The sequence below is a fragment of the Erinaceus europaeus genome, chromosome 7 (genome assembly GCF_950295315.1).
Source record: "Erinaceus europaeus chromosome 7, mEriEur2.1, whole genome shotgun sequence".
NCBI classification, from domain to species: Eukaryota; Metazoa; Chordata; class Mammalia; order Eulipotyphla; family Erinaceidae; genus Erinaceus; species Erinaceus europaeus.
In genome coordinates, this window is record NC_080168.1 from 98,891,240 (window position 1) to 99,012,201 (window position 120,962).

The window sequence follows — 120,962 nt, forward strand, 5'->3', positions numbered from 1 at the left end:
TTATTGTTGTCATTGTTGTTGGATAGGACAGAGAGAAATGGAGAGGGGAGGGGGGAAGACAGAGAGAGGGAGAGAAAGACAGACACCTGCAGACCTGTTTCACTGCTTGTGAAGCGACACCCCTGCACGTGGGGAGCCAGGGCTTGAACCAGGATCCTTATGCGGGTCCTTGTGCTTAGCGCCACCTGTGCTTAATCTGCTGCGCTACAGCCCGACTCCCTGGTTGTTTTCTTATTGTAAAAGTTCTTTGGTATATTTTAGATTATAATCCATATAAAATACATCATCACAAATATGTTCTCTCTGAGTGTAGCTAGTCTCCTTTTGACAGTATCAAGAAGTTTGTTATTTTAATAAAATTTACTTTATCAATTATTTCTTTCATGGATCATACCTTTGATTTTTTTTTTTTTTTACAAAAGGCATTACCCTACTTTAAGTCATCTAAGATTGCTGTATGTATTGTGAAACTTTGTATATTGTTTTATTTATTATCTTTATTTATTGGATAGAGACAGCTAGAAATTGAGAGGTGAGGGGAGATAGAGAGGGAAAAGAGAGATACCTGAAACACTACTTCACCACTTACAGAGCTTTCCCCCTGCAGCTGGGGATGACGGGCTTGAACCTGGGTCCTTGCACATTGTAACATGTGCCCTTAGCCAGGTATGCCACCACTCAGCCCCCAGCTTTGTACATTTTTTTAAAGTTTTTTTTATTTATTTAAAAAAAGAAACATTAACAAAACCATAGGATAAGAGGGGTACAACTCCACACAGTTCCCACCACCAGAACTCTGTATCCCATCCCCTCCCCTGAGAGCTTTCCTATTCTTTATCCCTCTGGGAGTATGGACCCAAAGTCATTGTGGGATGCAGAAGGTGGAAGGTCTGGCTTCTGTAATTGCTTCCTTGCTGAACATGGGCGTTAACAGGTTGATCCATACTCCCAGCCTGTCTTTCTCTTTCCCTAGTAGGGTGGGGCTCTGGGGAAGCAGAGCTTCAGGACACATTGGTGGGGTTGTCTGTCCAGGGAAGTCTGGTTGGCATCATGCTGTCATCTGGAACCTGGTGGCTAAAGAGAGAGTTAACATACAAAGCCAAACAAATTGTTGAACAATCATGGACCTAAAAGCTAGAATAGTGCAGATGAAGTGTTGGGGGTACTCACTGCAGACTATTGTGTACTTTTGCTTTCAGGTATATATTTTTCCCTAGTTCATGGATACATGTGAACATATGCTCTATCTCACGGGACCTGGTCTATATCTAGGTTTTGGGACTTTGTTAGGAAGTGAACTGTCTGGAATGGAATTAGAAAATACTATGAAAGGAAAGGTCTCACCCGAGTAATGAAGCTGAAGGGTTGTCATTCCACACCTGAAGTCTCTGGACACAGTCTGACGTGAAGCATGTTGGGGTGGCACTCATTGTGTTGATTAGGTTAGGCCAGCTTTGTGTTTTATATTTAGGTGTACGATACTTTTTAAATTTGGTTTCTTGCATGTGAATGAAAAAAATTTCAGTTGTTCTAGTACCATCTATTAAAAAAATATCTTTATAAATTGTATTTCCTTTGCTCCTGTGTCAAAGATAAGTTTTGATTTTTTTCAATATATATGCAGGTCTATTTTGGAGCTCTCTATTCTGTTCTATTAATTGATTTGCCTATTCAATTATTACACTTGGTAATTGAAGCTTTATAAAAAATCTTGAATTTGAGTAGTATCCAGACCTCTGACTACACATCTTCACTATCAGGTTAGCTAGTCTGAATCTTGTCTTTCCATATAAACTTTATAATCATTTGTTGATACTCATAAAATAGCTTGTTGGGATTTTATAGGAACTATGTTGAACCTATAGATCAAATTTTGAATAACTGATATCTTGACTATATTAAGACTTTTCTATTTATTAACATAGCTCATATGTCTCCATTATTTATAAACAGAGTTCCTGGGTCCAGTTATAATGTGGACAATTTTAAGATACCACCAGGCTGTTTGAAATTCAGTTAAATTCTGACACTATCATTCTACCTGGAAATAGCATCAGATTCCAATCTCAGGGCTCAGAATCCCAAGACTGCCCCCTTATCTAATATTTTATTTATTTATTTATTTAGTTAGTTAGTTAGTAAAGACAGAAACTCAGAGTGAAGGGAAAGAGAAAGAAAGACACCTGAAATGACCTGCCAATGTCCATGCCCAGTAGAGCAGCAATTATAGAAGCCAGAACTCTCACCTTCTGCACCCCAAAAAGAATTTTGTTTCATATTCCCAGATGATTAAATGATAAAGGAAGATAGCTAGAGGGCTCTGAATCCCCATTCCACCAGTACCCAAATATTTGTCACCAGGAACCTTGTTTTTTATAATATCACTGAAAGGAAAGCAAGCTTGGAAAAGAGCAGAGGAAGTCAGGCAATGTTTCTTTTATCTAAGAGAGAACAGGAAAAAAGAAAGGACACTCAGTAGGAGTAATAGATATAGGTGTGACTTAAAAAAGAAGTAAAGGCAGAAATATAGAAAAAATGGACAAAAATATATAGACATAGACACATAGACACATAGACATAGAGTCATCCCATATCTGTGACCTTGAGAGAACTGCTGCAGTTTCTAAAGGAGAGGGATAGGGAAGAAGAACTCTGGTGGTTGTGGTCCAGGAGGTGGCACAGTGGATAAACCATTGGACTCTTTTAAGCATGAGGTTGCGAGTTTGACCCTGGCAGGACATGTACCAGAGTGATGTTTGTCTCTCTCTCCCTCTCTCTCTCTTTCTTTCTCTCCTTTCACTCTCTCCTTCTATCCTACTCATTAGTAAATAAAATTTTAAAAAAAGCTCTGGTGGTGAGAATGGTATGGAATTATACCCCTATTATTTTATAATTTTGTAAATCATTAATTTTAAAAAAAGAAAGACACCTGCAGCACTGCTTCACCACTTCTGAAGCTTCCTCCCTACAGGTGGGGACTGGGGGCTTGAACCTAGGTCCATGAACATTGCAAAATGTGTGCTCTGCTGTTGTGTCACCCCTTAGCCCCTTTTAAAAATACTTAATCAATTAATTTATTTATTGGGCAGAGTGAAATCAAGAAGGGAAGGGAGAGAATAGGGAGAAAGAGTCTGCCCTCCTCTTCAAATGCTAGCTACAAGCTCAGACTCCTGATAAACTGGCTACGATTGGGAGGCTCTCTTTACCTCTTCCCTGGGTTCAATAAAATTGCTAGTGTATCTCATAGAACTATGGAAATCCATTTAGTCACCATATTATTAACTTCTTTTTTTTTTTTAAGAATTATTTTATTTTATTTATTTATTCCCTTTTGTTGCCCTTGTTGTTTTTTTTATTGTTGTAGTTATTATTGTTGTCGTTGTTGGATAGGACAGAGAAAAATGGAGAGAGAAGGGGAAGACAGAGAGGAGGAGAGAAAGATAGATACCTGCAGACCTGCTTCACCACCTGTGAAGCGACTCCCCTGCAGGTGGGGAGCCCGGGTTCGAACCGGGATCCTTATGCCGGTCCTTGTGCTTTGCGCCACTTGCGCTTAACCCGCTGCGCTACAGCCCAACTCCCCATATTATTAACTTCTTATTAAAGGGTGTAAAGTGCGGGTCGGGCCCTAGCGCGGTGGGTTAAGCGCAAATGGTGCAAAGTGTAAGGACCAAGGACTGGCATAAGGTTCAAGCCCCCAGTTCCCCACCTGCGGGGGGGGGGGGGACTCTCTTCGCAAGCGGTGAAGCAGGTCTGCAGGTGTCTATCTTTTTCTCCCCCTCTCTGTCTACACCACCTTTCTCCATTTCTCTCTGTCCTATCTAACAACAATAACATCAGTAACAACAACAATAATAACTACAACAACGATAAAACAAGGTCAACAAAAGGGGAAAAAATGGCTTCCAGGAACAGTGGATTCATGGTACAGACACCAAGCCCCAGCAATAACCCTGGAGACAAAAATAATAAATAAATAGATAAATAAATAAATGGTATGAAGCAACAGACTAATGAGGAGATCCGTAGAGGGTAGTTGTGTTCTCATGGAGTTTGGGGCCTGGCACTGTGATATATGGAGGTGCTCTGGTTTTCAACCTGAAGATTTTCTGAAGGCCACTGGCTAAGGTGTCTTCCTTACTATGTGCATGGTCCAGGTCCAAACCCTAGTACCAAAAGGAAGTTCTTTTCTCTCTCTCTCTCTCTCTCTCTCTCTCTCTCTCTTCTCTCAAGGAGGTTCTATGGTAATGAAGGAAGCTTTGATGCTGCTTAAGCTTGCCGTCTGTCTAAGTGACCCTGACCAGTAAAATCCTGCCCTGGATTCAAAATTTTAATACTGAGAGTACTGAGTTAGATTTTTTTTTTTTTTTTTTTTTGTCTCCAGGGTTACCACTCATTGCCTGCACTATGAATCCACTGCTCCTGGAGACTATTTTTTCCTTGTTTATCATTGTTGTTGTTGTTGCTGGATAGGACAGAGAGAAATGAAGAGGGGAGGGGAAGACAGAGTGGAGGAGAGAAAGATGGACACCTGCAGACCTGCTTCACCGCTTGTGAAGTGACCCTGCTGCAGGTGGGGAGCCGGGAGCTCAAACCGGGATCCTTACGCGGGTCCTTGCGCTCTGCGCGGTGTGCGCTACCACCCAGCCCCCACTGAGTTAGATTTTAAATATAGATGGGCTTAGCACAAATGCCTGCATTGTGGGCCTGTCTTTTTTGTTTACTATCACTTATTCCAGACGTATTATTATCGTTATTGTCGTTTTTATATTGTCTACACAGGCGATTGTTATCTGTGAGCACATTTGATTTTTTTCCTACCCAGTCTGCATACTTTTTGTTTTCTTTTCTTGGTTTATTGCATTAGTGAGTTATCAGCTGCACTTAGGTTTCCTTGCTTCAGTACTGGTTCTGCGGAGGTTTCTGTTTCAGGAAGTTGTGATTCTCTTTCACTCACATGTCACTGCAGTCTTTGAGCCAGTGATTTGTCCTATGCTTCCACTTCTCCTATGCATCCAACAAGAGTTTTATATAGAACACAGTGACAACTTATAAGCTTCTTACACAACCAAGAGGGACCCAGAAGTTCCTGCAAGAGGTATTTAAAGACTCAGAATGGAGAAGGTAATTATATCACTATATTATAAATTTATTAATATACTTCAGGAAAATGATCTTCAATTCTAGCCATTATGTTTTTAATAATTTTTTAAATTATTTATTTTTATCATTGGCTAGAGACAGAAAGAAATTGAAAGGGGAGGGGGAGATAGAGAAGGAAAGAGACAGAGACACCTACAGCCCTACCTCACCACTCATGAAGCTCTCCCCCTGCAGGTGGGGAACAAGGGCTTGAACCTGGGTCCTTGAGCACTGTAATGTGTGTGCTTAACCAGGTGCGCCACCACCTAGGCACTTAGTCATCATGTTTTAAGAAGGATGTTGACCTGGCTGCACATGGTCAGAGTAAGTTTCCTAGACATGCCTTATGAAGACCATTTGAAGAAAATGGGATAATTAATCTGAAAAGAGACTTGTGGAAGTATGGTCATCATCATGAATTGTTGCCATTTTAAGTGTGTGAATCTAGACGTACTCCTTATTGCTTTAAGCAGAAGAATGATACAAGCAGTCAAATTTCAGCCAGTTATAAAATAGAACTTTCTAAAATGAAAACATACTACATGGTATTATTATGTAGTAAGTAAATTCCCAGTTAATGGAGATGTTTAGGCGGAGACTTCATGCATAAACAGAGGGCCATCAGGGATATGTCTAGAACAGAACATGAGATCAGTTAAATTGCTCTCATTCCTTCTGAAGACCACACCAGGACTTTTTTTTTTCTTCCCAAAGCAAAATTCTACTGGAGGTGTCTTACTTCTGGAAGGATCTCCAGAACTTTCCGGAACAATTTTAAAAGGCTGAATTTAAAAATAATGCTTTAAGTCCTATTACAGCTCATAATAGTGGGTAGCCCCAAGTTACAAGTGAATATTTTTCCATAGATAGTTTCTTTCTTTGATACCCAATAAAAGCATGGGGGTGGGTGGGAGGGCTGTGAGATTCATTTAACTGAAAACTTTTTAGCAAAATATAGTTCCCTCAACACACGCAGCACATTTAACATAGGCAAAAGATTATTTCTTTTAAATACAGTCATATCTTGGCACTGTTTTTTTTCTTTAAGATTTTATTTATTTATTAGAAAGATACGAGGAGAGAGAAAGGACCAGACATAACTCAGGTACATGTGCTGCCCGGGATTGAGCTTGATAGTCTAATGCTTTATCCACTGCGCCATCCACCAGACCACAGCACTGGTTGTTTTTTAGACTGGTCAAATTCAGTATTCAATGTTTTCCAATCAGGAAAAATGCTTTTTGGGCAGGGAGTTGTCCGTGCGGGTTTCTCAGTAGTTGCATGAGGGTGGGTGGGTGCAAGGGGGGGGGGGGTTGAGGGGGAGGTGGAGCCAGGTGGAGCCAGGAGAGGTATTGAGACATTAGAACTAGAGCGGACCCAGTGCCTCCTGGTTCTCACTCTGCTTCCAGTCAGCACCCAGAAGGCAGCACCTTGGGCGGGGCACAGTGCAACGCACAGTGGGGGCTCTGGTGACCTCTAGGCCCAAGAGATCTCCAACTAGATGGAAACTGTACTCTCCTACCACCAAGTCCAACAGTAATGGAGCCAGGAGGAGGTGTCCACGTGGTGCATGGCTACACATAGATCTAGGCCTTCAACACAGCCCTCTGCCTGTGCAAGTATGTCCACCCAAGGGTATGTGATGGCGGCCTTATTCACCCTCCTCTGGGTCTTCAAGGAGTGGTAAGACTGACTTGCTGTGACTGCAATCCTTCACAGGCGCAGGTCCAGGGATTTTGTCACCAGAAAAAGGTTCCAGTTCTAGCTGAGTCTTGCTGCCTGGCACATGGCTTTTGCAGCTGTCACATCCTCTGGTGTTTCCTGCAGCATCTGTATCACAGGGAAAGGATCTGGCCACCTCTGCTGGTACAGGGTCAGCAGTGGTGGGTAGCTCTGTGTGCCCCGAGCAGGCTGGGCATGCAGGAGGGTCCGTGTACCCCTCCTCCTGCATCCTGCAGGACAGTGGTCTGGATGATCAATGAACTATCCCTGCTCTGGTCCCCTGGACATGGCTGAATCTGCCATGCACTACTTGGAGAAGGTTGAGCAGGAGAAAGCAGTTGCGCTGCCCAAGAGGAAGCCACAGCCAGCAGGGGCCACCCAGCGTGCCAGGCAGGAGGCCCTGAGCGGCCACTCTGGACCCACTGCCCACAGGCCAGACAGTTACCTAATGCCTTGGGGCTGGCCTCCCCCTCACAGCAGTTTCTCTTCCTTCTCTACCTCATCACTGTTCCATTAAGTCATCAGCTTCTCTCAACAGAGGTAACATGAAATTACATTTTTTTTTATCTAATTACTTTTTTAAAAATGTCTGCCTAGTTTTAAGGTTTTGTGCCCAAAACAACCCCACCAATTTATAAATTGGTGAGGAAAGTGAGAAATTCCTGAGGTTCAGCCACAGATTATTTCAATCTTCTTTATTCTTCACAGGAAATATTTGTTTGGTATTTGTCATTTTTGCCACGCATCATGCCTTTTGGAACTAGTTAATGATGTGTCTTGAGGGGCCGCTGTATCACCACAGGAAAACTGTGGTATCATTATCGTATCCTTTGTGATGTGTATGTTGTAATAAGTTGGTGACTAGTGTCTATTGTAGCAATGATAAGAACGGCAATAAGTTGTAGTCAAAACGATTGGTGGAGTGGGAGATAACTTATCAGGTACAGCACCCAGTTTGACATACGCAAGGACCTGACTGGAGTCCCCAGTTACCAAAGGGAAGCACTATATGCAAGGAGAAGCTTCATGAGCAGTGGAGTGATGTTGTATGTAGCCTCGCCTTCTCTTTCTCTAGCTGTCTGTGTGGAATTGTAGGTGCAAAGCCCTGGTAATTAAAAAGAGATGAAGAGAGTGACTGGTAGAATCCCCATTTGGTAACAAATCTTGTTTCAGGTGATTTGAGGGAAAGAGGCAAAATTTGGGATTGAATAGAAAAGACAAAGAGAAAAATAAAAACAAACTGATCCTGGATGTGGGGTCAGACTTAAAAGACTTTACAAACTATGCTGAGTTACATGTATATAAGTCACGATAATTTAAAGCAGAAAAAGATAATCACCAAGTATGTGCTGAGTGAGTTCAAGGAAAGAAGAGAGTTCCATGGTATGGGGATTAAGGGAGGCTACTTGGGAGCAGTGGTGTTTTGAAGGGCCTTGAAGGACAGCTAGACACAAAGATGGAAGGGGAGGGGTTTCAAGCAAAGAAAGGATTAGGGAAAAAGTTGCTGAAATGCAAACCTGGAACGCTTGTACCAGGAGAGGTTTTACTGTATTAATCAGATGCCAGCTGGAAACAATTCACTGCAGATGGTTCTGGTGAAGGCACGTCACTGCAAGGACCACGGATGGAGATTGGGCAGAGCTAGAGGAACAAACAAGGCATGCTGAATGTACCAGACACCAACAACGTTGGGGAGCCATTATCATCCCAGGGCTGGAGGATTGAGCAGAGGACGCTGTGTTAAAGACCCCAGATGGAGTCGGACGGTAGTGCAGTGTGTTAAGTGCACGTGGCTCGAAGCGAAGGACCAGTCTAAGGATCCTGGTTCCAGCCCCGGGCTCCCCACCTGCAGGGGAGTCGCTTCGCAAGTGGTGAAGCAGGTCTGCAGGTGTCTTTTTTTCTCTTCCCTTCTCTGTCTTCCCCTCCTCTCTCCATTTCTCTCTGTCCTATCCAACAACGACGACATCAATAACAACAAAAATAACTACAACAACAATAAAAAAAAACCAAGGACAACAAAAGGGAAAAATAAATAATAAATAAATATATATATATTTTTAAAAAGAGCCCAGACAAAGTGAGAGCTCTGGAAGGGAGCTCAGGTTGGGAGAACATATGTCATTGTCAGACAACAAGAAACAAGCAAGAAATCAAATACCATGACCTCAGTCACCTCTCGCTCTGTTTATTCTAGGTTGATGCATCCATTGTCCAAACAGGAGGTCCCGGGTAATTCAAGTCATCAGCTTCTGCACTGTGATGCGTGATGGGGGTGGGGGAGAGGACCTAAGGTAGAGGTGAGAGTGTTTCTCAGACACTTATCATAGGAGGTGAGAGATTGTACCCATGTGTCAAGAACTATACTCTAATCCATTAGCCTCCAATAAAGAAAGGAGGGAGGTGGAGAATACTAGCTTTAGCCTCTAAGTAGGTAACAGAACAGGTCAGAAGGGGGCAATAAAAAAAGGTCTTGAATAGGTTGTAGGTTGAAGAAGCAGAGCAATTATGAGATGAAAAGCTAGTTTAGAAAAGGTTTTTGGAACTTTTTTTTTTTGGTCTTTTCCAGGGCTTCATCACTCTGAGCTGACTTTTTCCAGGTAGAAAAGTGGGGGCGGGGATGATAGAGGGGTGGTAACTACAGCATTGAAGCTTCCCCCAGTGCAGGAGGAAAGGGTGTGTGTCTGTGTGTGTCCAGCTCCAACCTGGGTGGGGAGCATGACAAAGCAGGCACATTCCCAGGTGAGCTGTCTTGCCAGCTTGGGTTTGGAACATCTTAATGACCACATGCAATAGTTGCTAGAGTATCTGAGAATTAATACAAAGACACTGGTGCTTTATCAGTAAGAAAAGTAACAAAAACACTGGAAGTGGGCAGGCCAGGTTGGAAGTCTATCATGCTATCAGTGTTTTGTGCTCTTTGCTTTCATTATACACCCCAGTTACTTGGATGAGAGGCAGTGAGTGGACTGAGGTAGACGGGATTATTATTCTCAACATGTTACTTTTATACTTAACAAAACTATACCTCAGTGTCCTTTGTTGCTAAAACCAAAGTTTATTTAGCACCTCTATTGAGGTTGTATTTGGTGATAGGCCTTCTTTGGACAATGTTTTTAAGAAGCAGCATGTGCCACTTTAGATCAAGGAATATTCCTGTTTGCTGCTTGAGATTTTTTTTTTTTTCCTTCCAGGGTTATTGCCTAGGCTTGGTGCCTGCACCATGAATCCACTGCTCCTGGAGACCATTTTATCCCCTTTTGTTGCCCTTGTTGTCCCATCATCGTTGTGGTTATTACTATTATTGTTGTTGTTGCTGTTGTTAGATAGGACAGCAAAATCCAGAGAGGAGGGGAAGTCAGAGGGGGAGAGAAAGACACCTGCAGACCTGCTTCACCACCTGTGAAGCGACTCCCCTTTAGGTGGGGAGCCAGGGGCTCGAACTGGCATTCTTACCCTGGTCCTTGCACTTCGTGCCACATGCGCTTAACCCGCTGCGCTACCGCCTGACTCCCTGCTGCTTGAAATTCTAACCTCCATAACAAGAAGTGCGATACTTGTTCCTTAGGTAAGGACTCATAAAAAAGAAAAGAACTAACTTAGTTTAGTGAATCCCAGTAAAACCACAGGCAAATACAGTACTATTGGAACCAGCCTAGTTGGAAGTTATTTTTATTATGCAAAATTATTGTAGCAGAAACCTAACTAATATAGATGATGATTCTCAAATACTTAAGAACAAATTGGAAACTACTTTGGATAAGAGTATGGAGAGATTGTATCACACATATGTTGTTGGTAGGATTATAACAGTCTTTTTTTTTTTTTTTTTTGTCATTGGGGCTTCACTACTGTGTGCCCACTCAGATAAAAAGAGAGACCACAGGGGGCCCGTGCAGTGGCATACAGAGTTAATTGCACAAAGTACGAAGTGCAAGGACCCAAGCAAGAATCCCAGTTTGAGCCCCTGGACTCCCACCTGCAGGGGGTCAGTTCATAAGCAGTGAAACAGTTCTGCAGGTGTCTTATCTTTCTCTCTCCCTCTTTATCTCCCCTCCCATCTCAATTTTTCTCTGTCCTATCTCATAAGATGGGGAGAAAATGGCCACCAGGAGCAGTGGATTCATACTGCAGGCACTCAGTAGTAATCCCCACCCCTGGAGATAAGGAGGGAGGGAGAGACAGAGACAGAGATAGAGACACTGAGACCACAACACTGTGGCTTCTTCCAGGCTGTGTGTAAGAACCTGGGTTGTTGCAAGGACCTGCATAAGGATCCCTGTTCATGCCCCCAGCTCCCCATCTGCAGGGGAGTTGCTTCACAAGCAGTGAAGCAGGTCTGCGGGTGTTTTTCTCTCCCTTGTCTGTCTTCCCCTCCTCTTTCCATCTCTCTCTGTCCTATCCAACAACAACAATAACTACAACAAAACAACAAGGGCAACAAAAGGGAATGAATAATAATTTCTTTTTTAAAGGAACCTAGGTTATGGGCATGGCAGAACAGGCAGTTTCCCAGGTGAGCTACCTTGCTGACCTGGTACCATCTTTTAGGAAACCTAATTAATACGTGGAAAGTTAAAGGTAGAATTACCGTATAATCTAGCAATTCCATTCCCATTCATATTGTCATGAGAAATCAGGACCAGGCAGTAGCACAGTGGTTTAAGTGCACATGGCACGAAACACAAGGAGGGGTGTAAGGATCCTGGTTCAAGCCCCCACCTCCCCACCTGCAGGGGAGTCACTTCACAGGCGGTAAAGCAGGTCTACAGGTGTCTGTCTTTCTCTTCCCTTCTCTGTCTCCCCCCCCCATTTCTCTCTGTTCTGTCCAATAACAACAGTAACAATGGCAGCAATGACAATAACAACAATAACAAGGGCAACAAAATGGGACGAATGGTCTCCAGGAGCAGTGGATTCGTAGTGTAGGCACCAAGCCCCAGAGATAATCCTGGAGGAAAAAAAATTAAAATATACCTCTATACAAAATAAGTGCATATTTGTAGGCAGTTGTGTTATTCACAATTACTGAGAAGCAGAAACAACATAGTGTTCACCAACTGATGAACAGACTGAAAATGGTGTATCCATATAATGAAATATTACTCAGTAATAAAAAAGTATTAATGTCATGGAACAAGTTCTAACAGGAATGATCCTTGAAGAGTGCAAACTGAAAGAAGTCAAACTCAAAACATCACTTCTTGTATGTAAAATTGTATGAAGTAAGTAGTCTGTAGAGCAAGGAAACAGATTTGTGGCTTGCCGAGAGTGAGGGTAGGGATTAAGCAAGGAAATTCTTTTTTGTGGTGATTAAAATGCTGTAAGACTGATAGTGGTGGTGGTTTCACAGCTCTAAATATACCCCCAAAGCAGTGACTATGTAGAGTAAATGGGCAAATTATATGGTATGGATGGAAACAAAGAACAAAGGATTAAGTGTAAGATCTGCCAATATGACACATGCAGTAGTCACAGCCTCTCTCTCTAGGTCTGACTGTGACAAATGGCGTGTGCAGTCACGAAATCTTTGTGCAGGCTTTCTCAGATCACTAGAGTTTGGATTAAGGACTAACTCATTTACACAGGACATAGTTATCCTTTGATTTGTTAGCACCATGATCATTAATGGTACTCAATGACTTTCAAACTTTTTTTTTTTTTTTCCTCCAGTATTATCGCTGGGGCTGAGTGCCTGCACTACAAATCCACTGCTCCTAGAGGTCATGTTTTTTCCCCATTTTTGTTGCTCTTGTTGTTGTTGTTGGATAGGACAGAGAGAAATGGAGAGAGGAGAGGAAGACAGAGAAGGGGAGAGAAAGACAGACACCTGCAGATCTGCTTTACCGCCTGTGAAGTGACCCCCCCCCCAGGTTTGAATTGGAATCCGCCAGTCCTTGCACATCACACCATGTGCACTTAATTCACTGCTCTGCCATCTGGCCCTGTATTTTCAAACTCTTATAAAACATTGTAAAAATATTACTTTTAACCATGCACACAAGTTATATTTGCTGTTATTTTGGAGCCAGGACATTGTATGTGTGGTTTTACTACTTCCAGGCTGACTTTTCATTCAGCTAGAAGGACACACAGAGAGACAGAGAAGTAGAGAGGGAGGTACTACAGCACTCTCCTGTGGTGCAAGGGTTTGAGCCTGGCCTGTGCAAATGGTAAAGTATGTACCCTACCTAGTGAGCTATGTCTCTGGCTCCTACACAAGTTATTGTTAACAAAATCTGATTGTAGATATTTCAAACAATTTGGATTAAAACATGAAAATGTAGAAGGTTTTTGTTGTTGTTGTTGGCTGTTTCTGTTTTTACTAATTATATATACCTTTCCTCAGAGGTAACCACTAGAAATGATTGGGGTATTGATAGTCCTATAGATTATGCATTTAAATAAGTATCTAGACAAACATATTTACACATGTAAAACTACATGGTGTGCATTGTACTAAAACATGCTCCTAAAAAACTTATGTCCCGGGAGTTGGGGGATAACGCAGCAGGTTAAGCGCACGTGGCGCAAAGCGCAAGAACCAGAGTAAGGATCTCAGTTCGAGCCCCAGCTCCCCACTTTCAGGGGAAGCGCTTCACAGGCAGTGAAGCAGGTCTGCAGGTGTCTATTTTTCTCTCCCCCTCTATGTCTTCCCCTCCTCTCTCCATTTCTCTCTGTCCTAACATGATGACATCAACAATAACAACAATAATAACTACAACAGCAATGAAAAACAAGGGCAATAAAAGGGAAAATAAATATTAATTTTTTTAAAAAAAAACCCTTATGTCCCTAATATCTTTACATGCATTTGTACTAGTTTAGTGTCTTTTATAATGTAGTTATATCACAGCTTGATTAAAGATTACCCTATTTCAGAATGGTAGATTGTTCTCTAGTATACTGCTGTTATAAAGTGATAAAAAAAGTTTTTGATATTTCCATCTTCAAACATATGTACAAGTATTTATTATGCAGGCTAGTTTCTAAAAGTTACATTCCTGATTTGAAAACATGCACATCTTAAAGTCATTAAAGAAGATATATTTCCTATAAGAAACTCTCATGAGAGTTTCACGAGAGGGGGGGGGGGTGGGGAGAGAAGTCAGAGCACAAGGGTCTGGCATGTGCAGAGCTGGGGATTAAACCGGAGCCTCAGGCATGCAAGTCCTGAGTTCTACCAGCTGAGTTCTTTTCTCCTGCTGTATTCTCTTTTCATTTATTATTAGTGGGAGCTCTTTTCAAATGAAGCTATACACAAATGTTTGCTATTTAGAAAACTGAGAGAAGAAATGTGTTGGTCTGGGGCAGAGAAGCAGGAGGTGAAGCTCTGATCCTTCCACCATTGACCCAGACTGACTGAAGGCACCTTTGTGGAGTCCGAGCACAGATTGGAAACCCTCACATTGATGAACTGAGTAGACATGTTATACTTCAGAATATCAGGATGAGTTTCAGACATGGTTTATGTAACAAATTAATTCCAGATCAGAGAGTTCTTTCTAGTTCCTTATAGAACTGTCATATTTTACATCATCCAGTCACTGCCAACCAAAAATGACTTTTGAAAGTAGTGGTGACTCCAGAGTTTATAGAGAGGGAGGATACTCAGAGGTGAGCAGACAGATTGAAACTGTATCCTGTCAGGGCTGGGTGGTAGGGTAGTGGGTTAAGCGCAAAGCACAAGGGTGGGCTAAAGGATCCTGGTTCCAGTCCCAGGCTCCTCACCTGCAGGGGGTGGGGGTTGTTTCACAAGCAGTGAGGCAGGTCTGCAGGTATCTATCTTTCTTTCCCTCTCTTTGTCTTCCCCTCTCTGTCTCCCCCTCCTCTCTCGATTTCTCTCTGTCCTATCTAATAATGACATCAATAACAATAATAATAACCACAACAATGATAAAACAACAATGGCAACAAAAGGGGAAAAAATAGTCTCCAGGAACAGTGGGTTCATAGTGCAGGCACTGAGCCCCAGCGATAATCCTGGAGGCAAAAGTAAATAAATAAATAAATAAATAAATAAAACTGTATCCTGTGACTGCAATTGCTCTGCACGCTGTCTAAGGTGACTTTAAGGATCTGAGAGTGATTTGGGGAGGGGAGTGAGTGCTACGATAAAGCATTTGCCATCAGGCTACCACTTGACCATATCATAAATGTTTCATAAATCAAGCTGAAATGTCAAGAAGACAGAATAATTCAGATGCTAGATTTTATACATCTTTATTACCTATGGTTCTATATTAAACCACAGCTTAGAAATATGGACTTTTAAAATGCTTGTATTACCCTGAGCTAAAGGCATACATCTGGATTTCAATAAGCTGTGTGTGATGCAATAGAAAGCATAAGGTGATATCACCTAATTTTAATGAAAACTTTAAAAATGAAGTTTAAGAATATAAATCATCTCCCCAACAACTCTTTCCAAAGACACCAACATCATTTAGCTTGGAAACCATCCTAAAGGTTTCCAATTCCATTTGAAAAGAAAAGAATAAATGAAGTAAAAGCTGCATAGATTAGAAAATTATTATCTGAAGTTGAAGTCTGGTCAGCATTTAAGAAAATCAAGAAGAATAAATCCTGGAACACTCAAAGACACATCACCCCCACATCTTGTCATAACCATTCATTCCCTGCTTGAGAGAGAGTAGTGGTTGTGTCATCTGTCTTTATATTCCTTGGACCTTGCATATGATGCCATTGAACTTTGATAGATGAATGAAAAGAAAAATGCTGTTAGCTACAAAAACTGAAAGAGTAGATAATTCAATCAAAACATTCTGGTCTGTTTGAAGTAGTGCTCCTCCTCACCAACCATTCACCAAGACATAGGTTTTTCTCTTTCTTTTCCTTCCTTCCTTCCTTCCTTCCTTCCTTCCTTCTTTCTTTCTTTCTTTCTTTCTCTCTCTCTTCTTTCCTCTCTCTCTCTCTCTCTCTCTCTCTCTCTCTTCTTTCCTCTCTCTCTCTCTCTCTCTCTTTCCTTTATTTTCTTTTTGGTTATGGTATTAGGAGAATACTGGCAGTCTCTAGAATTTCAAAGCTGTTTCTCCCAAAGGACACTCTGTGTTCCTTAATGCTTCAGTGACAGCCTGGATGTATGATGTTGATGCCAGTAGACTATACCTTATAGGCTAGGTGGGTGATAGGTTTTATCATCTAGGTTTGTGTAATTACACTGTATGTTGACAGCACCACAGTAAATTCACCGAAATGTATCATTCAGAATGCATCTGTCCCTAAGCCTAACTGTAGGGGATCATATTTTTGATTTGTCAGCAGTGTAGTGTGGGTGGAATTAGGTTCAATCAGTTTTATAGATAATTTATAATTGCCTTAAAATGGTCAGCAAATCTCACAATCCTCAGAATTGGTTTATGGGGTGATCAGGTGACCAAACAAGGCAAAAAAAAAAAAAAAAGACAACAGATCCCAGGAGACTATGGCTTATGTTAGATCCTACATCCATCTCACCTGGTCTGAGTAGGAAATAAGTACCTAGCTCATAGTTGCAGGGAGCCATTTTGGCTTAGGTAGAAGGAGGCAGCCTTCTCAGGTGTGGGGATATATATATATGTCATAAAGTAAGGGAGAGGGGCCAGGCAGTGGTGCACCTGGTTAAGCACATACACGATAGTGCACAAGGACCCAGGTTCAAGCCCCTGCTCCCCACCTTCAGGGGAAAAGCTTCATGAGTGGTGAATCAGGGCTTCAGGTGTCTCTGTCTCTTTTCCTATCTCTCCCTCCCCTCTCAATTTCTCTGTCTCTATCCAATAATAAATGAATAAAACTTTGCCTGAAGGACGGAGCCATTTGTGCGGCCCAACATATTTCATGTTTGTTTGAGCCACTTTAGACCAGACATTCTGAGATTTTCATTTTGAGATTCAATGATTTAAATATATGTAAACTCTTAAAATTTGCCTGACACATGGTGCCTATCAGAATTCAGTAACTGAAGTAATAAGTATAATACATGATACTTGATGCCAAAGCCTTTCTTTGAACTGTCTCTGGTGCTCAGAGCAGCTTTTATTCCTGTCTAAACCTAGTCACTGGCTTCTGAGTCATGCCACTATTTCCTCACCATTTCCTTCTTGTTGGCCTGTTGTCTCCCCCATTGTTTCCTCTTTCTCACCTTCTCTCTCCATGAGGCTCAAAATTGGTGTGGGTTCAGAATCAGAGAGGGGGGACTTGGGAAGGGAATGCCAATGATTTCACACCTTCTTAAGCAGGATCTCTCTTCATTCAGTACTCAGACAAATATATCCCTCTTTCTTGCTGGGAATTATGATCTTTGTCTTTAATAAACAAATAATAAGGGAGTCGGGCGGTGGGCCAGTGGGTTAAGTGCACATGGTGCAAAGTGCAAGGACCTGCATAAGGATCCCAGTTCGAGTCCCCGGCTCCCCACTTGCAGGGGAGTAGATTCACAAGCGGTGAAGCAGGTCTGCAGGTGTCTGTCTTTCTCTCCCCCTCTCTGTCTTCCCCTCCTCTCTCCATTTCTCTCTGTCCTATTCAACAATGACGTCAATAACAACAAAAATAACCACAACAATGTAAAACAACTAGGGCAACAAAAGGGAAAATAAATATTAAAAAATAAATAAACAAATAATAATCAAAAGTTTAAAAGAAAATTAAAAAATTAATTAAATGTTTTTTTAAAGTTTAAAAAAATTTAAAAAAATAAATAAGCAAATAATAATCAAAAGTTAAAACTGTGTCTTATTACACTTTGTGGAAACTGATCCCAGACTCCCTGAATAAACAACTAGTGAAAAGATAAATTATTGGGGCTGGTATCACACCCAGTTGAGCATATGCATTACAATGTACAAGGAACTGGGATCAAGCCCTGGTACCTACCTGCAGGGTGGAAGCTTTGCAAATGGTGAAGCAGTGCTGCAGGTGCCTCTTTCTCCCTCTCTATTTCTCTTCCTCTCTTGATTCTTCTGTCTTTATCCAATAAATAAATAAATATTTTTAAAAGATTTTTTTAATATTTATTTTTTCCCTTTTGTTCCTCTTGTTTATTGGTTGTGTTGTTACTATTATTGTTTTCGTTGTAGGTAGATAAGACAGAGAGAAATGGAGAGGGGAGGGAAGACAGAGAGGGAGAGAAAGACAGACAGACACCAGCAGACCTGCTTCCCCACCTGTGAAGTGACTCCCCTGCAGGTGGGGAGCCAGGAGCTTGAACCGGGATCCTTATGCTGGTCCTTGCGCTTTGTGCCACGTGTGCTTAACTCATCGCGCTACCACCGACTCCCATACATATTTTTAAAAAGGTAGATTACCCAGGTTGGGGAGATAGCATAATAGTTATATCGGTTGTTCTTCCTTTTGAGTCAGCCCTTTATCAAGGGTTTAGTACTATTCTACCCCTATTCATTTTTTTTTTCCTTTTAAAAGCCATCTTTCAATCAAATTTCCATCATTTTTATAACTCCTCTTCTGTCCAGATGAACATTCATGTAGAGCAATGGAAACATTTCATTAAGGTGTTTGGAATGATTCACAGATAGTGACTTGCCTTCAGAAATTCAGGATAGGGTTTCTCTTGTGGTGTAGTCTTACTTAGCCTTAAAATGTATATTTCCAAACTCATTACCAGGAAACAGCATAACAATTACATTGATATGATAGGAGATCATGTTATGAATACAAAACAGTCTGTTATTAATCTGACTTATTTGGAACATATAATGTATATATTTTAAGTGGGAACATTCCAGCTTAAATTTTAATGCAGAACAAAAATGGAGAATGATTCAGAGAATAATAGTTTTCTCTTGAAGCACTAACTATATATGATTCACCTTAATTTTTCCATTAGTGTTTTTCCACATTTCTATTTAAATTACTTAATATTAAAAAGTAAATCGCTTACTGTTCACCTTCTGCTGCTTTTAATTAATTTGTTCATTCATGTAGTCAGTAAATAACTGTAGCTGTCTAAGATTCTGAGATGTACAAACAGCATATTAATGGCAATAAGAGAGAAAAGGGAAATAAAAGTGAATTAAGTCCCTCCCTTTTTTTTTTTTGCCTCCAAGTTTACTGCTGGAGCTCGGTGCCTATACTATGAGTCCACTGCTCCTGGTGGCCATCTTTTTTTTTCCATTTTGTTGTTGGTGTTACTGTTATTACTAACATTGGATAGGACAGAGAGAAATTGAGAAAGGAGGGGTGAGGAGGGGGAGAAAGATAGATATCTGCAGACCTGCTTCACTGCTTGTGAAACGACCGCCCTGCAGGTAGGGAGCCTGGGGCTCGAACCGGGATCCTTGCTCTGGTCCTTGTGCTTTGAACTATGTGCATTTAACTCAGTGCGTTGACTCCTGGCTCCCAAGTTTCTTCTTTTCTTCTTCTTTTTTTTCATAGTGCCTACACTATGAATCCAGTGCTCCTTGAGGCCATTTTTTCCCTGTTTTTGTTGCCTTTGTTGCTTTTGTTATTGTTGCCATTGGTATTGCTGTTGTTAGATAGGACAGAAAGGAGGAGATACAAAGGGGGAAGAAAGATAGATACCTACAGACCTGCTTCACTGCTTGTCAAGCGACCCCCCTGTAGGTGGGGAGCCAGAACTGGAATCCTTAAGCCAGTCCTTGAGTTTTGCTCCACGTGTGCTTAACCCACTATGCTACCACCTGACCCCCTAGAGTTTCTTTATTCTTTTTTTTTTGCCCTCAGGGTTATTGCCAGGGCTCGGTGCCCGCACTACAAATCCACTGCTCCTGGAGACCATTTTTTTCCCCTTTTGTTGCCCTTGTTGTTCTATCATTGTGTGGTTATTATTATTGTTGTTGTTGTTGTTGTTGTCATTAGATAGGACAGAGGGAAATCCAGAGAGGAGGGGAAGACAGAGGGGAAGAGAAAGACACCTGCAGACTTGCTTCACCGCCTGTGAAGTGACTCCCCTATAGGTGGGGAGCCAGGGGCTCTAACCTGGATCCTTTGGCTGGTCCTTGATCTTTGTGCCACGTGCACTTAACCCGCTACACTACCACTAAAAGTTACCCCAAAGTTTCTTCTATTAAAGATCATACAGTTGATTCAGAGCAAGAGCCGGCATACAAATAACACCACACACACACACACACACACACACACTCCAAATGTGGATTTTGTATAGAGAAATAGAGGTCAGAAATTAAAGAGAGAAGCTAGAATTTTCGGTGCACATATATGATATTACATTTTCAAGGAAGTGTGGTAAAGGAGCAATTCTTCTTCTTCTAGCGTTTGCCCTTCTTCCGTAGCCAGAAACAGCCTCAGGTTGAGCCTGATGTAAAGTTTCGAGACCTCCTTTGAATCTGGAGAGGTGGCAGTCGTTGACTATGTGGGTCATAGTCTGTCTGGAGCCGCAGGGGCAGTTCGGGCTGTCTCTGGCTTCCCAGCGATGGAACATAGCGGCGCACCGGCCATGGCCTGTTCGGAGCAATGTGAGGCCAGGGCAGAGAGCTGGGTTGGGTCAGGCTACTCATTTTCTGGTTAACATATGCAGATGTTTATTTGTAGGGACTTAAGGATCAAATTGGGCTTTAGGAATTAAAAAAAATATTTATTTATTATCTATTATGAAAGAGATGTAGAAGCAAAAGAGAAAGAAAGAGAGAATCAGCTCATTGCTCAGCTCTGGCATAAGGTGGTGCCAGGGACTGAACCCAAGACCTCTAGGGCTTCAGGCATGCACATTGGCACTCTAGTAAACTGAGCTGTCTTCTCAGGAAGGTTTTAGGGATTTTAATCTGTTAAAATTGTACAGAATGAGATGCAAATAGGTGCAAACTAGAGGCACCATAATTGATGACTTTGTGCCAAATACTAATTTTTCCTTAGATACATGGTTTTCACTACCACTGATAAACTGGTGTGTTGCTAAATGACATTTTTGCCACTTATATTGGGGTTGATGGAAAAATAATCATGAGAAACCTGAAGCTCAGATCAGGAGCTGCAGTTCTTGTTATTGTATGACTCTCGGGGATTCTGAACATTTTGCTGAGAATGCTAAAGCTGACTCTACAAGGAACGGGACTTTCACCACTCTTGGGACTTTGTGGAAGGAGATGGCAAATTAGATCCACTATTCGTTTAATCCCATCAAGTTGCACCATATGTTTATAAATAGTGTTTTTGTTATGATCCTAACTGAGGGAGATTTAGTACTGTAACTGACCTGTTTCTGACTCGCTATTGTCTAAGACTTTTGCATTCATTTAAAAGTTGAAACAGAAAACTGGAGTAAATTACACATATCTACTGCCTAAAGGATTTATGTTTTCCTTTTGTTTGTTCTTAAATACCATCATTCTACTCTTCTACTGACTATTCAATTGCAGGACGAGGTGGCATAAAGCCAAATATCCTGTCCTGTGGTTTCCCTCCCCCTACCCATGAGATTAAGAGGGGAAGGGGGTGGTGTGGAGGGAGGAGAGGAAAAAGGCAGAGGAAGTTCTTCTGTTTTGTTAAAGACATCATCCAAAAATAAAAGAAAAACATGTTAGTGTAAATACCACTACAAAGAAAATATCTGATTAGCTAGAAGTTTTCAGTGTGGAAGCTGGCTCTGGTTCACTGATTCTTTACAATGAGAAATGCAGACTGCATGAATTCCAGCAGGACTTCGAAGTGCTCTGTGTTGGCGCTGAATCTCAGCCTGATGTGCTCATGGCAGGGACTGCCTTCTTCTTCTTCTAGCGTTTGCCCTTCTTCCGTAGTCAGTCAACAAGCGTCAGGTTGAGCCTGTTGTAAAGTTTCGAGACCTCCTTTGAATCTGGAGAGGTGGCAGTCGTTGACTATGTGGGTCATAGTCTGTCTGCCTTGATACTCACCACTGGGTCTGCATTCAAATGTAGGATCACTTGCTGCTGCTCTTAAAAAGCAAGACTGCTGGGACCCACCCTCATCGATCCTGTCCTGGGCTCCTATACCTATCATTTGATATACCTATCATTTACCTCTCTGTGGACAGCAAGAAAGTAGTCAAGGCCTGATGTAACAGCATGTTCAAGTATTTTCCTTTATGAATATCACCAAGAACAATCAGATTTTTAAAATTTAAATAGTTTTTCCTATTTATTTATGAATGAGAAAGATAGTGGCAGAGAGAGAAAGAACCAGACATCACTCTGGTACATGGGCTGCTAGGGACTGGACTAAGGACCTCATGCTTGAGAGTCCAATGCTTTATCCACTGTGCCACCTCCCAGACCACAAACTATATGATTTTAATACTTAATGTTATATTGCACGTTCCACATATTTGTAAGGCCCTTCCTTCCTTTCTCCTTTCTCTTTTCTCTCTCTCTGTTTTCTTTCCTTTCCTCATCACCCTATGTAGCTTTCCTTCTCTCCTTCTTTTTCCTCCTCTCTTTCAAAAAAAAAAAAAGACCTTCACTTTATTGGGAGAAATGAGGATATACAAGATAGTAATCACCACATGTATACAACTTCTTATCTTCCCTGGATAGATGTCAGCACATCACATCCTCCACTAACTTGTCATTCTCCTCTACCATAGGATACTGGAATCTCAACCCACTTTCTTTTTATTTTTTAAGTTTTTTAAAATTTTCACTTTTGTTGCCCCCCCTTTTTTTTTTACTGTTGTAGTTATTGTTATTGATGTCGTCTTGTTGGATAGGGCAGAGAGAAATGGAGAGAGATGGAGGAAGAGAGAGAGGGGGAGAGAAAGACAGACACCTGCAGACCTGCTTACCACCTGTGAAGTGACTCCCCTGCAGGTGGGGAGCCTGGGCTCAAACCGGGATTCTTACGCCAGTCCTTGTGCTTTGCCCCAAGTGCGCTTCATTAAGCTGCTGTGCTACTGCCCGACTTCCTTTTTAAATTTTTTTATTATTAATTTTTTTTGAGAGATAGACACACATACACAGAGAAACGCCAGAGCACTGCTCAGCTCTGGCTTATGGTGGTGCAGGGGATTGAACCTGGGACTTTGGAGTCTCCGGCATGAGAGTCCTCAACCCATTTTCTTTTAAAATTAATTAGTTAATTTTAGTGAAAGAGAGAGACTAGAGCACTGGTCAACTCTGGCTTATGGTGGTACTGGGGATTGAATCTGGGGCTTTAAAGCCTCAAGCATGAAAGGTTTTTTTTTTTAATTATTATTTTTTATTATTTATATTCCCTTTTGTTGCCCTTGTTGTTTTATTGTTGTTGTGGTTATTGTTGTTGACGTCGTCGTTGTTGGATAGGACAGAGAAATGGAGAGGAGCGAAAGTCAGAGAGGGGGAGAGAAAGACAGGCACCTGCAGATTTGTTTCACCGCCTCTGAAACTACTCTCGTGCAGGGCTCAAACCGGGATCCTTAGCCTGTTGGTCCTTGTGTTCTGTGCCACAAGCACTTAACTGGATACACTACCGCCCGACCCCCAGCATGAAAGTTTTTTGCATAACTATTGAGGGGGTAGGTGCAGAGGCCAAAAACAAGTCCCCCATAACGTCTAATTCACCATGCTAACTTACCCAAGGAATTGAAGAGACCATGCTTTCAGGTGTTTAAGCTTTTAATTAAGACACTCTGTCCATAATTTTTTGTTTTTTTAGAATGACTCACATTAAGTTGTGTTAAGTAAGGTGGTCTCCTTAAGTGCCAACGACATCATGTTTACAATAATTTCAGCAATCCAACAGAGGAAAATAGTACGGCTAAGTAGCTTTTAAATATTTTACTAATTTCTTTTTAATGATTTTGAGGTGAAAAACCATGTGGTTAACTTCACTAAAGATAATTTTTGAGGTTAATGATCAAGTTCTATTGGTTGAGGTTTGATCTCTCAGGAGACACAATTCACAGGAAAGTCAAGAGTGGTGTTGATTAAATCAGTTCTATAGGTTTTTTGTTTGTTTGTTTTTTTTTTGCCTCCAGGGTTACTGCTGGGGCTTCGGTGCCTGCACCATGAGTCCACTACTCCTGGAGGCTGTTTTTTCCCCTTTTGTTGCCCTTGTTGTTTTATCATTGCTGCAGTTATTATTGATTTTGTTGTTGTTGGATAGAAGAGAGAGAAATGGAGAGAGGAGGGGAAGACGGAGGGGGAGAGAAAAACAGACAGACATCTGTAGACCTGCTTCACTGCCTGGAGCAGGGGGCTTGTACCCGGATCCTTACGCCAGTCCTTGCGCTTTGTGCCACCTGCGCTTAACCCGCTGCTTCACCGCCCGACTGCCTCAGTTCTATAGTTTTAATACACAAAAGTTAAATGGGCAGTCTGAAAAGAAAGAAATCTTGTCAACTTCATTCTTTTAACCTTAAACCAAAATCAAATGGTTTTATTTCATCATCAGAAAGCCTTTGATAGATCATAACCTTTTAATACTTTTAATATGATCATGCTCTGCCCTTACCTCAAAGTGAGGAAAAAGATAAGTCAGTGGCTTTACTAGATTAGCCTTTTCTGTAAGTAGGCCAGCAAGTGAATTTGTATTATTGCTGACAACTCTGTCTTTGCAGAGTCCTCTGTTCCTTTTAGATGTCTATCCATTCTCTCAGTAGACATGCTTGGTACTTTCCAGTGAAAGCCTACATTTCTCTATATTTGTGAGATCCATATATATATATATATATTTGATATATTGATTTTGTGTGCAGACTAAAAAGCAAGTACTTCAGGTAAATGAATCAGACAAGTGCCTGAATCAAGTGTTATGAGTAGGACCTTAACTAGAACTTGGTTTTTAGAATCCATATTAAAGGGGCTGGGTGGTGGCGAACCTTGTTGAGCGCACGTCACAATGCGCAATGTGCAAGGACCTGGGTTCAAGCCCCCAGTCTCCACCTGCAAGGGGAAAGCTTTGCAAGTGGTGAAGCAGTGTTACAGGTGTCTGTCTCTCTCCCATCTCTACCACCCCCTTCCCTCTCAATTTCTGTATCCAATAAATAAATAGATATTAAAAATAATAAAAAGAATCCATATTAAAATATGATGATAATAATGTATGCTACTGGGTGCCTTTATTTTCACACCATCTGCAATTTTGTATGACCTGCGCCTCTATGTCCTTCCAAGCGTGTGCAGTATCAAGACCTCATGTATCTCTGGGGACATAGGCAATCACTAGGCAGGAAATGGTTGAAATTGATGTTGTAATGTTAATTCCTATGTCCAAGCAACTTGTCAGATGAAGCATTTCCTAGAGTTTTGGTCTAGAAAAACAGACAGCAATCTGACAAGAAAGTACAATGTTTGGCATTATGTTGACAAGACTTTCACAAAACAAACAACAAACAAACAAAAACTTGTCTGCTGTAGTCACTGGTTACGTAGATGTTTGGAATTACATATGTGTAATATCAAAAATAGAGTGGGACCTTGTTATATACATGTAGCCATCTGACCCTTGAGTATATTTATGGATCTGGGCACTTACACCTGTGAAAATACACACGCAATATAAGGCTTAATTGAAATATGCTCATCATGATTAGTTGAAATAAGTTCCTAGGAAAGCAAAGGAGATTTTGCCTATGTAAAAATAAAATTGCAGGACAAAGGCCCAAAAGTAATACAATATTCTTCTATAAGTGAGAAGCTTTTTTATTTAATAAAATTGTAAGACAAATATCTCATGTTGGCTTATTAACAACAAGAACTTTTTGGTCAGAATTAATATTGTTCTGTATTTTCTTTGCATATAGCCATATTTATGTCTAGATGAAATGCAAATAAATGATGTAATATTTCACATATTCCAGTTTTCCACTGTGATACATTCATTCTCTAAAATTTTATGTTAGTGGGACTGGGTTCTGGCATACCCAGTTGTGTGAACATGTTACCATAAGCAAGAACCCAGGTTTGATACCCAAGTGGATTGGAAGAGTGGTGAAGCAGGACTGCAGGTGTCTTCTCTCTCTTTCTCTCAATTTCTCTTTGTCAAAAAAAAAAAAAAAAGAAAAAAGACAAAGAGAAAAAAAAGGAGGGTGAGGAGGGAATGCCACCAAGAGCAGTGGATTCAAAGTGCAGGCACTGAACCCCAGTGATAACTCTGATGGCAGTAACAAAAATTAAAATGCTTCTACACTTCAAGATACTATGTGATCCTATTTTATTAAATTCACTAGAATTTGGGCTTAGAAATTTAAGTAAAAGCGATTTTTGTCCCAGTGTTCATTATATTTTAAGGCTCTTTGAAAGATCTTGGAGTACTAATAAGTTATTAAATTTCAAGCAAGTGACAAAACCTCTTAAATACAATAGGTAGATATAGACAGGGGCATAGATATATTTCAACATACTATTAAAATGTCTTTGAAAGGATTATCCTCATAAAAAGAAAATTATAGACATAAAATTGTGAAAAAATAAATGGACTTTACAAGAATAAGGAAAGTTGAATTTCTATACTTATTACTTTTTGTATTACATAGTATCTATTATTTATAATATAAGTGTTTCTGTGGATCAAAGACTTTTTCCCATGGGGATGGATGGTGGCATACCTAGTTAAGCTCACACATTACAATGTTCAAGGGCCTGGGTTCAAGCAGCCAGTCCCCACCTGCAGGGAAAAGCTTTGCGAGTGGTTAAGCAGTGTTGCAGTTGTCTCTCTGTCTCCCTCTCTATCACCCACCCCACCCTTCGGTCTTGATTTCTGGCTGTCTTTATCCAATAAATAAATAAAGATAATAATAATAGGCTTTACTCCACATGCTCACATATCTTTTACTTGCCTTGTAAAAGTCACTAAAGCAGGGGGTCGGGTGGTAGCGCAGTGGGTTAAGCACATGTGGCGCAAAGCACAAGGACCAGCGGCATAAGGATCCTGATTTCAGGCCCCGGCTCCCCACCTGCTGAAGAGTTGCTTCACAGGTAGTGAAGCAGGTCTGCAGGTGTCTATCTTTCTCTCCCCCTCTCTGTCTTCCCCTCCTCTCTTGATTTCTCTCTGTCCTATCCAACAAGGAACGACATCAACAACAACAATAATAACCACAACAAGGGTAACAAAATGGGGGAAAAAATGGCCTCCAGGAGCAGTGGATTCATGTCAAAAAAAGACAAAGAGAAAAAAAAGGGGGGTGAGGGGAGAATGTTATCAAGAGCAGTGGATTCAAAATGCAGTCCCTGAACCCCAGTGATAGCTCTGATGGCAATAACAAAAATTAAAATGCTTCTATACTTCAGGCACTGAGCCCCAGCAATAACCCTGGAGGCAAAAAAAAAGTCACTAAAGCATATTAATGCTTTTGTATTACAGTTGCCTATATAAATGCTCATCAATACAAATCAATTTTAAAAGTTAAGTCAAATGTGAAAATTTGAAATCAGTCAACAGCTTTGAAATTTTTGACAGAAAAAGATGAGCATCAGTATACAGTTCTGTAGTTGGGAGAGGGATCAGAGTAAGGTGGTCAAAAGGTACAAACTTTCAGTTAAAGGATAAGTAAGTAACAGGAATATAATCAATGTACATATGATATAGTCTGTTTCTGTAGCTAACATATAGCACACATTAAAGTTGTTATTAAAGTGATCCTAGGAATTTTCATCAAGTGAAACAATTTTTTCTTTTATGTGCTAAATATATGAGATGATAACCCTTAACTAAATGTATGTGGTAATCTTTTCACAATATATGTATATGCAATGATTCTGCCATGCATTTTTAATTTTATTTAGTGCTTCATGTCAGTTATATCTTGATAAAACTGGAAACATGTAATTGGATGGAAGCAGGCATGATCATCCTATAATGTAGCCTTCAGTTTTTTTAACTTCTTGCTCTTTAGCAATCATGCATACATAACTTCTTTAATCTTCATGAAAAGTATTTGAAATAGGTATTTGAAAGACTATAACACCCAACCCTGAAACTAAGAGAAATGATATTGCCCAATACTGTATCTTTAATAAGTGGTAGAATCAGCACCCTGTAACCATCTAAAATGACTCCAATCGGATATTGCTTCTATTCTTAAATATTACATAATCCTCTTCCTCCCCCTTCCCTCCCTCCCTCCCTTCCTTCCTTCCTTCTTCCCTTCCTTCCTTCCCGGGGTTATCACTGGGGTTTGGTGCCAGCACTACGAATCCACTGCTCCTGGAGGTCATTTTTTCCATTCTATTGGGTAGGACAGAGAGAAATTGAGAGGGGAGGGAAAGACAGAGAGGGAGAGAGAGATACCTGCAGACCTGCTTCACTGCTTATGAAGTGACCCCTCTGCAGGTGAGGAGTGGGTGGCTGGAATTGGGTCCTTGCTGTTTGTACTATGTGCATTTACCCCAGTGCGCCACTGCCCAACTCCTCATAGCTCATTTTCTATATTTAATCGGACATTTTTTTCTCTTATTTCAACATAAAAATGTGGGAGAAAAATGAGAGATTTAGGTTGTTGAAATATTGGATCAATGCATATTAAAGCCAAGTACTAAACAGCAAGCATGACATTATACATATTTCTTCGGGATAAGATATTTCTGAAACATCATAAATATTTAAGCATAGACATAGTATAAAGTAGCAACCAGGATTTTTTTTTTTAAATCCCATGTGGATTTTCCTCAGCCTTTAGGTTGCTCACTATAAAATCTGAATTTACCCATGGATTCCCAAATATTCATTTTGTTTCAGAATATATGGCTTGTTAAGCTAGATTTTTAACATTCAGTGTGTTTAACCTTCAAGACCTCTAGATGACCTTGTGAAAGCAGTACATTAAAGGAACTATCCCACCATAATTGATTCTTATGTTCTAGATTAAGCAAATTCAGATGTCAGTCAAAGTTCAGGGCGCTAGCATGCCAGGCTAGCTTCCTGGTGGGAGACAGACGACCAGGGACACATAGCTGAGCGGAGAAGCAGTATTTCTTTATTCACAAGTGAAGGATTCAAAAAACTAATCTAATCTAATCACAACCCAATTCTGTCCTGCCTCTCTCTCCTCCAGCAGAAGAGTCAGGAACCAAGGAAGTACGTAGGATAGGGAGCGGGGAGAAGGAAGAAGCAAGCGGGAAATAGCAAGGACTAAACCAAAATCTCCCGGAGGCAGGGGGCGTGAGACCAAACCAATGTAACAGAATGACCATGTAAATAGACCACAACGCCAAGCAATGTCACAGAAGGGATCCCAGAAGCAGAACTAGAAGCATACCAACATTCCAATATTTCATTTTTTGTCAAGTTCTTTGCTATTCTCCCTCATTTTTGGTAATTGCTCTAACTTTACTGCTTTATTACTGATCACATATATAACTTGAAATTCTTAGTATTATTAGATATTCATTCTTCCCTTCTTCTTCAGAAGAGAAGCCTTGAATCTTAGCTGGACACATGGCTTGTCAGAACAAAAGCTACGTTTGTTATCTTCATCTACAGCGAGTGAGACCAAGTGAATAAGCTGTAGCCCATGGACTGTAAATGGAAGTAAGGAGTAGCCCTTGCTCCTTCTTTGTATATATTTTTTTTCTTGTAGACTGAAAGGGAAATATATGCTACCCAAAGCTTGAGTAGCCACTTAAAAAAAAAAAGTATTTATTTATTTATTTATTTATTTATATCTCTGGATATAGACAGAGAGAAAATGAGAGGAAAGGTGGATATAAAGAAGGAAAGAGAGGGCACCAGGTGGTGGCACACCTGGTTAAGCGCACATAGTACGAAGTGCAGGACCCACTCATAGATGCGGGTTCGAGGCCCTGCTCCCCACCTGAGGGGAGAGAGGGGGATGCTTCACTAACAGTGAAGCAGGTCTGTAGGTGTCTATCCTTTTCTCTCCCTCTCTATCTTCTCCTCTTCTCAATTTCTTTCTGTCTATCCAAGAAAATGGAAAAAAAATAAGCCTCCAGGAGCAGCAGATTCTTAGTGGGGGCACTGAGCCCCGGCAACAACCCTGGAGGCAAAAAAGGGGGGGGGAGAGGGGAGAGACAGAGAGACACTTGAAGCCCTGCTGCAAATAGTAGCAGTTATTATTATTTTTTTTTCTCCAGGGTTATTGCTGGGGCTCGGTGCCTGCACCATGAATCCACTGCTCCTGGAGGCGGTTTTTTGTTGCCCTGTTGTTTTTATTGTTGTTGTTGTTTTGGTTTTTTATTGTTGTGGTGGTTATTATTATAGTTATTGATGTCATTGTTAGATAAGACAGATAGAAATGGAGAGAGGAGGGGAAGACTGGGAAGGGGAGAGAAAGATAGACACCTGCAAATCTGCTTCACCATTTGTGAAGTGACTCCCCTGCAGGTGGGGAGCCGGGTACTCAAACTAGGATCCTTTCGCCAGTCCTTGCTTTTCACACCATGTGCATCTAACCCGCTGCACTACCGCCCGACCCCCAAGTAGTAGCCATTTTTTAAAGATTTATTTTATTGTTTATTAATGAGGGAGTGGGGGAGAGGTAAGGAGAGACATCAGAGCATCACTTTGGCACATATAATGCCAAGGATCGAACTGAGGGTCCCATGCTTGAGAGTCCAGTGCTTTATACACTGCACCACCTGTTGGGCAGCAATAGCTGGTTTTTGCTTGTTTGTTTGTTTTGTTTTTGCGGGTGGGGAGTCCAGGGGCTCAAACCAGTATCTTTGAGCTGGTACTTGGTCGTCACACTATGTGTGCTTAACCCGGTAGGCTACTGCCTGGCCCCCCTGCAGTAGCTGTTTCTAACATGAGTAAAATAGAGGTTTCACATAGTAAAGGACAGCCCCCCTCACCCCCACCAACACACACAAGAAGGTGGTGAAATACCACTCCATTCAAGATCAACTGTCTTCATACTTTTTTAAAAAATATATATTTATTTATTGATTAATACCTTTTTGTTGCCCATGTTTCATTGTTGTAGTTATTATTGTTGTCATTGATGTGTCATTGTTGGCTAGGACAAAGAGAAATGGAGAGAGGATGGAGAGACAGGGGGAAAGAAAGATATCTACAGACCTGCTTCACCTCCTGTGAAGTGACTCCCCTGCAGGTGGGGAGCCGGGGGCTTGAACCAGGATCCTTAAGCTCGTCCTTGCGCTTTGTGCCACCTGCGCTTAAGCTGCTGCGTTATCACCCGTCATCATATTTTTTAAACATAATTGAAATTGAAATTATTCAATCCATTTTTTAAGTAACTAGCAGCCAAACCAACTTATTTAAACCTATATACCAAGTTACTGTCACATTTGACCTTTATTGCTGTTAAAACTCCACAATAATAACACAGTTCAATTTTAGAGTTCTTGGTGGTAGACATTAATAAACAGCTTGGATGATAAAAGTCTTGATTGCTTATGAATTTTACTGACTAGTTAAAATTTATTTTAAAAAAAACAGATTTTTCTTTGTTCTGAATAATATCTCAGAATGTTCAGTTCAACCGATATTATAGTTCAAAAATGCTCTTTGAAGTAGTTATTTCAAACATATTTATCTACTTTCTACAGTTCTTAAGTGATATTTTGTGAACAATTGGGTATTAAACCATGTAGAGATCTCGTGTTCTGCATTCTCAGTTTAGGTAGGTCGAGTAGAGACCTTCAGTTGGCCAAGTTTAGGGTCTTTGAGGTCCCAGAAATTTCTGAGATCACCTTCAGGAAGTCCTCCCTCAGTAGAAGCAAGTGACTAAAAGCACAGACACAATATTAAAGTGATAGATTTACCAACTTGGCCACATCCTTTAAGGACGTTTGATCAGAAGTGCCTGGAATGCTTTCTCTTGACTCTGACTGGTTATCACTGGTATTTACCACTGTAAATCAGACAACAGTCAAATTTGTAGTCTAATTCAATCTGACTATAGATTTTGTTTCAGATTTGAATAAAGCAAACAACTGGTTGAATCTTGTAAAATTCCAGATGGATTTTGTTTCTAATTTCTCTTGTGATATCATGAAAAGAATAATCAAGTATTCCTTACTTATATGTACTTTTAAGCATGTAAACAGTTCGAGTTTTTAGGTATCTGTACTTAAAAGCCCATGAGGGGAAAAAAAAAAAAAAAAAGAATGGCTTAATAACTATTTCCTTTATGGACAGAGGAACAAATTTTCCTTTAACTTAAAAAAAAAATACATTGGGGAGGCAGCCACCAGGGATAGTTTCATTTGGAAAGAGACCTTTTGAGAAAGTTCCAAATGACTGAGAAAAGAGAACTGTAATGGAATTTGCTCCACAACTTTTATTCTGACAGAGAGGCTATTCATCCTATGGAATTCTTTTAAAATCACTGACCTGAACAATATATTTCTGAGAATGTTTTCCTGCTTAGCCTATAAAGATATTAGTATGTATCTATGATATAATCACTAGAAAATGCTCCCTCTGGGGCATTGTTGTTTCTCTAATTTTTGCAGTTGATTGTGGAACTGATATACCTGACCTTCTTAAAGGTAGAATGAGGAAGTAGGTACATCTGTTTTGCAAACTGCATCTTCTATCCTCATAGCATAGCCTGTTGCTATATATAAAGATTATATCAATTAATGGATAGCCTATACACAGATTTTTTTTTAACTTTAAAGGGACAAATTATTATCATGGGAGATTTTGATGCAAGTTAAAGCTATGTTCAACTATAAAATCGGATATGTTACTCTTCTGTGTCTCAGTTTCCTTTCTGCACAACAGAACTACAGCTATATCTCACTTCATAGGACTGGTTTGGGTGTAAAAACCGATATTTTTAAAGGGTCTAACAATGCTTAACTCATTTCCCTGTTAATAGGTTCTATTTATTTACTTATTTATTTTTGCCTCCAGGGTTACTGTTGGGGCTCAGTGCCAGCGCTATGAATCTACTGCACCTATAGCCATTTTTTCGATTTTTTTTTTGGGGGGGGAGGAATAGGACAGAGAGAAATTGAGAGGGGAGGGGAAAATAGAATGGGAGAAAGATAGACACCTGTAGACCTGCTTCACTGCTTGTGAAGCGATCCCCCACTCCTGCAGGTGGGGAGTCGGGGGCTTGAACCAGGATTCTTGAGTAAGTCCTTGTGCTTTGTACTATAGGCATTTAACCCGGTGTGCACTTAACCTGGCCCCCATCTGTTATTGGTTTTATTTTAGAATCTGCATAACCCAAAATAGTAGAAATATATGCTGTGTTATATTGATTTTAACTATTTTTTGCTGAGAAACTGAAGATAAGTAGCCCAATGAAGCCAGCTAACTATGAAGAAATTGTACTGTCATTTAGGTCTTCTCAATTATTCAAACTATTTAGGAAGATCAGAGATTAGGCTAATGTAAAACAGCCATGGAACTAGAAATTCTTTACATTTGGTTTTGGAATGTGTTTAGTTCTTGCATTTGAAAACTGGTGTGTCTGGTGGTCTTTGTATTCACTTCAAAGAAAGTAAGGGCATACTGAGGAGACATGGTTCAGACACATAGAACGATGATGCCCAGTTCCCTAAGCAGCTTCTCTAGCCAGATCTTCTCTTACACAGCAGTCAAAAAATGTCTGCTTCCCCTTAACTGATGAAAAAGCTGTGCTCGCTCTTAACTTTCTTAAGGTAGGGAGATGGCCAAGTATTTGAACTTCAAAGAGCTTCTTTTCATTCAAACTAACTTAGAGGAAATTGAAATGTCTAAAAAGCTATAATTAAGCAAATACCACATTAACTACATTGAACTTGAAGACAAGTTTATTAAGGATCATTTAAAATCTGATAAACGCTTGAGGACAATATTAATTAATTTCAATATGTTTTGAATACTAATGAGGTATAGGTCTAAATATGCTAAAACAAAGTTTGCACCATTGATTTTAAAAATGTGTTTGGAAAGGTTTACTTATTTTTAAGTGAGCTGAAGAACTAACATAGTAAAACCATTAACTTGGAAAAAATTTTTTGAGAAAGAACCACTTCTAGCAAATTGTCAAATTCTCTCATTATAGATAAAAATTTTAATATTTGGTTTGAATCTGATATAAAGGCATGCCAAAAATACACTTTAGTAGTAAACCCTGCAATATGTTTTTAAGTCACACATGAATCTGTGACTAATGAAAGTGAAATAAATCATTTTTTCTTTTTTCCTCCGGGATTATTGGGGTTATTGCTGAAGCTCGTGACTGCATTACAAATCCACTGCTCCTAGAGGCCATTTTTTCCCATTTTGTTGCCTTTGTTGCATTCTCTTTCTTTTAATGATCTTTATTTATTTATTAGATAGAGACAGCTAGACGTCAAGAGGGATTTTTTTTATTTTTCTTTTTTTAACCAGAGCACTTACTAGCTCTGGTTTATGGTGGTGCTGGGGATTGAATCTGAGAGTTTGAAGTCTCAAGCAAGAGAATCTCTTTACATAACCATTATGCTATCTCTCGGAACCTCAATGAATTATTCTTTTTAAAAATATTTTATTTTATTTATTTATTCCCTTTTGTTGCCCTTGTTGTTTTATTGTTGTAGTTATTATTGTTGTTGTCGTCGTTGTTGGATAGGACAGAGAGAAATGGAGAGAGGAGGGGAAGACAGAGAGGAGGAGAGAAAGATAGACACCTGCAGACCTGCTTCACTGCCTGTGAAGCGACTCCCCTGCAGGTGGGGAGCCGGGGTTCGAACGGGGATCCTTATGCCGGTCCTTGTGTTTTGCGCCACCTGCGCTTAACCCGCTGCGCTACAGCCCGACTCCCTCAATTAATTATTCTTATAAGAAGAAGGTGGCGGTTTAGAGAAAGGAAAGCTGTCACATTTCATCTTTAGAAAACCTAGAGGAAATATAACTGTTTTCTTAAATATCAGTTGTGCATCAGTTTTAAAAGAAAAAAAAAGGTTTGCTTCTAAAAGAAGTAGGAGTGTGGACTTTGAAGTTAACTAGTACTATGCATATAAGTGCCCTGAGTCAAACACTGGGTGATAAAGTTAGATATGTTTCATCCTGAATTAGTAATCCACTGCTATGTAACAGATCTCTCCAGAATTTAGCAGCTTTATTGGATGAGTCTAGCTCAGATTTGTTCTAAGATTGCAGTCAAGATGCATCTGAAGACTGGAGATGGGCTGAAGGGTCCACTTTTGAAAAGGCTCACACGCATGACAACCGGAGAGCAATTTTAGTTGTTTGCCACTTGAGCTCATCTGGCACATAGGGACTAACTTCTCCTGGAGCAACTAATCAAAGAGAAAGAACAAAGAGGACCTTCAGTCTTTTACTCTTAGTACTAGAGATGCATACACCCTCATTTCTACCAGAATCTATTCAGTAGAATCCAGTCATGTGAGCTTTCTATAGGTAAAAGCAGGGAAAGTGAACTCCAACTTCTAGGAGAAGACATATAAAAAAATTGTGACTGTACATTAAAAACTACTACACGCCTCTATAGAACTTCTCAGAGGCATCAATATTTTGATGTGAATCCAAATAGAATATATACCATTTCCCAAGCTTGACCACTGAAGGCTCGTTTCTGTGGATTATTTTGTAGAGCTGGAAACACTAGTTCAACACTGTCTTCACAAAGAAAAACACATGCATTTCATCAAGGTTACAAAATACAGTATTTTCCACTTCTAGTGATCACAATTCATTATTATTCTGGAGCTAGATAACGGATTTCTAGGGCTAAGTCTTCTGCAGTCAGTGACTATATCGCTATCTTCTATGAGACAGGTTCTGTGCTGATAGGCACCTATTTAAGAAACAAACCCTGCATTTGGTTGCGTATTTATTTATTTTCAAATTCCATGCCTTTTTATTTTTTATTAGTGATTTAATATTGATTTACAAAATTACAAAATAACAGGGGTTCAACTCCATACCATTCTTACTGCCAGAGTTCTGGATCCCTGATGCCTCCATTACAAGCTATAGCAGTTTTGTGCGCCTCATTTGTTGGCTTTTTTTTTCCTCCTTTTGTTGTCCTTGTTGTTCATTGTTGTTGTTATTAGTATTGTTGTTATTATTGTCATTGGATAGGACAGAGAGAAATCGAGAGAGGAGGGTAAGACAGAGAGGGGGAGAAAGACACCTGCAGACCTGCTTCACTACCTGTGAGGCGACCTCCCTGCAGATGGGGAGCCGGATCGAACCGGGATCCTTACTTCGGTCCTTGCACTTTGCGCCATGTGCGCTTAACCTGTTGCACTACCGCCCAGCCCCTGATTTTTATTATTATTTTTTTTACTAGAACACTGTTCAGTTCTGGCTTATGGTGGTGCAGGGGATTGAACCTGGGATATTGGAGTCTCAGGCATGAGATTCTCTTTGCATAACCATTATGCTATCTACCCTCCGCCTCGATTTTTTTTTTAAGTTAAAGTAAAATTTGTTCCTCCATCCAAGAAGGTTGAAGACATGAGTTAACTATTATTTTTACAACTATCCAATATATTTCTATATATTTGGTCTTTCCCCCCAAAAAAGTACGTTTTAATTATCTTTATTTACTTGCTGGATAGATACAATCAGAAATCGAAAGGGAAGGGGAAGATAAATAGGGATAGAGACAGAGACACCATAGCCCTGCTTCACTGCTTGCAAAGTTTCTCTTTGCAGGTGGGGACCAGGGCTTAAACCTGGGTCCTTGCACATTGTCACAAGTGTGCTCAGCCAGGTAAGCCACCACCCGGCCCCAAGGCCTTTTTTTTTTTTTTTTTTTTAAGGTCCCATCTTCTCTTCCTTTCCGAGTCACACATACATCCAAATGTCTTTTTTCTCCTACCTCCCTGATGAAGTTGGAGTTCAGAGCCCTCTTAACCCTTGCCTTTGGTAAGCCAGCAACGGAGCACACGCAAGCAAAAGAGGCAAAAGCAAAACTATGGTGTATAAATTGTTGAGCTTCAAGTGCTTTGTAAATACTGACTAATTTACTCTCTACAATAACCTGCTGAGGAAGATTCAGAAAGGTTAGATAACTTTCCCAAGTATACACAACTATGAAGTGTCAGAGCAAGAATGCAAATCAAGGACAAGTTGTGGTCTGGGAGGTGGCGCAGTGGATAAAGCAGCGGACTCTCAAGCATCAAGTCCTGAGTTCAATCTCCAGCAGCACATGTACCAGAGTGATGTCTGGCTCTTTCTCTCTCCTCCTATGTTTCTAATAAATAAATAAATAAATAAATAAAATCTTTTTAAAAAATCAAAGGCAAGTCTCACTCCTGTGTTTAATTCTTGTCATGTCATGTCATGAACATGACATGCTAAGTGCAACACTGCTGTGTATTAATAAGAAAGAGACAACTGTATATAACTGGCCAGAGGTCACTAGAGATAGAAATATCACAGTGGAGATGACGTGTGAGTCAAATATTAAAGTGTAATTAGGATTTAGCCAGATGGAGAAAAAGAGAAAGGTGACTTTAGGTTTTTTTGTTTGTTTGTTTTTTGCCTCCAGGGTTATTTCTGGGGCTCTGTGCCTGCACTACAATCCACTGCACCTGGAGGCTATTTTTCCCATTTTGTTGCTCTTGTTGTTATTGCTACTGTAGTTATTGCTATTGTTGTCATTGTTGATGTTGTTGTTGGGTAGGACAGAGAGAAATCCAGTAGGAGGGGACACAGAGAGGGGGAGAGAAAGATAGACACCTGCAGACTTACTTCACTGCTTGTGAAGTGACCCCCCCTGCAGGTGAGGAGCTGGGGATTCAAACTGGGATCATTATGTCAGTCCTTGCACTTTGTGCCAACTGCACTTAATCCACTGCGCTACCGCCCGGCCCTCGACTTTAGCTTTTAAATTTTGTGATCCCAGAGGCACAAAGTCTTAAGCTTAAATTGAATTGTCAAGTTTGAGAATGCTAGTATAAAGGAAGTGTAACACACACAATAGAGGTTTCTGGAAGATGGACTTGAAAAATTGATGGCTATTACCTTGTATTACCTGGGAAGCAAGGTTCAGCACCACAGTGTTTAGCTTATATCTTAGTATTAATATGCACCTTCACAAAAAAAAGGGTTCATCAGGCTAGGAGTAGCTGATGTAGTTTCAAATTGGGGTGTGGTGGATATTGAGGTACACCACACAGAACCTCTTTCTGGGATGAACTGCTTACTCCCCCAGCACACAGCCTTCACTGGTCACCCCCCACCTCCACCCCCACCCCCATCCTGGTGGGATATTACATTGGCTGAAAGAGCTGCCTCACCTGAGATCATGACACTTTCCCAAGGTGCCTGCTTCCATAACTGATCAGAGTAGGGTCAGTATACACCTGTATAGGGCATCCTCTCACCCTGATTCAATATAAAGGGTTATCCTAGATTCAGAGATTCCCCACAGAGCTGACTGGAATGCCATCATAACCAGGCTTCTCCCTTCACCCTCTCTTGCTATCTGTTTTCTCCTCTTCTGCAAGCAGCGATCCCAGGAAGTTCCAAAATAAATGCCTTGAGCTCTAATCTCATTTCAGAATTTGTCTCCTAGAGAACTTAGCCAGTGCCTGTTGGTACTGAGAATGGTTAAAAGATCAGAAACCAATGCTACTGAGATGGATTTTTTGGAGCTCTTGGCTGGTCATTTGAGTTCCATCATGGAATTTGATGGTGCTCTTATCACCTCTTGTACAAAGTAACAATGCATTTATTAGAATCTTTGCCAGTGGTGAGCTAGTTTGCTGTGCTGGCAAACAGTGAAGGAAAACTCTTAACTAATAGCATGCACTAGGAGTTCGAGAAATGCTTGGCTATACCTAGGCTCAACTGACTCTCTAGAAGAAAAGTAATTATGATAAAAAAAAAACACCAAGAATTACTGGCATTTCAAAGCTAAGTCTTAAAGCCAGAGAGAGCCTACTTGGGAGCATAAGTAGAAGTTCTTATCTCCTCAAAGGAAAACAGACCGCTGAGGACTAGAGCAGAGCTTAGTAAAAATACTAGCAGAATTCAAAAGAAAGTTGAACTCCTAAACAAGACAGATATGATATGCCAACTCAGGGCCCTGACCTAGAGGTAGGGTGGAGAGGGCAGTGACCATGTCACATAGACAGGATATCTGTTGTTGCACAAACCTCAGCACTGTCAGGGCATGTGGGGGGCTCTCTGCTATGGTGTCTCTCCTCTCCTTCTGTTTCTATCTAAAGTTAAAAGGGGGGAAAAATCAGTTGGGAGTTATAGAATCAAAAAGGTGTGGAAGTTTGCCTCCAACATAAATAAATAAAACGGTCTTCTAGAAAAACAAGCTTCTTTAGCCTTTTTTAAATTTAGATTTATTTTATCTTTATTGGATAAAGACAGCCATAAATGGAAAGGGAAGAGGAAGACAGAAAGGGAGTGAGATGCCTGCAACCCTGCTTCACCACTCTCAAAGCTTTCCCCCTGCAGATGGGGACCAGGGCTTGAACCTAGGTCCTTTTTCATTGAGTAGCACGCGCACTAAACCAAGTGCGCCACCATCTGGCCTCAACAATAAAGCGGATAGTTTGTTTGTATGAGTGTAGATGTTACAGTTGTGCTATTAACTTTTTTGATTTATAAGAATTTCCAGGGGCTGGGCGGTAGCACAGCGGGTTAAGTGCACGTGGCACAAAGCGCAAGGGCTGGTGTAAGGATCTCGGTTCAAGTCCCTAGTTCCTCACCTGCAGCGGTCACCTCGCAAGCGGTGAAGCAGGTCTGTAGGTGTCTTTCTTTCCCCCACACTGTCTTCCCCTCCTCTCCCGATTTCTCTCTGTCCTATCCAATAACAACAGCAGCTATAGCAAGAATAACAACCACAACAAGGGCAACAAAAATGGGGAAAAAATGGCCTCTAGGAGAGGTGGATAGTAGTACTGGCACCAAGCCCCAGCGATAACCCTTGAGGGAAAAAAACATAATAAAAAATTTAAAGAAGGGAAAAAAAAGAATTTCAGTTCCTAAAATATCAAATCTAAGACAGACTTCACTGATAATAGTAAAGTAACAGTTCAACCTCCGTTCTTTCTTTTTTGTTCTTTACTTGTTCAACTTTTACTTTTCTCAATCTATCTTCTCTTTAGTTTATGCAAATGTTTTAGATATTATCTCAGAGAACCCAGAAATATGAAGACATGTTATTGTATTTTGCATTTAATATGTTATCCTTTTCTTTTTTAAAAAAATGTTTTCAACTTTTTTTTTACATTTGTTTATTCGCTTTTGTTGTCCTTGTTCTTTTATTGTTGTAGTTATTATTGATGTCGTTGTTGTTGGATAGGACAGTGAGAAATGGAGAGAGGAGGGGAAGAAAGAGACGGGGAGAGAAAGACAACTACAGACCTGCTTCACCGCCTGTGAAGTGACTCCTCTGCCTGTGGGGAGCCGCGGGCTTGAACCGGGATTTTTACGCCTGTCCTTGCGCTTTGCACCATATGCGCTTAACCCGGGATTTTTACGCCTGTCCTTGCGCTTTGCACCATATGCGCTTAACCCACTGCGCTACCGCCTGACTCCCACATTATCTTTTTCAAAGAAAATTTACTTTTTACTGTTGCTATTGGTTAAAACGTTTACAGTGAGGAAATTTTAAAGGGAAGATGAAGAGATCTTTTCAGTCACCACTCTAGGAACACTTTTGGGCAGAAAAGCCTTTCTAGATTTATTCTAAAAAGAAGAACTTGTTTCCGTCCAATTTTGCTTCAGGTAAGATGGCAGTGTCACATTGAAAAGATCTGTGGGAATTACAGCAAATTTTCTCATATCTGTATGTATTTCCCACAACTAATACAGTGCTTGGCAGCGGGCAATGGGAGACACAGCTAATGAATAAAGTCAGATTTCCCAAGTTTTTCCATAAATGTTCATGAGTTCTCCGTATTTGTCTTATCTTGGTAGACAAGAACCCTATTGGAACTATTCTTTATTTTGGTGCTTCTTTAAATTGTTCAGGATATAAGTAAGAGGAATCTTGAAAAAGAAAAATCATAAGACGTATGTTCTACCCTTCTTAGTGTTAATATGGGGTTATATATTAGTTAGTATTTAAAAGAGTTAATAGTATGGGGACCGGGCAAATAGCTTACTAGCATAATACACTGCTTTGCCATGTGCATGACTCAGATTTAAACCCAGCTCCCTACTGCACTGGAGGAAGCTTCAGTATTGTGGTCTTGAATAGCTAAAAGCCTTTTTTCCCCCTATTTTTTAACAAGAATTTTTTTGTTCTGTATGTAGTGCCATTTCAAACAAAAACTAAATTAGGCAACTGAGGAGGAACCATAAATTTAGTGTTCTTTTATTGGAAATCACATTCTTTTTTCATATATTAGATTCTTACTGGCTTAATTTTTAGGCAGTATAGAAAATTCTATCAACTCTGGCGTTTGTAAGTCAGCGGAGCTTTTCCTATTACCTTTTTGGGACTAATGGTTACCAATTAGAATTGAAAATAATAAGCTTGGCACCCATCAGGTTTTAATTACAAAATTTCTTACTGTTGTTTATTCTCAGAAAGCTCTCATATTGAGAAGTATAACTTAACTTCCTTTATAAGTAGATATTGGTTAGAGAGTTAAAGCTCTTAATTTATTCAGAAAACCTTAAAACATTAGTTTTAATTTGTTCTTTACCTGATTCCCCATAAGTAGTTTTAAGGAGAAACCAGATTTTCCAACTTGCATCTTCTATTGCCCTTCAAATTTTATTCCCAAATTCCTTCCCTTCCTTTTTTTAAATCAAAGTGTCTATCCTTTCCCTTTGATTTCTGGATAATAAATAAACTAATAGTCCCTATATTTTGGCACTTAAAATTATCCAGCCTATATGAAATATATGTCATAAAGAAAAGATGTACAGCTTGGCAACTATTGTTATTACAGTTTTTGTCTATTTGAAAGCTGCTGAGAGAGTAGCTCTTAGAATATCCCATAACAAGAAAAAGGTATGTAATTATGTACGGTGCTGGTTGTTAACTAGAGTTATTCTGCTGATCATTTCACATAGTACATGAGTATTGAGCTGCTGTGTTGTGCATCTGAAACCACTTTGTTAGTTATACCTCAAGTAAAATAGACCCAGTCTATATTTGTCTGACTGTAGGCCAGTTCACTGTAGTAATCAAAACTGCACTTTAAATCCAATTTAAAGCTTTCTATGTAGACTTTAGTCACTGGGGGGGGGGGGTTGTGTTTTTTTATTTCCCTCCTTACTTCCTTTGTTCCTTCTCCTTCCCTCTCTCTGCCTTATCATCTTTGTTGGGTTGGGTCTAGGAATAGAGAAGCTGAAAGGCAGAGTTGTAACGTGGTGAACTGGAAGGCAGAGCCTCAAAAGTTTTTCTCTGCAGCAAGGCTATTGTTAGTACTTTAGTGAATTTTGCCTGGTACTTGTGACTGTCACCATCTTGACATATTCAACTATTAACACCCCCTTGAAGGGCTTTTGGGCACCCACACCTCTGTTAGCAGGTAGTCCAGAGGACACCTTTTCCCACTATCAATGGCATTGAATGGGTCTCCTGTTGCAGTCTACCTTCCTCTGTGGTGAGACACAGTAACACAGCCATAGTGACAACCTTTTCACTCATTGTTCTTTTTTCTTTTTTTAATATTTTTTAAATCTTTATTTATTTATTACCCTTTGTTGCCCTTGTTATTTTTTAAAATATTTTATTTATTTATTCTTTTTTTGCCCTTGTTCTATTGTAGTTATTATTGATGTCATCGTTGTTGGATAGGACAGAGAGAAATGGAGAGAGGAGGGGAAGACAGAGAGGGGGAGAGAAAGACAGACACCTGCAGACCTGCTTCACCACTTGTGAAGTGACTCCCCTGCAGGTGGGGAGCCCGGGCTTGAACCAGGATCCTTATGCTGGTCCTTGCACTTTGTGCCAAGGGTGCTTAACCCGCTGCACTACCACCCAACTCCCATTGTTCTTTTTTTTTTTTTTTTGCCTCCAGGGTTATTGCTGGGGCTAGGTGCCTGCACTAGGAATCCACGGCTCCTGGAAGCCATTTTTCCCCATTTTTTTTTTTTTTGCCATTGTTGTCATTATTGTTATTGTTGCTATTGATGTCGTCATTGTTGGATAGGACAGAGAGAAATCGAGAGAGGAGGAGAGACAGGAGGAAAGACAGACACCTGCAGACCTACTTCACCTCTTGTGAAGCTACTCCCCCTGCAGATGGAGAGCCGGGAGCTCGAATTGGGATCCTTATTGAGGTCCCTTCACTTTGCACCATTTGCGCGTAACCCGCAGCGCTACTGCCTGACCCCCTCATTCATTGTTCTAAGTTCCTATCTGACACCAGTCCTTACATATTCCAGACTCCAGGAAGTGCCAATAAGTTCTCTGAGAGAACTTGTTGCAGTGGGAACTGGCCTAGTGTCAAAGGGGAAGCCCCAGAAAAGTCAGGCCTACTCACATTGGCGCTTAGGAATAACCATGAATGTTCCAACTGCAAAATTTTTATTACAAAGAAGTGAGATAGAATTCCTGCAGAGACAGAATTAAGGTACAGGGTAGCTCATCTGACAAATTACACAAGGGCCATGACAAAAATAGCCTTTCCAGGGGTCGGGTGGTAGCGCAGCAGGTTAAGCGCACATGGCAGGAAGTGCTAGGACCGGAATAAGGATCCCAGTTCGAGCCCCCGGCTCTCCACCTGCAGGTGGGGTCTCCTCAGAAGCGGTGAAGCAGGTCTGCAGTTATCCTTCTCTCACCCTGTCTCCCCTCCTTTCTGGATTTCTCTCTGTTCTATCCAACAACAACATCAATGGCAACAATAACAATAACGGCAACAAAATGGGAAAAATGGCCTCCAGGAGCAGTGGATTCATGGTGCAGGTATCGAGCCCCAGCGATAACCCTGGAGGCAAAAAATAAAATTAAAGTAAAATTAAAAAGAAAGAAAGAAAGAAAGAAAAAGAATGGCCCTTCCATGTGCTCTCCTCTCTTAAATTCCTGCCTTTAGACCACCTTGAGCCAGCTTCCCAATGGTTTTCTGAGGTTACTTGTCTTTCCAATTGGGCTTCTGTCTTCAGGTGTGGTTATTTTTCTAAAGCTCCTCCCACAATGTAAAGTGCTTCCCCGTGTGTTCCTTAAAACTTCTATTACTTCCCTGGTGCAACCTTTAAGTTATTACCCGCTCACAGGGGGAACTTGTGACAAAACAGAACATAGTAGCCATAGATTTATACAGTCCCAGCTAACTGAGGTTCCAACCTTCCTATCCCTAATAATTGCCCTTAACAGTCGACTTGAAAGTTACTGTTACTTATTTTGAAGTACAGTTTGTCCATTTTTTCCCCCTAAAGAAATCTTTTTCAGATAGAGGGAGACAGAGAGACAGGAAGGTACCACAGTTCATTTCCTCCAATCCATTAGGGAGTCAGGTTTGAACATGGGTAGCATTAATGAAAAAGCGGATGCATTATCTGTCAGCCCATTATCTCTACTTTAAGATTAGCTGTCAATTGGATCTGTGTGGTAAAAATATTATTTGATAGTGGCCACTGCACAAATCTTTCGAACTCTGCATTCAAAGTCCTCACTTTTTTAGTTTGGTCTCAACTTTGGCAAATGTGATAAAAATCAAGTTTCCCTACCACCAAATCTCCCTTCCTTGTTAAGCATTTAGGAATATGCTACTGCTTGGGATAGACTTTAACACGGCACTGCTCAGCTCTGGTTGATGGTGGTGCAGGTGATTGAACCTGAGACTTTGGAGCCTCAGGCATGAGAGTCTCTTTGCATAACCATTATGCTGTCTACACCTGCTCAGGATAGACTTTTCAAAGATGCTAAGAACTACCAAAACAGGACACTCAAAGCAAATGAAGGTAGCTCATTTCAGTATAAAAGGGGCTACTCGGTAAGTGCTAACACTTCCTTGGATCAATAAATATAACATGTTTCAACAGAGTACGTGTCTTCACTGCTTGCAGTTCTTGGGAGATCAAATCAGTTCCTCGTAACTGGCATCTGCCTTAATACATTTTCAAGTAAGAGTCTGAGATTAGAGAAAGAAGCTCCTGCAGCTGCACATTCTTTGATAGCTTGCATCATAAAAGCTTTTGGAAAAAAAAAAAAAAAACCCTCACCCAGCTTTTTTTTTTAACCTTTCTGGGCTACATTTACTAGACAATGAAAATAATGACTTTTAAACATGCCACTGCACAATTGCACCCACTAAAGCAGCTGAGACACTTTGGGAAGCTAGAGCTAAGGAAAAGATATAAAAATACCAGCAGGAAAAAGCAAAATGTCCACAGGAAAAAGGTAGAACCTGGAGGTCAAAATTTGCATTTACACAGTCAAATTGAATAAATGTGAATGGCACTATAAAAGAAACAACCTCTCATTGCTAATTCAATAGTGTACATTTGAGCATTCAATAATTTTTCCATTTTGTTTGGCTCCAGCAGACTCGGGTAAGAGTTAAGAGCAGTTATTTCTCAGAAGTGGGGAGAGGATAAGTAAGGACAGCTCATTCTCAAAAATATGGTGTGTGTGTGCCTGTGCGTGTGCATGTGTGTGTGTTTAAGCAAAAGTCTTAGAAGGAATATGTTGACATGATGGTTGTTGAAAATATAAAAGAGACTTTGAAGGAAATAATGTGTAAGTGAAATGATGAATCATCCAGAAAAGTAGAGTAGCTGGACGGACACAGCACTTTCATGAGTCTCCCTCCCTCCTGCTTGCTGGCCACCAGTGTTCTGTCTACTTGATTGCCTGCCACCACCCTCTTTGCTGGACTGATTGGTAAATATTTTGAATACTACTATTGAAAAAACAATGCCCCACAAAGAATATTCATGTCCACTATTTAGATTAAGCTTCACAGTCAGAAAAAAAAAATGGCAACTTTTATTGGCTTTTCTTCATGAATGGACCCTGCTCTCTGAGCAAGTAACTAATGGAATAAAATAAAGAATCAAAAACTCTTAATTCTTGACTGTTGGCAGACCTTAGTTGAAAGAATATGTCTTAAAACAATACTTGGGCGCCGGGCAGTGGTGCAGTGGGTTAAGGGCACATAGCGTGAAGTGCAGGGACTGGCCTAAGGATCCCAGTTGGAGCCCCTGGCTCTCCACCTGCAGGGGGGCTTCCTTCACAGGGGATGAAGCAGGTCTGCAGGTGTCTTTCTCTCCCCCTCTCTGTCTTCCCCTCCTCTCTCCATTTTTCTCTGTCCTATCCAACAATAATAATAACAACAATGCTACTAACAACAATAATGATAACAGCAATGATTAACAAAAAGATCAACAAAAGGGGGAAAATGGCCTCCAGGAGAAGTGGATTCATGGTGCAGGCACTGTGCTCCAGAGATAACTCTGGAGGCAAAAAAAACAAAACAAAAACAAAAACCCAATACTCACCTATTATCTCAGTTTCTGTAGAAGTCCAGACATGACAAAACTAGATTCTCTGTGTAGTATCTCCCAAAGCTAAAATTACAACATCCCCTGTGCTGTCACTCTAACCTGGAGCTTAAGGTCCTTTTCCAAGCTTATTTAGATTGTTTGCAGAATTCAGGAACTCTAGGTTGTTTCTTACTCAGCTCCTCGAGAGATGCCATCTCCCGCCCACCCCCAGACTGGTCAGGTGACTCCTTTGCAACATGGCAGCTTATTTTATTTTATTTTATTTTATTGGCTCCAGGGTTATTTCTGAGGCTCAGTGCCTGCACTATGAATCCACTGCTCCTGGAGGCCATTCCCCCACCCCCCATTTTTTAAAAATAGGATAGGACAGAGAGAAATTGAGTGAGGAAGGGAAGATAGAGAGGGGGAGACAAAGACACCTGCAGATCTGCTTCAGGATTAGTGAAGTGATCCCCCCTGCAGGTGGGGAGCCAGGGGCTGGAACGTGGATTCTTTCATGAGCCTTGTCTCTTCGTACTGTGTGTGCTTAACCCAGGGCACTACCGCCCGGCCCACGAAGCTTAAGTCTCTCTGATTTCTGATGTGTCTGAGTCTTAAACATCATAGTCACCAGTTTCACATTTAACCAAGAGGAGGGGATTATAGAAAACTTAAACCTGAGGGGAGTGGCCAACTTGGGAGCAATCTTGAAATTCTGCCTTCTGTAGGGCATGACTCTCCATAACGCGAATAGCTGATGCCCTTTTTGTCTTTGTAACTATTTCTGAGTCTCAGCTTCAGGAACAGAGTGATATCAACATATAGAGTTATTTATTTATTTACTTTTACCAGAGCACTACTCAACTCTGGCTTATAGTGGTTGATACTGAGTATCGAACTTTGGGAACTAAGAGCCTCAGGTATGAAAGTTATTTGCATAAGCACTATGCTGTCTGTCCAGCCCCAACATATAGAATTGTGAGAAATAAAATCAATCAATAAATATCCTGACATCTGAAACTCATCCCACAAATGTGTATTTTTGGCCCTTGTCACTGTCACTGCATCTTGTCACCATTGCAGGCAGCTACATCAGATTAACTCAATTATTTCTTGTTATAATAGTTTCAGAGTAGTACATTGCAAACTATGATAACCAGCCTTTTCCCCTGACAATAGGACACAGAAAGTGAATGAAAGAAAGAATTAAAGAATTGATAGTAAGAAAAAGAGAAAGAAAAGGTGTGGTTCATCTTTAACCAAGATCTAAGTGTGAGATGTGTTTCATTTTATTTTATTAGCCCTAAATTCCCTGCATAGTAGGAATTACTGTCCTTATTTAGCACACAGGGAAACATCTAGAAAGTCTTCTGAGGTGCCTAAAAAACACACAGTGAATAAGTGGCAGAGTTTAAGACTGAAGATCTCAGCCTGTCACAGGGTATCCCACCAAAGAGTCACTGAAGTAGCCAAGACAGTGTGTGTGTGTGTGTGTGTGTGTGTGTGTGTGTGTGTGTGTGTGTGTGTGTGTGTGTGTCTAATTCATCAGGAAAGAATGTAAAGAATTTCCCCCTCTCCTCAGGGAGGAGGTTGGGCCCCTTTGACCTCAAGGAAGAGTGCACAGATTTTTAAATCTTACACAAGACCATCAATTCCTATTGGAAGAGAAAGGGATTTGAAAACATATTTTGTGAATAAGGACTGAAGATAGAAGGACTGAAGAAAGATTAGTGACTCTAATCTGTTTTATCCCACTATTTAATTTTCTCAAGGTGCAAAATAACCTTTCTATTGTTGCAGTGTCTTTTAATTTCACATTTTTAAAAACTTTGAAATATAAGAGGAGATCAATGACACAATTATTTAACTCCCCAATTTTGTTTTAAATCTCTACTTTTCCTGCTCAGACTTATATGTCAAGCTAAAATTTGCTAATTGAAAAAAAGAATACACTCATTTAGTACTATTACTCAATGTCCTCAAATAGGAGAGACTTGATAATTGGCAAAGAAAAAGAATGTACTGCAAAATTAAATTTTATTTTAGTTGAAAGATTTTCTTAGAAGGGGATATAAACATAGCAGCATTGTAACAGAAGAAGGTAATGTTTAAGTTGTATAGTAGCACACTTGATAAAAGGGGTGATGAACTAGAAATGTTTTCTTTGAAATCTCTCAGCAATAAAATGTCTCTGCGGGGAGTCTGGTGGTAGTGCAGCGGGTTAAGCCCACGTGGCACAAAGCGCAAGGGCCAGGCATAAGGATCCTGGTTGGAGCCCCAGTCTCCCCCCCTGCAGGGGAGTCCCTTCACAAGCGGTGAAGCAGGTCTGCAGGTGTCTATCTTTCTCTCCCCCTCTTTATCTTCCCCCATCTCTCTCCATTTCTCTCTGTCCTATCCAACAACGATGACAACAATAATAATAACTACAACAATAAACAACAAGAGCAACAAAAGGGAATAATAATAATAATAAAGAATGACCGAGCAGAAAGACAGGGTGTCTTAGAGACCTGGTGACTTTGTACAACCTCTTGGCTAAGTGGTGTCAGGATTTCATTATGTAAGACTTCCTTAACTAGCTATTCCTCTAGCTGTGTATCTGTTACTAGCAGAGACTTCATTCCTAAGGCTGGTCAGCAATACAATATGATTATGAAAATGGCCAAATGATTCACAATTGCATTAGAAAAAATGTCGCATCCGGATAAAAGTGCATAAAGCAAGACAACAAAATTAGAAAAACAACAACAAAAATTGACTGGTACATAATTTTTTTAAAATTATAGTCTTTCCCCAAAACATGATAAAATTACTTTCTATTAAGTCATCAAAGGTTATGATGCTGGAGTGATCCAGAGTGGAGAAAATTGAAGAGTTATGTCTGAAGGGTAAAATCAGAAATAGTTGACTCTGTGGAGTGGTCAGTTCTGCAAACTTAGATAAGGAATTGGAGGTATTTTGCAGCAGCCAGTGGAGATTAATAGGATCTTAAAAAGAGATGGTTTTACAGAACACTGAAGAAGCCTGGGTGACAGGAAGCAAACTTTTTCATTCTAGCTTTGGCAAAGGCATGAATGTACAAGCCAGGCATTTGAAGAGCATCTCCCTGTCTCCACAGGGCCATGGTTCATTTTATAGCATATAGCATTATTCAGTTTCAAGGACCTACCTGGAACTTTGTCAATATAGATCCAATTTTTATTTGACTATGTAATAAAACAATGATCTATACACTACGACCCAGAATTAGATTTAACTTTGTTTAGAAAAATAGGGACCAGGCGGTGGCGTACCTGGTTAAGTGCTCACACTACAATGTAAGGACCTAGGTTCAAGCCTCTGGTACCTATCTGCAGGGGGAAAGCTTCATGAGAGGTGAAGCAGGGCTACAGAGGTCTCTCTAGCTCCACCTTCCCTCTCAATTTCTCTCAGTCTCTGTCCATTATTAAATACAAAATTAAAAAAAATTAAAAACACTTTCTTGTGTAAAGGACTAAAGTTTGTGTATTTTAAAAGATTTATTCACTTGTTTGGGAGAGACCAGAGCACCACCCAGCTCTGCCCTATGTGGAGCCAGAAATTAAAATCTGTGACCTCACACATGCAAGTCCTGTGTTCTGCAACTGAGTTTTCTCCCTGGATAAAAATTATATTTCACAGTAATTTATCTTTTATATATTATTTTATTTTTTTAATTTTAATATTTATTTATTTTCCCTTTTGTTGTCCTTGTTGTTTTAGTTATTATTGTTGTTGATGTCGTTGTTGTTGAATAGGACAGAGAGAAATGAAGAGAGGAGGGGAAGACAGAGAGGGGGAGAGAAAAACAGATACCTGCAGACCTGCTTCACCACCTGTGAAGCCACACTCCTGCAGGTGGGGAGCCGGGGGCTCGAACTGGGATCCTTACACTGGTCCTTGTGCTTTGCTGTGTGTGCTTAACCCGCTGAGCTACCGCCGACTCCCAGTAATTTATCTTTAAGTTTAAAAAAAAAAAAGCGGGAGTTGGGCAGTAGCGAAGCGGGTTAAGCACAGGTGGGCAAAGCCCAAGGACCGAAGTAAGGATCCCAATTCTGGCCCCCGGCTACCCACCAGCAGGGGGCTCACAAGAGGTGAAGCAGGTCTATCTTTCTCTCCCCCTCTCTGTCTTCCCCTCCTCTCTCCATTTCTCTCTGTCCTATCCAACAACAACGACATCAATAACAACAATAATAACTACAACAATAAAACAAGGGCAACAAAAGGGAATAAAATAAATAAATATTAAAAAAAAAAGCTGGAAAGGGAGGCTGTGAAATAGCTCCGTTCGATAATATGCTGCTTTGCCAGGTGCATAATCCAGGGCCTGCACTGCACTGTAGGAAGCTTTGGTGCTGGGGTCTCTTTCACACTCTGTGCCTCTCTGCCTTCTCTGTTTCTGTCAAAGATGGTGGGGGAGAGAGAGACAATAGTAGTTCTGTTTATCTTTAGCCACAGCACTTCATCAAAGACAAGGTAGTGGGATGATGTGAATACAGCTGGCTGCCCCCTTTACCCCCTCACTCTCCCCTAACCCATTGCCCCTTCTTCTGAAGCAGTTACCTCAAAATTGAGCAGGGCATGTAGCTCCCTAGAAGGCAGTGCATCACCCACTCTCTCTTCCTTATAGTTGCAGGCATGTAACTAAATTTGGATCAATGAGACAGAAGAAGCTTCGAGGAACTGTCATTTCATTATCATGTCAGAATGCTCAAAAGTTGGGTTTACTGAGTCAAGAGAAAAAAGATTACTAAGAGGAAGAAGGTGGATATTTCTAAGAAATTCTAGAAAGACCAAAATGAAAAAATATATATATATATATAGGGTGAATAATGAATGTTAATTTTAATTGAGGAGAGTGCCTGACCTGAGCAGTATCACTGGCTCTGTTATTTGACATAGCTAGTTTATTTAATCACAACATTTAATTAACTAATTAAGCAATTTTTATTATTTTATTTTATTTTTTGCCTCCAGGGTTATCGCTGAGGCTTGATGCCTTTACTATGAATCCACTGCTCCTGAAGGCCATTGTCCCCCATTTTGTTGCCCTTATTGTTGCCCTTGTTGTTATTATTATTGTAGTTATAGCTGTTACTGTTGTTGGATAGGACAAGAGAAATAGAGAGAGGAGGGCAAGACAGAGAAGGGGAGAGAAAGATAGACACATGCAGACCTGCTTCATTTACCACTTGTGAGGTGACCTCCCTGAAGGTGTGGAGTGGGAGGCTGGAACCGAGATCCTTAAGTGGGTCCTTGTGTGCTTCACACGCTGCATACCGCCCAGCCTCTAACATTTATTTTTAAATATTAATTTTATTTATTTATTCCCTTTTGTTGCCCTTGTTGTTGTATTGTTGTAGTTATTATTGTTGTCATTGGATAGGACAACAATAGTAACTACAATAGAGAAATGGAGGGGGAGGGGAAGACAGAGAAGGGGAGAGAAAGATAAGACACCTGCAGACCGGCTTCACGGCTTGTGAAGCGACTCCTCCGCAGGTGGGGAGCCAGGGCTCCAACTGGGATCCTTATGCCGGTCCTTGTGCTTTGCGCCACGTGCGCTTAACCCGCTGCGCTACAGCCCGACTCCCTCATTTATTATTATTATTATTGTTTTAACTAGAAGCTCAGTGAGCACAGGATGAGGCCCACCATCCCCCACATGTTTTCATCATAGTGTCCTGTCCATAGTTGGTGCTGGATAAAGATTGTGATGTGGATAAAAGAACAAAACAAACCTGAATGCTCGATGAAAAACTTTTACAGGCCAGAGGGAAAAATTTGAGGATTCCCATTCTAACTAGCAAAGAAAATTTCACTGCTTTTAAAATTAAATCCCTTTTCTTGTTTGGTCAAGTCAAGGCAAAAATCTTGAAAAAGTGAGTGCTGGCAAGGGTTGCTATTATCACATAACAGAAGAATGTGTGGATGGTAATGGTTCTAGAGAAGAGACAGGGAAATTCTCCATTTGCTTTGTCTAGTGTGTGTGTGCATATGTGGAAATATCTAAGGAGAAATACACCAGGAAATATGGTATAAGACCTTCACCACTGCTGCTTTCAGATATGTAGACATTTACCATATTTCTCTTATTCATTTCAGCCACATTTCAAACCATGCCATCTTGATCCCATTCAGAAAATTTGAACTTTGCAAGTAAAACTATATCAGATGTTTTGCTCACAATCAATTTTCTTTGTATTCCTTTTATCCCTAAAGCTAATTCAGGTGTGCCCTGTTTCAAGGGAGTCAAATATAGTATATACTAAGATCCAACCTTGACAAGATATAAATTAGGGGGTAAGAATTTACATTACAAAAAGATCATGAATGTAGGAGGTAGAATAGCAAACATACTACCACTTAAGTCACTTCACTAGAACAAAATTAAATATTAAAATGAAATTATGATGCACACCAATTGAAAGTATTATTTTAGGGTAGAAGTTTACTTGAGACATATTTGTAACTAGGGGATTCATCACTAATAGAAGTATTAGTTATATTTTGAGTCTGTAAATAAATAAAAATCTACTGCAACAAAAAGAGCTGTCCCTGTACTGCATTGGGGGAACTATTATTTTTATTTTTACAGATTTACTTACATTATGAGAGAGAGAGAGAAAGTAAGAGAGAGAGAAAATGAGAGAGAGAGAGCAAACAAGAGTATGACTCCGGCACAAGAAATACTGGGAATCAAACTCAAGACTTCATGCTTGAGAATCCAGTGTTAATTTATCCATTGGACCACTTCCCAGGTCATGAAATTATTTTAAATAAAATGAATTTTTCTCTTAAAAGTAATGGCAGCAATGACATTAACTTTCTGAAGTTTTTTTTTTTGTAACATAGGATCCCTTTAAACCTTTTTTATTTTATTTTATATTTTAATTTAATTTCTTTATCTAAAAAAGGAGACATTAGCAAAACTGTAGGATAGGAGCGGTACAACTCCACACAATTCCCACCACCAGATCTCTGTATCTCATTCCCTCCCCTGATAGCTTTCCTATTGTTTATCCCTCTGGGAGTATGGACCCAGGGTCACTGTGGGATGCAGAAGGTGGAAGGTCTGGCTTCTGTAATTGCTTCCCTGCTGAACATGGGCATTGACTGGTTGGTCCATACTCCCAGCCTGTGTCTCTCTTTCCCTAGTAGGGTGGGTCTCTGTCTAGTCCCCGATCTGAGGGGAAATGCTTTCAGCTTCTGTCCACTGAGTATAATGTTGGCTGAAGGTTTGCTATATGGATTCCACTATCTTTAGGAATTTCCCATCTATTCCCATTTTTTGTAGTGTTTTGAGCATGAATGAGTGTTGGATTTTGTCAAAGGCTTTCTCTTCATCTATTGAGATAATCATGTGGTTTTTGGCCCTTTAAACCTTATACTTGGTCTTAGATCCTTTATTCACTCACTCTACTTTCTTAGTATAGAAAATATTTCTCTTTGAATTGGGCACCAACTGATGTAAAAGGTCTGAGGTTGAGTGGATACAGCTGGAGGAGGCTAAATTTTTATTTAGGGGAGAGTGGAAAAGACACCGAGAACACCTCTTTTCCTAACAAAACATTTTAGGGTGTTCTTCCTATAAGCAGTAGGAGCTGGACATGTGAGAGATGTTGTCTGATGACACAGCAAAGTAAAAAAGAAGATGACCTTGGCCTAGATGAGTGTGGGAAGGAAGAAGTGAGTGAATCAGAGACCTTGACCAAGAACAGCTTTGATCTTTTGGTGATTTTGGAAAGGGAAACTGGGCATGCATTAGCCCACCCTTGCTCTTTACTTTTTGGGTGTTGAGAAGACATCATCATGTTTTTTCTTTTTCATGTGACCAGTTTTATAAGGCCAAGCACCCTCTTGGGGGAAGAATCATGGTTGCCAAGTACCAGCTGTCAGTGGACTAGGAAATCTCTTTCATTCTGGAAACCAAATAGTTGATATAGGAAACACTACGAGCATCAGTTATATCAGTAGAAATATAACTTGCATTTCTACATGCCTTACTCTGTTGTTTTATCTCTCCCTAGAACTTAAGGGAGAGGGACCAGGTGGTGGTGCGCCTGGTTAAGCACTTACCTTACAGTACACAGGGACCCAGATTCAAGCCCCTGGCCCCCACTTGCAGGGGAAAAGGCTTAACCAATGTGAAGCATGGCTGCAGGCATTTCTCTGTCTTCTCTTTCCCTTTCAATTTCTGTCTCTACCCAATAATAAATCAATAGTAATATTTTAACAAAAACTTAAGGCTAGAAAGCAAGTGTATTTATTGAGTCCCCATTATCTTCACCAAGGAGAACAGGTAGAGGAGGCATCATCAAAGAGAAGTAATAGCTCACACACTACAGGCAGAAGGAACTTGAGCTGCTATGTTGGCAAGAGACCTTTCAATATGAAGAACAGAGAGGTGTACAGAACTGAACTGTCTGAAACTCTTCCCTTTTGAAAAACTTAACTTCTGTACTCAGAAACTCCTTAAAGTTAGGCAAATAGCAGTCAGGCTCAGCCTAGGCAAAAAAAAAAAGGGGAAGCTGGAAGGTTCAGATTAGCCCCATTTTCCCCTCCCTAAGCCCAAGGAAATATGTTCTTTTCTTTGAAAAGTTTATTTTTACTCTGATACCAGAAGGCTGGATAGAAGCAGACACTTGTTTGTTTCTACCATAGATTTTTAACAGGAGAAGCAGAAACTGTCCCGCTCACACAGGGGCCAGTTCAGCATGACAGGCTACTATAGTAGAAATTAAGATCACTTTAAAAATTAAAAAAAAAAAGAGAGAGAGAATTTTGGAGGTGGGGCTACAGAGCAGCAGCAGCTGTGTTTCTCTCCTCTCCTCTCCCAGTCAACTAGTAATACTAAGAAGACAACCTGGGACCGCAACAAGACAGGACTAGAATGACTGCAGGAACCCACCAAATCACCAGTGAGTGCAAACACGTGTGGCTCATAGACAGCAAGGAGCCTAGGGAGCAATTAAGTGACTGGGAACAGTCTGGCATTTTAATAGTTGAGACACCACCTCCAGTCTCTTTCACCAACAAAAATACAGCTGAAGGGAGGAGAGGACTCCCCTAAGACTCACCAAATGCAACTGTGAGTCTCCACTGCAACTGCCCTTAGAAGCTGGAGCATCAGCAGGGAGGCCCTGTGCTGACAGCAGGGGACAGAGAACTAACAAGGAAACTCAAGAGAAGATCTATACCTTGGTGGCCTAGCAGTGGGGCTGTGAAAGTCTCTTTGCATAACCACTGGATTATCTCTGCTGCACCCTGCTTTATCTCTTGATCAGCAGTGAGGAATTAAGCTAAGAAGACTACTTATAGCTTAAAAGCCCTCAGGCTCCCATAGTCTACAGGGAAGAAAAAGAACAAAAGAGGTTTTTAAAACCACTGTGCTCCAACTCAGGGATTAAAATAATATTGAAACAACTGCCAATTTCCACAACTGTGAACCCTTTAATTACCTTACTTAGACACAAGTCAATCCAAGCAAGAGTGATCAGTAATTTGAAAAGTACTGAGAGAGGGATCTCATACCATACTATATAAAATGGTTAAGCCAACAAGAAGAAATATTGGAGAAATGAATCAGGACAAGAGTCCAGCTAAAAGCCTCCCAAAGATTGAAGCACAAAATAATGCAGTCAACATCCAAACACTAGTTAAGGAAATAGTCACAGGAGTGAATAAAGAGTTTGAAAGAACTGTCATTAGAAATGCAGAAACAGCAAATGAGACTCCGGAAGAAAACACTAATTATCTCAAGGTTATTAGAGAACTGAAAGCCGAAATAGCTGAACTAAGGACACAACTAGCTGAATAAACTAAAACAGTATCAGAACAGGGTAACAAAACAGATGAACTCCAGAAAACAGTAGAGGGGAGAGAGAATAGAATAAATGAGGCTGAAGGCAGAATTAGCAAGATCGAGGACGAATTAGAGACAACTGAAAAAGAAGTAAGAGATCTCAAAAAGAGATTAAGAGATACTGAAAACAACAACAGATACCTATGGGATGACTTCAAAAGAAATATGCATTATTGGCTTACCAGAGGAAGAAAGAGAGGGAGGGCAAGAAAGCATTGTTCAGGACATAATAGCTGAGAACTTTTCTAGTCTAGACAACATAAAAGACATAAAGGTTCAGGAAGCCCAGAGGGTCCCAAACAGAATTAACCCAGACTTAAAGAAACCAAGACACATCATATTTAGAATGGAAAGGAATAAGGATAGGGAAAGGATTCTGAAGGCTGCAAGAGAAAAACAAAGAGTCACCTACACAGGAAAACTCATAAGATTAGCAGCAGACTTCTCCACACAAACACTACAGGCCAGAAGAGAATAGCAAGATATCTTTTGAGTGCCCAATAAGAAAGATTTCAACCAAGACTACTGTATCCTGCTAGACTGTCATTCAGACTAGATGGAGGCATAAAAACCTTCTCAGACAAGCAACAGTTAAAAGAATCAACTATCACCCAGCCTGCCCTGAAAAGTCTCCTATAAATAGTCAGACCACCATAAATATGCCATATATCAGAATACTTTAAAAATATACAAGAATGACATTAAAATATCTTCAAACTTTGATATCAATAAAAGTCAGTGGCCTGAATTCACCTATTAAAAGGCACAGAGTAGGAAAATGGATCAGAAAACACAACTCAACAATATGCTGTCTACAGGAAACCCACCTAACTCAATAAGACAAACACAGACTCAAAGTGAAAGGATGGAAAACTATCATACAAGCCAATGGCCCACAAAGAAGGGCAGGAACAGTTATTCTCATATCTGATATTATAGACTTTAAAAATCAATAAAATTTTAAGAGATAGGGATGGACACTACTTAATGCTCAGAGGATCAGTCAATCAAGAAGACTTAACAATTATTAACATCTATGCATGCAATGAGAAGCCATCTAATACATCAAACATCTACTGAAAGAGCTACATGCCATACATCAGACAAGAGACTAATAACCAAAATATATAGAGTTTTCCAAACTCAACAACAAGAAAACAAATAACCCCATCCAAAAATGGGGGGAGGACATGGACAGAATATTCACCACAGAAGAGATCCAAAAGGCTGAGAAACAACATGAAAAAATGCTCCAAGTCTCTGATTGTCAGAGAAATACAAATCAAGACAACAGTGAGATACCACTTCACTCCTGTGAGAATATCATACATCAGAAAAGGTAGCAGCAATAAATGCTGGAGAGGTTGTGGGGTCAAAAGAACCCTCCTACACTGCTGGTGGGAATGTAAATTGGTCCAGCCTCTGGAGAACAACAGTCTGGAGAACTTTCATAAGGCTAGAAATGGACCTACCCTATGATCCTACAATTCCTCTCCTGGGGATATATCTTAAGAAAACCAACACACTCATCCAAAAGATCTGTGTACACATATGTTCTTGGCATCACAATTTGTAATAGCCAAAACCTGGAAGCAACATAGATGTCCAACAACAGATGAGTGGCTGAGCAAGTTGTGGTATATATACACAATGGAATAATACTCAGCTATTAAAACAGTGACTTCACTCTTTTCAGCAGATCTTGGATGGACCTTGAAAAATTCATGTTAAGTGAAATAAGTCAGAAACAGAAGGATGATCTCACTGTCAGGCAGAAGTTGAAAAACAAGCTCAGAAAACACAAGTAGAACCTGAACTGGAATTGGCATGTTGCACCAAAGTAAAAGACTCTCGGGTGAGTGGGTGGGGAGAATACAGGTCCAAGAAGGATGACAGAGGACCTAGTGGGGGTTGTATTGTTATATGGAAAACTGGGAAATGTTATGCCTGTACAAACTATTGTATTTACTGTCCAATGTAAAACATTAATTCCCCAATAAAGAAATTTAAAAAATAAAAATAATAATCACAACAATGATAAAAAATTTTAAAAATAAAGTAAACTAAAAACAAAGAAATTAAGATCACAGCACCAATCACTGATTGAGTGTTTGTAGCTTTCTTTATGTACAAAACCAGGTGAAATGGTGGCATGGATAGGAATTCAGGATCTGGTTCTCTCTTCCTTTAGTAAGAGGGCCAGGGAAGGAATAAGCATTTGTACCACTGGCCTAGATCAATTAAATGTTTTCCTTATAACTAACCTCAAACCATTGTGTATATGTGCACAGATGTGTGTGTGGATTACTGTCTAAATTATAGAAATTTCATATAGTCTTTATGTAAAAATGATAAGTTGAAAGAAGAAAATCAGTTTAGACTTCCTCCAAATTATGATTGACTGGGGTCATGCATTTTCCCCCCTTTCCCTTCTCTTTATTTGGTAGGACAGACAGAAATGAAGATGGGAGGGGGAGATAAAGTGAGAGAAAGAGAGATTCCTGCAGCACTGCTTTATCCCTCCTAGAGCTTCCCCCCTCACCTGCCACAGAGGTGGGGACCAGGGGCTTGAACTTGGGTCCTTGAGCGTGATAACATGTGTGCTCAACTGGGTTCACCACTGCCTGGCCCCCTGAGAGTCATGTTTGACTACAGCAACAAGAAATTCCCAGGGAGCAGGGTAAAGCTACTTCCTCAACAATCAAAGGCTTTTAGACTCAATCTTTTCTCATCCTTCCATTTTATCATACTAATCACAGAACCTCAGCAGATAATTAATGACAGACTTCATATGTAATCCTCAGAAAAATGCAATAGTAAAAACCCTATTTGGTTTTTGCCATTTATTTCTTCCTTCCTTCCTTCCTTCCTTCCTCCATCTCTCTCTCATTCTTTTTCTTTCCTTCCTTCCTTCCTTCCTTCCTCCCTCCCTCCCTCCCTTCTTTCTTTCTTTCTTTCTTTCTTTCTTTCTTTCTTTCTTTCTTTCTTTCTTTCTGCCTCCAGGGTTATTGTTGGGGCTCAGTGCCTGTACCATGAATCCACTGCTCCTGGAGGCCATATTTCCCTCTTTTGTTACCCTTGTTGTTATAGCCTTGGTGTGGTTATTATTGTTGTTGCTGTTGATGTCGTTCATTGTTGGATAGGACAGAGAGAAATGGAGAGAGGAGGAGAAGACCGAGATGGGGAGAGAAAGACACCTGCAGACCTGCTTCACAGCCTGTGAAGCAACTCCTCTGTAGGTGGGGAGCCTGGGGGCTCAAACCGGGATCCTTATGCCGGTCCTTGTGCTTTGCGCCATGTGCACTTAACCCGCTGCGCTACCATTGGATCCCCCTTTGCTCTTTCTTTTTAATGTACTCCCCCCTACCCCCTACCTGCCTTTATTGGTAGAGTAAGTCATACACGTGACCTTGTAAATAGTAAATTGTCCAAGGTAACAGTTTATACCAAGGGAGTCTAAGACATTGTTGATTGCACTTATTTTACTACTTGTGTACTTCCTGAAAGGAGGGTAGTTTGATAAAATATTATTGTGAAGCTGCTCTGTTTTGGGTACTTAGTTGCAAGGCTGCATTAACTAATTCCCTCCAGACTCCTGGATCCATGTCATCTGGACTCACTGATTTGTGTATGCCCAGATTTTTCAAGTATCCCTTTACCTGGCTTGACAGAGCATATATTTGACAGAATAATATTAAAAAATATAAGATGGCAAGCAGATGGTCAGCGTCTTGACTAGAAAGAGATCTTGCAGAAAATGGTTTGTGAATGCTGACCGTGTTTTTGTTTATGGGAATGTCTTTTTAAATATTTGATTTGATCGACAATGGATGTCTTAAAAGAACCCAGTGTCTGCAGAAATATGTTAGCTGATATCCTTTACCTGAAGTAATGGCTCCCTTGAAATAAAGAAAAAAAGATAAAGGAGTTTTCCATACTCCTTGCTGCCAGATGTTTGCATTTCTACCTAAATCATGGGGGTGAAAAAAATCTTTTTCTGATCCCCATGTCTAATGTAGCTCCTTTTTCAGTGAAGAAAGGCATGAATTTAGTCTAGTAAAAATAAAAGGAAGCAAAAGAAAAAAGAAGTGTAAATGCAAAGCTTCATACCAAGATATTTTCTGAGGATTTCATTTGTTCCTTTGTGTTGGCGAGACTGACTGGTAAGAAATCTGGGCTCTGCCCACATACCTAGAATAAGAAAGCTACATCTTGGATTTAAAGAATTGGAAACTCCATTTAAGACCCTGGACACCTTGCACAAGTTGCAAAGGGAAGCTCAGTAGAATAATGCTTAGGTTTTTGTTTGTTTGTTTTGTTTTATTTCTTACAGACTTTTTTTTCAGAGGATGTTAGAGTTTCATGAAAACAATGTAGATTAATATTTTGGTAACATTCATGTAGAATGTTACCATCACCCTGAAGTTTGTTATATTAGTAGTGACTTCTTTTAGTGTTACTGTTAAGACCCTAAGATGCTCTGACTCAAACTTCTTAGATCCCCAGTAATCCAAGAATCTGTATATGAGTAGAGTGAAGTTAACTAAGCAAGTCTGTAAATCACTTCTATCTTTTGCTTGCTATTTGTTGTTGAATATTTGAAAAGGTTTTGGGAGGGTGGGCTTTCTATCTCTAATACACATAATTTTCTTTTGTTGCATATGAAAACATATGCTCATGCACCCAACCAAACTCTAGTGGCCCTGTGCCTTTTATTTCCTCAAGCATGTTTCCTCTTTCCCATGGTTTCACTCCTTTCCCCAGATTCCCTTTTCTCTCTCCCTTCTTATTATGCATAGCCAGTTTCTTCCTTTTCCCTTCCAACCCGTACCTCTCCCTGAAGCTGTAAGTAAATTATTTCAGTGGGCAAAAATGAAGTCTTGTTTTAATACTACACACTGAAACGTCCAATTGCTAAAAGGATCTTTCACATTCTCCAAAAAGACACTTTAAGAGAATTTTTTTCCTTTACATGGAGTACAACAATTTATCATTATAAAGTTATAGGACTGGAAAATATAGCAAAAACTTTATTCACTTACTTCCAGATGAGACAGTTTTTGGCAATTCACACACATGGATTTCTCTTGGCAAAGGAAAGACAGTTTCATAAGAAGCAGATCAGAGAGTCCTAGGGAGTGGACCAGTGCTACACTTGCAAGCATGAGTTCCTTTGTTTGATCCTTGGTGCTATGTGTGCCAGAGTCTTTAGCTTTTTCCTATCTCTCCCTTATTAAATACATTTTTAAAAGTAGACCACAGTGGGAGTCGGGCTGTGGCGCAGCGGGTTAAGCGCAGGTGGCGCAAAGCACAAGGACCGGCATAAGGATCCCTGTTCGAACCCCGGCTCCCCACCTGCAGGGGAGTCGCTTCACAGGCAGTGAAGCAGGTCTGCAGGTGTCTATCTTTCTCTCCTCCTCTCTGTCTTCCCCTCCTCTCTCCATTTCTCTCTGTCCTATCCAACAATGACGACAACAACAATAATAACTACAACAATAAAACAAGGGCAACAAAAGGGAATAAATAAATAAAATAAATATTTTTTAAAAAAAGTAGACCACAGTGTAGAAAATTAGGCAGCTATTGATAGTATGTATCAATTTCTCAGAGAGCCAGCTTTTCAAAGAACATGGATTCACCAAGAATTGTTGCTTTATTAGTACAATTACTTAAATAATACCAAGCTAAGGTGGGTGTATAGCATAATGATTATGCAAAGAGACTTTCATACCTGAAGCTCTCAAGTCCCAGGTTCAATCCCCCACACTGCTATAAGCCAGAGCTGAGCAGTGCTCTGGTAAAAAAAATAAATAAAGTAAAGAACACCTTTATTTAAAAAAAGTACCAAGCTCAAAAGCACTGGACATCTTTGCACTTCTTATTTTTTTAAAGACTATTTTTATTTTGTTTTGTTTTGTTTTTACTTTATTTTATTTTATTTTATTTTTGCCTCCAGGTTTATTGCTGGGGCTTGGTGCGTGCACCAGGAATCCACTGCTAATCTATTGCTCCTGGGGACTATTTTTTCCTTTTTGCCCTTGTTGTTTATCATTGTTGTTGTCACTGCTGTGGTCATAGTTGTTGTTGGATAAGACAGAGAGAAATCAAGAGAGGAGGGGAAGACAGAGAGGGGGAGAGAAAGATAGACACCTGCAGACCTGCTTCACTGCCTGTGAAGCGACTCCCCTGCAGGTGGGGAGCCAGGGGTTCGAACAAGGATCCTTGAGCTGGTTCTTGTGCTTTGCTCCATGTGCACTTAATCCACTGCACTTCCACCTGCCTCCCCCCTCCCCATCTTCACACTTCTCTCTCTCTCTTTTTTTTTTCCAGGATCATCATAGGAGCTTTGTGGCACTGGACCCACTGCTCCCAGAGGCCATTTTTTCTATCTTATTGGACAGAACAGAGAGAAATTGAAAGGGGGAGTGGGAGATAGAGAGGAGGAGAAAAAAGATAGACACCTGCAGACAGACCCACTTCACCACCTGTGAAGCCACCCCTCTGCAGGTAGGAACTGGGATCCTTGGGCGAGTCCTTGTGCTTTGTACTAGTACTATGCGCACTTAACCCAGTGTGCTACCGCCCGGCCCCCTACACTTCTCTCTCTATAACCTCATTATATCACAGTTTACATTCACTATCACATGCACACAGAGATCCCTTCCCACTCATGCATTCAAAACACTCCCAGTGAATTGCTTGTTTTCCACTTCCTTCCTCTCCTCATCAAGAAAGGAAAGTTGCAAATTGTGGGAAGTAGGAAAAGTAGTAGACTGAGTTGAGAAGGCATCGAGAAGCAAAAACTGGTATCATTTTACAAATAATCACTGACATTGGTGACATGCCTGAACCTAAATTTAAAAGAAAAAAAATCTCAAAATTATCCCCCCCAAGCAGCCTGTAGATTGACAATCTGACTTAAATATTAATTCTACTTTATTGCTTGTTAAGAAAATAATCATGAAATGATTCATTGGGAAAACTGTCTGTGGGTCAACTGATTTTTGACAGTTTATTATTATGTGATTAAACTTTAATAAATTCATTCAAAGCCATCGCATAAGCTCTCTGTCAAATAGTTTTAGAGCTAATAAATTTTTCTGCAGAATTTATTTGTCTGTAAGTCTAAGTTGGAGGATGAGGAAAATTCTCAGTAGTCGTCATAATGAGCTAATTGAAACAGTGAAGCTGTCCATAAATAAATGCTTTTGAGTACCTAACAAAGTATTTTTTATATTTATTTATTTTCCCTTTTGTTGCCCCTGTTGTTTTTCATTGTTGTAGTAGTTATTATTGTTGTTGTTGTTACTGACATTGTTGTTGTTGGATAGGACAGAGAGAAATGGAGAGAGGAGGGGAAGACAGAAAGGGGGAGAGAAAGACATAAAATATTTTATTGGACACTTATAGGTGGAGAAAAGAGAGGAATACTGAAGAAATAAGTGATGAAAACTCTGCTCTTCACTTTCAGAAGACAAAATATTCATCTATTGGCTAACTTGAGACCAATTACAAAGCATCCTATCAACCAGTTCATGATGACACAAGTGTAATATGCAGACAGCTCTGACCTCCTGTTGGGTCTTACCCACAATCCATTCCCACTGTCCACACATGAAAGCAAATCTTTTATTCTTTTGCATGATGTCTTTTTCCTTTCAATGTAAGATATTTTTCCAATCTCCAAATCGTAAACTCTTTCCTCAAAGCAAATCATCCCAAACCACACAGATATTTTCACACTGTCCATTGTTTCACTCATGTGTCTTCATTTTAAAACCCACTAACAAAAATACTAATTCAGTCTTAATGTTTCTTAGAATAGATACTTTAAAATACACCTAGTTAATTTTTTGAAATCTGTACATGATGGTTTTAAGCAATACATCATGGATCAGAAGTCTGTAAACATCTACTTTTGACAGCTTTCTGTGTGCAGAGAAAGCCTGGCCTAAGGTAAAACCAAGTGATAGACCAGCAAGGTAAGTGAAGACCCACAGAAAAGATAGGAGGATTAAAAACTTGGAGCTTCGGGACTGAAAATATAGCTCCTTGGTTTGTGCACTGCTCACCATGTGCATCACACAGACTTGAACCTGGCCCTGCTACTTCAAAGGAAGCTTTGGTGCCATAATATCTTTCACGCTCCCACTGCCTCTCCTCCATTTATATCTAAAACAAACAAACAAACAGTAGTTTCAAAGGATGAGGTTTCTTTTTTAAAAATATTTTATTTATAAAAAGGAAACATTGACTAAACCGTAGATAAGAGGGGTACAACTCCACACAGTTCCCACCACCAGACTATCCCATCCCCTCCCCTGATAGTTTCCTGTTCTTTATCCCTCTGGAAGTATGGACCAAAGGTCATTGTGGGTTGCAGAAGGTGGAAGGTCTGGCTTCTATAATTGCTTCCTCGCTGAACATGGGCGTTGACAGGTCGATCCATACTCTCAGTCTGCCTCTCTCTTTCCCTAGTGAGGCGGGTTATCTGTCCAGGGAAGTCTGGTTGGCATCATGCTAGCATCTGGAACCCTATCCAGAGAACCCCTGGTCACAGGCTGCAGCTTGTTGGAGCTCATGCCAGCCACTGCTTGCAAGTTGCCATCTTGGCTCTGCCCCCGGGGTTTCTAACTTATATACATCCAAAATTCCTAGGAATGTGAATAGGTGTCCTGTTGGCATTCAGTCCCAATGAACTGTGGCTCTGACATTAACATACATTTTCAGACATGAATTTAATGACTTTGAAATACATTAAAAAGTATTGATGGGGGAGTCGGGCTGTAGTGCAGCAGGTTAAGCGCAGGTGGCACAAAGCACAAGGACTGGCATAAGGATCCCGGTTCAAACCCCGGCTCCCCACCTGCAGGGGAGTCGCTTCACAGGAGGTGAAGCAGGTCTGCAGGTGTCTATCTTTCTCTCCTCCTCTCTGTCTTCCCCTCCTCTCTCCATTTCTCTCTGTCCTATCCAACAACAACAACAACAATAATAACTACAACAATAAAAAAACAACAAGGGCAACAAAAGGGAATAAATAAATAAAAATAAAATAAAATAAATTAAAACAAACAAACAAAACAAAACAACAACAACAAAAAGTATTGATGGGGAGCCAGGCAGTGGCGCAGCAGGTTAAGTGCACATAGTGTAAAGCCCACCAATAGGCATCAGGATCCGGGTTCCAGCCTCTGGCTCCCCATCTGTAGGGGGTTCGCTTCATAAGTGGTGGAGCAGGTCTGCAGGTGTCTATCTTTCTCTCCCTTTCTCTGTCTTCCCCTTCTCTCTCAATTTCTGTCTGTCCTATTCAACAACAATAATAACAACAATGATAATAAACAACAAGGGCAACAAAAGTGGGAAAAAGTAGAAAAAAAAAGGCACCAAGTAAAAACCCTAGCATAAGGGTGATGGTGGATGTTTGGCTTCCTGGGGGAGGGAAGAGGGGATGAGATGGGACAACACAGTCTCTTGGTGATGGGAATGGTGTTTAAGTACACTCCTATTAATTTGTAGTCATATAAATCACTATTTAATTAATGAGAGGGGAAAAATTGATTGTATGTCTCAAACTTTTTAAAGCATAGACTGAGTCTTTTTAATACATAGGCTGAGTCTTTAATATGTTGACTCTTAAAAACTTAGACCAGGGAGAACAGAAGCAACCTGTGGCACAGCTATATACAAATAATTTCAAAGGATATAAATTATGGTGATATTGGGTATGATACAGCAAATCCTAACAAAAGGATTTTTCAAAGTTAACCCAATTAACAAATAATGTGATTATAGCAATAACTATCTATTGTCTTCTTGAACACTAAGACAGCAGGAACCTCACATTTCTACTATAGAGCCTATATTTCCCCCAGTCCCAGAATCTCTAGAGTGGGGCGCACTTTCCTGCATGCTTCTCTCAATTCATTCCAAATGATATTGCATCTGCCAATCCCAACCTAATCAACGTAATGAGTACCACCTCAGCATGCTTCAATTCAGACTGTGACCATAGACTTCAGGTGTGGAATGACAACCCTTCAGCTTCATTTTTCAGGTGAGACCTTTCCTTTCATAGTATTCTCTAATTCCATTCCAGGTGGTTCACTCCCTAACAAAGTCCCAAAACCTAGATATAGACCAGGTCCCATGAGATAGAGCATATGTTCACATGTCTCCATAAACTAGGGCAAAATATATACCTGAAAGCAAAAGTACAAAACAGTCTGCTGTGAGTCAGTATAAAGTTCTTAATGAAATAGTATCTAATTAGATTTAGATAACCTCTTCACCTACTTCCTATTACAGTTCTCTCACTCACTCCAAAGCTAACCTCATCAAAGCAAGGACTGCAAAAGCTGAATAAGGACAAGAGTGGTATACTTTAATGATGATTCTTTTCTTTCTTAAAGATTTTATTTATTCATGAAAAATGACAGGCGAGAGAAAGAACCAGACATCACTCTGGTACATGTGCTGCTTGGGATTGAACTCAGGACCTCATACTTGGGAGTCCAATGCCTTATCCACTGTGCCACCTCCCGGACCACTAATGATGACTCTTTAGTCACTATCAGGCCACCCCATCAGCTGAGGCCCTATTCGGGGAGTCCTGAGATTCCCAAACAGACATGATAGACTTAGACCTCACATAAATCCCTCTTTCCATTGTTACCGGTCATCTCTATCAGGAACAACAAAATAGACCTCTTTGTCCCCCCCCCCCCATAGGACCTTGCCCTCTACTTAGATCAGCAACGGTAGACAATGTTTCATCCTCCGAAGGGAGGATGGGCAACATACTCTATGCTACACCTGAGGAAGATGGATCAATATTGGGGCAGCTTGGAGTGTTCCTACTCATGACCACAGAATGTGAGCTCAGATCTACAGGGATGCAGAGGTCACATAGGCTCTTAAGCTGAATATGGGCCCCAGACTGAATCAAATCGATGGGGTTTACAGTCAGCAGTATTTCTACCCCTTTCCCATATTAGGGAGCTACTCTCTTCCCTGATCCAGCTTTCTGGTCCTTTTCCAGCCATGACATTACCTCCCCAGACAATAACTTGGATCCACTTGTATATCAGATTTCAAGCTCAGGGAAAAAAAAAAAAAAACCAAAAAACTAGTATAGCCACAGGCCCTTTGGAAAATAACTAAAATATGCCTACTACCTATCTACAAAATGGAGGACCCCATCAGAACTCTTCATTTGCACTATTCCAGCCTTTAGGTTCATGGTTGTTTAACAATTTATTTGGCTTTGTATGTTAGCTCTCTTGTCAACCACTAAGTGCCAGAGGATAGCATGATGCCGACCAGACTTCCCTGGACAGACAACCCCACCAGTGTGTCCTGGAGCTCTGCTTCCCCAGAGCCCTTCCCCACTAGGGAAAGAGAAAGGCAGGCTGGGAATATGGATCAACCTGTCAACACCCATGTTCAGCGGGGAAGCAATTACAGAAGACAGACCTTCCACCTTCTGCATCCCACAATGACCTTGGGTCCATATTCCCAGAGGGTTAAAGAATAGAAAAGCTATCAGGGGAGGGGATGGGATACAGAGTTCTGGTGATGGGAATTGGGTGGAGTTGTACCCCTCTTATCTTATGGTTTTGTCAATGTTTCATTTTTATAAATAAAAAAGTGGGAAAAAATTTTAAAAATGTAATGATGTCCACCTGAAACTTTCATAATGCAGTAACACTTGAATAGAAGTTTAAATAACCAAAACATAGTAACAAGTCCTGAGGCTTAGGAAGAGATTTCAAGAACCCAGCAAGTAACCCAGTCCTCCATGGCTGAGAACACATTTCTGCTATTGTTTCATGTAGCACCACACATCAAGTTAATGGTAAATAGTATAAAAACAATAAATAAAACATTCACATGATTACAAGTGTCCATGGCTAGAGGGAGTTTTCACTGAAATACAAACACTGACAAGCAAAATGGTACCATTAGGAAAATAGATTTTTCTTAAATACTGGTTGATATCAATCTAATTAGATATAGCTAGATTTCATATACACATTTTAATTGTCTTTAGAGACTATTTAAGCTTTAATTAACATGTTAGATACATAATTTGCTATATTTAAGCATCAGTATTGTAAGAATTAAGAAAGGCTTGCTTTTATCTACTCATTAAACTCCAAATCTATACTGTTATCTTGGCCCTACTTCAGCTACTTTGTGATAAAATATATATTTATTGCTGAATTTTTTAAATCCATAAAATATGGAGTTCGAAAAGCCTTTAAAAACATTCTAGTCCAGCTTCCAAGTTGAATTCCTACACACTCTAGTTTAGACACAGAGATTCATTCTGTACTATAGAATGAATCCATACATACATTTTTGTGCCCCTAAAGCAGGGGTCATCACACTGTTTCTGTAAAGCATCAGAAAAAGAATACTTCAGAATTTGTGGGATATACTTTCTTTGTTACAACTACTTCACTCCTGCCTTTCTAGTGGGAAGATAGTCAGAGGAAATAACAAACCAGTGAGTTTGATGGTATTCCACCCAAACCCTACAAAAACAGATGCTTGCTCAGATTTAGGGAACTCCTCTAAACAGTTTGCTATGATGCATCAGGAAAACCAAAAAACATAAGTCTAGATAATATAAACAAAATTCACAAGGAGAACAATGCCAGCAGAAAAACTGGTGTCTCTGGGAGTCCGGCGGTAGTGCAACGGGTTAAGCGCACATGGCACAAAGCACAAGGACCAGCATAAGGATCCCGGTTCGATACTCCGGCTCCCCACCTGCAGGGGAGTCGCTTCACAGGCGGTGAAGCAGATCTGCAGGTGTCTATCTTTCTCCTCCCATCTCTGTCTTCCCCTCCTCTCTCCATTTCTCTCTGTCCTATCCAACAACGATGACATCAATAACAACAACAATAACAACTACAACAATGAAATCAAGGGCAACAAAAAGGGAATAAATAAATATTAAAAAAGAAAAACTGGTGTCTCAGTCCAGATTACTCAAGATTTTTCAAATAAATTGGGTGTCTATATTATTAATACTTCTGTTGGGTTCTAAAGATCACCTCCTCCTACCCCTCCCCTCTTGTCAACCTAAAGTTGAGGTAAAAGAGAAATTTCAGGTGGCACTCATCTTCATATATGTGAATATTCTTAAGGTAAAATGTAAAGCAAAACTAGATGTATTCCAGTTGAAAAGGCAAGGATTTAACTTTATCCAAGGAGGATGGTGCCCAGCCATATGCAGATTAAAAAGAATATGGTCCAAGAATAAAGAATCAGGAAGTGAAGACAGAGCTCAAGTCCAAAGGGAAAAATAACACAGTGATGGTGATTTTGAAAATGAGAGGCAGCCTGGCTTGATATAAAGCATATGGGCTTTGCAGTGAGAATCATCTGTATTTGCATGGGTTCTGCAACTTCGTGATCCTGAGGCACTGAACAAGTTTTTAAATTTTCTTCATCCTTCAGTGCCTTATATGTGAAATGGAATGGTACTCTAATTTTCAGGATTGTTAAGATGGTTTTATTAGGTAAGATCTGTGAAGTTCCTAACTTAAGTACGTGGCATACAAGAAACACTAACATTCTACACAGAAAGAATAATGGATCCTCTGTTATAAAATTTGCTAACAGATTGTTATTTAGGAAAAACTGGATCTTATAGGACAAACCCCTAAAACTTAAGGAAATGTTCTGTTCCCATATTTCCAGTGGCGGACGTCAGCTGCTTTTACCTTACTAAGTAACAGTCATGGTCAAGACATTTCAGAGAGGCATTGAACTTAACACAGCAGTTTTAACCTGTTTCTTCCAATTTTATTTTCACTACAATATTTTGGTTATTTAGTCAAGTTGAGGCTAGGTTTAATCACTTTGGTTTCTCCTCAGGCATGAGCTCAAGGACTCAGTAGGTGGAGACTCGAGAATGCAGACTAGCTGTATGCTAACAGAGTCCTCAAATGATCTCAAGTGGGAGAAAAGTCCGACTTGTTTCTCTTTGAAGGAAATCCTAAGACCACCCAGGAGCCTTCGATGCTGGAGAAAGTAACGGCATGTTTATATAGGAACATGAGCTGTATAGAACATGGAACACCTGTGCACTGTGGTCTTCACAGCCCCAATTAGCTTCTGGAAAGAATTTAGGGTAGAAATCCTTAATGGGATGCCCCCGAAAGTGGCTCACTTTTGAACACCAAAATTACTTCTTCAACTCTGCTAGCTGTATGTAAAACATAGCCACTAATAACTGTGTGGTGCTATAAAAGAATCCTTGACATTTAAGAAAGAGGCTCAACTTATTTATAATGAGAACTTACAGTGTTGGTACAGGAAACTGACTTGGAGCTTAATATGAGAAAAGATTTTCAAATCCAGAACCATTCAAATAAGGAATAGATTGTCCTGTGGAGAAGCAAATTTTTTGTGGTTAGAAGTGATGATGGACTAGAGATATTGTGGAAAATATTCCTGTAATGAAAGGTAGGAAGATTTGACTAAAGTGTTTTACTCTTACATGCTTATTTAAGAAGCAATTTAAAAGTTCTGGCACACTGATAATGATTAAAAATATAAAGATACATATGGAGAATTTTTTCTGTCATTTAAATTTTGTGGGTGAAGACAGACAAGTTGTCAGTGATTACAGCAAAGGTGCAATAACAGAGAGATGTATAAATATGATCCACATAACAGTAGTAAAAGAAGGGTTGGTTCCTGGAGCTGGTGACCTAGAGTCTCTAAAAGTTAGTCCATATATTAGTCAGACAGAAGAAGGAGGGAGAAGTCATTACAGGTAAAAGGAAAAAAATTCAAAAGCACAGGGCTATAGAAACAAATTATGCTTTAGTCAGTTGAGATAATTGGCATTAGTTGTGGATCAGAAGGCTCTATCACCAGCTCTATTATATTTTTTATTGGATTTTTCATTTTTTTAAATTTATTTTAAGAAGAGACATTAACAAAACCATAGGATAAGAGGGGTACAACTCCACACAATTCCCACCACCAGATCTCTGTATCTCATTCCCTCCCCTGATAGCTTTCCTATTGTTTATCCCTCTGGGAGTATGGACCCAAGGTCATTGTGGGATGCAGAAGGTGGAAAGTCTGGCTTCTATAATTGCTTCCCCGCTGAACATGGGCATTGACTGGTCAATCCATACTCCCAGCCTGCCTCTCTCTTTCCCTAGTAGGGTGGGGCTCTGGGGAAGCAGAGCTTCAGGACACATTGGTGGGGTTGTCTGTCCAGGGAAGTCTGGTCGGCATCATGCAAGAATCTGGAACCTGGTGGTTGACAAGAGACTTAACATACAAAGCCAAACAAATTGTTGAACAATCATGGACCTAAAGCTGGAATAGTGCAGATGAAGAGTTAGGGGGTTCTCCATTTTATAGATAGGTAGTAGGCATATTTTAATTGTATTCCAAAGGGCCTGTGGCTATACTAGTTTTTTTTTCCTGAGCCTGAAATCTGATATGCAGGTGGATCCAAGTTATTGTGTGGGGAGGTGATGTCATGGCTGGAAAACAGACAGAAAGCTGGATCAGGGAAGAGAGTAAGTAGCTCCCTAATATGGGAAAGGGGTAGAAATATTGTTGACTGTAAATCACATTGATTTGATTTGGTCTGGGGCCCATATTCAGCTTAAGAGCCAATGTGACCTTTGCATCCCTGTAGATCTGAGCTCACATTCTGTGGTCATGAGTAGGAACACTCCAAGCTGCCTCAATATTGATCCATCTTCCTCAGGTGTAGCATAGAGTATGTTGCCCATCCTTCCTTCGGAGGATAGAACATTGTCTACAGCTGATGATCCAAGTTGAGGGCAAGGTCCTATGGGGGGGGGGTGGCCACAAAGGGATCTATTTTGTTGTTCCTGATAGAGATGGCCAGTAACAACGGAAAAAAGGATTTATTTGAGGTCTAGACCCATCATGTTTGTTTGAGAATTTAAGGACTCCCTGAATAGGGCCCCAGCTGATGGGGTGGCCTGATAATGACTAAAGAGGCATCATTAAAGTATGGCAGTCTCTTGCCCTTACTCAGATTTTGCAGTCCTTGCTTTGATGAGGTTAGCTTTGGAGTGAGTGAGAGAACTGTAATAGGAGGGTGAAGAGGGTATCTAAGTCTAATTATATACTATTTCACTAGGAACTTTATACTGACTCACAGCAGACTGTTTTGTACTTTTGCTTTCAGGTATATATTTTGCCCTAGTTTATGGAGACATGTGAACATGTGCTCTATCTCATGGGACCTGGTCTATATCTAGGTTTTGGGACTTTGTTAGGGAGTGAACCACCTGGAATGGAATTAGAGAATACTATGAAAGGAAAGGTCTCACCTGAAAAATGAAGCCGAAGGGTTATCATTCCACACCTGAAGTCTATGGTCACAGTCTGAATTGAAGCATGCTGAGGTGGTACTCATTGCGTTGATTAGCAGATTAATTAGTTGATTGGCAGATGCAATATAATTTGGAATGAATTGAGAGAAGCATGCAGGAAAGTGTGCCCCATTCTAGAGGTTCCAGGACTGGGGGAAATATAGACTCTATAGCAGAAATGTGAGGTTCTTAGTGTTCAAGAAGACAATAGATAGTTATTGCTATAATCACATTATTTGTTAATTGGGTTAACTTTGAAAAATCCTTTTGTTAGGATTTGCTGTATCATACCCAACATCACCATAATTTATGTCCTTTGACATTATTTGTATATAGCTGTGCCACTGGTTGCTTCTATTCTCCCTGGTCTAGGCTTTTGAGAGAGTCAACTTATCAAAGACTCAGCCTATGTATTAAAAAGACTCAGTCTGTGCTTTAAAAAGTTTGAGACATACAATCAAATTTTCCCCTCTCATATTAATTAAATAGTGATTTATATGACTACAAATTAATAGGAGTGTACATAAACACCATTCCCACCACCAAAAGACTATGTCCCAACCCCCCACCTCCCATACCCTCTCCCCTCCTGCTGCCTGGGGAAGCCAAATATCCACCCTTACCCCAGGGTTTTTACTTTGGTGCCCTACTCCAGATTTAGTCAAATCCTGCTTTTTAGTTTCCCTTTCTGTTCTTCTTTCTCAACTCCTGTTGATGAGTGGGATCATCCCATGCTCATATTTATCTTTCTGACTTAGCTCACTTAGCATAATTCCTCTAGCTCCGTCCAAGATGGGTCAGAGAAGATGGGTTCATTGTTCTTATATTAAGAACATAGTATTCCATTGTGTATATATACCACATCTCTCTCAGCCACTCATCTGTTGCTGGGCACCTGGGTTGCTTCCAGGTTTTAGCTATTAAGAATTGTGCTGCTATGAACACAGGGGTACAAATATCTTTTATTGTGTTATGGAGTCCTTGGGGTATATCCCCAGGAGAGGAATTACTGGGTCATATGGAAGGTCCATGTCTATCTAGCCTTGTGAGAGTTCTCCAGACTGCTCTCCACAGAGGCTGGACCAATTTACATTCCCACCAGCAGTGCAGAAGGGTTCCTCTGTCCCCACAGCCTCTCCAGCATTTGTTGCTGCTGTCCTGTTTGATGTATACCATTCTCACAGGGGTGAGTTGATATCTCAATGTTGTCTTTATTTACATTTCTCTGAAAATCAGCGACCTGGAGCAATTTTTCATGTGTGAGTTAGTCTTTTGGATCTCTTCTGTAGTGAATGTTCTGTTTATATCCTCTGCCCATTTTTGGGTGGGGTCATTTGCTTTTTTGTTGCTAAGTTTGCTGAGCTCTTTGTATATTTTGGTTATTAATCTCTTGTCTGATGTATGGCATGTGAAGAACTCCCATTCTGTGAGGGGTCTCCTTGTTTGTGTGACAGTTTCTTTGGCTGTGAAGAAGCTTTTCAATTTGATGTAGTCCCATTAGTTTATTTCTGCTTTAGTCTTACTTGCAACTGAGTTTGTATCATCAAAGATGTCCTTGAGGTTTAGGTGGGGAAGTGTTCCACCAATGTTTTCCTCTAAGTATTTGATAGTTTCTGGTCTAACATCCAGGTCCTTGATCCATTTGGAGTTGATTTTTGTTTCTGGTGAGATAAGGTGGTTCAGTTTCATTCTTCTGCATGTTTCGACCCAGTTTTCCCAGCACCATTTATTAAGAGAGCCTCCTTCCTCCATTTAATACTTTGGGCCCCTTATCATAGATTAGATGTCCATAGGTGTGGGGGGAATTTTTCATTTTTAAGATAGAGACCGGAAGACAAAGAAAAAGGGGTGGAGGAGGGGAGGGGAGGGAGGAAGGGGAAATGTGAAAGAAAAAGTAAAAGAGATTATAGCACCAAAGTTTCCTTCCCTGCATTGGAGGCTGCGCTTGAACCTGGGTCATGTACTTGGCAAAACAGCACACTATCTATGGGAGCAGTTCTGTTGACCCTCTGCTCATTGTTGTAATTAGTGTTGTATATGAAGGGTCTCTAGTCACATCTGTGACTAATGTAAGCCTGATGCACAGTACATTTGAATAGTAAAATTACAAACCTATAGCAGACATAGTAGGGATCCAAGAAATGTCAAATCTAACTTTTTATAAAATGGTTTTATGGCTGCAGAAATAATTTGTGTTGGCGATCCTGGAATTAAAAGCATACATGAAGAAAGAAGTAAATATAATAAGCTAACATCTGTTCATCTTGGTGATTAGTTTGTATCTACTCTTATTTCCAACATGTTTGAACAGATAAACCCTTAAAAACAATTGGCATTTTGGTAGTATAATAATATCAATGAGATATAACTGTCAAAAAAATGCAATTTTCAGCTGGAATAATAAACCAGCATTCAAATAGTACATGTCTGTTGCTTTTATACTGTGCTACATGATTTTACATTTGCAGCTGGTTCTTCACTTTTGGGATGGAGGACATGTGCTTAGTTCTATTCAGAAGAGAAATGCAAGAAAGTGAAGGGATCAACACCATATTCTATGAGAAATGGTCTTCAGTGACTATATTCAAAGACTTTATGGAGAAAATATCCAACTTACCTATATAGTTTTAGAAAACAGGCCAAGGGGCTGGGTGGTGGCACACCTGGTTGAGTGCACATGTTATAATGCACTAGGTCCCAAGTTCGAGCCCCCAGTCCCCACCTGCAGGGAGAAAGCTTTGTGATTGGTGAAGCAGGGCTGCAGGTGTCTCTCTGTCTCTCTGCCTCTCTATCTTCCCCTTTTCTCTCGATTTCTGTCTCTACTTAATAAATTAATAAATATAATAATAAAGAAAAAATCAACAGTGATGCTGTGTTATATCTATTTGATGTGCACAAATTTAATTACATGATCTTTGCAAAAATAATATTTTAAGGGGATTATACAGTATAAGCTGTGTGACTATCTCCTCCTACTAGTTTACTTAATGGGCTGGTGTGTATGTGGTTGACAAGAGGTGTGAATCCCTATCTCAAGACCATTTTACTACTTTTTTTGTTTTATCCATATGTCTTCTCTGTGCAAGTCAACAACTATTTCTGGTTCTCAACTAAAGAAACAGAAATCAATTATAACTAGAGTGTATGCATCCTAGATATTGTAGACTGATGACTACTGGGTTGTCTTTTTGAGGAACTTTCAAGACCAAGTTTGACCATACACAGTTGTCTTACACTGACTTTAGAACCAAATCTCCTGCAAATGATGTGACTTCACAACAAGCCCTGAGGGTGTATAGCTCAATGGTAGAGCATTTAACTACATAATAAGCCCAGAAAATAGATGTTTCAGGGAACTGACTTTAACTTAACCAAAGCAAGAAATAACTGACTGTTAACCTCTTTGGGAAGTTAAGATGGCTTCCTTGGCTTTACAGCCATTTAGACAGAAACTAGATGATAACTCTGATACACTTCATATGGAAGTTAGGGATTTCATCAGAGTTGCAAAGTATGCCAAATCTTACTGACTTGTCACCTTGAGATTCTAAAACTCTGTAATGACTTAGCTCATGTGACATCTTACTAGCCTGTCTATCCTCATTTTTCCTGATTTTTGTTGTTTTCTTTTTTTTTAAATTAATTTATTTATTTAAGAAAGGAGACATTAACAAAATCATAGGATGGAAGGGTACAACTCCACACAATTCCCGCCACCCAATCTCCATATCCCATCCCCTCCCCAATAGCTTTCCCATTCTCTGTCCCTCTGGGAGCATGAACCCAGAGTCCTTGTGGGGTGCAGAAGGTGGGAGGTCTGGCTTCTGTAATTGCTTCCCCGCTGAACCTGGGCGTTGACTGGTCGGTCCATACTCCCAGTCTGCCTCTCTCTTTCCCTAGTAGGGTGAGTCTCTGGGGAAGCTGAGCTCCAGGACGCATTGGTGGGGTCTTCAGTCCAGGGAAGCCTGGCCTGCATCCTGATGGCATCTGGAACATGGTGGCTGAAAAGAGAGTTAACATACAAAGCCAAACAAATTGTTGTTTTCTATCTTTTAAAGCCATATCTGTTGAGAAACATTTCCAGATTCATCTCTGCACTTGTAAGTGGATGATCAGGAATAGTAAGCATTGCTGCATTTTATATAATAGTTACATTTGCTCTTGTATTTTCTTTTTCTTAAGACAAGATATTCGTTTTATATGGAACTTCCACTTTCCTGGGTCTAAATCTTAGAAACTCAAGATGCTGGTTTAGATGATTTGGTTATATGTAATTAGGAAAATGTCTCAAACTAAGTGACTGAAAAGAACAGCAATGCTTTTTTTCCCCCTTCACAAACTATAATTTGTACATAATTCAACAAAGGACAGTTCTATGACGCATGGGCTAAAATGCTAAAGATCACTCCTGAGGGCTTAAATCTTTCAAAGGTAGTTGAGACCAAATTGCCTTGTTGACTAGAACATGAAGCTTCTTTATGTGGCTGCTTGACTTCTTCAAGAACAGGTGGCAGGATTCTATAGTGATAAAGTCTGAGAAGAACGCTGCAGAAGTTGGATCCACTCTTATGGGCCAGTCTTAGAAGTAACAGTATTGATTGGTCAGCAATTTGTTTGGCTTTGTATGTTAACTCTCTTGTCAACCACCAGGTTCCTGATGCTAGCATGATGCCGACCAGACTTCCCTGGACAGACAACCCCACCAATGTGTCCTGGAGCTCTGCTTCCCCAGAGCCCTTCCCCACTAGGGAAAGAGAGAGACAGGCTGGGAGTATGGATCTACTTGCCAATACCCATGTTCAGTAGGGAAGCAATTACAGAAGCCAGACTTTCAACCTTCTGTATCCCACAATGACCTTGGGTCCATACTCCCAGAGGGTTAAAGAATAGGAAAGCTATCAGGGAAGGGGATGGGATACAGAGTTCAGGTGGTGGGAATTGTGCAAAGCTGTACCCCTCTTATCCTATGGTTTTGTCAATGTTTCCTTTTTATAAATAATTTTTTTTAAAAAAAAGAAGTAACAGTATGCTACTTCTGCCAGAAAAGAGTCAATACATTATAGAAAGTATACATGTGGGCAGGGGAGATAACATAAGGGTCATGCAAACATTTTCATGCCCTAGGCTCTAAGATACCAGGTTCAATCCCAAAGCACCAGCATAAATCAGAGTTGGTCCATGATCTGGGAAAAGAAGGATGATGAAGGAGAAAGAGAAAAAGGAGGAGAAGAGAAGGAGGGGGAGGAGAAGAAGATGGCACTTGTGATGTAGCCATCTTGGAAAGTACAACCTGACATGACATAGATTAATTTGGAAACAAGAAGACTCAAATGTGACTATTGGCACCCTCTAGTATGTTAGATGAAAACAGCAAAGAAATTGCTTCATCTCCTTCACTCTGAAATTACACTTGAATGTCTGGCTTCAGAAGTCTATGTTTTTCTAGATGACACACTACTTCACTAAATACACACCAGGAAAGTAAAATAGGTACCTGAATTTAAGGTAGAGAAGCAATTTTGTGATCAGCTCACTATGGCTTCATTAAATGACCATGCGGCTGTGATGCTATTTTTGTAAAAGGCCTTTAATACTTGTGGAGATAGCTAGGTATATTCTCATGGGTTATAGTTGTCCTCAATGGAGCAAGTATGCACAATTGGTGTGGCAATTAGGACAGGGGACTTGAAAACGGAAGATTCTGTGTAGTCAATCCCCACCTCTTCTGGCTCCCCGATGAAGATCTAGTCATTGTATTGCTAGTTCTGCTGCAACCTAAACTATCTAGTTAACAAAATAAGGAAATTAACCCATAGCAAAAGTTGATCATCTGGTTAAAACGCCAAAGTAATTTTTTAAACCCCACTTAATTTTTGAATGGTAACTGAGCATGTATGTGTTGGCATGAATATAAATGCAGAGTGACTGCAAGAATCTCTCAAGGACTCTAGTTTTTGTCTGTTTTTGCATTTAGAAGCTTTTATGTGGTTTATAAAAATAAGACAAAAAGTAAGAGATGGAAGGAAGGAAAAAAAAAAAGGAAGGATAAAGGAACTATCCTTGGCGTTTTTTGACATTGAATTCTTCCTATGTGTATATAGTGCATTTCTGGTGTTTCTCTGAGTAAAAGTCCTAAATGTAGTTAATGTCATAATATAAAATGTGATTCTGCAGTTCTATAAACATCAACAAAGTATAGTAAGGCCAAGAAACCTTTTCTTTGAATACTACCTTGATTTTTTAAAGCTCCAGTAACTGGACTGGGCAGTGTTTCATCTGGTAGATATAAGATACATATTACTATACATGAGTACATTCTCCTTCTCTCTCTCTTTCTGCTTTTTTAAATTTTATTTTTTGATAGAACAGAGAAAAATTGATGGGGAGGGGGTGATAAACAGAGAAAGAGAGACACTTAACAGAGAGAAAAAGAGACTTTACTGCTCATAAAGCTTCTCCCCTGCAGATGGGGATCGGAGGCTTGAACCCCAGTCTTTCTGTATGGTAACAACTCAGTGTACCACCACCTGGTTCTCTCTTTTACTTTCTATCAAAGAAAAAGAAAAACAACAGAAGTGGTGAAATCACTGTGCAGGTACCGAGACCCAACAATAACCTTGGGGGGGGGGAAGCAAAGCAACATCAACGCCGTACAGTGACCAACATCAAATATCTGTAGGTAAGAAGCATATAACTCATGTTGCATTTTCAAGCACTATGGGAAAATAAGCCTGGTAAAACTGCGATAGCTGAGACAGCATCTCTAAAACACAAGTTATGCTAGTAGGCTACTTAGTACTGTTTCTCCTTTCCTCAAGAAGACAAAACATTACTTAATATGGTGTCACCCCTGAAGCCACCATGGGGCTATTATTACTGCTCAAAAGCTTGTCCTCTGAGTTCCTGTTAGGGCAGGTCCTGGTGGTGAGTGAGTTCAGCATCTATGACAAGGGGTTCAAGGAAATCAATTCATGCTATCCATCCCCATGTTCAGTAAACCCACTGGTTGACCACATCAAGGGATATTGATTTCAGGTGGAGAAGGTAGCATAATGGTTATGCAAAAGACTTTCAAGCCTGAGGCTCAGAAGTCAGAGTCAATCCCCTGCCTGCAGCCCCAGCCTTAAACCAGAGTTGAGCAGTGCTAGCAAAGGGGGTTGGGGGGAATCCACAATTAGTTCACAAAGAGGAAACACAAAAGACCTAAATAATGTGAAAAGGGACATTGATTTTAAAAATCCCCTAATAATGTTATCCAGGTTACTTCAAGTTTCTTAAAAGGGACTGCACTCCCTTTTAGGGCTTCAAGACTCAAGCATGCTTTGTGTGCAATAAGAGCATGCTAGGTTTCCTCTCAGAGATGTTTGAGAAGTTAGATTGATACTTCTACCAGCCTCACAGTTCCAGCCTGAGGATAAGTCATATGCATTAATTTAGTATAAAAAGGTGGGGGGAGGTGTCCCCTCAGGATCAGACCATGCCTCAGAATCCCCGTGGTCATCTGGAGTTAGACCAGACACACACTTTGGGAAGCAGGGACATTAATCTGTCTGGCTTGCATGGTGTGAGATGATTCTTTGGAGGTCAAGGGACAATGAGGTAACCAGGAGTGAGTAGGGATGAAGGGGAATTTGTGAACAGAGGGAGAATCGATAAAACGAGTAAGAGTTATGGGCTTCTGCCTACTGAGAATAAACAAGGGTTTCTGGTGAGACAGATTCAGGCACAGAGCAACCTACAAGATCAGGTGACATTGAGGGCCAGATAGGGACGACTGAACTTACCTTTGTTCCAATGGAAGGATTTATTTTATAAGGTGCTAGGTCTGATACTAGGGAGCTGGTGGAATTCTCAACAAAACATTCCAGTGTGGACTGCATCTGTCTGGGGGGATTTCCTATCTGTGCCAGTGAGGGTCTCCCCCTACCCCAAATAAATATAAAGCAGGGTGGTCTCTAGGCACTCCCCCCCTTCTCCCTCCTGAGAGTTGGGGGCTTCTGAGAGCTGGCAGGCCTCCCAGCAACAAGTCATGTGTCCCTGCCACCCAGCAAATTTACAAGTGAGCTGTGGCAAATTTACAAATTTACAAGAGTGCTGCAGACCCGGGAAAACACTGGCGGAACAGGGATGGCTGAAAGTTCTCCTGTTTCTTCGCTGGAGAGAGCATGTCCTTTCTGTTTAAGAGTGCTCGCTTATTTTCCAGTTCTGCTCAGACACTCAAAACAGGCACCCGCCGATGCCTCCGCCATCCCCAGCAAAATGGACTCATTTTAGAAAAATTTTAAAAAATCATCTTTTCAAAATAAAATTGTGATATAAATTCAGAAAAGGAGCTTCTTTGACAGTTTTTTTTCCCCTCATTGAAACATTTACCTTAAGGACTCAACACATGATTTCACAGCACAGCCATCACTTTACCGTCCGCCCCCCTTCAAAGATTGCAGACTCTCAAACTCCATTAAAGGCTCAGATGCCTGACATCATTTTACATAAAGACAAATACCCTGTGTTTCCCGCTAGCACTGAAAGTGAGAATTTTGCCTGTAAAAAACGGTAAAGATTAGATTTTCAATAAAGAGAGGGCAATGCGTGCCTTAGAAGAGGGAACAGCTTGTCGCGAGGAATCTGACTGCTAAGTAGAGTCCAGCAATTGCAAAATTACAGAAAGTACGAAGCATTCAGAAATTAACCAACTTTTCTGAATCTAAGTCATAGGGACAGTGATCCCCACCCCAGTCCCAGATGGGCAGCTTAGAGCACATTGTGTTTTTGGAGCCAGATAAACTTCTCATGCTTTGTAGTTACTGAGGGAGAAGCACGATAACTGGCATCTCAGACATTAGAACTGCAAAAGGTTTTGTACTGTTGCTTGTTTCTTACTAACTATGTTTCTCTCTTGCGTTCATGTTGGTTTTTACTGCACTGATTACTGGGTGGTGACAGAATTCCTGGGATAGCACTGCTAGGAAAGTACTGACTGAGCATTATGGAAAATGTTCAACTGCTGGGACTCCTAAGGGGGGGGGAATTAAGAAATATTCATGATGTCTAAACCAGCTTGAGTCATCTCTGCAGTGTCCTCTATGGAATACAATCTCAATAGCAGCTTTGGGGAGGGGTCTTTTGGGGGTCACCTAGCTCCAGAGGATGGCTTAACATTAAGAAGAAAATGTGTTTGCTAAGGCATTAACAAACCTAAATCCTGTGAGCAGATTTCAGCAATTGTCAGTCTAAAATGCAAGATGGAGAGTATGGTCAACTCTAGAGAATTCAGAAATTTTCCAGTAATGAATTTCACCAGAATCATGTTAGACAGGTTTCTTTTCCTCTTTCCTATCTCATGTGAATGTTTTTGGATCAAAATTATTCACTCTGTGTAGCTTCAGTGCTAACAAAAGCAGCAGTCCCTACCAAAGTCAGTTTGTCTATTGTAAGAGTTTTCTTGTCATTCAACTCCTCTCTCCTGTAACTGGTAAAAAAGTTCACATAGTTCACACGGATGAAGCTGGAGAAATATTAGTAATAGATTTCCCTAAAACTGGACCCTGAGGCATGGGGAAGATGTAATTATTTGCACACTGCACACTACACCCTGACTTCAAAATTTCATGGAATTTGATGATTTGACTATGGTTTGACTAGCATATTATTTATTCCCTTTGTCTCTAAGCATTCCCCACAAGTAAGTTGAAAATATGATTCAGTATAAAATTTACTACTTATTTTCTTCAGGCTTAAAAAATAGAATACATTTTCAAAGATTTGAAATGAATTAAGTCCCCATTTAGCTAATATAATTTAAGGGAAATAAGTTAAACTTTTAGACCCAAGATTTTAGAGGACCGGGCTGTAGCACAGCTGGTTAAGCACACATGGCACAAAGCACAAGGATTGCAGTAAAGATCCTGGTTCAAGATTCCAGTTTCCCACCTGCAGTGGGGGATCACTTCACAAGCTATGAAGCAGGTCTGTAGGTGTCTTTCTCTTCCCCTCTCTGTCTTCCCTTCTTATCTCAATTTCTCTCTGTCCTGTCCAATAACAACAACAATAAAAACAAGAGCAACAAAATAGAAAAAAAAAATGGCCTCCAGGAGCAGTGGGTTCATCTCTGCAATAACCCTGGAGGCAAAAAATAAAAAATAAAATAAAAAGATTTTATAGTCACTCCAGACTCCATAAAGTCCCAAATCCACACTTTTCCCATTTAAACAGACATTTATCATCTTTTTATCAAACTATCATCTATTTATCAAACTATCATCTTTAAATTATGATACTTCTAGAAAGTATTATAGATCCTGATATGTCCCAACTTAGGATCCCTACATTAACATATAATATGTTTATATGTAGAATGGCATATACTATACTTGGCAATTAGATAAAATCTTTTGTAACTGAATGTGTATCGGTTGGCTAGATGTATGAGACTCAAAGCACAAATAGTCTTCTACAGTATGGTGGTAACCTGAAAAGAAAGCCCTCAGTTCAAGTTCTTCTTTGAATGGTGCATGCCAGGAGGTACTGCTCTTCCCTATTTGGAGAGAGTACTGTCAACAACATGGAACTTGAAAATGAAAAGATGCAGCCATGGAGCCAGGCAGTGGTATGCCAAGTTTAGTGCACATAGTACGAAGAGCAAGGACCCATGCAAGGATCCTGGTTCGAGCCTCAGGTTCTCTACTTGCAGTGTGTGTGGGGGGGAGGTAGGGGGGTTGCTTTGCAAGCGGTGAAGCAGGTCTGCGGGTTTCTATCTTTTTTCGTCTCCATCTTCCTTTCCTCTCTCAATTTCTCTCTGTCCTACCCAATAAAATGCCAAATATGGCATCCAGGAGCAGTGAATTTCTAGTGCCAGCACCAAGTCTCAGAGATAACCCTGGAGGCAAAAAAAAATCCAACAACTGTGAGGGGATAAAAAGTCCCTTGAACTCCTTTCTTTTCTTTCTTCTTTCATATTTCATTTTATTTATTTTTTTATAGAAACTGAAAAGCAGAGCTAGTGAGTGAAATGGATATCACGGGAGCTTCCTTCAGTGTGGTGAGGATCGGGCTTGAACCTGGGTGTCACACCCGGCAAAGCAGTGAGTGCACTATCCAACTGAGCTATTTCGCCATCCTGTCCCTTGAATTCTTGCATACTTCCTGGAATCAAAAAAGAATTTATCCAAGGGAGATAAGTACCTCTCATAAAATTTCATGTAAAAATATGAAATTCAAAAGGCCGGTCTTTTCTGTCTGCATTGGTTAGGACACTGTGCAGGAAGGGGGGAGATTTTAATAGTAATTGACAGATCCAAATTACAGCAATAATTTTCATTTTAAAGACTACATTTTTCTTTTTTAAACTTTGATAGGACAGAGAGAAATTGAGGAGGGCCATACAAGGAGAAGAGATAGAGAGATGCCTGCAGCACTGCTTCACCACTCATGAAGCTTCCCCCTTGTGGGTGGAGACTGGGGACCTGAACCTCAGTTCTTATGCATGATGACATGTGTACTTAACCAGGTATACCACCATGCGGCTTGTAAAGACTACATTTTCCATTTTTCTTGTTTAGATTTGCTCTAAGCAATAAATTAAGGTTTATCTAGTTGATTTTCCAGTGATCTTTACAAACTACGTGGTTTAACTTTAGGTAAGCTTAAGGTCTCCCATCCATAAAGATATTCTCATCTGAGATCAATGTCTTCAAACTCTCCTCCAATCAGATGCTGTTGTTTTGCATGTCTCATTGATGTTACCCAAAGGCAACTCAGATATAACTTCTGTTTTTATGGGTTGACTTTTTACATTCCTGTTACCCCCAGTTTATTTGAATGTACTGTAGCCCTTGTTTGGAACAAGTACTTTTATTTCAGGTAATACTACCAATCCCTCTAATAATATGCCATCAAATAGTGAGAAGCAAGTTTTTAAAAATATATGTTTTATTTGAATGAGGGAAAGTGTTGTTAAAATTCGGAGGCTCTAGCTGGCTGGGATAGCTTCACGGGCGGGTAACAGAGACGACCAGAGACATACGGCTGGGCAGGGAAGCTGTATTTCTTTATTCAGGAACAACGATTCATAAACTAAGACAAACTAATCACCAAACAGAACTCTGCTGTCTCTTTGCGGCGGCGCAAGCACTCTCTCCAACTCTGCAACTCTCCAACTCTGGAACTCTCGAACTCTGCAACTCTGAAACTCTGGAACTCTGGCGGGGTTCCTTGGGGCAGGGCCAAGCGGGCCTGTGAAACTAACTGGACTGATCCAATTTTCTTGGCGGGGGGAGAACTAGAACCCAATGTAAAGCATACAACAGGAAAGAAAGAAAATAAAAGAAAAAGAAGAAAAAATGAAGATACATATATATATATATATATATATATATATATATATATATATATATATCAGAACACTGCTCAGCTCTGGTTTATGGTGGTAGGGGAACTGAATCTAGGACTTTGGAGCCTCAGGCATGAAAGTCTTTTTGCATAACTTATGCTATCTCCCTTCCCCATGATGATTTAATAATAATATCGAGTATTACTATTTACAACAGTCTAAGCACTATCCTAAGAGCTGCACATATATGTTTGCAGTTATTCAATTCTCACGACATCCCTACATTAGTTTTAATAATAATCATTTATAAGTAGAGGACTTGAAAAAAACTGTGTTGTTAAAATAACTCAGTAGCTAACTAATAAGTGTCAGAGTGAATTTGCCCCCTAGCAATCTGACTTTAGACCCTGAACAGTTAATCCCTCTCCTTTACTACCTGTAACCTCACAAAAATAGCTAATAAAGGTACACAGGAAAATAAGATGTGAGCGTTCCAATTCTTTTTACTTGTTTCTTCTGTCCACTTCCAAATATGTCAGATACCTGAAAGTATCATACTTACTACCCAACCTTTGCTGATGTTAGTATACTATGCTGAGAGCCATCCCTATCCAAATTCAACTGCGTTCTTCAAGTAATTTGATTTCTCATTCCATCTGCCCCCCTACATGACATTGCACAGCCATGGTTGGTACCTCACCTCCATTCTTTCTATGATCTTACTAATCAAACATTACCAGGGACAACCATTGTTAACAATTTGAGGAGAGGTTACCATACATTTAATTCCCTTTATGTTCTGTACATTAGACAGAGTAGTTGAGCTACTTTGATAAGGCACCCTCAAATCCACTTCCAGCATCCAGAATTTTGTCTTCTATTTTGCTTCTCAACGATTTCTTTTTCTTCCTCATCCTCATTTGCTTACTCTCCCAAGATTCATGTTTCCATTGCTTCCAATGAGAGAGCAGTCAAGATCTGTATTATCATGTCTCTGAATATAATTTGTTTATTTTTTTTGCTCTCCTTTGGTTGTTTTTAAGCTTTTTCTCTTTGTCTTTATAGCACTTTAACTATGATGTACTAAACTGTGGTTTTTATCATGTTGAAATTGAAGTTTACAGAGGTTCTTGAGTTTATAGGTGTCAACTTTTTCCTTGTTTTGTAACTTTAAGTCAAATTTAGAAAATATTTGGCTATTATTTATCAAAATATTGTTTTTTTAATTTTCTTTTTTTTTTTTTTTTGTCTCCAGGGTTATTGCTGGGGATTGATGCCTGCCTGTTCCTGGCTGCCATCTTTTTCCCATTGTTGTTTTTGGTACTGTTGTTGGTGTTGTTATTGTTGTTGAATAAGACAGACAGAAATTGAGAGAGGAGGGGAAGACAGAGAGGGGGAGAGAAAGATACCTCCAGACCTGCTTCACCACTTGTGAAGTGACCCCCTCTTGCAGGTGGGGAGCCAAGAGCTTGAACTTGATCCTTGCATGGCTTCTTGTGCTTTGCACTATGTGCGCTTAACCATGTGGGCTACCATCCTGCCCTGTCTGTTCTATTCTTTATCTTTTCTCTTTGACTCCAAGAAATATATCAGACTGATTGATAAGTTGTTATTATTTGCTGTAGCTGTTCCTTTTTCTTTCTTTGTTCCAAAGATTAAGTAATTTCTTTTTTATATTTATTTATTTATCTTTTTATTTATTTATTTTGCCTCCAGGGTTATTGCTGGGGCTAGGTACCTGCACCTTAAATACACTGCTCCTGGACCTATTTTTTCCCCTTTTGTTGCCCTTGATTTATCATTGTTGTGGTTATTATTGCTGTTGTTATTGATATTGTTGTTGTTGTATAGGACAGAAAGAAATGGAGAGAGGATGGGAAGACAGAGGGACCAGAGAAAGACAGACACCTGCAGACCTGCTTTATCACTTGTGAAGTGACCTCCACCATGCAGGTGGGGAGCTGGGGGCCTGAACCAGGATCCTTATGCCAGTCCTTGTGCTTTGTGCCATGTATGCTTAACCCGCTATACTACTGCCTGACCCCCAGTAATTTTTTTAAATTTCTTTATTGGTAATTAATGTTTTATATTCAACAGTAAATACAATAGTTTGTACATACATAACATTTCCCAGTTTTCCATATAACAATACAACCCCCCACTAGGTCCTCTGTCATCCTTTTTGGACCTGTATTCTCTCCGCCCACCCACCCGAGAGTCTTTTACTTTGGCGCAACATGCCAATTCTAGTTCAGGTTCTACTTGTGTTTTCTCTTCTGATCTTGTTTTTCAACATCTGCCTGAGAGTGAGATCACCCCATATTCATCCTTCTGTTTCTGACTATTTCACTTAACATGATTTTTTAAAAGTCCATCCAAGATCGGCTGAAAATGGTGAAGTCACCATTTTTAATAGCTGAGTAGTATTCCATTGTGTATATATACCACAACTTGCTCAGCCACTCATCTGTTGTTGGACACTTTGGTTGTTTCCAGGTTTTGGCTATTACAAATTGTGCTGCTAAGAACATATGTGTACACAGATCTTTTTGGATGGGTGTGTTGTGGTCCTTAGGATATATTCCCAAGAGAGGAATTGCAGGATCATAGGGTAGGTCCATTTCTAGCTTTCTGAGGGTTCTCCAGACTGTTCTTCACAGGGGTTAGACCAATGGACATTCCCACCAGCAGTGCAGGAGGGTTCCTTTGACCCCACAACCTCTCCAGCATTTGTTGCTGCTACCGTTTCTGATGTATGACATTCTCACAGGAGTGAAGTGATTTCTCACTGTTGTCTTGATTTTCATTTCTCTGACAATCAAAGACTTCAAGCATTTTTTCATGTGTTACTCGGCCTTCTGGATCTCTTCTATGGTGAATATTCTGTCCATGTCCTCTCCCCATTTTTGGATGGGGTTGTTTTCTTGTTGTTGAGTTTAGCAAACTCTTTATATATTTTGGTTATTAGCCTCTTGTCTGATGTATGGCATGTGAAGATCTTCTCTCATTCTGTGAGGGGTCTCTTGGTTTGGGTAGTAGTTTCGTTGGTTGTGCAGAAGCTTTATAATTTGATGTAATACCATAGGCTTATGTTTGCCTCAGTCTTTGTAATTGGATTAGTTTCATTGAAGATGTCTTTAAAATTTATTCGGAAAAGAGTTCTGCCAATATTTTCCTCTAAGCAACTGATAGTTTGTGGTCTAACATCCAAGTCCTTCATCCACTTGGAATTTACTTTTGTATTTGATGAAATATAGTGGTTCAGTTTCATTCTTCTGCATGTTTCAACCCATTTTTTCCAACACCAGTTGTTGAAAGTAATTTCTTTTAAAAAATATTCTTATTTAGTTATTATTGGATAGAGACATAGAGAAATCAAGAGATGAGGAGAGATAGAGAGGGAAATAAACAGATACAGATACCTGCAGCCCTGCTTCACCACTCATGAAGTTTCCCCCCTGCAGGTGGGGACCAGGGACTTCAACTTGAGTCCTTGCACATTGTGATGTGTGTGTTTAGCCAGATGAGCTATCATCTGGCCCCATGATTAAGTAATTTTTAGTTTTTTAAAAAAATTATTTCTTTTTTCATTAATGAGAAAGATAGGAGGAGAGATAGAAAGAACCAGATATCACTCTGGTACATGTGCTGCCAGGGATTGAAATCAGGACCTCATAGTTGAGAATCCAATGTTTAACCATTGCACCACCTCCCGGACCATGATTAAGTAATTTCTATTGATACATAAAGATCCACCAGTTTTTTGTTCTGCACCCTAGCATGCTGTTAAGCCTAGACTCGTAGCCTAACTATCTAATAAACTCTTAAGCATCGACAAATTTTAAAATGTCAAATATTACAGTTTAAGTTAGGACATTTCTTTGGTTACAAATTCCTTACTGACAATTCCCATCTTATCACTCATGCTTACCATTTCCCATATACTTGAATATAGTTTTTATTTGGTACTTTAACAGCCTTGTTATCTAATTCCAACATCTGAGTTATCTCAATTCCCATTTATATTTTTTCTTTGACTACGAGTCCAATTTTCCTTTTTTATTTATTTATTTTTTTGCATACCCTGAGTACTGAGGAAGATTTATTATAAGCTGAGCAACTTAGATAATAATATAGAGATTAGGCTAACTTTTTTTTTCTTTAAAAATATCTATATATGTTCTATCAGAAGGCTAGAAGTGGACTTATCCATGACCCTGCAATTCTTCTCCTGAGGATCCTAAGGAACCAAAACCACCCATCTAGAAATATTTGTATTTCTATGTTCATAGCGTTAGCGAGTGAAATCAAGCCACCATCCACTGTAAGGAAGCAAAAGATGTTTATTCACGAATTCGAATCCGGGCCGAGTGGTGACTGACAGCAGTCCACCAGCTCGACCCTGTACAAGACTCAAACCACACAATTTATAGGAATTCAGACTACACTCAGGGAGGGGGAACACATCACCTTATCAACCTATATCCAATAACATGCTATAGAAAAACACGAAGTCCAATCATTTCAAACCTAGCAAAAAGCGTGATCCATTCAAAGCAAAGCGCGGGCTAGTTTCAAACATTGCAAAATCACACACCCAATAGAATCTAGCCAGTTAGGGTCACCACCGCCATCAGCTGCCCTCTCCTGGAAAACCGTTTCCTTGTGCAAAGGTCCTGATAAGCCTTGCCTGTATGCAGGGTCTTGGTAAACAACTGGTGGCTTACTGATTCTTGGTAAACAACCAGTGGCTTACTGATTCTTGGTAAACAACCGATGGCTTACTGATTAGATCCTGTTTTAAGGGGAAAGGGCAAGGAATTTTCCATCTCACACTATAAGCAGAAAAGCAACTATACTTAAAACTTTAAAACTACTGCATCTAACACATAGCAGCACAATTTGTAATAGCCCAAACCTGAAAGCAACCCACGTGTCCAACAACAGACAAGTGGCTGAGTAAGTTGTAGTATATATGCACAATAGAATACTACTCAGCTATTAAAATGGTGAATTCACCTTCTTCACCCCATCTTGGATAGACTTCGAAGGAATCATGTTAAGTGAGATAAGTTAGAAACAAAGGATGAACATGGGATGGTCTTACTTATAGACATAAGTTGAAAAACAAGATCAGAATGGAAAACACAAAGCAAAACTTGGACTGGAGTTGGTGGATTGCACCAAAATAAAGGACTCTGGGTTGGGGTGGGGGATTCAGGTCCTGGAACAAGATGACAGAGGAGGACTTAATGGGGGTTGTATTGTTATGTGTAAAACTGGGAAGTGTTATGCACGTACAAATGATTGTATTTCCCTGTCGACTGTAAACCATTAATCCCCAATAAAGAAATAAAAAATAAATTTAAAATGTCTATATATGTATTTAAAGTATTTTAGAAAGTGTAAGGAGAGATTATCAATTTGTACATAGACTAAGATAGCTATTTTCAAAACCTTTATTCCTCTAGCAGACAGTGTTCTTTATCCTTCTCCCAATTTTACTCTCAAGAGCTGGTTTTCTTATTCTGTTAAGATCTGACTTAAAATTGCCTGTTAAGATGGTATAATTGAGGCTGTGGATACAGCATAATGGTTATGCAAAAGACTTTCATGACTGATGCTTCAAAATCCCAGGTTCAATCCCTAGCACCACCATAAGCCAGAATTTAGTAGTACTCTGGTACCTCTCTCATTAAAATAAATAAATAAGGGGTCAGGCGCAGCTGGTTAAGCACACATGGTGCAAAGTGCAAGGATCCTGGTTAGAGCCCCCAGCTCCCCACCTGTAGGGGAGTTGCTTCACAAGTGGTGAAGCCAGTCTGTAGGTGTTTATCTTTCTCTCCCCTCTCTGTCTTCCCCTCCTCTCTCCTTTTCTCTCTGTCCTATCCGACAACAGTGACATCAATAATAATAACCACAAGGACAATTAAAACAAGGGCAACAAAAAGGAAAATAAGTAAATAAATAAGATATTAAATAAATAAAATAAATAAATAAATAAAATTTAAAAATAATTTAAAGTTGTTTATAAAAATGATATGAATGAGTTGTAATAAATTCCAGAAAGAAATTTGAAGGAAAGCTAGGACTTGGGAGTCATCAAAATGAAAGAAAGCTTATGCCAGGCACCTGTGGCATATACATAGTAAGTGTATCTAAGTGAAACTATCAAGAGAAAATGTTCTTACCTTATCACTTTTCTAACATGTACACTTCACCAGGTGCCCCGCCACCCAGCCCCCTACCTTATCACTTTTCTTTATCCTGTTGAAACATACATTCATAGATCTCTCTTTATAGTTGGCTGGTTTTTTTTTTTTTTTGGTTTTTTTTTTTTTTTTTTTGCACTTTTGTCCTCCAAGCTGCCACCAACTATTGTCTTACTCCAGAATTTGGCCCAAGGATTTTACTTTGAGTAACCAGGTATGTAGACCTTGGAGGAAAATGAAATAGAACGTTAATTCATCCTAAGAGTTATCTTAATTCCTCCTTTGCCTACTACAACACTGCCGCTCCTCTCCTTGGTTTGGATGGATCGTCTCCTATCTTAAATGCTGAGCCAGTGAGATATTTCACCTGGGAAGGTGCTTGTTTTGCCATGCGCAACCATGTTCGATGCTCCTACTTCCCATGACACTGGGTGAAGCTACAATGCTGTAACTCTCTCTCTCCCTCTCCCTCTCCCTCTCCCTCTCCCTCTCTCTCTGAAAAAGTTGGTCCAGAGTGGCAAAGCCCTTACTATGACAGATTTAATAATAATAATAATAATAAGCAAATGCTGGATTTCCAGTTTGTGAGCAGCAGATCACAGTAGAAAGAATCTGCCAGAGCAGTCCTCTTTTATGTCATAGCTGAATTGAGTCCAAGTTAATAATCCTCGTTTTCCATGAGTCCTCTTTTTGGGTTACTATCCCCACCTTCCCTTCTTATTATGAGAAAATAGAGACTATTGGTTAAATGCCCTAAAGTCCTATACATCTTGGAACCTTCTAAGCCTTCAAACCTCTATGCCTTCTGGGAGGTAGAATAGGAGTGGTTACAACATGAGATTAGACCAGACATTTGGTTTTAATATTTCAATACTGAGATCATGTTTTATGGACGATGCTCAGTCAAGTATCCACTATCCCTCTCTCTTTAGCATTAACATAATTCCATTTGCCTTGTGTTGGCAATATGTCCTACCCCTAGCTTTGTCTCATGATAGTGAAGACACTCTTCTCCTCCTTTGTACCAAATGACTACTTACTCAAGTCTGGCTAATGAGATCTAGCAAGTAGGCTGTGATAGATGTTGTGAGGGAATTTTTACCTTTCTCATAAAAGACCTGTCCCTTCCTTCATCTCTGACCTGTCCCTTCATTCTTCCTGACCTGTCCTGTTCTTTTTCTCTCCTGCACTGAATTTGAATGAGTCAAGAGTTTCAGCAACTCTGGGACATTGTGAGTGTCAGGAATTAGCAAAGGTACCATAGAATTTGTCCCAGTAGTTGTTTAATTCTGGTTTCTCAAAACTTGAGGGATGGGGAGACCTCAAAAAAAATGCTTAAACTATTAGTCACCACATGGTTTTATATTTGTTCTTATTTGCTTCTTATAGTTGAAGTGTTTCTGACTTACAGGTGTACAGCAGTTTATTCTTTATTGTGCTAATAGTGCTAATAACAAAACTAATCTACAAACAAGATGAAAAGAACAGTGGAAGAGAATACAAATAAATGTAAGAAGAGCCTATTTTGATTTACCAAGAATTTTTCATTATTGGACAAAACTATATCCCTCTGAAATTGGTGTCCCTCTAAAATGCATCTGCTTAGCTAATGCTCAGTGTGATATTAGGAGGTGAAGGTAGAGTATTCATGAAAGGAACTGGTGTTCTTATAAGAAAGCCCTAGGCAGCTCCTTGCCACCTCTGCCATGGAAGGACACAGCAACCAGACATTCTCTAAGAGGAAGTATACTTTTACCAGACGTCAAATCTACCTGCAACTTTGCCTTGTATATCCAGTCTCCAGAACTGTGAGAAATAAATGTTTGTCAGGGCCGGGCGGTAGCACAGCAGGTTAAACACACATGACACGAAGTGCAAGGACTGGCGTAAGGATCCCGGTTCGAGACCCCTGGCTCCCCACCTGCAGGGGAGTCACTTCACGAGTGGTGAAGCAGGTATGCAGGTGTCTATCTTTCTCTCCCCCTCTATCTTCTCCTTCTCTCTCCATTTTTCTCTGTCCCATCCAACAACAGCATCAATAACAACAACAATAATAACTACAACAGTGACAATAATAATAAACAACAAAAGGAAAAAAATAGCTTCCAGGAGCAGTTGATTTGTAGTGTAGGCACTGAGTCCCAGCTATAACTCTGGAAGCAATAAATAAATAAATAAATAAATGTTTGTTATGGATAAATCAGTTTATTTATTTATCTATTTAATAGTCCCAAATAACTAAGAAGGCTATTGTTTTAATTATAATACTGTATTTAAAATTTTCTTCTTTAGGCCACTTTTCAATAGTGTTTTTGTTTATTTGTTTGTTTGTTTTTGCCTCCAGGGTTATTGCTGGGGCACAGTGCTGGTACTATAAATCTACTGCTCCTGGTGGCCATTTTTCTTTTTTCTTTTTATTGGATAGGACAGAAGAGAGAAATTGAGAGTAGAAGGAGAGATAGGTAGAGACAAAGTTAGACACCTGCTTCACCACTTGTGAAGTGACCCCTCTGCTGGTGGGGAGTCGGGGCTCAAACCTGGATCCTTGTGTGGGTCCTTGAGCTTCACACTGTGTGTGCTTATCTCAGTGCGCCACTGCCTGACCCCCAATAGTGACTTTTATTGATTTATTAATTAATTCAACAAAAACTGGGTTTTTTTTTGGGGGGGAGTAAAAAAAGAGAATGAAGCACACTAAAACAATACTCCACCGTCCATGGTGAAACAATGCTCCACCGTCCATGGTGAAACAATACTTCACTGTCCATGGTGAAACAATACTCCACCGTCCATGGTGAAACAATACTCCACCGTCCATGGTGAAACAATGCTCCACCGTCCATGGTGAAACAATGCTCCACCGTCCATGGTGAAACAATGCTCCACCGTCCATGGTGAAACAATGCTCCACTGTCCATGGTGAAACAATACTCCACCGTCCATGGTGAAACAATACTCCACCGTCCATGGTGAAACAATACTCCACCGTCCATGGTGAAACAATGCTCCACCGTCCATGGTGAAACAATGCTCCACCGTCCATGGTGAAACAATACTCCACCGTCCATGGTGAAACAATACTCCACCGTCCATGGTGAAACAATACTCCACCGTCCATGGTGAAACAATACTCCACCGTCCATGGTGAAACAATACTCCACCGTCCATGGTGAAACAATACTCCACCGTACATGGTGAAACAATACTCCACCGTCCATGGTGAAACAATACTCCACCGTCCATGGTGAAACAATATTCCACCGTCCATGGCGAAACAATACTCCACCGTCCATGGTGAAACAATGCTCCACCGTCCATGGTGAAACAATACTCCACTGTCCATGGTGAAACAATACTCGACCGTCCATGGTGTTCCCTTGGTGTTTCCATGTGCCAGGGACTGAACCCAGGGCCTTACATATGGTTATGCATATATTTCACCCACTGAGCCATCTCCTACTACAGCAATAAATATTTATTGAACACCAAACACTGGTTTATACTGGGAGAGGCACTAGAAATACACACATACCAAAAAAAAAAAAGAAAAGAAAAGGAAAAAAATGAACACAAAAACACCTCTGATCTTTATGTGTGCAGCCTGGTTGGGGAGTAAATAAGAAGTATTTAAGGAGTAAATAAAAAGCATGATTTGTGAGAAGAAGAAAAAAATCACAAGCTGAAAGACCTGCATGCACTAGGACTCAAAGACAAGCCACTATGTGGTGCATTTAGTGTAAGTGAGAGCTTAGCACACAGCTTAGAAAGATTGGGAAATGAAGGTGAACAGGACTGAAAAATATCTTGTAAAAAATACTTTTGTCAAGCTTTATAACTTGCTTTAGTCTATAGACAATAAACTTTAGATAATCTAATATTTTAAGGACTTTGTCAGTTTATTTTTGATTTATTTTACTTTCATTATCTTTATTTATTGGATAGAGATAATCAAAAATTGAGGTGGTAGGGAAGATAGAGAGGAAGAGAGACACCTGCAGCACTGCTTCACCACTTGCAAAACTTTCCCCCTGCAAGTGGGGACTGGGGACTCGGACCTAGGTCCTTGCGTACAGTAATCTGCATGCTCAACCAGGTGTGCCACCGCACCAGCCCCCTTTGTCACAGTTAAAGCTGTAGCAGTAACAACTGCAGATTTCCTTTGTAGGGAAACTAATGATAGTTTAGAGGACAAACTAAAGAGAGATTCATGGTCTGCCATATCAGAAAGCTCTATTGCTTACTTATAGAGCTTTAAAGACCTGAATGGGTAACTAGGGAAATGTGGGTTAAAGTCACATTCTGTTTTGTAACCTGTGCACTTAACCAGGTGTGCTATTGCCTGGTCCCTGCATTCTATTTTCTAAGCATGAGATTGGGGAAATAGTAAGCATTATTGAAAGTGAGGGAGAAGACATCTGACACTATTGACAACAGAGCAGATAATTACAAACATTTTATAAAACAAATGGCCAATATCTAGTAAAAATGATGATAAGCAATTCTACAACAGTGATTTAATTTCTAGTAACAAAAACATGAGATTCTTACGAGAATGAGACAAATACTACAAGGTTATCACTATAATGCCATTTCTATTAGAAAAATGAAAAGTCTCTAAATGTTCATATGAGGGGATAGATAAATTCTTTTTTAAAAATATTTTTATTCCTTCAATCATTGGATAGAGACAGAAAGAAAATAAGATGGAAGGGGGATATAGAAAGGGAGAAAGACTGAGAGTATGGATCGACCTGTCAATGCCCATGTTCAGCAGGGAAGCAAGTACAGAAGCCAGACCTTCCACGTTCTGCATCCCATAATGACTTTAGGTCCATACTCCCAGAGGGATAAAGACTAAGAAAGCTATCAGGAGAGGAAAGGGGATACGGAGTTCTGATGGTGGGAACTGTGTGGAGTTGTACCCCTCTTAGCCTATGTTTTTTTCCCCTTTCTATACATACATAAATAAATAAATAAATAAATAAATAAATAAATAAATAAATAAGGGAGAAAGACACTTGCAGCACTGCTTCACCACTCATGAAGTTTCCCAGTTTGTGTGGGGACCGAGGGATTGAACATGAGTCATGGTGCGTGGTGATGTGTGTGCTTAGCCAAGTGAGCCACCACCCAGCCCCAATAGTAAATTCTTAAGACATTCGTTTACTGGAATGTTATATAGTAAAGATAGCTAAAGATCTATATGACTTAGAATGTATCTCTCTCTCTCTCTCTCTTTCGCTGTTGTTGAGTTAAAATTTTATCCAAACTATAAATAACACACTAGAGGGAATATTGTGTTCACTAATGCTCCATTATGGGTTATACTGCACGTTAGTTAATTCTCTATATCACCACCAGCTTTTCTAAATAGCTTATGTTAACCCTTGGTTTCCTTTAAATGAAATAAAAGCTCTCTAGCTGGAAAAAAAAATCTAAGTTGTCATTTTCTCTATTTGAAAAAATATCTATCAGTTTAGCTTTGTGCCCACAGCTCAGCACATACATGCAGAGTTTCATGGCAGGTGAAAAAAACAAAAATTCAAAGTTATAAAACATTATATATTAAGGAAGGCTGGCATTGATAGTCTGGAAACTAATGGTAACTTGAAGTGTTAAATGATGCCTTTAAGAGTGTCTATGTCCTTGTTTAAATGTATAGGAACTGTCTCATTTCTCTTTGAAGATCTAAGACCAGAACATCATTTAGTCAGAACATGGGTCTGTCATTACACCATGCAGGGGACTGAACCTGGGATCTTACTCATATAAGGAAAGTACCCAGCAACTAACCTGTTTCTTTCAAAGAATCTGAAATTATTTTAGGATTCTATTTCCATCATCTTTCTTTCCCACCCCCTTGTTTTTTCTCTTCTTAGAAAGCTTTGTGCAGCATGGAGGATTGAACCCACAGGGAGCTTATTGTCTGTGCTGAACCACATGTCTGGTCCCTAAACTCCATTACTCAATTAAAAAAACTTAGAGAGAGAGAAACTAAAGCAGTGTTCTGCCACCCATGGAATTCCAGCTATTCCTGCCCTTCCTGCTCTTGTGTGGTGTCAGGCATATGGGGGGATAGAAAAAGTCTTTTTAAAAATATTTTTATTCATTCAATTATTGTATAGAGGCAGAAAGAAAATAGGATGACAGAAGGGGGATATAGGACCTAGGCCTAAGGTCTGCAGGTTCTGTGCTTTACCATTGAACTATCTCCTCAGCCTTTGTATTTTTATTTTTCAAAGTATTTAAAGTTTCTTGAAAAAAAAAAGCTCATTATTGCAGGGGCAGTATCTCAGCATTAGAACACAAGACTTAGCTGCCTCAAGCACCAGAACCATCACATGCCAGGTCTGAACAGTGTTTTGTCTGGTCCCTATCTCTCTTACTCTCTAGCTAGCATACAAATAAGTGAATCCACCTTCTGCAGCCCACAAGGAGCCTGGGTCCATACTCCCAGAGGGATAGAGAATGGGAAAGCTATCAGGGGAGGGGATGGGATATGGAGATCTGGTGGTGGGAATTGTGTGGAACTGTACCCCTCTTATCCTATGGTTTCATTAATGTCTCCTTTCTTAAATAAAAAAAATAAATAAACCAAATAAGTGAATCAAATATAAAAAAGAAATTACAATTAAAAAAAAAACTGTTCCACTGAATTCAACAAAATTGAATTGCTAGGCCACAGAATATGGAGCCCTGAAGCTGAGTAACACATGCCCTACCTTCCAAAAACTTCAGTCTAGTTGAATACAGATAAATATAAACTAGTCATTATAAACCCTTCAAGAACAATGCTAAAGTGGACTGTTCTTTAACTATTCTATGCCAAAACACTTTATAGTCGAGGACAACAAAAGTCGTAAGGGATCACTGGGTAATGGCGACCACCCAGGTGGTGCCAGAAGTTGGAAGTAGCTCACCTCTCCCCCACCACCCCGCCATCAATGCAGCTCAGAAGGAACTGGCTTTTCATGGATGCCGAGAGAAATGGACAAGCAGGCCAAATCTTCCAGGCAGAAGTAGGTCCGATCCGGGGATTAGAGCCAGTCAATAAGAGGTGTCTGAACGCGAGAGAAAGAAAGAAAGAAAGAAAGAAAGAAAGAAAGAAAGAAAGAAAGAAAGAAAGAAAGAAAGAAAGAAAGAAAGAAAGAAAGAAAGAAAGAAAGAAAGAGAGAAAGAGAGAAAGAAAGGAGGGAGGGAGGGAGGGAGGAAGGAAGGAAGGAAGGAAGGAAGGAAGAAAGAAAAAGAGGAAATTTGGCTTCCATTCTTGGGCTGACTCCTTTTCTTTAGGAGAGAGCCAGAGACTCAGAATGGGCGTTCCAGCATCCCTCAGACAGCTGTTTTTACGTGCAGTGAAAAAGTGACCCTTCCGCAGGATGGATCGCTGGGACTCGGGTGCCCGGTCCCGGGCGCTGGGGAAGCCTGGCCTCAGTCAGGCGCTTAGAGCCGGATCACCGCCGAGCGGGGCGCACAGGTTCCGCAGCTCGGGCTCCTGCAACACGCGCGGGGGTGCTTGCAGCTCGCGGACTTCCAGGTCCCAGCTGGGGCCAGGCGGGACCGGCCGGGGCGGACCTCCAGCAGCCAGGCCGCCCTTGAAGTCTCCCAGGCGGACTGGGAAGGAGATGGATGGTTTTTGGAGGGGTCCCGCCCTATTCCCACAGTTGGAAGGGGTGAGGGGCCAGCTTGGGGCGCCGGCTGGTGCCCAGGACAGAACGCGCAATGAGCGTGCACTCGGGTTGCAGGGGAACGGCTGTGCGTGTTGTGGAGATGTGTGAGAAGAAACTAGAGCAAATGCATGAGGTGTGCTTAAGAGGAGGCATAGCGCGAGCAGCCAGGGCGCCGAGAGAGGGTGTGTGTGTGTGTGTGTGTGTGTGTGTGTGTGTGTGTGTGTGTGTGTGTGTGTGTGTGTGTGTGTGTGGTGTGTGTGTGTGGTGTGTGTGTGTGTGTGTGGTGTGTGTGTGGTGTGTGTGTGTGTGTGTGTGTGTGTGTGTTATCCTCGAAGGGGGATCCTCCAGCACTGAGCCTCTAGGTACCGTGGCCTGGGGCAGGTCGGTGCTGAGGAGTGAGAGTTAGGTTCAACCCAAGAGAGCAGCAAGAGCTATTAACTTGTCACTGGCATCCGCTCATTCTTAAAAAAGAAAAGGCTCCGCAGCCAAGGGTCTCCCCAGGCCGGAGCGTGTGCAGAGTCGGGTTTACGCAGTCCCTACCCCCCACCCCCCACCCCCCCGCCTTTCCCTCCTGCCCCTCCAGACCGCGCGGCGTCTCCTCGCGAGCCAATGGGAAGCGCTTGGCCTCCAGCGCGGCTGCCAATCACCGCTGCTCGCGGCGGGCGCGCTGCTGCTGCTGCTGCAGACAAGATGGATCGCGGGTGTCCCCGCGGCGTTGAGCCTGCAGAGTCCGAGGCTGCACAGCCCCGCGGCCAGGAGAAACCAAGGACAGGACTGATGTCCAGAACCACACAAAAAATATTGCCCGAGTTTGAAACTCGGAAGAGAGACTTAGTAACTGGAGAGTGCACAATAATAAAAAAACTTACTGGAAAAGAAGGGGGTTTCCCTTTACCCCCCAACTCCGATTACATCCAGGGCTGGGGGGGGGTGAAAAGGGGGTCAGAGTTTGCATCGACAGATCACATTTGTTCAAAGGAGCCTGTAGCAATCTTTGTTGACTCAGTAACAGTCACATGTGGGAAGGGGATAGGCAAGGTGTCTGGATGTGGATGGGACAGCACTCCCAGGACACCCCCACAAAATGCACATAATGAGAGGATATGAAGGGTTCTGAAACACGACACCGAGTTCAAAACAGACAGGAGAATCCACATTCAAGTCTTGATAGGCGGTCTTTGAGAACTGACAGCCATACATACATCTGTATGGGTGAGTCAGATCTTAAATCCAGGTTTTTAAGGTTTTAGGTGAGGGTATTTTGAATTGTGTTATAGAAGCCGGCCCTTTAAAGCACACTGATTATGATGTTTTTGCGCTGATGGAGACGCTCCACTTTCAGATTTCTTTTTTTTAATTCTGAGTTTGAATGGAATATAGTTAAGTTTCGTCCTCTTCCCTCTACCCATCCACTTCTAAACTGAGAAATGGGAACATCTACTACATAACAAAAATGACTCCTTGTTGTTAGAAGCAGTGTGTACTAGCTATTGTTTTTATTAGAAACGTAAAGCTCATTCCCCTTTTCTGCTTCTGATAGCAGCTGCTCATCTTGATGTTTATTACCGAGCATCTTTCTTTAATGAAAAATGGTTGAATTGGAACTATAAGCATGCCTTAACAAAGTTGTTACTATCAATAATGAATTGTGTTGTGGCAAAAGGCCTTAATACTAAAAAGGAAACGTTAATGTTTATGAAGTGTTAATTCTTGAACGACTAATTTAAAACTGTGCTTTTTTTCTTTTTAATTGGCCACAAGCCTTCCTTTCTACATTTCTTTTTTTCCATTTGTTAAACTTAGAGAAAGATAACAAAAGGGGTAGTGTCATTAATTTCTTTTGTTCAGCAGATAATTGGAAAGTTCACAAATATCTATAACTTGTATGCAGTGTGTGACTCAAAATGAAAATATACCAAATGCAGAGCAAAAGCTTGTTAAAAAGATAGACAGGGAAAGTCTGTGCTAGTGTCATAACTGATCACTTACCATAATCACTATCTCCAAGATTCATATTGCTGGCACTTTTTCTGAATTGTAAGATCAGAATGCCCAAGACTTTCTCTCCCCTTTCATTCTTCTATTCCACAGTGATATTGTACATTCCTAAGAAATTAATTCCATCAAAATGCTGATGATTTCAAAGTTTCTTTTTTTAATTTTTAAAATATTTATTTTCCCTTTTGTTGCCCTTGTTGTTTTATTGTTGTAGTTGTTGTTGATGATGTCGTCGTTGGATAGGACAGAGAGAAATGGAGAGAGGAGGGGAAGACAGAGAGGGGGAGAGAAAGATAGACACCTGCAGACCTGCTTCACCGCCTTTGAAGCGACTCCCCTGCAGATGGGTAGCTGGGGCTCGAACCAGGATTCTTAGTCTGTCCTTGTGCTTTGCGCCACCTGCGCTTAACCCACTGAGCTACCACCTGACTCCCAGATTTCAAAACTTCTATCCCACCACCACTACCACACACACCAGTTCAGTCCTACACTTCTATTTCTCAGACATTTCAAACTTGATAGATCCCAAACTGAGCTCCCAATTTCACATCTCCAAAATGTTTTTCTCCAGTCTTTTCATCAAAATACTTTCACTAAGCACTTAAGTGAACACGGTAGAAATGGAGTCATTTTAAAAACTTTATCTTCTCTATTCCCCATACTCAAACTATCACAAAATCCTAACCTTTTCACCTCCAAAATATATCATTTCAAAAAACTTCCCAATTCTCAGTTTATCCTAGTCCAAGCCACAGGTTTCACCAGTAGTGCTACAAGTGCCTTCTTTGCTGATTTCTCTTCTGTTACCTCCCTCTCATCTTTCTTTTCTTGTTTTCACCCTGCCTCCCCCTCCTTGTCCTGGACACAAGGTAACTTTTTAAAATTAAACTGCATCCTGTCGCTGTTATTCTTAAAAATGAAAATTCTTGTGTCATGGCTTAGCAGCCCTCAACTTACTTCTTCATATTCATCTTTCCTGTGACTTTGTGGTTTTCTCCTCAAGGCTTCACTCATCTTCTTGCGGCTGCTTTGCCTGTATCTGTTACCTTAGGTTTCAGCTTGCATATAACCACAGAGCGTCTTTCTTCTAAGACATCCCATCTTCTCTTTGTATTGTTTGTTTCTTTTGCATCAAGGTACAATTTGTAATTAGATTTTAATTGCTGTTTATGTGCTTACCTACCTGTAAGATTTCACACAGGAGGGACTGGACTATTTTTTTTTTTATTTTATTCACCAAAAGATCTGTATAATACCAAACATCATTATTAGTTTCATGAATGAGTGAATGACCAAATTCTATAAGTGAATATCTTAATAAAGTGTTAATGATGAGGGAGAGAAGGACCACCCAGAAATGGGCGTGGTTGCAGGTGTAGATGTGGCCTTTGGCTTTAAAGTGGGTGAACCTTTGGGATGTGTTCTTTCTCTCCTGGGACCACCATGCGACTATCCAGCCTGTAAGTGACTCCCAATTTTCTCTTTCTTTCTCTCTCTCCTAACATGTTTTTTGTGTCCAATAAAGTTTAAAATTACCTGGATGATCATGCTCTCTCCTTAATTCATTGCAGAGATTATGCGTGGCAAACTCTCAGAATGGGGGACAGATGCTGCCTCCCCTTATTCTTTTAACATTAAGGTTCTGTTTCCCTGACCGCTCCTCTCCCCTCTGAAATTAAACACATACTCACACATATCTATAAGACATCAAAACTGGAGTTTCCATCTGCACACCAGCCCAGACTGAACAAACAGGTTCAAAATTGATTTCACTATGCGCTGCCCTTCCTGTAGTCCCTCTTTCTATCAGTGATGCTGCTCTGCCTTCATCCAATCCAGAAATCTGGTGATCACACCAGATTCCTTCCTTCTCCCTTTTCTTACCCAATGGACTTCAAATTCCATAAAAATGGGAAACCCATCCCTTCCTCAGCTTCCCGTTTCCTCTCCAGTTGGTCAAGACCCTCTAGTCTCCCATCTGCTTTACTGCACTGGTCTCTTCCAATTCTGTTTTGGACAAATTGATCTTCTTGCTGTATCTCAAACATGCCAAGCATGCCCCTCTTCAGGACGGTGGCCTTGTTCTTCTTTTCTGGAATATTCTTCATCAGATGTCTTTACAGTTCACTTTTTTAATTCCTTTATTTTTAAAGGCATTTTACTTAATTTTATTATTATTTATTATTTTTTATTGCCTCCAGGGTTATTGCTAAGGCTCAGTGCATGTACTATGAATCCACTGCTTCTGGTGGCCATTATTTCCTTATTTTATTTTATTTATTGGATAGTTCAGAGAGAAATTGAGAGAGGAGGGGAGATAGAGAAGAAAAGAGACAGAGAGATGTCTGCAGATCTGCTTCACTGCTTGTGAAGTTTCCCCCCTGTAGGTTGGGAGCAGGGGCTCAAACCCAGATCCTTGAGAGGGTCCTTGCACTTCCTATCACGTGCACTTAACTGGGTATGCCACTGCTGCTCCCCCATTTTACTTATTTTCACAATTCATGCTTTATTTATACATGAGAGAGTGTTATGAGAAAGAGAGAGAGAGAGGGAGAGAGAGAGGGACCTGAGAACCACTCTAGTACATGTGGTAGAGCTGGGGAGAGAATCTGGAACCTCAGGTAAGCAAGTCCAGAGTTCTACCAGTTATGCTATTTCTCTGTTTCCCACTCCTTCACTTCTTTTTTCCTTTAGTTGCCCTTGTTGTTTATCGTTGTTGTTGTTATCATTGTTGTTGTTAGATAAGACACAGAGAAATGGAGAGAGGAGGGGAAGACAGAGAGGGAGAGAAAGATAGACACCTGCAGATCTGCTTCACTGCCTGTGAAGCAACTTCCCTGCAGGTAAGGCGGGTCTCGAACTGAGATCCTTTAGCCGATCCCTGTGCTTCGTGTCATGTGTGCCTAACCCGCTGCGCCACTGCCCAGCTCCCCATTCCTTCACTTTTAAACTCACATTTCTTATTAGAACTACCTTAATCAACCTATGTAATAAATAGCTTCAACCTTCTCATTTTCTTTCCTTTTTATTTCTTTTTAAAATTTCTTTATTGGGGGGTTAATGTTTTACAGTTGACAATAAATACAATAGTTTGTACATGCATAACATTTCCCAGTTTTCCACATAACAATTCAACCCCCACTAGGTCCTCCACTGCCATCATGTTGCAGGACCTGAACCTTCCCCCCACCCACCCTAAAGTCTTTTACTTTGGTGCAATACACCAACTCCAGTCCAAGCCTTTTTATTTTCTAATCTTAATATTTTTCTTAACACTTATATTATATACTTATGCATTTTTTCTTTTCTTATGGTATTTTCCCTAGTCAAATACAAATTCTTCAAAGGTTTATTTTATTTTGGATAGAGAGAGAGAGAGAGAGAGAGAGAGAGAGGGAGAGAGAAATTGAGAGGGAAGTGAGGGGGGAGGAAGAGAGAAAGAGAGACATCTTCAGCACTGCTTCACCACTTGTGAAGCTTCCTCTGAACCTGGGGGCTCTTATGCATGGAAATGAGTGCACTCAACCAGATTCACCACCAGCCAGCCCCTCCTCCAAGGTTTTATTTGCTAATTACCTAAACCTTAGCACTGAATTCTCAGTGTGTGGACAAAGCACTCATCAATTGTTTGTTGAATCAAGTCTCCTAACTTGTTTCTCTGATCTCTCTGACCCTTCTTCATTCATCCTCCAAGTAGCCATCAGAGTGAATTTTGCAAACATAAATCTGCTTTTCTCTTTTCAGGATCACCCCTCAATTCACATCATGGGGCCCAGTCTCTTTAGCATATGTTGCATAGAAAACACACAAGGTCACTTAGCTAGCAAGTAACGGAGCTAGGATCCAAATTCAAGTGTGAATAATGTTAAGGATTCAGATTCTTCCAAATTACATTTCCCTGCTTCTGTATTCCAGAAATAATGGACTTATAGGGCCTAGAAACATATTTGACAATTTTCTGCCTCCATACTTTGCTGTCTGCTAGTCTATCTGTCTGCTAGTCTTCCAGTTTTTCCTTATTCATCTTATAAACACTTACTTTTTTATATAAAAAGCTCTTTTTCAATGATTTATTTTCCCTTTTGTTGCCCTTATTTTATTGTTGTTGTCATTACTATTGTTGTTGATGTCATCATTGTTGGATAGGTCAGAGAGAAATGGAGAGAGGAGGGGAAGACAGAGAGGAGGAGAGAAAGATAGACACCTGCAGACCTGCTTCACCACTTGTGAAGCGACCCCCCTGCAGGTGAGGAGCCGGGGGCTTGAACCGGGGGCTTGAACCAGGATCTTTATTCCAGTCCTTGAACTTTGTACCCACTGCGCTAAGGCCCGACCCCCATAAACACATATTTTTTTTTAATTTTATTTATTTATTTTCCCTTTTGTTGCCCTTGTCTTTTTTTTATTGTTGTTGTAGTTATTATTGTTGTTGTTATTGATGTGGTTGTTATTGGATAGGACAGAGAGAAATGGAGAGAGGAGGGGAAGACAGAGGGGGGAGAGGGGGGAGAGAAAGATAGACACCTGCAGACCTGCTTCACCACTTGTGAAGCGACCCCCCTGCAGGTGAGGAGCCGGGGGCTTGAACCGGGGGCATGAACCAGGATCTTTATTCCAGTCCTTGAACTTTGTACCCGCTGCGCTAAGGCCCGACCCCCATAAACACATAGTTTTTTTTTTAATTTTATTTATTTATTTTCCCTTTTGTTGCCCTTGTCTTTTTTTATTGTTGTTGTAGTTATTATTGTTGTTGTTATTGATGTGGTTGTTATTGGATAGGACAGAGAGAAATGGAGAGAGGAGGGGAAGACAGAGGGGGGAGAGAAAGATAGACACCTGCAGACCTGCTTCACCGCCTGTGAAGCGACTCCCCTGCAGGTGGGGAGCCGGAGGCTGGAACCCGGATCCTTACACCCGTCCTTGCGCTTTGCGCCACCTGTGCTTAACCCACTGTGCTACCGCCCGACTCCCTAAACACATAGTTTTAAGACCTAACCTTTCAAATGCCATACCTCTGTGGAGCTTCAAATGACCCATGAAACTGAATGGATTTATTCATTAGATGTTGAACACTGGCTTAACATTTCACATATATTTCTACTTTTGCATTACTGTCCAGTGTTAGAGTTATTGTCATTCTTCTGAACAGTGAGTACTTAATGCTTATTGAATATTTCTGATGCTTAGCAGTCTATTTTTGTTTAATGTTAAACTTGAGAAAGATGAATATCACATTGAAAAAAATCATTTTTTTCTCCTTTCTGTTCATCTGCTTGGCTGTTCTTAAGTCTCTCTAGGCTCACACTGTGGCTAGTTAGAGAACTTGTGAGATGTATAATTTAGGATTTGCTGTTATGCATGTACAAACTATTGTATTTACTGTGGAATGTAAAACATTAATTTCTCAATAAATAAATTTAAAAAATTAGCATTTGCTTTCATCTGCTGATAACAAAGAAGTAGAAACAATATTGGCTTAAAACACAGAACTTTTTTTCTCTTTCCAACACAATCCATGCTTGGTACAGGGACTCTACGATAGTAACTCTCATTTTATGTCTTTGTCTATTTATAATAGGTGACTTCCATTCCCAAGGAGATTGTTTTATGATCTGTGATGATTGCTGGAGCTGCAACCAACATATATCTTTATAAGACTAGTATAAGGATAAAGGGATACTGGAATCACAGAGCAACTACATGTTACTATAATAATATTAAAATCCTAGTTTATGGGAACTCTTCACATGTATTCAGTTTTATTTTTTCATGAAGTCACCCCAGAGATCTCATCAGAAAGTCTTGTTTTTTTCTGTCAGAGGTTCTGGGGGAGTCCTACTGGGTGACTAGGAAATACCATCTTTGAATTTTTTTCCCATGGAAAACAGTATGCAACTCTAGGGACTCAGTTAAACATTTATTCATGTCTTGGAGCACATTCAGAGTAACTCCCTAAGGAAAAATTTTGGTTCACCCTTGGTTACCCCTGCTGCCTACTTTTGGAATGTGCTGGAGTGGTCTTCCTCAGTGTGAACTAATTTGCTTCTGCACCATTAGTAGAAGGATGACAAACTTAGTATTTGCTCTGGGGAGGACACATTGGTGTAGTTGTCTGCCCATAGTTGTCTGCCCGTGGTCGTCTGCCCAGGGAAGTCAGGTTGGTGACATAGTAGCTCCTGCAACTTGGTGGCTGAAAAACATTAAGATATAAAGCAGAACGAATTGTTTAATATTCAGGAACCTAAAGACAAAAATATAGCAGATGAGATTTGGGGTCTTCATATTGAAAGAAGCTAGGAAATCTATTTTAGGTATAATCCAAGGGGCCCATGACTTTAGTAATTTTTGCCTGAGCCCAACAGTTAACATGCAAATGGGCTGAAAGTATTGTCTGGGAAGATTGTGTTAAAGTTGGGAATAGGACTAGAAAGCTGGATCAGGGCAGAAAGTAGTTCCCAAATATGGGAAAAGTATATATATATAAATTTAACTGTAAACCTCATTGACCTGACCTAGGGCCAATATCTATTTATATTTAGCGCAGGAGCCTGTGTAGCCTCTGGATCCCTGTCAATCTGAACTTGCATTCCATGGTCATAGCAAGAAACATTCTAGGCTGCACTTGTTTCAGGACCAGCCTTCCTTTAGTGGCAGAGTATGTTGACCCAGCCTCCCTTCAGAGAGTGGGGTGGTTCCTACCACTGTTGTTGTACATTGATAGCAAAGTCCTGTAGAGGCAGCCCACAAGAAGGTTTATGATGTTGTTCCTGATGGATATGGCCAGTGATGTTGGAGAGAGGGATCTGTTAGAGTTCTAGGCCCATCATATCTATGTAGGAATCCCGGGATTCGCTGACTAGGGCCTCAGATGATGGGGTGGATTGTTAGTGAGCAAAAGGGCCATCATGAGGGTTTGCCGAGCTCTTGCCCTTTTTCAGCTTTTGTAGTCCTTACTTTATCTGACAAGGTTAGCCTTAGAGTGAGAAGTGAAATAGGAAGTAGATGAGGAGGGTATATAGGTCTAAGTAGAAAATATTTGATTAAATATTTGATTAAATATTTGATTTCTACTTTGTTACTGCACTATTGAGTCACTGTAAACTATTACACACTTTTACTTTAAGCTTTATATTTTTCCCCAACTTCTGGATACATGTGCACATGTGCCCTATTGCATAGGCCCTGGCCTATATCTAGGTTCCATAGCTCTATTAGGAAGTGCACCACCAGAAACAGAACTAAGGAGTTCTATGAGTTAGGGAAGGTTTCACCAGAGTATTGGAGCTGGTAGGTTGACATCACATGCCTGATGTTTCTAGACACAGTCCGAAGTGAAACATGTCGAGGTGGCACTGGTTGCATTGATTTGGTTGATATCAGCAGGTGCAGTATCAAATGGTAGGCATCAAGAGAAGCATGAAGGAAAAAAGAGCAAAGCTCCAGAGATTCCAGGACTAGGAGAAATACGGATGTGACAGAGAATGAGGAGGTTCCTTGCTGTCTTAGAGTGTAAGACGGCAATAGGTAGTTATTATAGCTAAGTTATTTGGGAACTTGGTTTACTTTGAAAATCCCATGGTTAAGATTTACTATACCTTTAAATTTTTTTTGAATTTTTTATTATATTTATTTATTGATAGAGACAGCCAGAAATTGAGAGGTTAGGGTGTGACAGTGAGGGAGAGAGACACCTGTAGCCCTGCTTCACCACTTGCAAGGCTTTCCCCCTGAGGTGGGGACCGGGGCCTCCAACCTGGGTCCTTGAGCATTGTAACATGTGTATTCAACCAGGTGCATCACCACCTGGCCCTGCCTGATTAGTTTTTTATTTGTTTGTTTGCTTGTTTTTTACCTTCAGGGTTATTGCTGGGGCTTGGTGCCTGCACTATGAATCCACTACTCCTGGAGGCTATTTTTTTCCCTTTTATTGCCCATTGTTACTATTATTGTTGTTGTTGTTGCTGTCATTGATGGATAGGACAGAGAGAAATTGGGAGAGAAGGGGAAGACAGAGAGGAGGAGAAAAAGATAGACACCTGTAGATCTGCCTTACAGCCTGTGAAGTGACCCCCCCCCCCGCTCCCCCGCCCACAGGTCAAGAGCCTGGGCCTCTAAGCCGCATCCTTAAGATGGTCCTTGGGTTTTATGCCACTTGTGTTTAACCAGCTGCGCTACTGCCGCTCCCCCCCCCCCATTAGTTAGTTTCAAGTAATTTTGCTCTACTGAATTCCTTAGCAATTTACTTAGAGCTTATCTTGAGCATTTACACTTTCTTCTTGGAATTCTTTAAAATTCCTTCCCTTTTTCTACTTCTAAATTGCACAGATGCTTCTTTAGGAAGCATTCCCACCAGGAGTGTTCAAATAGTCCTGGATGAAAATAACTCCTTAAATGATGTTCTTTCAGAGATTCCTTTGCATGTGTTATTTACTCTTAGGAATCTGTTGCACAGGTTTGTCCCTTTTCCTGTAGTGTCAGAACACTGGATATTTGCCCAGACAGGATACCAAGATCTAAGGAGCATGTGGCATTCCTGGCATTGCTTTCTTTTCCAATTATGACCAGCCACAAAACTTCTGATCAGTAAATGGCTATGCCTTGTTGCAGCATATCCCTTCCATAACTATCTTGATCATTAATAGCACTTTCCAAAATTACTGCATCTATTTATCTGGGATGGTGGCAGTTGAAAGACTTTGGAAAACATTCCTAGGAGAAGATTAGATTTATGTAGCAATTTGTATGAACATCTTATGTGTGATTTTCCTAAGAGGGATGATTAAAAACAAACAAAAAGGCAAAAAACTAAAACCAACAATAGAAATCTGCTAGAAAGAGGTGTTAGCTATCTTCCATTAGCTAAGTCTTAAAAATTTCTAGTGTCAAAAAAAAAAAATTTCTAGTGTCTAAATTTCTCACCGCTGGACTCCAAGGGCCACGGAGGAGGGAGGTAATTTATAAAGGAATTAACTCCACTAACCTGTATGCACATACAGGTCATATTTATTTATGGGTGGGTGAATGGAGGCTGCAAGAGGCTGCAGGTCATTACATTTCCAACTGGTCCTGAATGACCACTAGCACTGTTTAGCTTCTGTGCTTAAAAATAGCTTTTCTGTTTCCCTTGTTCTTGCAAAATCCGCTGTTAACTGGCCCATGAGCCTATTCCCAGTCAGGGGAGGCTCAGGGTCCCAGGAACCCCCCGACCCCCTGCGACACTGCTCAGGATGCAAGAACTTGACTCCCAAGAGTCTCCGCCATTGTTGCCTCCGGGTGCCCTGGGCTGGAGAGCAGAGCCTGGGGAGCATAGCATCTCTGAGAGGCAGCTGGGGGCCCGCTACAAAAGAGGACCCGGTGTCACCACTCGCAGCCCCCCCACCCCCACCTCACTCCCCACCCCCAGACAGTCTCCCAGAGAAGTGGGCCGGCTCTTGGTCCTGTAGTGCGCCGGTGCTTGCGATTGGGGGAACAAGGAAAGGTTTAATCCCCCCCCCTTAAATTTCTCCCTCCTTGCAAAGGTGTCCGACCCTTGTCCAGATCCACCAAATCTCAGTCTAGCGCTATCTGACTCCAAGTAGAGGAAGCTTAAGAACTGAGGATTGCGTTTCAAATTATGACTTTTTTTTTTAAAAAACCGTTTCCAAGAAGAAGGCAGGAAGCAGAGTGGAAGTAGAAAGCGAGTGGAGAAAAGTGTTAAACTCGCTAGCAAACCACCCGAAATCAAAGGTGATTACAAGTTAGAGACAGTTTATTGGCTTTTCCTAAATGTCTTCAGATGATTAACGTGACAGTTCTCTGATTGAAAATAGCGAGTTAAAAAATAAAACAAAACAAAACAAAAAACCCAGAACCCGACTCTGGAGCTAAACGGTGTCACTGAATCCAATCTCAAAGCGATTACCGAGTTAATTCACATAATAAGCAAATCAGAGAGTTGACAGATTATTATATGAACACGGACAAATTGTTACATAAAATATTTTGATACTGATTGTTTTGTTAGTAACGCTAAGCCTCTTCATGTATGTTTCTGTTTCCTAGGACTGACATGTTAAACAATGCTCAGTGCTAAATAAATAAACCAAAATGGTGTGAACTAATTGTCTCTGTCATTTAACTGTACACTTTCATTAACATTATTAACACGATTATTCATAATTCTGCTGGATATTTACAGGGACGGAGGATTTTTAGTAGCAAATATTACCCACAGAGGAAAAAAATATGCTAACTTAAAGTGAACTTAAAAAGCACCCAGGCTTGAAACCAGTTCCTATTGATGCTTAAAGATATGTTAAGGGTTGTTGAAGCTTTAGACTATTAGGGAACTTAAACTGCATATGCCCGAGCTATTAAAAGCAATTTCAATTATTTTTATGATCTAGCAAAAGAAAAAAAAATACAAAATGTTTTATCCAAAAATAGAAAAATGTTTTATCCAAAAGGGAAGTGTGATTGATTGTTCATTTTATCAAAGAAAGCTCTGTGCAGTTTTCTCACACTATGTAATTAAGACTTATAGTTTTAATAGAGTCATGCCCATATAAAATCAAGATGATTCATAGCTATTTTGCTGATAAAAAAGAAAAATAATTCAGCCATTTACATTTCAAACAAAGCTTCATTGACAGGGAAAAAATTAACTAATGAAAAGTCTTTTGAAACTTAACATGAGATGTTATAAGTCACAGTAGGAGTAGGTGAATAATTGAATTTGAAATTTAGTTGATGTTATCATTTCTCTCAGAAATTACAATCTTATCTATGGTTAAGTGAGGGCTGGTGAAGAATCATAAAGGAGGAAAGACAAAAATGAAGAAAATTTTATTCTGCAAAGAACAACACGAACAAATCAATAAATCATATATATATTTTCACTGTAGAGCAGAAAATAATGTTCAGTGGTAAAATTTATTAAAAAGCTCCCACAACTCAGAGGAAGTATTTGAGCAAAACCATTTATAGTTTTAGACACCAAGTTAAAATAAGTTTCCTGCTAAAAGAAACAAGCAAATTCAGACATTTTCAAGAGTGTTGTTTTTTTGGGAGAACAGCTTTACAGGTGTATCATTAATAATAGACTTGAAGATATTAGCCATTGGCCTGAGATGGTTAATATTAGACAAGATGTCAGATTTGTTTGTGTTTCAAATAATATGAGAATTTAAAGTATTTCAGAGAAGAGCATCATGATAATTAGAAGTCACACCAATGGAAAACGTAAAGGGAGCTAATTTTATTTCTCAGCTGAGAGGAAATGCAGATTACTAGCAATAATATTCAATTATTTAAGTGCTATCTTTGAAACCTTGGAGGTAGGACATGCTGGAAGAAATAGGAAGGCGAGGGGGCCAGGTGGTAGCGCTGTGGGTTAAGTGCACACAGTCCGAAGCTCAAGGACCAGCGTTAAGAATCCTGGTCCAAAAGAAAAAAAAAAAAAAGAATCCTGGTTCGAGCCCCTTCCTCAACACCTGCAGGGGGGTCACTTCAAAAGCGGTGAAGGTCTGCAGTTGTCAGCCTTTCTCTCTCTCCCCTTCTCTGTCTTTCCCTCCTCTCTTGATTTCTTTTTGTCCTATCCAACAACAGTCACAGCAATAACAATAATAATACTAATAAAAACAACAATGATAAAACAAGGGCAACAGAAAGGGGGAAAAGTAGCCTCCAGGAGCAGTGAATTCCTAGGGCAGGCACTGAGCCCCAGCAATAACCCTGGAGACAAAAAAAAAAAAAAAAAAGACTTGGGCCAATGAAATAACTCCCTTGGTTAGGGTGCTGCTTTAGGATACATGAAACCTAGTTTCAAGTCAGGTGTCCACTGCATTGACAAAGCTTCAGTGCTATCGTCTCTTTTACTCTCTGCTTTTCTATCTTTAAAAGGATGAGAAGGAGGAGAAAGGGGAGGAGGAGGAAGAAGAAATGAGACTTAAATGATAATGGAAGAAATGGACTTTGGTATCTGAAGAGTTTCTTGACTGGAAGTTATTGAATAGCAACAAATCACTAAGCTGTGCATTGCTTTAAGACTATACCTTGGGAGTCAGGTGGTAGCACAGCGGGTTAAGCGCACGTGGCACAAAGCACAAGGACAGGCTAGGATCTCGGTTCAAGCCCCCAACTCCCTACCTGCAGGGGAGTCACTTCACAGGCAGTGAAGCAGGTCTGCAGGTGTCTCTCTGTCTTTCTTCCTCTCTATCTCCCCCTTCTCTCTCAGTTTCTCTCTGTCTCTATCCAATAATAAATAAATAAATAAATAAATAAATAAAAAGACTATACCTTGGGGGCCAGTTGCTGGCTTGAGCCACTTGTAACAGTGAGTAAGGACCAGGATTCAAGCCCCAGTCCCCATCTGCAGGGGTAACAAGCAATGAAGCAGGTCTGCAGGTATCTCTCTTTTTCTCTCCCTCTCTATCTCCCCTTCCTTTTTTTCTTTCTTTCTTTCTTTCTTTCTTTCTTTCTTTCTTTCTCTCTCTTTCTGCCTCCAGGTTTGTTGTTGGGGCTCAGTGCCAGCACTAGGAATCCACTGCCCCTGGAGGCCTTTTTTTAAAAAATTATTAGATAGGATTGACAGAGGAGGAGGAGATGCAGAGGGAAAGAGAGAGAAGGAGAGAGAGAGAGAGAAACCTGCAGACCTGCTTCATTGCTTGTGAAGCATCTGCGTGTGGTTGGGGACTAGGGGCTCGAACCCAGATCCTTGCACGGCTCCTTGCCTTTAGTACTATGTGCACTTAACTAGGTGTGCCACTACCCAGACCCCCTTTCAATTACTCTCTGTTTGTAACCAGTAATTAATAAATAAATGAATAATTCAGAAAGACTACACCTCATCTGCATGTTCAACATTGTACCTTAATGCTTCAAGTTTTCTAGACTATCTGATGAAGAAAATTGAGCACAAGACCTGTATGATTATTTATTGTAAAATTCTAAATGGCAACAAAATTTTGTAGTTTATATTTTTATAGTTTTGTTAAGAATAATCATCTATTAGTCTGAACTGACTGGCGTAAACTTTCTGAATCTCGTTCTCTTCAGTTATTAAAACCTTCCTTTACCTCACAAGTTCTCTTTAGATGAAATATAATCATGCATATAAATTCATATTTTTATTATTATTTATTTTCCCTTTTGTTGCCCTTGTTTTATTGTTGTTGTAGTTATTATTGTTGTTATTGATATTGTTGTTGTTAGATAGGACAAAGAGAAATGGAGAGAGGAGGTGAAGACAGAGACGGGAAGAGAAAGATAGACACCTGCAGATCTGCTTCACCGTCTGTGAAGCAACCCCCCTGCAGGTGGGGAGCCGGGGGCTCAAACCGGGATCCTTACGCCGGTCCTTGTGCTTCATGTCACGCGTGCTTGACCCACTATGCTACCGCCCAACTCCCAAAAATTCATATTTTTAAAAGGATAGCAAGGGGTCAGGCAGTGATGCGTCTGGTTAAGCGCACACATTATAATGCACAAGGACCCAGGTTCAAGCCCCTGGTCTCCACCTGCAGGGGAAATGTTTTACAAGTGATGAAGTAGGGCTGTATCTCTCTCTGTCTCTTTCCCTCCCCTACCTACCCCCTCTCAATTCTGTCTCTATCAGGTAAATAAATAAAAATATTTAAAAATATATTTATAAAAGGATAGCTATCATTATTAAAACAAACTCCCTAAAACTTAAATTGTGACTTTCTATATCTTTATTATTACATTTGATGGGATGCATTGGATCGATCTTCTCGTGGTGCATCCCGTGAGTACCCATTCATTGGGGAAACTGACGATCCTTCCTAGCCGACTAAATCCACATGGATCCCAGTCACTTTCAAAGCCAGCAACAAGCAGCTCCTGACAGCTTTCAACCTGACGTTGTTGACTGGCTACGGAAGAAGGACAAACGCTAGAAGAAGATTACATTTGATTGCCTTTTTCCAAAGTAGCTAAGATCAAGAGTATGTTTGCCTTTCCTTATTATATTTATTAGTTGTGTGTTGTTGTTGTTGTTGTTTTTAAGAAATTAAAGTGAGCAAGATTACTCACTGGGCCAGTGCACCTGTCTTGTCAGGCTCATCACCCAGGTTAGAGCCTGGTCCCTACCACACTGGAGAAAGCTACAGTTCTTAATACCTTTTCTTTTTTTCTTTCTGTTTCTGTCTTTTTCTATCTGAAAAAACTTGACTCAGAGCAGTGAAAGCCTAGCAATGTGTGTGTGTGGGGGGCGAATTCCCAGCTATCAGGGGTATTGAGCACAGAAGACGCCCTGTGCCATGTAAGAGCTATTCAAGCTATCACTCCTCCAAACTCAACAGTGTTTGTTGATAGATGATTGGGTCTCCTAGAGCTGTCAGAGCCTAAACTTTGGATGACCTTGGATTTTTTTTTTCACCCATCTTATTTGAGAATGAGGGATCCTCTGAATAATTATGCTAGGATTACAGATGTGAATTGTTTTTCCCACAGAGTAAACAGGACTATATGGTCAGCTTTACACCAGACTTTCCAGAATCACCTGGAAAACATTGTAATGATATCAACAAACAAACAACAGAATGAAACCTCTGTTTCATTTTTAATTGGGGGGAGGGGACGGCAGGGAGGAGGGCAGATTTTTAACTCATTTAAGAGGCCTGAGGTTGCTTCTGGAATCCATAATGACTCTGGAATTTAGTTGCTAGTTCTGGGGAGAAGACAGATAATTTCCTCTTAGAATTCCTCATTCACCGTTCTGCTAATTCCTAAATGTTCAAACAACCAGAATTTGTCAGGAGGTCAAGTGTGTCCTGGAGTTCCCGATCTTTTAAATTCATAGTTGGCCAAGGACTAGCCCCAAGGCACAGGCAGCAATTCTCCAACTTCTCCATTTGCTGACCAGTTTCCTCTGTAAAGCTGAAATGCTTTACAGGCCCCACATAATTAACCTTTCCAGATTCGTACTCTTTTTCTGTGCCTTTGTAGTACAGAATTGCCTTAATCTTTTCTTTCCATTCCTTCCTATCTGTTGACATTTTCATCTCTTTACTTTCTTCTTTTCTGTATTATTCTATCTGGATGCCATGACAGGAAGCCTGACTAAAGGAAGGCCAAAATTAACATATGAGGACCAGATTGAAAGAGTAAGACACAAGGAGATAGTTGAAAAACTTTAAAAAGTTTAAAAGATCTTTGGGGAGTAGGTGTAATCCACAGTTAAGAGAAGAAGGGAGGAAAGCAGAGGAAGAGTATTTGAATCTCTGTCACTTTTGAAAATATGTGTTTTGAAACGTGTGTGTGTGTGTGTGTGTGTGTGTGTGTGTGTGTGCGTGCGCGTGCGCGGGAACCGCGTGTGTGGTATGTCTATGATTACCAGCTTTATCTTGTCTGAAAGCAACATCAATCCCAATACTTATATTTGGTCATTTAGGGTTAGTGGCAGAGACAAACATAAAATGTAAAGACTGGGAGGCGGGCAGTAGCACAGTGGGTTAAGCGCACGTGGTGCAAAGCGCAAGGACCGGGCATAAGGATCCCGGTTCGAGACCCCGGCTCCCCACCTGCAGGGGGATGCTTCACAGGTAGTGAAGCAGGTTTGCAGGTGTCTATCTTTCTTTTCCCCTCTCTGTCTTCCCCTCCTCTCTCTATTTCTCTCTCTCCTGTCCAACAACAACATCATCAATGACAAAATAATAATAACCACAACAACAATAAAACAACAAGGGAAACAAAAGGAAAGAAAAAAAAATAGCCTCCAGGAGCAGTGGATTCATGGTGCAGGCACCAAACCCCAGCGATAATCCTGGAGGTCAAAAAAAAAAAAAAAGTAAAGACTATGAAAATAGGGCTTTGTAATTTCATTTACAAGGTGGAGAATAACAGAGGGACAATATTCAGAGGTCTCATATTTAATATGATGAAATTTGTTGCTAATATTGTTTCATTACAATGTTTTAAACTTTTAAATATCTGTATACTTTCCATCCCTTCCTATACTTTATATTTTATAAGGAGAACCTATTATTGTTCTTTTTAAGTATAAACTCTGGACTTCCTCTACATTTGCACAGATGAGAAAATGGAACTGCCTTTATTTGTAATCCATTTCTGAACTCTCACTAAAGCATGAACCCCTGTACATCATCATAACACTAAACTCCTTGCAAATTACTTCCCCCCTTTTGACTGAAAAAACAAATGAAAGGAGTCTTAGAAGTCTTAGAAAAATAAGGTTAGCATTTCTAGATGAGTGGCATGAACGTTTCATATAATAAAACTTGAAGGCAGGAAAGGTCACATCAGTGTGAACGTCGCTGTATACACAAAACATTCACCATTTTTATCAAGCTTTTCCATAAATTTGGCTTAGTTGGGGGCAAATTCTTGCCCTTTTCTAGGTGAAAGTGAATGATCAAGTTGAAACCATAAAAAATTCCGTAGTTTCAGCTTTCATTTTTAGGATTATTGGAATTTGAAATAATGAGTTCCAAAACCAAGGGTGCAAATTCTTAGAAAACCAAAACCAAACTAAAAATAATGGAAACAAAGAAAAGGTTCATTGCATATTACAACAAATCAATTTATCCAGTCTTGCAATTTTATTCCCCTAGACTTGAAGATTTTATACAATTACATATATAGTAAAAATAAAATCATTCATCTAAAAAAAGAATTCTTCTATAACATTAGGAAATGTTCAATAGGAAGAGTTTTCTATTCTATCTTACTGAACTGTTTATGTTCAAAGTTTAATCAGATCTCTTACTAAATTCATTCCATTTTTTGAGCCAATGGTCTATGAAAAAACTTTTCTAAGTGAGCTTATAATCAAAAATATTGTATAAAAACAAACAAGTGAACAAACATAACTGAATACTTACCTTAAAAAAATAAATACAAGGGCTGGGGTAATAGCATAACAGTTATGCAAAGTGACTTTGATGCCTGAGGCACTAAGGCTTTATGTTTATTCCCTACCAGTCCCAGTCTATCCTTCTCTGTGTATCTTGCTTTATATATCTCTCTCATTAAAATATATATAGTTATTTATTTTATTTTTTGCCTCCAGGGTTATTGCTGGGGCTTGGTGCCTGCACTATGAGTCCACTGCTCCTAGAGGCCATCTTTTTTTCATTATTGTTGCTGTTATTGTTGTTGTTGTTGTTATTGGGTAGAACTGAGAGAAATTGAGAGAGGAAGGGAAGAAAAAGAAGGGGAGAGAAAGACACCTGCAGACCTGTGTCACTACTTGCAAAGCAACCCTCTTGGAGTGGGGGGAGGGTGGACTCGAACCAGAGTTCTTGCGTAGGTCCTTGTGCTTCGCACTATGTGTGCTTCACTCGGTGTGCTAATGCCCAGCTTCAATAAAATATTTAAAAAGTAAATAAATAATGCTCTTTGGGGCCAGTCGGTGGTGAACCTGGTTAACAATTCAACAGTGCTCAAGAATCTAGGTTCAAGTCCCTGGTCTCCACCTGCAGGGAGAAGCTTTGCAAACAGTGACACAGTGTCTCTCTCTCCCGACTCCTCTAAAATTTTCTCGGTCTCTATCCAGTAAATAAAATATATATATATATATAAAAAAATAAATCCAAGATATTAGCATAAACTGAGGAAACATACCTGGGAATTGAATGCTTTGCTTCTTAGTTCTTCAGCTCCTCTTAAATTACCAATGAACAAACTATCTCTGTCCTTTTCTCAGCTAATAATTCTTTCATTCATAAGTCCAGTGGGTTTTACGAGACTTTTTGTCCTTTAAAAATTCCACTTTGTTGTGAACTCTTTCAACTAACTGAAGCAACAGTAGGAAATGTGTAATAAGCCCCAAGGAATAAAGATCATTCCCAAAGGATAATATTCTCAAATTTAATTATTCTTAACATTCTATCAAAAATTTAACTGATTACCACATGAAAGAGAAAGAAATATTATATTTGAAAACACTTAGAAGGTTTAGCTCAGTGCCCCTAACACTTCTGTTTATAAGGAAGGAGCAGTTGTTAATGAAGATCAGACCAAGTTAGAAACCAAAATCTCTGTTTGCAGGATTAAGTAACTCATGGACTGTTAAATATTAAAAGAGAGAGAGAGAGGTTCACAATCAATTTTATGCTATAAATAATATATTTAAATAACCTCAGAGTTCTTTTCAATTTTATTCCTAAAAGCAAAGTGAAACGCAGAAACAACTTGGTATGATTGATCACGTACATACGATCAAACAATAGGCACACATGCAGATGTCTGAATTTCAATATTTTAAGATTACATGCAGCTGAATCATTAAATTTGGAGTAGTACAGGTCTATTTTAATAGAATATGAAATGAAATCTTTATACATGTCAAGCAGTTGGGCTTAACAGTATAGAAACTGATAAAATCTTGAATCACATTATATCATCATTTTAAAGGCTACAGGTTTTCCTTGGAGTGTCGGAAAGGTGGATGGTAAACTCTCTAGGAATTGTGGACATTCTATTATAGTAAAGTCAGTACAGACTAAGTGGGAACCATGTTTAGCCATTTTAACCGTACTATTTATCATAGTAATGAAACTCTGTCAAAAGCAGTGGTCAGGATGAGGTATTGAGTGGTCAACTCATAATACGTTGTTACCACCAACATCCAAAGACTTCAAGACTTTGGGCATCTCACAAATAGGTTTGATATTTGTTCTACTTCAAATATTGATGTCTCTGCACTCCACCAATAGCATTTACAATATTGCAGTATTCCCTCGGTGCAGATGTCATGTTAGCATGCTTGCAATTTGAGGCAACGGGTTTTTTTTTTTTTAATTTATGGAATTGATGTCTTTTCTCAATTTAGGTTTGTAGGCTAGGCTTCAGTTAATCAGCGTCTAATATTTCTGTTTTTAGAAAATAAGACTTCTTTTTATTTTTCAGTTGTTTTATTGGATAATAATGACTTGTAAGACAGTTGTTATAAAATATTTATTAATGAAAGAGCCAGAGCATCACTCTGACGTATGTTGTGCTGGATCAGATTTGAGATTTCTGCATTCAAGGCCTGTACTCAACCCCCTGAATAACCTCCCTAGCTGAGAATATATGCTTTTAATCATGTTTTAGTATAAATGACATTCACAGAATCCTTTTGCTGCCTGAACCAGAGAAAGAGTTTCATATTAGTAGATAGCATTTGTGCAGGTAGTGTAGCAAGCACTTTATAATAAGTCAGTCACTGAGCAACATGAGTTGAGCTTTTGGGCCATTCTTACATAGATCCCCCCACCCCTATCCTTATTTTGAACATTTACAAAAATAGAACCTCTATCTAGGTTTCCACAATGCAGTACCCTTGGACACAGTGGACCAACTATAAAGAACTTACAGCATCCATTGATTTTGGTATTGGGGCCTTGAAACCAATTTAAAATCTTCTCATCATTTCATTCCACAGAGAGTGGTCTGATTCTATGAATGGTTGCCCACTAATTTAAAATACAAATAACACAATTTATTTAACCATCTCCCCTTCTTCATCTCTCATTTAGTAGAAACACCTCCGATGCCTTTTCACTGTTTATTCTTTCATTGGATGGTCCGTGTTCACAGTCCACATAGCTCCAAGTTTAACACATGGCTAGTACAAAACATATAGAACACCTACTTTTTGAGTGAAAGGTCTACTTTTTGAATGGAGGAGATAAGATCTAGCTGGATTGGTATGGTTGTAAAATACGAAACTGTTTAAAGCCACTTTGAATCCCTTCTGTTTTAAAGCAAAGTGTTAGTAGGAAAGGAGTAAACAAACAATAACCAGTTTGCAGCAGTGGATGTGCTGCCTGAAGAGCATAAACAATAAGCCCCAGGAGTTCAGAAGAGCAGGAGATGGTTTCCAGCAGGGCTTTCCTGCTCCCATCTCCTCTAGCAACACCACCAGATCAATCTTCCCAGAGCTGTGCTTTGATCACCTCACTGCTCTTCTCAGAAGCCTCCCGTGACCCTCCATGACCTGGTTTCTTTTTCCATCTGCTACAGAAATTATTGCATCCATATCACTGTCCCATTAGGATGGAGGTCATTGTGATAGGGTTGAAAGTTCCCTGGAGCTGCTGTTACAGGACCTGGTGTGAAATCTGCTTCTGTCACTTTTTTTTCCCCCCAAGTGATTGACCTTGGGTATAATCAATGCAACTCCCCCAGCCTTGGCATTCTCATTTATCAACCATATATACTGCCCCACTGTTGAGTTTAGTGTAAGAAATAAATGAGAGGGCTGGGTGGTAGAGCAGCGGGTTAAGCGCACATAGTACTGAGCCCAAGGACCTGGGTAAGGATCCCAGTTCAAGCCCCCAGCTCCCCACCTATGGGGGGCTGTCACTTCACATGCAGTGAAGCAGGTCTGCAGATGTCTATGTTTTTCTCCTCCTGTCTGTCTTTCCCTCCTCTCTCTATTTCTCTCTGTCCTATCCAACAATAGTAACAACCACAGCAAGGGCAACAAAATGGGAAAGGTAGCCTCCAGGAGCAGTGGATTCTGAGCCCAAGTGATAA

General features: G+C 40.3%; 1 long non-coding RNA gene across 1 annotated transcript; it reads left to right on the plus strand.

The window, feature by feature from the left end:
• Nucleotides 1-1,059: 1,059 nt before the first annotated feature.
• Nucleotides 1,060-61,427, plus strand: LOC132539304 (uncharacterized). Its single transcript, XR_009550561.1, has 2 exons — nt 1,060-1,155; nt 61,204-61,427. It is a non-coding gene; the product is annotated as an uncharacterized LOC132539304 (long non-coding RNA).
• The last annotated feature ends 59,535 nt before the right edge of the window (nt 61,428-120,962 follow it).